General features: G+C 43.8%; 11 protein-coding genes and 1 long non-coding RNA gene across 19 annotated transcripts in view; 2 read left to right on the top strand and 10 right to left on the bottom strand.

Annotated features, from left to right (window-relative positions):
* Window positions 1-13,289: 13,289 nt before the first annotated feature.
* On the bottom strand, window positions 13,290-20,076 carry LOC113148675. The gene is made up of 2 exons (XM_026340457.1): window positions 13,556-20,076; window positions 13,290-13,339 (listed from the first exon to the last, which is right to left on the bottom strand). The coding sequence occupies exon 1, from the start codon at window positions 20,059-20,061 to the stop codon at window positions 18,283-18,285; it is 1,779 nt and encodes a 592-aa protein (XP_026196242.1). The 5' UTR covers window positions 20,062-20,076; the 3' UTR covers window positions 13,290-13,339; window positions 13,556-18,282.
* Window positions 20,077-20,611: 535 nt separating this feature from the next.
* LOC113148681 lies at window positions 20,612-20,954 on the bottom strand. The gene is made up of 2 exons (XR_003297453.1): window positions 20,878-20,954; window positions 20,612-20,661 (listed from the first exon to the last, which is right to left on the bottom strand). It is a non-coding gene; the product is annotated as an uncharacterized LOC113148681 (long non-coding RNA).
* A 367-nt stretch (window positions 20,955-21,321) lies between these two features.
* On the top strand, window positions 21,322-25,778 carry LOC113148670 (mitogen-activated protein kinase-binding protein 1-like). Its single transcript, XM_026340445.2, has 10 exons — window positions 21,322-21,556; window positions 21,630-21,764; window positions 21,974-22,098; window positions 22,190-22,311; window positions 22,470-22,646; window positions 22,777-22,858; window positions 22,960-23,354; window positions 23,462-24,175; window positions 24,509-24,594; window positions 24,950-25,778. Exons 1-10 carry the CDS (start codon window positions 21,467-21,469, stop codon window positions 25,190-25,192), a joined length of 2,169 nt encoding a protein of 722 aa, XP_026196230.1. The 5' UTR covers window positions 21,322-21,466; the 3' UTR covers window positions 25,193-25,778.
* On the bottom strand, window positions 25,615-37,623 carry LOC113148674 (golgin subfamily A member 3-like). 4 transcript variants are annotated; one of them, XM_026340454.1, is made up of 21 exons: window positions 37,038-37,623; window positions 36,717-36,791; window positions 36,521-36,604; window positions 36,333-36,395; window positions 35,879-35,941; window positions 35,592-35,657; window positions 34,771-34,851; window positions 34,610-34,693; window positions 34,450-34,524; window positions 33,946-34,008; window positions 33,011-33,097; window positions 32,739-32,792; window positions 32,600-32,665; window positions 32,247-32,309; window positions 32,116-32,178; window positions 28,160-28,222; window positions 28,020-28,082; window positions 27,884-27,946; window positions 27,259-27,300; window positions 27,030-27,158; window positions 25,615-26,725 (listed from the first exon to the last, which is right to left on the bottom strand). In XM_026340454.1, exons 1-21 carry the CDS (start codon window positions 37,441-37,443, stop codon window positions 26,445-26,447), a joined length of 2,034 nt encoding a protein of 677 aa, XP_026196239.1. In that variant the 5' UTR covers window positions 37,444-37,623; the 3' UTR covers window positions 25,615-26,444. The 4 variants fall into 4 exon arrangements, with proteins under 4 accessions (XP_026196239.1, XP_026196238.1, XP_026196237.1 ...); XM_026340453.1 differs by having other exon boundaries at window positions 32,600-32,662; window positions 35,879-35,944; XM_026340452.1 differs by having other exon boundaries at window positions 35,879-35,944.
* A 900-nt stretch (window positions 37,624-38,523) lies between these two features.
* LOC113148677 (beclin 1-associated autophagy-related key regulator-like) lies at window positions 38,524-45,074 on the bottom strand. Its single transcript, XM_026340459.1, has 11 exons — window positions 44,800-45,074; window positions 44,067-44,129; window positions 43,717-43,759; window positions 43,059-43,140; window positions 42,621-42,858; window positions 42,242-42,471; window positions 41,480-41,597; window positions 41,295-41,385; window positions 40,841-40,926; window positions 40,501-40,675; window positions 38,524-39,917 (listed from the first exon to the last, which is right to left on the bottom strand). The coding sequence occupies exons 1-11, from the start codon at window positions 45,072-45,074 to the stop codon at window positions 39,795-39,797; spliced, it is 1,524 nt and encodes a 507-aa protein (XP_026196244.1). The 3' UTR covers window positions 38,524-39,794.
* Window positions 45,075-45,587: 513 nt separating this feature from the next.
* On the bottom strand, window positions 45,588-50,564 carry tbpl2 (TATA box binding protein like 2). Its single transcript, XM_026340462.1, has 8 exons — window positions 50,477-50,564; window positions 49,821-49,983; window positions 47,557-47,770; window positions 47,176-47,263; window positions 46,995-47,086; window positions 46,710-46,877; window positions 46,185-46,279; window positions 45,588-45,697 (listed from the first exon to the last, which is right to left on the bottom strand). Exons 1-8 carry the CDS (start codon window positions 50,522-50,524, stop codon window positions 45,621-45,623), a joined length of 945 nt encoding a protein of 314 aa, XP_026196247.1. The 5' UTR covers window positions 50,525-50,564; the 3' UTR covers window positions 45,588-45,620.
* An 899-nt stretch (window positions 50,565-51,463) lies between these two features.
* On the top strand, window positions 51,464-68,851 carry jmjd7 (jumonji domain containing 7). 2 transcript variants are annotated; one of them, XM_026340460.1, is made up of 9 exons: window positions 51,464-51,552; window positions 52,043-52,196; window positions 52,274-52,412; window positions 52,509-52,647; window positions 67,079-67,135; window positions 67,235-67,330; window positions 67,675-67,751; window positions 67,829-67,988; window positions 68,654-68,851. In XM_026340460.1, exons 1-9 carry the CDS (start codon window positions 51,504-51,506, stop codon window positions 68,740-68,742), a joined length of 960 nt encoding a protein of 319 aa, XP_026196245.1. In that variant the 5' UTR covers window positions 51,464-51,503; the 3' UTR covers window positions 68,743-68,851. The 2 variants fall into 2 exon arrangements, with proteins under 2 accessions (XP_026196245.1, XP_026196246.1); XM_026340461.1 differs by having other exon boundaries at window positions 52,533-52,647.
* LOC113148669 lies at window positions 52,712-63,517 on the bottom strand. 3 transcript variants are annotated; one of them, XM_026340444.1, is made up of 14 exons: window positions 63,309-63,517; window positions 61,898-62,411; window positions 59,349-59,551; window positions 58,124-58,391; window positions 57,394-57,471; window positions 57,155-57,307; window positions 56,860-57,006; window positions 56,252-56,503; window positions 55,669-55,806; window positions 55,113-55,365; window positions 54,723-54,998; window positions 54,206-54,433; window positions 53,989-54,120; window positions 52,712-53,787 (listed from the first exon to the last, which is right to left on the bottom strand). In XM_026340444.1, the coding sequence occupies exons 1-14, from the start codon at window positions 63,311-63,313 to the stop codon at window positions 53,432-53,434; spliced, it is 3,003 nt and encodes a 1,000-aa protein (XP_026196229.1). In that variant the 5' UTR covers window positions 63,314-63,517; the 3' UTR covers window positions 52,712-53,431. The 3 variants fall into 3 exon arrangements, with proteins under 3 accessions (XP_026196229.1, XP_026196228.1, XP_026196227.1); XM_026340443.1 differs by lacking the exons at window positions 61,898-62,411; window positions 63,309-63,517 and adding an exon at window positions 59,936-61,737 and having other exon boundaries at window positions 52,712-52,849; window positions 53,423-53,787; XM_026340442.1 differs by lacking the exons at window positions 61,898-62,411; window positions 63,309-63,517 and adding an exon at window positions 59,936-61,737.
* Window positions 68,852-74,517: 5,666 nt separating the features above from the next.
* Window positions 74,518-89,535, bottom strand: fbxo34 (F-box protein 34). Its single transcript, XM_026339515.1, has 3 exons — window positions 89,298-89,535; window positions 82,273-82,440; window positions 74,518-78,160 (listed from the first exon to the last, which is right to left on the bottom strand). Coding segments are annotated over exons 2-3 (2,043 nt in total). The 5' UTR covers window positions 82,275-82,440; window positions 89,298-89,535; the 3' UTR covers window positions 74,518-76,119.
* A 950-nt stretch (window positions 89,536-90,485) lies between these two features.
* Window positions 90,486-96,532, bottom strand: lgals3b (lectin, galactoside binding soluble 3b). The gene is made up of 7 exons (XM_026339517.1): window positions 96,427-96,532; window positions 95,553-95,574; window positions 93,622-93,724; window positions 92,754-92,926; window positions 92,573-92,661; window positions 92,180-92,348; window positions 90,486-91,249 (listed from the first exon to the last, which is right to left on the bottom strand). The coding sequence occupies exons 2-7, from the start codon at window positions 95,556-95,558 to the stop codon at window positions 91,091-91,093; spliced, it is 699 nt and encodes a 232-aa protein (XP_026195302.1). The 5' UTR covers window positions 95,559-95,574; window positions 96,427-96,532; the 3' UTR covers window positions 90,486-91,090.
* Window positions 96,533-111,813: 15,281 nt separating this feature from the next.
* dact1 (dishevelled-binding antagonist of beta-catenin 1) lies at window positions 111,814-123,013 on the bottom strand. Of its 2 annotated transcripts, none has more exons than XM_026339603.1 (4): window positions 122,514-123,013; window positions 120,060-120,174; window positions 119,852-119,977; window positions 111,814-118,044 (listed from the first exon to the last, which is right to left on the bottom strand). In XM_026339603.1, the coding sequence occupies exons 1-4, from the start codon at window positions 122,748-122,750 to the stop codon at window positions 116,039-116,041; spliced, it is 2,484 nt and encodes an 827-aa protein (XP_026195388.1). In that variant the 5' UTR covers window positions 122,751-123,013; the 3' UTR covers window positions 111,814-116,038. The 2 variants fall into 2 exon arrangements, with proteins under 2 accessions (XP_026195388.1, XP_026195389.1); XM_026339604.1 differs by having other exon boundaries at window positions 119,858-119,977; window positions 122,514-123,011.
* Window positions 123,014-124,057: 1,044 nt separating this feature from the next.
* Window positions 124,058-139,603, bottom strand: part of kiaa0586 (KIAA0586 ortholog) — a 34,184-nt gene continuing 18,638 nt past the window's right edge. Inside the window, exons 10-29 of the mRNA XM_026339321.1 lie at window positions 138,500-138,638; window positions 137,915-138,375; window positions 137,219-137,291; window positions 136,865-137,029; window positions 136,576-136,783; window positions 136,120-136,272; window positions 135,699-135,829; window positions 135,335-135,475; window positions 134,615-134,799; window positions 134,419-134,543; window positions 132,925-133,097; window positions 132,702-132,846; window positions 132,466-132,625; window positions 132,077-132,339; window positions 130,924-130,976; window positions 130,705-130,815; window positions 130,477-130,597; window positions 129,460-129,596; window positions 129,325-129,364; window positions 124,058-125,291 (exon numbers count right to left, since the gene is read on the bottom strand). Of these exons, the coding sequence (XP_026195106.1) occupies window positions 125,161-125,291; window positions 129,325-129,364; window positions 129,460-129,596; window positions 130,477-130,597; window positions 130,705-130,815; window positions 130,924-130,976; window positions 132,077-132,339; window positions 132,466-132,625; window positions 132,702-132,846; window positions 132,925-133,097; window positions 134,419-134,543; window positions 134,615-134,799; window positions 135,335-135,475; window positions 135,699-135,829; window positions 136,120-136,272; window positions 136,576-136,783; window positions 136,865-137,029; window positions 137,219-137,291; window positions 137,915-138,375; window positions 138,500-138,638 (3,115 nt within the window). The 3' untranslated portion in view covers window positions 124,058-125,160. The remainder of the gene's footprint in view (window positions 125,292-129,324; window positions 129,365-129,459; window positions 129,597-130,476; window positions 130,598-130,704; window positions 130,816-130,923; window positions 130,977-132,076; window positions 132,340-132,465; window positions 132,626-132,701; window positions 132,847-132,924; window positions 133,098-134,418; window positions 134,544-134,614; window positions 134,800-135,334; window positions 135,476-135,698; window positions 135,830-136,119; window positions 136,273-136,575; window positions 136,784-136,864; window positions 137,030-137,218; window positions 137,292-137,914; window positions 138,376-138,499; window positions 138,639-139,603) is intronic.

Genomic DNA, 139,603 nt, shown 5'->3' on the forward strand with positions numbered 1-139,603 from the left:
AGTCATGAAAGACACTGCTGTGAAGCCTGGTAGAAATGTTTTCTACAGTAGTGGTTCTCAATTCTGGTCCTTGGAAGCCATGGCCCTCCTGACTTTAATTCAAACCATCTAACAGGGACTATTTTATACCTGGGATGCCAGGTGAACGCTATTAACTTCCCAGGAGCAAGAAAACCTGCAGAGCTGTAATACTCGAGGCGTGGGACCCGCTCTGTGAAACTCGGTTCAAATGGTCTGATGTACCGTATATCCTTCATGGTATAGTTAAGCACATGTCAAAACATAGCCAACACCAAATATCATACACGTGTAAATAACGTGTAGCTTTATCGTTACAACACGTGACAGTTGCCTCAAATCAATTAGAATCTGTAATGAAACACAATTATTTGATGTTAAACACATTAGACCATTGAGTCTAACAGGACAGATGATACATGTAAAGCCATAAAACAAAGAGATCCAGCTAATGGACAGTGGCCTCAGAGGGCTTGTGACAGAGGATTAGATTTAGGCTGTTGCTCAACAACAATTGAACAGCAGAATTTAATGTGGAGCCTGAACACAAACCCTCTTGTTAGAGGTTCCCCCCCTATGTCATCAGAGACGTATGCACCATGTCTCCATATTGGTTACAGGCATGTTCTTCGTTTATCTCCAACATATCAGAAAGAACTTTGTAAATCACTGGCTCTTATCAGATATCAGGCGTTTGTGGTTGGAAACCTCATCTGTCTTCCTGTAAAGTATGATTCAGAAAGAAAAATGGCAGCTCTGGTCAGGTGCTGGGATCAAAGGCATATTTGGGTGAATAATTAAAAAGATTGCAGCGTGCTGGAATACAACACATCGGCCTTCGGAGTATTGCACTCTTTAAGAACAAATGTTGGCCTCCTCCACTGCACGAAGACAACGTGAAGAAGTGCGGTGAAAAAGCAGGGTGAATAAAAGACTGTAGTTTGAGATGATGTCAGCTCAAATCTCCGGATTCGAAGCTGCTTTGTGTCGCTGTCCGTGGTGCTGAATCAACGTTGTCATTCAGAGACCGTGAAATAGATTGTTGGAGCTACAATTTTAACAGTACATGTTTGCACTACAGATTCTCCACGCCCTCTATCTCCAAAGCGGTCTGTCCTTTTCCTTCACACGGGAAACGTTGCATTCAATGCCACTCTCTACCGAATAATGTTGTTATTTATGCAAGTGAGCATGTGCGCTGCAAGTGTTCGCATGGTTTGTTCTGTACACAGTCTAATTAGTGCACGTGGGAATATAATATCAATACATGGGCAGTCCGGCTCTTACTTATCTGAATAATTATGCTCGATATGACGACATTTATGGGAATCATATCATGTATCAATAATCAGTTCCACAGTGTATGGTAAGTTTATTAAGAAGTGCATGTTACCATATTGAATAATACGATCTGCACTGTGCAAAAAATCCCCGAGCAAGACAGAGACTCTCTGACACCTCCAGAGGTGTTGTTCTGCTGCTGAGTCTGACCTTTAATCCCTTTGTGGAACCGAGCAAATGGAGAGAAAGTGTGTCTTCTGAAATCAACACATGATGCCAAAAAAGCACTGCACTGCACGTCTGTTATGGAAAATGCAATAACTAGACATGTTGAATCTCTGTTGGGTCAGAAATAATTGGCGAGTATGTCAATGTAATTAAATAGCTGTGATTATTTTGTTCGGTTTCCTTGTGCTAATTAGTAAAATAAGGCTGCCTCTGAGCATTTTCAGTATCTATCTATCTATCTATCTATCTATCTATCTATCTGTCTATCTATCTTTGTATCTATCTATATTTGTCATGAAAAAGTTAAGAAAAACACCGTCTCCCATGAGTCAATAATTGAATTGAATTCTTTTCCCTCTGCTAGCAATGCAAATTTGACATTTCAAGGGCTTTTCAGTGAGTTACTTAGTGATTATGTTATCAGAGGTGCATCCTTATCTATCATAAATAGACAACAGGTGGTCACCTTTTTTATAAGAATCTCTAACAGCGTGATAAGCACATACATTTGTAGGTGGTCACCCAAGTGGGAAGTGTCACGATGTACCCAACCAACCTTTTGGTCACTAGGTAGTAGAGAAGTCAGCTTTGATGGATTATGTGCTGTGTGCTTTGCAGCCTGTGTGTGTGTGTTTTTTTTTTTTTACCCCGATGTCTGTCAGCGCGAACAGTCTTTGGGGACAGTGGTGAGAGCAACTAACAGTAACATCTGGCACTGCACTGGCTTTGTTATGAATATTATTTATTTTCCATTTAATCATGTCTTTGTAGACAATCGAGGAAAAGAAATCCTTCTCTGAATGGGGATCAAAAACACAACGGGTCTCCCTTGTTAATACTATCAGGGCCATTCTTTTCCACAAAGACATAGCTAATTTAGCTTCATTCCTGCTTATTGGCTTTGTGATTTTTGTTTCCTTGTTTTTGTCATCTCTCTGCGGGATAGTTTGCCTGCACAGCTGTGAAGACTTGCAAACTGCCTGGCAGGAGGAAATGCAGGTACTGCATGATCTCTTCAATTATGCCCGTGTGTAAGCATCCTCTTTGTTTGAGCACAGGCAAGCGTATCAGAAAGGTTGACAGGGTTTTCTTCTTGTCTGTGCCAAGCTCAGCACCTGGATGGTTGCACAGTGCCCCTCTGCCGATTGCTCTCCTCTCAGACAAAAGAGCAGTCAGAATAGTTCCAGCTGTGTTAGTGAAGTGGGTATAAACTGAGCAAGAACCATGCAGAAGAATAGAAGTCCCTCAAGCATCTTGCACACCTAAGGACATGTTTTGCTCAAATTATATTCTTATTATTTTTGGACAGGAAGTGTTTTTGCCCATCAGCAATGAATGCGAATGTTCCCCTTGCTGAGCTAACTATACTTGGAATCAGGATGTAGTAAATGCATCAGCAAATTCATTTCCAGAAAAATTAAAATATTTCAACATTTCTAAACATTTCCCACAGTAGAGTTGCTATGTACAATTGCTATTTTCCAGCCATGAGAGAGTGTCATTTCTGCTTTTACTACCAAAATTATTCACACTGGTGTCAAGGTGACTTGTTGGAATGTCACAGACACACCACTTGAAACAGCCACCAAAAATATAGTCACTTGAAGGAGCTAAGTCAACGGCATAAGTCATGCATTGTGCATAACAGCTTGGTGTCATGCACAATTCCTTTATACTGTGTGTTCATTATCCCATTAAACTGGATATATGGAGTGGCCCAGGTGGAACATAGTCATGCATGAACATTTTTCACTGTCTGTTTTGTAGAGTGAGTCCAAAAGGGGAGCAACCATTGATATTCATGGCACAGTCAGTTTGAGGTGTGACAGTATTTTTTGTGACTCTATGAGTGTATATGGTAATACCAGAGCAGCCTCAAACCTCAACTGCAGTTTTTTGCCTGAGGGAGGGCTGCACTGCCCCCTCCACCCCCCCCCCCCTACCACACACACACACACACACACAAACACACACATACAGGCGCTACAAGATAAAGAACCGCTCGCTCAGAAGCCATAATTTTCTCTTAAAACACAATTTCTTGCCGGTTCATTTGCTTTTTGTGCTGTAGGGAAAATGCAGGAGTGATTGTTGGTCTAGCCAGAACAATGTTTTTGACAAATTAAGTTTGCTCATTTTTACTGTGAAAAGTTGGATTACATCTCTATTCCTCTGTTTTGTTCCTTTATGGGAGATGCTTGGTCTGTGCTGCTGTTGATGTATTGTTGAATGATAAACAGGCATCTTTCTGCATGTTTAAATTCACCAGTGACGCAAGGTAGGGGAATAAATGAGAGAAAAACAAATAAGAGGTCATGGAGACCACAGTGAGTCATCTGCTTTCTGGCAGCTAATGAATCCCAGAATACTCTCTCCGTAAGCCTCCCCTCGATATAGTCACACAGTTAAATACGCATTTTGCTTTTTTTGTTAGGTATTAACTGTGAATCAGTATTTCAAGTATCTTATGTGTGGACAGTGGGTTTCACTCAGCATCTACTGACAAAAGACGTTTGGTCAGGAGGTCATTTTATTAAATCTTCTAATTATAATGTAAAAAGAAAAGTACGTTTTGTAAGTTCTAAATTTCTAAATATGTGTTGCTCAAAGAAAGATTGCAAGTTGTTACTAAGACTACAAGTGTTGCTGATGTACCCAGTGAAATTGCAGCAGATTCTGCAATACCACTGAGTGGTTCATTGGTGTGAATAGCCAGCATTGCGTTTCTGTCAACCTACGTAGACTCCTCTTATATGGATACAATAATGTGTGTGGCTGTTTTAGTGCATTGTCTGTTACTGTGACACACACAACTTTTTAAAAACTTTTAAAATCACTGTACACATAACGTTGCTGTGTTGTAAAATGGCATTTGAACAAAAGCTTTTTATTTCATTTATCTCAAATAGAGATTCAGTCATTTGTAACTTCAGAAGAAGTCGCAATAATGCATCAGGGGTTTATTATTTCATTGTAGTGTAGTGTCCTTTTGATGTAAAATGTATCAAAGCTGTTTTCAAAGCCACTCAGAACTAGTACTGTTCCATGGCCTTACTTTGATAAATTGACCTAGTTATTTTATCTTGCTAATGTTTTAAAAAGTTTAACACAATACACTAATATGCGCACACACACACACACTGCACACAAAAAAAAGTGCTTGCGTGCACAGAAAGTTGAAACACGCTTTGGTACTAGAGAGACAGTTGAGAGACAATTACATTGCAGTTAACTAACAAAGACCATGCCTCAGCAGAAAGCAGTGCAAAGCTTTATTGCGATATGAATGGTGAGAGAAGCTGACTGGAGGTGATGAGGTCGGGGATGATGGAGTCTGTGGGGAGGGTGAGACTCAGGGTGCGGGCAACATCTCAGTTTGGAGGTTCCTCAGGAGAGATAGTTTGGAGAGAGTAAATTAACGGGAAATGGGAGGAGGAGATTTGTAAGAACTTGAAGAATTAAGAGTCAGTCTATGTTCTTTAACTTAAAAAAGTTAAATAAACGCCAGTGGAGCAAGCCGGTTTGGTCAGGAAGCAATCTGTGCCAAAGAAATGTGCGGACCGTGATCTGCTGTGGCGAGCCGCCTGGGTATAGTAAAAAGACATTAGAATTTATATACAGTATTACAAATGCCAGGGTCAAGAATAAAATCATTTCTCCACTGTGTTGCCAATTATTATGAAAAAGTCAGCACATAATACTTTTACAGATGTCACTGAATGTCAGTGATTTGAAAGACCTGATAATCCCTCTTACATAATAAATGCATCACTGTGGATCAGTCATGGATCACTGTGGATTATTGTTGGAGGTTTCTGAAAACTAAAGATATGTTTTCAACAAATTGGGGCACAGAATAAGCTCCAATCCTTCAGAAAGGTTTCGGCATGTGCTGATTAGGGAAATGTACAAGAGGTGCTGATGCTTGTGCAGATGTGAATCAACGAACAAAAATAATACAATAAAAGAAAGTAAAAAAGACTCCACATACAGTATGTATGTAGTTTACAGCATATATTATACAACACAGGACTGCTACTACAAATGTACCTGCTATAAATGACCTTTATTTGACTAAATGGAAATTAAAAAATGTCTTTTTATTATAGACCAGGCTAAGATGACATGACTACAGATTAAAAAAGTTATTGGTTTTTCAACAGCTGTAGTCATAAGTGCATTTCAAATGAACACCCTCTGAGCTTGTCATTACCAACAATAACATCAGTGCAATGTCATCAGTGTCTGAAAACATCAGAGTGAAATTGCTGTTTCAATTTGCAGTAGCATGGTTAGACAGACGTTTTTGTTTTTGTTTTTGTTGTTGTTGTTTTTGTATATATAAAATTAGAGCCAACTGAAATGTAGATGCGCCACAGTGTCCTTGGATTTCAGATCAACATACTTGTTTTTTTAATATTTAGCTAGGAAGGCCCCTGAAAGCATGGAAACCATTTACTTTATGGAAATTGGTATCAGTTAACTGTTCATAATCATCACGACATAACATATCCAATTGTGGGGGAGCGTGATTGAAAGATTAGCTTAGTTAAATGCTGTTAAAGAGTCTGCCCTTGTGATTTAAAAAAAATAAAAAAAGAGTAATGTCCTCACTAGCAGTAATACTTTTTATACTGAGTGAGACATAGACTGCAAATAAATACACAGGGATTTGTCTTAGTGACAGTGGTGTGCAGACATTGACAAAATATTACAAAAATTCACAGTGCATACCGAGACAACAACAGCACAAGGACAACTGGACTTTACACCCAGTGAAATTTAAAAGTGAAACTAAACAAAATAAAAAAACTATGAAATATATACAACAAGTGTTGGATACAAATTTCAGGACATAGGGTCATGGTAAAGTAAAGCCATTTGAAAAGGAATCAAACTAAAATGACAGTATTGCAATTCCCTGAGTGTGAGTTGGTCAAAAAAAACTGCATTGGTGAAATACTGCCTACTCTGAAGCTGCCACATCTGTTAGGTAGCTTAAATACAGAAGCAGTGATGATGACAAACATGGGCAGTTGATAAGTTAGACCATCATGCGTAGTCAGTGATTGTGCAAAGTCAACGCAAAGTCAACACCCAGACACAACAGCACACACAGAGAGCTGCATGTATTAAAGTAGAAGAAAGAAAAGAAAATCTGTAGAGCTCCGTCTGGGTCATTTATGAAACTTCTCTTGACTCAGCAAATATGAAAATGCTAATTTAGAAACTTGTGAATTGATGTGATCAGGATGGGGAACACACTCCCTGCTTCTTGCCAGTAACAAACACACCACAAAGCTCACACAGCTCTATTGTGTCTGTTGTCGGGATTGGTGCCATGCCTTGCACCAACAACTTGCACTCTGTTTCCATCAGATGTGACACACCGTCTGGCACCGGAGCCAGTCAAACCTTGTTAGTTGTTTAGCCTCTGTTCACAAAGCCTGGGTATTTTGTCATGCTGGATTGTGTTTATCTCAAATGCAGTGGGGACTGTTTGGTCTAGGACTGTAGTTTTTTGTCTGTAGGCTACTTTGAGAATCCAAGGTGAGCTGATCAGGAGTTCCTTTCAGCAGCACCAGAAACACACATTGGTAATGGGCAATCTTTGTGGCACCACAGAATAGTCATTATAGTCTATTTTTACTTTGTCAAAAGCCCGGCAGGATCAGCGATGTGGCATTTGAAGCTCACGCCATTGACTCACAAACAGCGCTGCTTCACAGAGCCTACGCAACTAGCTCACAAGCTGTTCTGTCACACATGTTGCCTTCCATCACGCCACTTTGGAGGGACTGGAATAAAGTAACGTGTTCCCTGCTAAATCTATTTTTCATTAGCTTTTAGCACCGCATCGTGCGAGCTGTTTGATTTCAGCAATGCTGCCGTTGGAGCTGTGACTTTACACATCAAACCCCTTACATCTCCTCTCAATTCCTAAAACCTTTGGAGCTTCCCTTTTTGTATCTGAGTCCACGAATAGGAAACACGGAGTAGACACATGCAAACATGTAGTCCAAAGAGGTACTTTTCTAAAATATGTGCACTTTGTTTTCTCAGCTTCAATATAAATCTGTTGGTGGAACATAAGCACGGATGCAATTTTAAGAATAATAGGAAGTATTGGGGTAAAGAATGGTGACAACACAAAGTCACATGTTATTTTCACCTTTTCTGCACCTTTAACTGTCTTTGCTGCTTTGCTAGTGCTGAATCCTTTTCAATTTTCCCACTGGGGTACAAATGTTGAAGGTACACATGAGTGGCTGTATTAGTGTGTGTGTGTGTGTGTGTGTGTGTTTGTGTACACACCAGCTTGAGTACTGTATGTGGCAGACTCAAAGCCCCACCTCTCTTAAGATGTCTGAGGACCTCAGGGGCTCAATATAATATTGTTTTTTTTTTTTCTACTTATTTTCTAAGAATGTTCCATTCCCAGTAGTGTGCTTGTATCCAATATAATGCTGTTTATTGAGCTGGAAGGACAGAATATGTTTGTTTTGCAGTCTAAAGCATGTATTTTGTGTCTCCAAGCACTCAAGGTTGTACAGTGAATACCGTATAACGGCACTGACACCGAGTACAAATAAAGATGCAACTGCTCGATGTTTCAGTCCATAAACTTTTTATATTTTACTCTTTATGAAACATTTTCATTTTCATGCTGTAACCATGATGATGACTAAAAGAGCAAAAACACGTTCCGTATTATTTAACTTTCAGTGTGTCACGAGTGCATGTATTGCTTATTATTATTATTACGGCCCTCCTATTCAGGCACCTTGCTAGAACAGCAAATTAGACAAATTGTTCTACTGAGTGTTTGATAAAATGATCAGCTAATATTGACTTTAGGCTAAAACCATATTAGAAATAGCAATTAGTTAGAGTTACAGTATGTTTCCCTTGAGTGGGAGCCCTTCACATTGTTATTTTGAGGAGCAAGCTACCTGTAAACTGCAATGTGCTTCATATTCATTCACAGACACTGTGGCCTCCTTGAACTTTTGCAATTCACATGAATTACCTGTTTGTCCACTCAAAGAGGTGAGAAACAAGTAAGATTGACCCCAAGAGGTGTTTTCGTATTTTATTTACCCATGGTAGTTTACAGTATTTACTACAGAATGTCGGTTGTTAATAGGTGAAAGAGTAAAGTGGACATATGCTCCAAAAAGAAAAAATATGTGAAGTCGTAGTTTTTGGATAAATTACCTTTTTCACAGGATGTTCTAAAAGTTTTAAATCTCAAAATGGGAATTATAATAATTGGCTGCTTCAACACCACGATTAATGTCCACTGACGTGATGTAATATTTCACATAAAATTCATGTAACTTCTTTTGCTATCTAGTTGTGTACTTGCAGACTTACTTCAAAGACATTAGGTAAAACCGTCAACCAGTAAGCCAGATTGCATCCATTGTTCGCCTCTGATGGATCATTTGCAACAATCCAGAGATAAATCTGCTTTCTATTTTTGGGCTCTGACAACCTCTACCTGTATCCCGCCGCCTGCTAGCCCCCACCCAGACAGTGACTGGCCTAATGTCTGGTCGCAGTGGCTTCCTTGAAGCACTCCTGCAAGTTAATAAATTCTGGGCCATCTGTTTCCATACAACCCCTTTCCATTACCAGGTGCCCCCCCCTCCCTGGACCTCTATCTAATTAACTTTCCTCTCTCTGCCTCTCTTTGTGCCCACATTTAAACTGGGAAAAGAGAGGTAGCAAGAGAGAGAGAGAGACAGAGAAAGTGAAAGAGGGGAAAGGTAAATTTGTTTAACCTGATGTTTTGAGGCAAAGTAAACAGTGCTGTAACCTAGTTAGCCGCAATGCTTTTTTATGCGATTTAGCAAAGGTTTTATTAATAACCATGTGAGTTTGAAGGGTACTTAACCATGCAATAAAGAGATGGGGCATTGAGTGCCACTGTTCTGCCTTCTCTATGGAGAGGAACACTAATTGCTAGTCGGGAATCTAATGAAAACCCTCCAAACAAATAACAAAGCAGACAGTGAAGAGTGTATGAAGGAGAACAAAGGGAGGAGAGCAATGCAAGGGAGAGAATGTATGAAATAATTATAATAATAAACACTGCTGGTATAGCTGTTAAAGGCAGTTAATGCTTCACAGACAGTGAGGCAACAGTAATTCAAATTCACAAGGAGAAACAATAAAAACGCCAGCCATGAACTGAAAAAGGTATTAGAGATCAATAAAAAAAAGTATTTATTGTACGAATAAGGTCGGTAAAGACAAATAATAGAAAAAGCCTTTCTGTGAAACATGTTTTAAGAAGAGCTTCAAAAGCTGATCCGAAAGGACACGAAATGGTCTCATTTCATCACTGGATGGCTTTTTATCAAATAAACATGAGCAATATGTTGTGCTCTCACAGAATTTGCGTCTTTTCTTTGGATGAATGCTGTTGTTTAGAACAGATATAGCTGCGGGAAGAAAAACAGCTCTCTGTTGCTGAAAAGACCAGCGATGCCCACAGCATACAATGCTTTTAACTACTTTTTGCTCTCACAATCTAACTGAAAGCATCAACCATCAAGGCTATTAGGGTGCCAGAGTGCCCCTGTGGTTTTGCCATTAGCCTGTAATATATTGGCGACAACATGCCACAACGGCGCTACAGTATCAACATACATGCACGGAGGAAAAATGTGGCACATAAGTAGCAGAGCCAAAAGAGCACAATACTCCGCACAAGGTTAGGATTCCCCATCGTGGAGGAAGTTATGTGTCTACATTAAGCTGTAATGTTCTTGGAGAAGATGATGCCACTTTTTACGGCAAGGCTGTTGACTATTCATGAAAATCATGAAGGTGGCTGTAGAAGATTAGATTCCTGCTGTTGCAGAAAACCCTCGTAAGTCCAACTAGTAATTTTCATGTTTCAACCTGAGCTGGAGGATTATGAGGTTCTTTATAGGTTGCGCCAGCTGTGTGACCCCCAAGGACCACAAAATCTATTCATAAACTACAATAAGAATGCATGGTTGTCATTATGAAAATAAGGCAGCTTTTCAAAGATACAAGGTTTCTACCCAGTGGCAGCGATATATTTCTGACACATGTTTGAGGCATTTCCATTTGCATGAATCCTATGCATATTACATTGCTCCGACCTGTTGGCTACCATGGGAACTGTCATCATCGGTTGCAGGCAATAAGAGTAAGTTACTGCTGCTTGTCATATGCCATCCTGCTTCTACCATAGTTTATGTGCATAGGACCATTGTCTTCTGGCCCAGGGGGCATTTTGTGTGTCTTAGATTTCAGCTTTATGACACCAGGAGCAGAGAATCTCCACCAATGCCAAGTGAACCAAAGTCTGGCACATGCAGGGATTCAGATTTCCAAATGGGTGTTTCACTCCTCTCCCCATCTGTGAGATGCAGAGTGAAATGCATGGCCTTCGTGTTGACAGAGTCAAAGAGGACTACACACAAACAAAAAGAAAGGCGAGTGACTGGGATGGTTTACAGCTCTGAGGAGCTCATCCGGAAGGGCATGTCCCTCATTACAGCTATTTGGAGAGAGGTCTCGTTATGCAGCACGCTCTCCTGTGCGTTCTCCACCTGCAGCAGGTCAGGGAGGGAGGGAGAAGTCTCTGACATGACCTCCAGTGAAGTGAGCATGTCGGGAACCGCTGGAGACTGGGGGCGGAACCAGTAGAGATAGGGAGAAACACATGCCTCGCAATCAGCCATGAAATGCAACCTGGCACCAATTGGACTGGGCCTGCAGGGAGTCTCAATAGACCCAAGTCTGCATAACAACAGGGAGGGAGGCACGGGTAGAGGGTGAGGTATGCAGGGGGTGTTGAGAGGGTTGTGGGTACGAGGTCATTCTACCTCACAGGGTGTTTTATTAATGTAATTAAACACGGGCGAGCTCCCTGGCTCTGCATCATAGCTGACCTCCACAGCAGAGGGAGGGAGGAAAAAGAGGAAGAGACAGACAGTGCATGAGAGGAAGGGGAGGAGAGGGAGGGAGCGTGCAGGAGAAAGAGGTGGGGATAACAAGGACATGAGATTGGCAGGATAAGGCAAGATGAAACAAGAGAGGACAGAGCTAAGCAAGAAGGATAAAAAGAGATAGATGCAGCAGGATGCTTGAGTTGGAGGGGAAGATGTGAATTTAGTCAGGGAATTAGTGGATGGGAAAGGGGGTCACACCAGGGCAAACAAAGGCCCCTGGGCCTGGTGCGAAATGTGAAGAATGTCATGTAATCATATTAGACACAGTTCACTGCTCTGTCTAAACACAGGCCTGCGCTCTCTCTCTCAGCATAATGATAATGTACAGTAGCTTTTCTCCCTGAATTTGAGCATAGCTTTTCATTTTTATTAAAGTGGTGTGCTTTATTCAGATTAGTTATCTTTTGTTTGTTTCTTATTAAATATACTCTAAAGGTTTGGACAGAAATATCAAATCCATGTAAATGACCCTTGAAAAGTTGACTTTGTATCTTAAGCATCTTAACAACTAGCTGATTGCAAAGTCACAAACCTGCTCTAGAGTCTTGTTATCAGTGAATAGAAAGTTCAAATATTGAAATTTGAGAAAAGAGTTGGCTTAGAATGTTTTTTGGGTTTGAAACGTGGGTTTTTTAGTCTGTTTCTTGATTCTGCATTTCTACATGTTCACTCTGTGATAACCATGAAGCTTTAACAATAACTTTTTATAATTTTATAGATAGATAGATTTAGAAATTCAACAGTCCCGACAATCTAGTTTGACACTCCACAGCAGTATTGGCAAAATGTTTAGTGGGCTGATTAACTAACTATATTGAACTATTTGAAAAACACAGCACTTCATTTGACATAAAAAGGGCACTGCATGTCATCGTAAAAACATCATTCCAACTGTATTGTACTGTAATGTATGATGGAGGAAACATCATGATTTGGGCCTGCTTTGCTCCATCAGCTTGCAGTGATTGAGGGCAAATGAATTCCCAAGTTATCAAAAGTTATGAATGAAGAAATAAAAGATTATATTTTTTTGTGTTATTATTTTAGGCACATTATATTTGTTAATATAATAATAATAATCTTGACTTAGATAAAGATCAGATCACATTTTATGAAAAATGAATGCAGAAAACCATGAAATTCTATTCACATACTTTTCTTGCCACCTTTATATATATATATGTGTGTGTGTATGTATTTATTTATTTATATATAAACTGTTACATATGCGAGTCAAATATAAGCCTTGTTCATCTTCATTCATGTCTCCATCTCTTCTGTGACTCTACTGCAAATGAACTCACAGTCCTGGTCTACAGTATACAGGTCAATAGAGAGACATATGCTACAGAATACAGACTAGGAGTCTCAAAGTCTGTGGGGCTGTATGGAAGGGTCGGAGAGAATTCACCACCATACATGTGACAGCTTGAAGTACACCCCATCACAATCCATTTCTCATCTCCATGGCCGGCATTAGACACCTTGTCACAATAATTACATTTCTCTGTATTAATTGATGACTTATAATGGAAATAAGAGCTGTCAGGGAATGTATCAAACTACAGCAACAATAATAGCGAAGGCAATAACCAAACAAATATCAAATGGACAAATGAGGGAGAGTATTAGACATGATTGATGAGGGGAGTAGACACAACCACACACACACACACACACACACAGTGTGCATGTGCTCTGGGACTTATGCTGCTGCGTATCTGACAGGCTTTGTCGCTCCCCATTAGGTCTCACGGACACAAGGTGTTCTTTACACACAGGCATTTATTAGACGCACTTTCAGCATGCCGTGAGAACTAAATAAAAGACACATACATACAAAAGACACTTCTTAAGGGATATAAAACACAAATAAATAGCACAATAAAATATAAAAAACACAAATTGCACTTAAACAATTACTTAAGATATGAAATGACATATTCAGTATTACAAACTTTAACCGAAACATTTGGCGTCATGTTAACATTTAGCAGCTTCAAATATAATATAAAACACAAAACAAAACGTACCTCATTGGCCGCATTATCTCACAGGGAGGAAAATAAACTTGGAACCGAACTTTTCAACATCAAAATCTTCACAAAAAAGTTGCGCAGTGCAGCGTGGCTCAGTACCCCATCTTCTAATTAAGAAGTTAATCCACGTGCAGTAGACGGTGCACCACAACAATTAACCTGAAGTTACCTTAACTATCGAACATTGGTTCCGCCTCGGCAAACTGCTATACACGTGTTATAAAAACTTGATATTAATAATATATGACTTTAAATTTCCTTCTTATATTCATACATTATATAAACATTCAACAAAACAATCACAGATACTTGAACAGGATAACTGATACTTGACAGCAGTTACACTCCCACCAAATCACTAGTGAAAATAAAAAATACAATATACAAATTATCTTAACTTGACTAAAGAACACTTAAACACGAAAACTATATTACTCAGCTTCCAGTAAGGTTACAGTCTTATGAATAGGCCTTTCCAAGTAAACAGGTTTAGTAACACGCTTCCCTTGCTCATCCAGTGCTCTGTCACTAATCAACAACTGAAGCTTTCTCACACATCCATCTTTACCAGGATATACTTCAGTGACCTTAGCCAACTTCCATTCATTTCGAGGTGCATTGACATCTTGCACAAGCACTATGTCATTGATCTTTGCATTTCTATGGCTTTTGTGCCATTTTTGTCTGTGTTGCTGGTTCAAGAGATATTCTTTCTTCCATCTAGACCAAAATTCATTGGCCAAGTATTGCACTTTCCTCCATCTTTTGCGAAGATAAAGGTCTTCCCTTACAAATTCTCCAGGTGGTGGCAAGACAATAGAAGATTTCATGGTCAGAAGGTGGTTAGGTGTAAGAGGTTGTGGTCCTGCTGGATCATTGAGCAGGTGTGCCGTTAAAGGTCTGCTGTTTATGATTGCCATAACCTCATAAAGGTAAGTTCGCAATGACGAACTATCAAGTTTGCGAGATGACTGATCCAGAATGGACATCAACACATTTCTTACTGTCCTGATTTGTCTTTCCCAAGCTCCACCCATGTGGCTTGCAGACGGAGTGTTCATGACGTCTTGCACCAACAAAGTTAGTACCCTGATCAGATCGAAGTTGTCGGACATTTCCTCTTAGAGCAATGAAAGCACGCAGAGCATTGATAAAAGCATCAGCTGTCATATCATCAAGCAACTCTATGTGCACTGCACTAGAACACAAGCAAGTGAATAACAGACCATATCGCTTCAACTCCTTTCTTCCCTCCTTGACGTAGAATGGGCCGAAACAGTCCATACCACAATAAGTAAAAGGAGGAGTTGTCTCCATGCGTTCCAATGGTAAGTCTGCCATTTTTTGTGTTTCTGTAGGTCTTCTGAACTTCCTACACTTAACACACTCATGAATGCAGGATGATACCGCATGACTGCCACCAAGTATCCAAATACCATTGGATCGTAGTTCGTTAAGAGTTATGCCACGACCTTGGTGCTGAACTCGTTGATGATAATGTTCAATCAGCAATCTTGATATGTGACTGGTCTTTGGCAAAATCACCGGATGTTTGATGTGTGGGTGCAAAGCAGCATGCTCCAGACGACCCCCCACTCTGAGGATGTCTTTCTCATCCAAAAAGGGATTCAGTCTGTAAAGTTTACTACTTTTGTCACTACACTTCATCTCACCCTTACATTTCAAACTCCTGATTTCCTCAGAGAAGAATGCACTTTGTACAATGCCTATGATTGTAAGTTCTGCATCTTTCCTCTCTTCAAGACTTGTGGCTTCATTGGTTTTTGAAGTCAAGCCCTTAAGCTGTTTGACACGTCGTACGAGTCTGGCAATGGCTTTGACTAATCTTGTCCAGTTGGAAAACTTTAGAAAGTGATTATTCAATGAATCTTCACTTGTCAAGGTCTTGTGTACACACGTCTTGCGAACTTCTGGGTCTTCAACAAAAATATCTCCCACCTTAATATCTCTGCTGGGAAGATCATCAAGCCAAAGAAAGGCTGGACCAGTAAACCAGTTGCATTTAGTAAGTTCTTTTGCTGTAAGACCTCCTGATGCGTGATCTGCAGAATTTTCTTCAGAGGTTACATATCTCCATTGACTTGGATTTGTGCTCTCTTTAATGCGCTGAACGCGGTTTGCCACCAACACATGGAATCTTTTCGCATCATTGTTGACATATCCTAGGACAACTTTAGAGTCTGTCCAAAAGAACTCTTGAGCCTCTATTTCTAGCTCCTTTCTGAGCAGATCACTTGTGCGAACAGCAACATCCGCTGCTGACAGCTCGAGTCTGGGTACTGTGGTAATCTTCAGGGGTTAAACCCTGGCCTTGCCCATGACTAAAGAACAGTGGATTTCTCCTGATGTACTAACTGCTCTCAGGTAAGTGCATTCACCATACCCTGCACTACTTGCGTCAGAAAAATGATGCAACTCATACCTCTGGACTTCCTTCCAACTTTCTGGAATGTAACATCGCTGAATCTTGACATCAGCTAGGTTATGCAGATCCAAGAGCCAGGCTTCCCATTTTGGCCGAAGATCCTCAGAGAGTGGTTCATCCCATCCGATCTTGTCTTGACACATCTGTTGAAGTATCTTCTTCCCGATCAGAATGAAAGGTGCTACAAAGCCAAGTGGGTCATAAATGGAGGCAACGGTAGATAAAACTCCCCTCCTTGTTAGTGGGTGTTCATTCACAATCACTCTGAACTGAAACTGATCTGCAACAACACACCAGCTGACCCCTAGAGCTCTTTCAATCTGTGTCTCACCTAAGGTCAAATCTTGGTTGCGTACCGTTTCTGCACAATCCTCCTTGGGAATTGACGCAAGCACTTTGTGGTGGTTGGAAATGAACTTGTGGATTCTCAGCTTTCCAGTGCTACAGAGCTCTCTTGCTTCGCTCACTAACTGAATCGCTTCTTCATCTGTTGAGACACTTATCAGACCATCGTCCACGTAAAAGTTCCTCTCAATCAGGCGGATGGATGCTTCGCTAAATCTACCCTGTCCTTGAGCAGCAATGAACCTCAACCCATAATTTGCACACCCCGGTGAAGAGGCTGCGCCAAACAGGTGAACTCTCATACGGTAGACTGATGGAGAAGATTGGAAGTCTCCATTATCGCACCAAAGAAACCTCAAATAATCTTGATCATCTGGGTTTACATGAAACTGGTGGAACATGCATTTAATATCACACATTATTGCTACTGGCCCCTTGCGGAACCGACAGAGCACACCTACCAAAGTACTTGTCAGCTCTGGCCCTGTAAGCAAATGATCATTCAATGACACTCCTTCAAACTTCGCTGAGCAATCAAACACAACCCGTATCTTCCCAGGTTTCTGTGGATGATATACCCCGTGGTGAGGAATGTACCAAGCAGGAGTCTTCCTGATCTCCTCTTCTGGAACTTTCTCTGCTTCTCTGCGAGTTATTATTCCATTCATGAAGGTTACATAGTCATTGTGATATTGTTTGTCTTTCTCAAATCTTTTTCTCAAACACATGAGACGGTGATGAGCACACTTCAGATTATCTGGAAGGCATGGTTTATTTCCTTTAAATGGCAATGGCATCTCACAGTGGTTATCTGCATTGATTCTCGTCCCTTTCTCCATTATCGATAGGAAACGTAGATCTTCTTGTGAAAGGTGAGCATCCTCTACATTCCTTTCAATGAAGTCGGACTCAAGTGCTCTTATCACTTGTGGTGGTGTGACCACTTCTCTGACTTGTGTGCGGCACATATATCGCACTTCATTTGTGATGACAACCACTGAGGTGTCACCTGCTTCACAACAATCCTGTGGCTGCCTCCAATTGCATCACCATAATCAATACAAGGATTGACATGACCGATTATGCTCCAGCCAAGGTCTGTTCTTTGAGCAAATGGTTCGTTGTCCTTACCTGCAACAACTTCTCTGGGTAGCAGGGCTTGTGAACAGTCATATCCTATAAGCAGGCCAACATCACAGTCTATTAACGGAGCCATCTCTTCAGCAAGGTGCTCCAAGTGAGGCCATGCTCTCGCTGTCTTTTGCGTAGGAATGTGACTTAGATTGACTGGAATAAACTCTCTGGAATAAGTTGTTGGAAGAGGAATTTTCTTTGAGGAGTAGAACCCTCTCACTTGTAGTCCCTTTAACCTTTGACTTGGAATGACTGTACTTTTGGATGATAATGTGGAGATTTTCAACTGCACAGGCTCTTTTGGTGCATTGAGCGTTTCTGCCTTTTCTTGTAATATGAACGTTGTGTGACTTTGATTATCCAACAGAGCATATACAAGGAGTTCATTCTCTGGGTTACTTGTGGTGGAAAGCCACACTGGGACAACTGTGGATGTGTATGTACCATTCAAATCTTGGACCACTCTATTAGATGTTACTTCATTTGATGCTTCGTTGCTTTGTTGAGACTGCTTGTTCCCACTGACCTTTCCTTTTCCTTCACATGATTCCTGCTGTCTGTTCGTTTCACCATCTGCTGTTCCTTCCTGACATCCCTTGTGGTTCTGTCTTCATGTAAGTATGTTGGATGCTTCCCCTTACATGTGTCGCAGATGCTCCTCTTCTCACAGCTCTTCGAATGATGTCCTGGTTTCAAGCATCCAAAACACAATTTGTTCTTCTGTGCAAACTTGATTCGTTCTGTGATCGACTTGTCCATGAACTTCCAACATGTGTGAATGCTATGTGATGGCTTCTCACAAAAAATACACCTTTTCTACTGAGCTGTTTACCAATACATGTGCACCAACACTTCGAGGTTTTGCTATCTTTGGTCTTTCCCCATCACTAGACTTAAGTACATGAAGTGAGGTTACTGGGTTACATGCTATCTTAGCTTCAAATGTAAGAAAGTCAACAAACTGCACAAAACTTGGAAACATGTGACTTGCTTCTTCAATCTCAACAGCCTTCCTATTCCATCTGGCTACCAACCAATCAGGAAGCTTTGCAAGGATTCTTTGGTTTTCACCACAGTCGTTCAAGATTTCAAGACCTTTGATCTGTGTCATTGCTGTGCAACAGCCACGAAGAAAGTCAACAAACTCTCTAAGTTCAAAACAATCTTTAGGTCCAATTTTTGGCCATGAAGATAGCATATCCCTAAAGGCCTTTGCAATCACGAAGGAGCTTCCATACCGTTCTTCCAGAATATTCCACGCAGCATGGTAGGCTGTGTCGGTACCTAACAGAAAATAACTCTCAATAGCTTTCTTTGCAGGACCCCCTACATACTTGCGAAGGTAGTAGACTTTCTCACTCGCTGGAATGTTCTTCTTGTCTATCAACATCTGAAAAGACATTTTCCAGTCTGTGTATCTTAGTGGATCTCCACTGAAAACAGCTGGTTCTGGTACTGGGAGACGACTTACATTGATAGACTCTGCTATGGCTTCAGCAAGTGCTGTAGTGTTATCTTCCTTATGAACATTGGTAGAAGACTCTTTCTTTATGGCAGGTTGAGGAATTATAGCAGGTTGAGCATGTGATATATGCTTTGGCTTATGTGCTGGAAGTCTACTTGGGATAGGAGCAGGTTTGACCTCTGCAAAGTGAGAGTCATGAAGTAACTCTGCTATCTCTTCATCTGAGCTCACTCCTGTCTCATAAACTTGCAAACGTGCCCTAGCTGCATTCATTCTTTTGACGGTCTCTAAGCGCTCTATCTGCCTGCGCTTCTCTTCTAGTGTCTTTTTTCTTGCAGCATTTTCTGATTCTTGCACTGCAATCCTCTGCCTGTCTTCCTCTTCAAGAATGTCAAGGCTTTGTTTCTCACATTCTATTTCTTGTAGGACCTTTAGAGCCTCTTGGGTGGCAGCTAACTCTGCTACTGCCTCTTGTTTAACTGCAGAAGACAAGTTAGAGTGTGTGGATCTTATACTACCATATCTTATGGACCTTGAATCTTTAGAGCTTGACCTGGACCTATGGGAAACTGCAGATGAAAACACTGAGCCAGTGTCTGCCCAGTGAACTTGTTCCTGAGAACCTTCCTTTCCTTCAAGACAGTTCCATGCATAGTCCAACAGTCGCCTTGAGACAGCATCACAGGTGTCTACTCTACGTCGTGTCTCCCCATCAGGGACACTTAGATGTCGTAGGTCGTCATAAGCATGTTTCACATCAGTTGAAGCACACTGAATCTTAGTTCTGAGGTTAAGTATAACATCAACAGAAGAAGAACTATCAAGCTCTTTCTTAGCCTGCTTGGCAAGAGCTTTCCATCTGTCATATGCAATGACAAAGCGATGCTTAAGTCCTTTGATTTTGCTATCATGCAGTTCTTGACCCTTTTCAGTAAGAGTTCTGGTTCTCTGACTTCTTCTTAATTCCTGCATAGCAACAGCTGTAGTTTCTATTTCTACATCAATCTTCTCTGATGGATGAACAGCATCTTCAATCTGATGCTGTGTCCCTTCAGCACAACTGTCTCTGTCTGAGTCTGCTTTCTTAGCTACACGCTCATGCTCAGCCATTCTAGTGTTGTTTGTATACACCTCTCTTGAGTTAATTACTTAACTTACCATTACAAGGGTAACTGAATAAACTACATTATGCTGCATCAAAACCTTAAGATAATCTAAGCAGTAACAACACTGTAATAATATAAATGAACTTGTTTCAACTGGAAATGGATGAACAGACACACAACTTAACACTTAACTAAATGAACAATCTCTATGTGTATACTGTTCTTAACTCTTAACACGTTGCAGATTTCTTCTTACTTGGGACTTATGTAAACTTAAACATGCACATAACACTAGACCTCTTATAGGAAGTAGAGTCCTTTAACCACTTGTAAACATTTAACTTGTTTTAAATGTTTCTTCTTATTGGCTTGACTCTCTTTCTCCCACTTGTTCAGGTAATCAGTGCTTGTACAGTCTTAACTGCTCGATGCTAGCATGCGTCGTATCTTGCTTGCAGCTTCATCTGCAGCCGGCGTTTATCGTCTGCATCCCTCGTGTCGAGCAGTCTGAGTTCTCACTGTCGCTCCCCATAAGGTCTCACGGACACAAGGTGTTCTTTACACACAGGCATTTATTAGACGCACTTTCAGCATGCCGTGAGAACTGAATAAAAGACACATACATACAAAAGACATTTCCTAAGGGATATAAAACACAAATAAATAGCACAATAAAATATAAAAAACACAAATTGCACTTAAACAATTACTTAAGATATGAAATGACATATTCAGTATTACAAACTTTAACCGAAACATTTGGCGTCATGTTAACATTTAGCAGCTTCAAATATAATATAAAACACAAAACAAAACGTACCTCATTGGCCGCATTATCTCACAGGGAGGAAAATAAACTTGGAACCGAACTTTTCAACATCAAAATCTTCACAAAAAAGTTGCGCAGTGCAGCGTGGCTCAGTACCCCATCTTCTAATTAAGAAGTTAATCCACGTGCAGTAGACGGTGCACCACAACAATTAACCTGAAGTTACCTTAACTATCGAACATTGGTTCCGCCTCGGCAAACTGCTATACACGTGTTATAAAAACTTGATATTAATAATATATGACTTTAAATTTCCTTCTTATATTCATACATTATATAAACATTCAACAAAACAATCACAGATACTTGAACAGGATAACTGATACTTGACAGCAGTTACATTTTCTTTAGGCTACATGAATAAGAATATTCATGTAGCCTAAAGGTCAACACGGATTATTTTACTGCAGCTGTTTGTAATAATAATGAATACTTTATTGATCCCCTTGGGGAAATTGATTTAATTCAGTTTCCCCAAGGGGAAATCAGTCTTGGTCCTGAGTGCAGACAGTTTCGGATCTTTTTGACTCCTCAGGAAGTGTTGGGGGTTCGGCTACCCCGTCGTCGCTGGTCCAGGAGAATGGGCAGCGCTGATGGAGTCCTGATGGTGAAGTCCATGTTGGATCTGAGGCTGCTGGACTCGTACTGCCCTGACAGACCGCAGCAGGAGGTCAAGACTCTTGAGAAAAACACATTTTTCCTACGTGATGTTAACAAAACTTTAATTTAACATTTGTCTACAGGTGAAGACCCACCCTATATATGTTAGCCCCTCCCACCACAGTAAAAGGAGGAGGGGCCCATGTGTGGAGGCGGGGTTTCACAGGACCAGTGATGAGTTAGGGAGCACCATCAGTCTGCAGGTCACCGCTGCGTGGGTGAGAACAGAAACACTAGCATGCTGTTTTTCTGAATCTTCTTCCGTGAGCGCTGAAGACGACTCAGGTGTCATCACATGAAAACAGGTGGTGGTTTTAGAGAGAGACCGTAGCACCTGTGTCTGTGTCAGTGTAGTAAAGACGACCAGCTAGCTAGTAACTTCACATTAGAATATGGTTCCACATTAAATGTTATTCTGTCTGTCCAGGTGGATGACGAGGCAGGGACCAATCAGAGGCCAGACTTCATCCCACTGTCCAATCAGAGCCCAGACAGGGAGGATCCAGTTCTGTATCCTAACCAATGGGACGACAGAGTGAGCCTGGCAGACAGGTAGGACGGTTTCTGTGCTGTTGCCAGGATTTGTCAAAGCTATGTGCGATGTTTGTTCACCTGTCCTGTCCTCTGTAAATCCTACCGTCAGTGAGTTCCAGGTGAAGGAGGCGTGTCCTACTGCTGCAGGTGGACGTCAGGACAAACCCAGTCCAGATAGTGGCTGCTCACTGGGATTCAGTTCCAGACTGTCTAGTCCAGACAGACCTGCAGGTAAGAGAGATTGAGAGGGGAGACAGCCGCTCTCACAGAGAACGTAGAGCAGGTACTCACTGAGCCCCACGTTCCACAGTGGACAGAGAAAAACCTTCCACTGAAATCGCAGATTAGACCTGAGACTTGACCTGTCTCACGTATGTGTCGTCTCTCAGACTCTGAGCCCACAGAACCTCTCAGTGCGGACGGAAACTCCTCTGAGCTGGAGGACGAGAATGAAGAGGAGGGAGGAAGAGGAGGCAGGGACATGTCTCACCTGGTTCCTCAGACTCCAGACCAGGAGGCTTTCCTGAAGGAGCACTTTGTCACACTGGCCGACCTCTCAGCCTCAGGTACAGATCAATCAGTAGAGCTGCTGAAAACCAGAGAGACCCAGAACCAGCACAGCAGAACCACAAACAGACCACATAGTCTGTTCTGTGTCCTGTGTCTCAGTAAGTGATGTGAAGTGTGTGTTGACAGGGAGTCCGAGCAGAGCGTCTCACAGCTCCAGTGAGAGTCTCAGCATCTCGTCCCGCTTCCTGTCCCAAAACTCTGCTGGAAGGTAAAACATCAAATCACTGCTTCAAATTATTCAGCACCCCAACAAGTCCAGAATCCAGATCAGAACCTGTGATCTTCTGTCATTCTCTGTTTTTCACCCAGTCGAGCTGTGGTTCCTCTTCCATCCTGGACCAGTGGGGGAGGAGGAGTGGAGGCGAAGGCCCGTCCTCTGGTCTCTGAAGTCCGACCTCTGATGATGCAGAACCAAAGCCAGGACAGGAGGGTATCGTGGAACCAGGATCATATCCATACCCAGAACAGCACTAACCAGGAGCAAACAAAGTCTCCTCAGGTTGGGAAGCACATCCAGAGCCAGGTGGATGGAGAGCTGACCTTGACCCAGCAGATGTACAGACCTTCCCCACTGAAGAAGAAGGTCCAATCAACAGTAGAGTCCAAGAGGAATGTGGGTCCCACAGCCCGTGCTGCTGCCTCCCACCTGAACTCCTCTGGACTCCGGAAAGCCCAGTCTGTCCATAGCCTGATGACGGACACAGGTAACACCTAGGCCCGGCGGGACTGGACTCTGGACTTGTCCTGGTCTTGTCTTGAAGCACCTGGGACTCTGGACACTAATAAATTTCTCTGTCTTTGTCCTCTACAGGTGACCTGTCCGTCTCCCAGTCGACCGCTCGTCCATCCAGAGAGGTCCCTCCTCAGCGTCCCACCACCCTCCCCTCCTCCCCCAGATGTCCTCCCTCGTCCACAGCCCTACCCGTTCAGAGACCCAACCCTGTCTCCCCCAGGTCCCCCCAGCAGGAAACAGCAGCCGCCCCGCAGAGGAAGTCTTCATCCTCCTCCTCGACTCCTGTGGTGCCGCGCTCCTACATGAGTCCCACCGCCAGCTCCATGGCCAAGATGTCCCGCTCCGTCTCCATGGGCAACGGCCTTAATGTCCCTGAACCTGCTGAGGATCCCACAGTGACACCATCACCATCGTCGTCATCGTCGGTAACCACCACTCAGGTCGAAAACACTTCACCTCCTCTTGTTGCCGTGGTGCCCTCCAACGCAGCTCTAGCTGCGCCTCCTCACGCTGCGGTCGTCTCCGTCGTTGCCTCCTCGTCTTTGAGTAACCATGGCAACCAGATGGCCCCAGCCCCCCGTGGTCTCCAAGCTCGGGTCCCTGGGAGCAGCAGACCCCTCCCTGACAAGCCCTCTCTTACCTCCTTCTCACCTTCCAACAAGGTCAACGCTGCCACCGCCTTTTCATCCTCCTCGTCCCTTCCGGTCTCTGGCTCCCCCCTGACCCCACCACAACAGGAGGAGGAGCCTCGGAGTCCTGCAGGCAGCAGTGCAGAGCACAGCAATGATGCAGGTTTGGACCCTCATCATCCTCCTCCCTTCCTCCTCTCATCTCTTCATCTGTGCTCAGGGTTCAGGCTCTGTCCCTCGTCCTCCTCCGTCTCCCCCGTTGAGTCCTAATGGGTGAGATGTTTCATGCCCCTTCTTCTTCCATGTCCTTCTTCTTCTTCTTAACATTTCACTCTGGACTTGTTTCAATGAATCTGATCAGATGTTTAGAACCAAGCATCAGGAACCAGAACTGGTCTGTTTAGAACAGGTAAAACATCCTGATCATGTTAAACTGGTGTGCCCCGTGTGGTAGAGTGACCTTACCTCCTGCCTCTCTCTCTCCTCGCATCTGCAGACCAGCCAATCAGTGTGGAGACCTGCAGAGCTCTGACCAATGAGCTGCAGAGCTGCTTTAGGAGAGCAACACACCTGTACAGGAAGGTGAGGATCAGGTCACTTGTAGCAGTTAGTGTCACATGATCCATGCACTCACCTGGATCAGGCGGCAGCAGATTCATGAGTCTGAAGGTTCTTCTCTAAGTCCATCCAGAGAGTATAGTAGAGTTATTACTGGAGTACAGTTCACAGTACTGCGGTACAGTTATTAGTACTGCAGTAGAGTTAATAGAACTGTGGTACAATTTATAGTACTGCAGTATAGTTAGTATTGCAGTACAGGTAATGGTACTGCAGTATAGTTTATAGTACTGCAGTACAGACTTGACCTTCCGACCTGATCCTGAACCTGGATCAGACTGTGGGCGGGGACTCACCTGTGTTTCTGCTCCTCCTCCAGGTCAGCGGCTCCTCTCCCGATGACCCCGCCCCCGACCAGCGGCAGGTCGCCATCGTCCTATCAGAGGCCTTCCGGTCCATGAGGGCGGAGCTCGACTCTCTGCCGCTCAGCGCGCCGAGCATGCTGGGAGTGCAGGGGGGGTTGGGAGGAGTGGGGGAGGTGAAGACGGCGGCTCTCCTGGAGGAGTACTCTCTGCTGCTGCTGCAGGCCGTGAACAGGAGGGCCAACACCTCCCCCCACTGAAGCTCCTCCTACTTTGACTTCTTGTCATCGTTCTTCCTCCAAACCCTCTTCTCTTCTCGCTTCTGTTTTTCCTCCTCGTCTCCTCAGATGAAGGATTCGAAGCCATTCTGCTTTTTATTCCTGTTTCTCCTGTTATGCAACTAAAATGTTTTAAACGTCTTAAATCACGTGACTGTTGGAGGATCAAGGATTTTTTAAAGACATTTCTCCGACTGAATCTCGGATCTTGAATTTTCTCTTCCTCTTTTCATTCCCTGTCAATCTGAAGGAATGTTTGGTTTATTGATCAGTGATTATTGGTGCAGACTTAAAACAGCAATAAGACACTTTAGAACAGAAGAAAGTGAAACATTTCCTGTGAGATGAACAGGAAGTTTGTGCTTTTATTTTGTGACCTGACTCTGTTTGTATTTAACATGTTTAAACAACATGTATTTAACACTACTGACTGACTCTGACCAAGTTTTTCTAAAGTTCTGAAATGTTAATGAGGTTGTACATTTTTATAATTGTTGTTAGAGAAACACTCAAAGTTCCGTTTTTGTCAAAGTTCAATAAAAATTTGAGACTTTGTTTCTCAGACTGATTTTTCTTTTTCTGCTCTGGTTAATTAGGTCTGATCCTGAAATATTGTACATTTTCCTGCTCTGTGCTGATCTGACAGCTGCAGTTGCTCATTATTCTTTTACATTAAAACAACACTTGCTAATAAAAAAAACATTGTTAAAGAGCTGCAAGTTTCAGCAGCAAGATGCTGCAGAATTTTATTAAATTAATTAAACAATTTTAAAGGACTGAGTTTTTATGCTTTTACGCTTTTTATGCTACCACATAAAAAGCGTTGTGTCACCATAGGGTTGTTACAGGTTAAGAAAACTATCTGAATATTAATAGTAATAAGACTGAAAGACAAAAATTAAAAGACAAAATCACTGGAACTTGAAAGAAATTGCAGAAAGAAAAAGCATGAAATGCCAAAAACACAATATGACTAAAACACAAAAATGCAGAAAAAAGATAAACAAAAGAACAGAGAAATTCACAATGACCAATAAAAACAGGCGCTAAGAAACTACAAAGAGATGAGAAATCTGTGCTCAGACTAGAACAGGAGGTTTGTTCCTGTGTCCTGTGCAAATCACTGACCCTACCAAAATAAAAGTCCAGTCTCAAAGTTCCTGACTAATAACTGAAAGGATAGTTTGTTGTTTAGAGGACTCCTCACTCGTACCGTGATCCAGGGACTCTCCCATCAGAGCGCAAAGAGCAGGAATCCAGAGAAGACGCTGAAGTTCCGGGAATCGTCGTAGAGCCGGTAGCTGGCCGGCAGACTGAGGCGGACTCGGTCGCCCTCCTCCAGCTTCAGAGCCACGCCGTTAGACATGGAGGCGTAGCCGCCGTGGTCGTTCAGGTCCAGGTTGAATATGATTGGCTGGTTGTTCCTGTACAGGTACAGACCCATGTAACCTTTCAGGTAATCTGCAGCTGTGAAGCTGAAGAAGTAGACTCCTCTGACAGGAGCCGTGAACACACCTGAAGGACAAACACAGGTGAATCATTACAACTTTATTTTCATCGTCAAAGTGAACAAACAGCCAACACAGACATCAGAAACTATAGTTGATCATCTCAGTTACCTGGAGACTTTACTGAGCAGGTAAAACTGAGAATTAAAAATACAAAGAGCAGCGTCCAAAGAATAAATTCACAGAGGAGAGGAGTTTTTGAATGTAAACTGACATACTGCACTGTGCAGTATGTGTACTGTATGTATACTGTGTATACACACAGTACACATTAATGTGTATACACAGTACACATGAATACACAAACGTACCTGCAGCCCTGTCGTAGGCGTGGCCGACGTCGGTCAAGGTTTTAGAGAAGATCAGAGTTCTTTCCTCATCAAACGGACCCACTGGTCCTGAATCAGTCAGACCGACTGAAAACGCCACCTTCAGCTCATCTGAGGGAAACAGGTTTCACATCAATGCCCCTTTTTGAAAGCTGACATGCTGAGTGAAGTATTCCAGTATGAGTCTTTAAAGATAAGTCTCCAGTCCTACCAGTGTTTCCTTTCTTCAGATGTTCCAGCTGTTTCTCCAACTCTGCAGAGAAAACGAGTTCACTGAGCAGCAGCTGATGCCGGAACAGCAAACGGCACGTTGACATCATGCTAGGGAACATACAGGATCTGATCCTACACTAAAGTCCTTCCTTTCAAGTTTCCATCAGCGTTCAGGAAACATTGAACTTAGGTTCCTCATCCTGGTGATTTTTATTGTAATGTTTAATACATGTTTGATTACTTTGTTATCACAAACCGTGACTCTCTTGGTCACACTGGAAGATAAAAACGTAAGAAAAGATAAAAACATGCTTTACTTTATTCTAGCTGAGTAAAGGATGTTTAAAGTCTTTAATTAGACAAAACACAGACTAGTTCCAACCAACAAAGAAACAGAAACTCAAAAGCAATCAGTGAAAAAACAGCTGGATTTTGAAAGTGCTGCTGCAACAGAAAATGTACATCTCGACTCCACCAGGGGAATCTGATCAGACTGAACTGGAAACACATCAGGTTCCTACATCAACCAACAGAGAACCTGGATGTTCCACAGTTAACAGCTGTTCACTTTTTCCATTAGATAAAAACTAACAAAAAAAAAAAAAAGTGGCTCAGACACCAACCTGCGATTTCTGCCCTCAGACCTTCCAGATGTTTCTCAGTGACATCAAGTCGGAGCTGCAATGCTGAACCAACGATAAAAAAAAAAGACTATAAATGATTTAATTAATACAATTAACACTGGAGAGTCGATGTTACCTGCAGAGTGAGTCTCCAGCTGTTCCAGCTGTGTCTCTGTGGATCCCAGTCGCAGCTCCAGAGCTGCTGAATATGAACACATTCACTGGGACCAGTTTAAACAGATCAATAATTCAACAACAAAGTAAAAATAACCCAACCTGTGGTGTTGTTGTGTTGCTCTGTCAGTCTTGACTCCATCAGGGAAATCTGATCAGACTGAACTGGAAATACAAGATTAGTAAACATCATAAATATGCTGCAATAAAGTGATGATGTAAGATCAGCTGGTTCTCTGAAATCCTCTCAGATATAAAGGAGTTCCTCAGGGAAGCTTACCGGATCCTCCACGGTTTTCGTCTGAAAGAACCTCTACATATTAACTGTACAAACATGTTTCTCCTTGAAGTTGGATTTTGTCTGACTTTGCACAAATATTAGTTTAATTTCAATAAATAAAACGTTCTTGATTAATGAAAACATTCTTGGCAAATGCTTTCGCTTTCGTCCGTCTTGCGCCGGTCCAAGAATTTCACCTCTAGCGGCACAATACGAATGCCCCCGGCCGTCCCTCTTAATCATGGCCCCAGTTCAGAGAGAAAACCCACAAAATAGAACCGGAGTCCTATTCCATTATTCCTAGCTGCGGTATTCAGGCGACCGGGCCTGCTTTGAACACTCTAATTTTTTCAAAGTAAACGCTTCGGACCCCGCGGGACACTCAGCTAAGAGCATCGAGGGGGCGCCGAGAGGCAGGGGCTGGGACAGACGGTAGCTCGCCTCGCGGCGGACCGTCAGCTCGATCCCGAGATCCAACTACGAGCTTTTTAACTGCAGCAACTTTAAGATACGCTATTGGAGCTGGAATTACCGCGGCTGCTGGCACCAGACTTGCCCTCCAATTGATCCTCGTTAAAGGATTTAAAGTGTACTCATTCCAATTACAGGGCCTCGAAAGAGTCCTGTATTGTTATTTTTCGTCACTACCTCCCCGAGTCGGGAGTGGGTAATTTGCGCGCCTGCTGCCTTCCTTGGATGTGGTAGCCGTTTCTCAGGCTCCCTCTCCGGAATCGAAAAAAAAAAAAGTACTTCCTGTAGGCCCACCACCCGCAGGAAGGAGCATAGGGGGTCGGTGCAGTGTGGATTGGGTGGCAGCCGTGGGGAGGTGCCTCAACGCCTCAATCCCTGGACAAGGAATCTGGCATTTGGGACATGGAATGTCACATCACTGGGTGGAAAGGAGCCTGAACTTGTGTTGGAGGTCCGGCGGTACCGACTAGAGATAGTTGGGCTCACTTCCGCACACAGTCTGGGCTCTGAAACACAACTCCTTGAGAGAGGTTGGACTCTCTTCTACTCTGGAGTTGCCCATGGTGAGAGGTGGTGGGCAGAGGTGGGCTTGCTTATAGCCCCCCAGCTCAGCTGCCATGTATTGGAGTTCTCCCCGGTGGACGAGAGAGTTGCTTCCCTGCGCCTTCGGGTAGGGGATAGGTCTCTCACCGTTGTTTGTGCCTACGGGCCAAATAGCAGTGTAGAGTACCCGGCTTTCTTAGCCACAGCTGTGAAGCTGAAGACCTTAGCTGGTCGAAGTCACTGAGGGGTACTGGAAGGTGCTCCGACTGGGGACTCTGTCGTCCTACTGGGGGATTTCAATGCCCACGTGGGCAATGACAGTGATACCTGGAGGGGCGTGATTGGGAGGAACGGCCTTCCTGATCTGAACCCGAGTGGTGTTTTGTTATTGGACTTCTGTGCTAGTCACAGTTTGTCCATAACGAACACCATGTTCAAGCATAAGGGTGTCCATCAGTGCACGCGGCACCAGGACACCCCAGGTAGGAGGTCTATGATTGACTTTGTGGTTGTGTCATCTGATCTCCGACCATATGTCTTGGACACTCGGGTGAAGAGAGGGGCCGAGCTGTCAACTGATTACCACCTGGTGGTGAGTTGGATCCGGTGGTGAAGGAGGAAGCTGGATAGACCAGCCAGACTCCCACCTCTGGGAGAGCTACAACCAGGTCCCGAGGGAGTCTGGAGACATTGAGTCCGAGTGGACCACCTCCACCTCCATTGTCAATGCGGCTGTTCGGAGCTGTGGCCGTAGGGTCTCTGATGCCTGTCCCGGCGGCAACCCCAAACTCGGTGGTGGAAAACGGAAGTAAGGGAAGCCGTCAAGCTGAAGAAGGAGTCTTATCAGGCCTGGTTGGCCTGTGGGACTCCTGATGCAGCTGATGGGTATCGGCAGGCCAAACGCGCCACAGTCGCAGAGGCAAAAACTCGGGCCTGGGAGAAGTTCGGTGAGGCCATGGAGGAGGACTATCGGTCTGCCTCAAGGAAATTCTGGCAAACCGACCGGCGCCTCAGAAGGGGAAAGCAGTTTCCTGCCAACCCTGTTTACAGTGGAGGTGAGGAGCTGTGGACTTCGACTGAGGGACATTGTAGGACGGTGGAAGGAATACTTTGAGGATCTCCTCAACCCCGTCTACACGCCTTCTGTTGAGGAAGCAGAGGCTGGGGACTTAGAGGTTGACTCGTCCATTTCCCTGGTCGAAGTCACTGAGGTAGTCAGTAAGCTCCTCAATGGCAAGGCACCAGGGGTGGATGAAATTCGCCCTGAGTACCTTAAGTCTCTGGATGTTGTGGGGCTGTCTTGGTTTATACGCCGTTGCAGCATCGCATGGAGATCAGGGACAGTACCTCTGGACTGGCATACCGGGGTGGTGGTTCCTCTTTTCAAAAAGGGGGGCCGGAGGGTGTGTTCCAACTATAGGGGGATCACACTCCTTAGCCTCCCTGGGAAAGTCTATGCCAGAGTGCTGGAGAGGAGAATTAGGCCGCTAGTTGAACCTCGGATCCAGGAGGAACAATGCGGTTTTCGTCCTGGCCGTGGAACACTGGACCAGCTCCATACTCTTGCTAGGGTGCTCAAGGGTTCATGGGAGTTCGCCCATCCAGTCTACATGTGTTTTGTGGACTTGGAGAAGGCGTTGGGCCGTGTCCCTCGTGGCATCCTGTGGGAGGTACTTCGGGAATACAGGATTCGGGACCCCTTGTTAAGGGCCGTTCGGTCCTTGTATGACCGGAGTAGGAGCTTGGTTCGCATTGCCGGTAGTAAGTCAGACTTGTTCCCGGTGCATGTTAGACTCCGACAGGGCTGCCCTTTGTCACCTATCCTGTTCATTACTTTTATGGACAGGATTTCTAGGCGCAGCCAGGGGTCTGAGGGAATCCAGTTTGGGGACCACAGGATCTCATCTCTGCTTTTTGCAGATGATGTTGTCCGGTTGGCCTCATCAGATCGGGACCTCCAGCAGGCACTGGGGCAGTTTGCAGCCGAGTGTGAAGGGGCTGGGATGAGAATCAGCACCTCCAAGTCCGAGGCCATGGTTCTTATCCGGAAAAAGGTAGCCTGTACCCTCCAGGTTGGGGGGGAGATCCTCCCTCAAGTGGAGGAGTTTAAGTATCTTGGGGTCTTGTTCACGAGTGAGGGAAAAAGGGAGCGACAGACGGATTGGTGCATCGGCAGCAGTAATGCGGTTGGTGTACCGGTCCGTCGTGGTGAAAAAGGAGCTGAGCCTAAAGGCAAAGCTCATGATTTACCGGTCAGTCTACGTTCCTACCCTCAACTATGGCCATGAGCTTTGGGTCATGACCGAAAGGACAAGGCCGCGGATACAAGCGGCCGAAATGAGTTTCCTCCGCAGAGTGGCTGGGCGCACCCTTAGCGATAAGGTGAGGAGCTCAGTCACCTGGGAGGAGCTCGGAGTAGAGCCGCTGCTCCTCTGCATCGAGAGGGGCCAGTTGAGGTGGCTTGGGCATCTGTTTCGAATGCCTCCGGGACACCTTGCAGGGGAGGTTTTCCGAACATGTCCCACTGGGTGGAGGCCCCGGGGAATACCCAGGACACGTTGCAGGGACTATGTCTCTCGGCTGGCCTTGGAACGCCTCGGTGTTCCACCGGAAGAGCTGGAAGAGGTGTCTGGGGAGTGGGAAGTCTGGGCATCTCTGCTTAAGCTGCTCCCCCCACGACCCGGCCCCGGATAAGAGAAAATGAATGAAAAAAATAAAAAATAAAAAATAAAATAAAAAGTTTGTTTTGAACTTTCAGTCTCACCTGTGTTTTCTGTCATCAGACCTTCCAGGTGTTTCTCACTGACACTCAGTCTGTTTAGCAGCTCTGAACAGAAAACAAATAGTTATCACGTGTCAGTAAAAGTGTTAATAACAGTGTAAAAATAACCCAACCTGTGGTGTTGTTGTGTTGCTCTGCCAGTCTTGACTCAATCAGGGAAATCTGGTCAGACTGAACTGAAACAATAGAGACATCACTAATGAATGTCTACTTCAATATAAAAACACAGTACAGTGATAAAGTGCACTGTAATTAGCTTAAGAAGATAATTACTCAGGTTCTGTGAAGAACCATCAGATTTATTCATATTTATAAAAGTGTCCCTCAAAGAATCACATTAAACTAGAAGTTCGGAAACCTTCAGTCTTAGCTGCATTTTGGTCCAGAGCTGCACAGGAAATCAGTTCCTGGTCAATTCTATGGTTTCATTCATTCATTAAAACTAAAACTGGAGGGTTGGTGTCACCTGCAGTGTGAGTCTCCAGCTGTTCCAGGTGTGTCTCAGTTGATCCCAGTCGCAGCTCCAGAGCTGCTGAAGAAACCAGTTTATTTATTTTGACATTTACATGTTGAGTGAAGATGGAAATAATAAGTAAAGGTTCCACCTGTGGTGTTGTCCAAGAGCCTGGACTCCATCAGGGAAAACTGATCAGACTGAACTGAAACAACAAAATCATCAGCCAGAGTCATTTTAGTTAGAATCTACAGAGGTTGATGATATTTTTTTTTATTCTATTTTGGGCTAAAACACATTAACATCAAGTTTTTTATGTCTTCAGAGCTTCCAGATGTTGATCAGCTCTGAACAAACACAGTCACAGTTCAGTCTGTTATTTTAACAACCACAGGTCACTGATGAGTGGACAGACAGACGTACCTGTGCCAATTTTGTCCATCAGACGTTCAGTTGTGTTCAGTTTCCTCTGCAGGTCCATCAGTGTGGAGGTCTGATCTGAAAACAGAACTGGTGACAGAACATGATCGTCAGTGTCCGACTCACTTCAAATTAAAACTAACTGAAACTGAAACAATCGAGGTTTGTGTTTGTTATCCTGTGGTTTTGTTTCTGCTGTTTATAAAATTTGGAAGTTGAGTCCTGGTAACTGGAATTCCTTCTTGTTAGGTTGAAACGTTTCACTACTCCTCAAGTCGCTTCTTCAGTCTGAGGACAGTTGTGTTTGGAGACACTAATTTATCGTCCAGGTTGGTTTCACTCCCCCCTGAACTGAATAGACTCGTCAGGTGAAACAAAGGATGTGAACAGTAATCACTCCTTTATTTCATGTCTCAAATAAAGGCACATAAAGCCTTAATAACACCCTCCAGTGTACATGTTGGGAACTACAGTCCAGCAGAAGGTGTTTCTGTCCTTTGTCCTTAAGATGAAGGTCCACAGCTGATCCAGGTCCTGAGGTGGTACTGTTTGGTTTCTCCAGTCTACAGCTCAGACCGTCTTCACTGGACCACAGACACTATATTGCTCATCTGGTGTTTTGGAGTCTGGTCTTTGGGGTGGACGACATATGGGTCCACATATTGGACAGAGAAGACAAGTGGTTTGGGGGGGGGGGGGGGGATCCTGGCATGTGCAAATCAACACTGAAACGTTTCAATCTAACAAAGCCCAGTTGCCACGACTCAACTTCCAGATGACTTCACCCGGACGACCAAGGATCTTCACCCACTGCTGTTTATGTTTTATGATGTTAAATCGTTTCAGTGGATCAGTTGTTTCTCATTACTGAAAATATCCAGTCAGAGTTTATTTATGCTCGCAGAGTTCTTCAGGGAAGTTGAACCCTGCAGTCTTACCTGTGTTTTCTCTCCTCAGACCTTCCAGATGTTTCTCACTGACTCTCAGTCTGCTCAGCAGCTCTAAACAAAGATTTTAGTGAGAGTTCAAGCTGTGTTAATACATGTAGTGTTGGATGTCTGGACTCCAGAACTAAAAACACAAAATCATTTAGAAACTAACTTTTAAATAATATAATGTTTGTTAAAGTGTTTAATTTTAGCTTTGACATCACTACTAACATTAATGAAGAACGTTTAGATGTGACTTCATCATTTTGTTGTTTTTATATAACATCATCGTTAGAGAGCACCAGCAGCTCCTGGGGAACCTTCAGATGTTAGATTCCTAGAATAACGTTTTTCATAGATGCACTGTAAATGGGTTTTCTTTCTGCACATTTTCCAGATGTTGCTCATTGACATTCAGTCTGCTTAGCAGCTCTAAACAGGATCCAGAAATAATGAGTTTTACAGAAGACTGCAGTCCCACTCATCACTCCTGCACTGAGTGACTGGACTCACCTGTGTTCAGGTTGTTCTGCAGACTCTGTGTCGAGTTCAGTTTCATCTGCAGGTTCAACAGTTCTGAGATTTGATCTGAGAACAGAACAGGGACAGTAGTTCTAGTGTTTCTCTTTGTACTCCGTATATGTGTGATTGTTTCTCAAACACAGTCAGTTACCTGTCCTATCAGACTGCAGCTGATGTATTCGACTCTCAGCCGAGTTCAGTCTGACCTGAAGCTGCTTCACTATATCAGTCTGAACTGAAAACAGGAAGAACTCATCTCGCATGTGTCATGTAGGTCCACGTGTATCGCAGCTGTCTTAGTGTATGTCGTACCTGACGTGTTTGACTCCAGCTGCAGCAGTCGGCTCTTCGTGTCTGACAGATCTTTTTGCAGAGACGATGAGTTACTGGCAGCTGAGAGAGGAAACAGGTGTTAGTACCATCCCCAGTGTGTCCTTGAGCAAGACACTGGATCCAAGTTTCTACTGGTGGATAAGGCTCCGTCTTCATCCGGGTTTGAGTGTGTGTGAAAACTGTGAAGCACTTGGGGTACCAATGACGAGTGCACATCGGCCACAGCAGTTGCCGAAACCGAGGCACGACAACAGCCGTTAATGGTTTGAAATTAAAGAACTAACAGTGTTTCAGGTAAAGGCCAGTTTCACACAAACATTAGGTAGAATACAGGTAAATTATTTATTATGACGAGCGTTTTGTAAAACTCCATCAGCTGTGACATCACCCCCTTTAATAATGAACATCAGGCAGTTGTCACGTTGATGTCACTGTAAAAACTGATGGACTGACTGAGTCGGATCCAACTCTCCAGTATCAACTTCATCATCTGTCCACAAATCATCAGTAAACTTCTGCTGCTGACGTCAGTCTTTACTAAACTGCTCACCTGCTCTAAACCACCACAACAGGTTGAACTTGAGCACTTCTCTCACAGACCCTCCACAACCAGCCTCCGTCCTGCCTCACCCACCTTTGTCCCCACCTGTCAGGGATGAACGCCACAAACATCCTATATGATATTAACCTGGAGCAGCTGCAGCGTCTCACCTGTGCTCTGTGTCTGCAGCTCGTCCAGGTGTTTGTGTGCATCCTTCAGTCGACCTGAAAATATTAAACTCACGTTTAAACTTACTTACTCAGATCCACACCGAGCAGCTGTCTCTCAGCAGACATGTTCCGTTTTTCCTCCACGGACTTCAGAACTGGAACGACACAAATTCACCTTCTCACCAACCTGCACTAAACCACACACCTCATCTTTGATCGAGTGAAACACTGGATCCTTTGTCTGTCCTCCGATTGTTACTTCAATGAAAACAGACTTTTAAAAACCTTATCAGAATTTTTATTGGACTTTAAACTGTAGCTACTCGTTACTTTTCAGAGTGACTGATGAGAACGAGCTGATCCCGACACTGCTCACCTTCAGAGTTTGTCTCCAGCTCCGACTCCTCAGACTGAGACGAGCTGTTGGAAACGGTCAACGCTGCTGCAAAGAAAAGAATTTCAGTCACATTGGTCATTCAAAACGATTTTATCTCGTGGTTATGTTCTAAATCTAAATCTTTTGGTCTTTTCAAGTTTTCAGTGATGAGTCTGAAGTCGAGACGACTAGTCCCAAGTCAAGGTGGCACCTCCCTAGCTGAGGCCATTTCCAGGTGCTAAATCTAGAAAACAAACCAGGTTCCAAGTCAACAACACGTCTCAAGTCAGCGGAGTAGAGTTCCACATTAGGGTAAAGACCTCGGACTGTTTTCACAGGGTTCTGTTTTAGATTCAGTCTAAAGTCATCAGTCTCTGGGGTCTGGATCTGGATTTGAAGCGTGCACGTGAAGCTGATGAGTAAAAGGAAAAGGAAAAGGAAAAGTGAATCTGACCTGAGATCTGCATCCTGAGCTCCTCCATCAGACTCTCAGTGTTACACAGTCTGGCTGCCAACACTGAAAATACACACACACAAAGATCTGGATTCCTACGTGTTGGTACATGAAAACATTTCAACCTCCAAACATCATAGACCAGGAGGAGACATCTTAGTGTCCACGTCAAACCTGATGAGGATCACCTGCGTTCCTCCTCCTCAGCTGCTCCACTGTGCTCTCACTCGCCCTCAGTCTTGTCTGCAGGAACGGCAGCTCGGCCGCCAGAGCTGTAAAGGGATTAATTAACTGTGAGCTACTGAGAGAAGGTGGAGAAGCGAAGGCTCTGACTAATTCCTGAAGCGTCTCTGGTAACCCCCAGACCCGAGTGAACAAACCCACCTGTGCTCTTCTTCTTCAGCTCCTCTACTGAGCTCTCACTGACATTCAGTCTCCAGTGAAGCCACGACACTCGAGCTGGAACAGAACACAACAAACTGTGAGTCCAGACCGGATCCAAGACCAGACAGCGAAGCAGCTTGCTTTTGCTTCTGTATTGAGAGAAACGGTGAAAGTGGTTTTGATTCCAGCTTCAGGTCTCAGCTGGACCTCAAAGGTGCAGAGGAGGGAAAGGAAAACTTATGCAGAACGTGGACTCCACCCGTCTCTCGTGTGGACTTAGTTTTGTGTTTAAAGCTTCTTTTAATAATTTGAGCCCCCCACCTTCGCTTTGCTCCTCCAGCTGCTCCACCTTCCTCCTCAGGTCTGAGTTCAGCTCCGTCAGCAGCTTCCTGTCCACCTCCATGCTCCTCAGCCCCTCCCTCTGTTGGATCACCGTCTCTTCCAGTCCGTCCAGACTTCGTCCCTGCTGCTCAGCCTCCACCTCCCTGTCCCTCAGACGGCTCTCCATCCTCCGCAGGGCCTGACGCCGGTCCACCTCCTCCGCCTTCAGGCTCAGGACCAGCTCGTTCAACCCCCGCAGCTCGTCCCAGAGAACAGGGAGCTCCGGAGGGACACCCAGCCCCACCCTGCTGCCACCCACATGAGGGACAGAAGCATCCAACTGTCCCTGAGTGAAGTCCTGAGACAACGATAAGAAGAGAAGCAGAAACCGAGCAGCAAACATCATCCTGAAATCAGAACCGACCGGTGAGCCAGAGTCCAAGAGCTAATCCACCAAACCTAATCTGAGAGGAAGGAGCAGGACCAGCCCCCCATCACAAATCCACAAATCCCCACACTGAGAAACACGCAGGCACGTACGCACGCACGCACAAAGAAACACACTGAAAAACACACACACACACACACACACACATAAAATAACACACACACACACGAAGAAAGAAACACACACACACACACACAAAGAAAGAAACACACACACACACAAAGAAAGAAACACACACAAAGAAAGAAACACACACACACACACAAAGAAACACACACACACAAAGAAACACACACACACAAAGAAACACACACACACAAAGAAAGAAACACACTGAAACACACACACACACACACACAAAGAAACACACACACACACACAAAGAAACACACACACACACACAGAAACACACACACACACACAAAGAAAGAAACACACACACAAAGAAAGAAACACACACACAAAGAAAGAAACACACACACACACACAAAGAAACACACTGAAACACACACACAAAGAAACACACTGAAACACACACACAAAGAAACACACTGAAACACACACACACACACACACACAAAGAAACACACTGAAAAACACACACACACTTAACTCAAATTTAATTTTCACCTGAACACGAACGTTTGTTCCCAAACTGGGAACAGTGGGACGTCCACGTACCGACTGGTTTCAGTCCAGTTTAAACATTTGAATTCCAGCTGTGGACGAAGAAACTTCACTTAAAGAATCATTTGTTCTACAGAATCTCAGATTTTTGTCGTGTTCCGTTTCCAGACACATCAAACTGAAAAACCCGGTTCGATCCATTTCTCAACATCTGATCAACAATTGATTTATTTGAGTTTTACACCAAGACCACAGATCCAGGATCTGACACCGTTGAACAGCAGCATTCCAAACATAACACACTAATCTGCAGCTCACAGAACAATGCGCTCAGCTCCGAGGATCCATAGGAGGAACGGGCCTGTGGCCGTTTCACACTGGTTTCAAATGACTGAGACGTGTTGACGACACTTTGAGTTCAGAAGCTTCAGATTTTTATTGAAAACAGAGAAAATGAACAGGACCTTCAAAACAGCTTCTCTTCCTTAATCTGAGTCTCTGTGTGACCGTCAGCAGAGCTTCAGAACTGTGAAACCACATATTCAGCATTTTCTCTTTGCCAGCTTCAGTTTTCATCCTGACCAATAAATTCGGAGGTGGTCCAGCTGCGCTGGATCCTTCACCACGGCCAGGTCAGCAAACAGGTCGGTTATCATCAGGTAGCTGATGTTCAGAAGTCAGTTTGTTTCTCATCATCATCCTCATCCTCATCATCATCATCATCATCATCATCATCATCATCACACAGAAAAATAAAACCTAAGAATGAAAAATAAAACCACAAACTTTCCCTTTAAGGAGAGTCAAAGGCAGGTCGGCAGGTCTCAGAGGGAAACGCTCAGTGAACACGGGAGGACCACGTCTCCGACAGGTGACACACATTCTGACCTGAAACTTCCACAACATTTCAATCCTCATCAATATCCTGACACCGCCTGTGCTGAGCTACGACAGGTCCAAACACCTTCTCATGGAAACGGGCTCAGAGCTGACGTTTAGTTTGAGGCTTCAGTGAATCTGAATTTAATCATTTAACGGGTTTATTCTCGTTTTTTCCACCGAACACTGAAACCTTCACGTTTCTTCAGCTCTGGCGTCATTTTCACCAGCTGAAGGATGAAGGTTCGTGTTTTTCTGCCCAACAGCAGTGAACCGGCAATCCAGAACCTGGTTTTACTTCAAGTAGTAGTAGTAGTAGTAGTAGTAGTAGTAGTAGTAGTAGTAGTAGTAGTAGTAGTAGTATTTACACTACTGGAACTGATGTAATGGGAACTACAGTCGTGTTTTCATGAGGAAACCTGTGATCACATGCAGAAGATAAACCTGGTTTCACATGCAGCAGCAGAGGAATCGGACATTTCTCCTGGACCTCCAACACCCGACCCTGCTTCCTGATCTGATCTCTTTAGACCTCTTCATTTAAACTTTTCCCTCCTCAGACGAGGAGCAGAGGAATCTTACGTGGACGGCTTCTTACTGAAAACTTGTGTATGACAACTTCATCGTGTTGGCTGTTTGGACCTGGTGTCACGTGTCAGGTTTTAGCGTGGCGTCCTTCACATGTATGAGCTCTGACACGTTCTCATTGATCAGCTGACCTCTGACCCCAAGACTACTCTGCTCCACAACAACCCAAAAGTCTGAGACACCCAGACTGGATGATCCGGTTTGATCCCCTTGGATCAGCGCTGGCCAGTGTAGGCCCTGAACCAGGAGGTGACGGAGGCAGCAGCAGAGGAGATCATCCCCCCAGTGTTAGCAGAGGGCTGGGAAACCTGCAGCGCACTCTGGGAGAGCTCCATGGACTGTGAGGAGACAAGAAGAGAACGACAAGTGATGAGGTATCACGTGGTCCAACACGCTAAACTGGACTTTGATTCATCTGGTTTCTGCTGCTCTTTAGTTCCCTCACTAGCTTCTTTTTTCTACTCACTTACTGTTGACCGTTGAGGACAAAGACCAAGTTCACCTCAAACCCGTTCTGTCAGAATTTATTTTTATTTCTGTTCTAGTTGTATAAAAAGCATCACTGCTCCTCTTCACAGAGAAGTTCTGTGAAGAGCTTTTACATAATCTGATTCTGGGTGAACATGAAGACACCTGAGACCAGCAGCTCCTCAGACCCACAAAAGGTCTTAACTTTACAAAGACAACTGCATCAGGTTACTCAATGTGATTTAGTTCTTTAGAAATAAACTGAATTCAACTGGATCAGTGTTTAAAGTTCTTGTTGTGAGGTCATAAAGAATCACATTCAACGTAGTTACAGTCTGCTGGTTTCTGCTATCTGACATTTAGGAATTTCTACATTAAACGAGAGGTTTATTAGGAGTCAGTAGGTTGGTGTCAGTGTAACAGGTGTTTCTGATGTGATCCAGGTGTTTCTACCTGTGACGGGATGTCACAGAAACGTGGACTGGGCACCGTCTCCCAGTCCATCCCCAGGTCCGTCTCCTCGTCAGTCACCACCTCGTCTCCGCTCTCCTCTGCCGGCCCCGAGGCCTCCGGCTCCACAAACTCCATCGACTCCTCCAGGTCAGCGCTCACCTCGAACGGACCCGTCCTGAACCCAACAGATAGAACATCATTTATTTTCTACAAATTTTCCCTCAGCGTTGTTTATCAGGTTCTGTTAGCAACTTTCTCTACATGTGATCAACCACATGGTTGGAACGAAAGAGACCGGCAGCTGAGTCAGCCTGGTTCAGATGTCACAGGTGTATCTCACCTGCCCAGGTTGTCGTTGTCAGAGGAAACCAGAAACATGATGTTCCTCAGAGTGTGATGAGGATGAAGCCTCTCGCTGTCAACGTGCTAAACACACACAGGAGAATCAGTTCAAACTGGTTTCAATCACTTAACTTTGTTCGTGTTGGAGGAAAATGGATTTTACTGACAGGATTCAAGAGGAACCGGACGTCAGAACCTACACTTACTAAACCTAAAAGAGAACCAGACTGTGAGGAGTTGGTTTTTAGTTAATCTACATTCAATGCAACCTGTCAGGAACATCTGCAGGGAATTTCATAACATCTGGACTTATGTTATTTATCTTTTGTTAACCCGTCTGTCACATACATGAAGGAAAATAACCTTGATTCTTCGATCAGGTTCAGATTGAAAAAGTCCAGCTGCTAAAACACGGACAGGTGGCTGGTAGTGAATTGTTCAGTGTGTCTCACCTGTGAAAAGCAGAGATGGAGAATGTTGGTGTTGAGTTTGTTCAGAGCTCTGGTGAAACGGTATCGGCTCAGATTCTCTCCACAGAACTCACTGAGGAACAGAAACATTCATCAGACACAGCGTGACACTCTGTTTTCCCTCAGTGTGCTGTGCAGTGAAGGCAGCAGCCGCAGGTGTGTCCTACCTGTTGCAGAGCTTCTTGGGCAGGTTGACGTCCAGGATGTGAGAGAGGATAGTGACGAGCTGAGTGGCGTAGCAGAGAGCAGCGCTGATGGTGTGAGCCGGGTTAATGTGATCCATCTCTGCAGCACACAGGGGTCAAAGGTCAGAGCAGGGACAGACAGTGGACATTCCTGAGTACAGTTCAGGTACAGGTCTTGAATCAATTCCATTTTATTTTAACAGCGCCAAATCACAGCAGAAGTCATGTCAAGACTCTTTACACTGTTTAAGGTTTAAGACATTACAAATATAACTGTATACAGAATTATATAGAACCAACAACCCCACTGAGCAGCACCAGGAAACAGTGGAGAGGAAAAACTCCCTTTAGAGGAAGAAACCTCCAGCAGAACCAGGCTCATAGTGGGCGGCCATCTGCCTCGACCGGTTGGGGTGAGTGGGGAAAAACAATACCTACTCTGACCCTAAAACCAATGCTAAAATTCCTAAGTGTTCACGAACTGCTGAGACTCACTTAATTTTAATAACATTACGACTTTAACTCCACATTTTCTTTTTAAAATTGGTACAAAACATTTTTTGACTTTTCAAAGATAAAAGTCAAATTTGACTCCAACAGAAGTGAATAAAATCAAAGTGAAGACAGTTTAAATAACTATTTGTGAATGTGTTACAATAACTGTAAAGGCTGTAAAACCACACTGGTCTGACCTCTGACCTGCTGTCACCCGTTTACCTGAACACTGCCCTGTCCCCTCCTCACCTGGGCCCTGGTTGGAGCTCTTCTCCTCCACCCAGGTGTAATAGGCGGAGCAGTCTCCATTGCTGGGCAGGTTGACAGGAGGCCCTGTGATGCTGATGCTGGTCTCTCCATTCTGGTCGTCCCAGATCCAGCGTCCGGACAGGTAAGTTGTCCTCCGGGCCTCGGCCAGCTCGCTCACCGTGCTGGAGGTCAACGCTGGGTCGCACTCCGCCACCACGTCTGCAGGGTCTCTGAGCGACAGACACAGGGGCAGAGGACGTGTTAATGCATCTTGTTGCCAACACACCAGCAAGTTAGAGTCTAATTGCAGCTTCCTATCGACGGTAACACTGTCACACTTTCCCTGTGATGCAGCTCAGCCAGGTGGGTCAACTCTCACCTGCTGCCTTGCTTCTCCTCCTGTGTGGGGAAGATGTGTGTGGTGAGCTCCAGGATGTGTTCTCGCCTCAGAGTCGCCAGCTGGCTCAGTCTGCTCTGCAGGTCTCTGCTACGTTTCTCCAGGAGCTCCCCCAGACGACAATTGTGACGCTCGATTTTATCCCGCTTCTCTTGGTGACGTCCGGCCCGGCGCTGCAGCCGCTGGCTCTCCTCCTGAGAGCGCAGGAGCAGCCCCTTATCTGCAGGAGGAGAGGAGAAGAGGAAGTATGGGAAGAGGAGGAGGAACATAAGGTATGATCAGATCATCTTCAAACTGAAAATAGTGATCTGACAACTGAAAGCAGCTGGAGGAAAAAAAGTGCTTTAAAGTGAAATTTCAGACTCATTAAATTCAAATAGATGTTAAAAACAAGGACGTGATAAATCGGAGACGACTCACCGGTCTTTACCTCCTCGTTGCCCCAGACGACCGCCTCCTTAAGCTGCTCAATCTTCATCTTACATGACATGATTTTCCATTTCTGAGAGGAAACAGCAGTTCGTTAGTTTATCGCCTCGTGTTCAGTCCAGAATCAACATGAAGGAAGATGTTCTTCAGACAGATTTACATTAGATTAAACTGCTGCTGAGGCTGCAACCACCGATACTGTGCCTGGTTTTATTTTATTTCACCACTCTGAACTGTGCCTAACCAAGTTACAATCACCAACATCGAGGAAGAGGTGAGGGCAGGGCCTCACAGGATCTGGACAGGGCTCTGTGCTGTAACAAAATATATACAGACTATAAAGTGAGTTGACCGGTGTTTCAACATCTTTTATTGTGTAACAAACCAGCAGCTCTTCTTCAATTTGGACTTTTCCTGTTCTACTGCTAAGTGAGTTAATTTTGCTTTGCACACAGAGGAAGAATCAGCCGTTAATGAATTAATCTCAACCATTAAGTTAAACGCATCAGTCCAGTCAGTGGAGTTTAACTTCGATCGTTTAAAGGCTTTTTGTACAACATATTTATTACCGACTACTACTGGACGGAGCTGAATGTGCTCCGTCAGTCGGTAGATAAAGTCCATTTGATGACTGTGGTGCTGAACTCACCATCTCGTCAGCCAGCAGCTTCTTGTTCATGTCCTGGACGACCCTGTGAGGAGAGTTCACACCTTCAGTTAACTCCAATTAGAGCTCTACAGAGAGTGCACATATTATCCAGAGAGCTGCTTCCAGGGCTGTAACAAGGGCCAAGTACTGAAAATGCAACTCCTACATCGGACCTCTTAGGAAGACTCGGTCTCAGTTCTTTTTCTTTCTGAAAAGCTTCTGTTTAATTCTTTGTCTGGACATCTGAAGCACTTTGTGTAGCTGTAACACCACAACATGTTGACTGATATTAAAACCAGATTACAGTGCTAGTTGTACTAGTACTAGTTGTACTATTTTGTATTACTTACCTGTGCTGCAGCTGCTCCTTTTCCTCCTTTAGCTTCTTCAGTCGCTCTAACTTTTCTGTGTATCTGTGTGAAGAAGACAAAACTGTCACATTACAATTTTACTTCTATCCTGTTCTCACGTTGTTTTGGTTCCTGGATTCGTCCCAAAGCCCCCTGTGACCTGTGACCTGTGACTCTGCCCCCTCACAACCACCGAGACGCACAAGCTATTTTGGGTTTTTCCATGTTGTGTAACTTCAGTCGTGTTAGCCAACTCTGCTAAACAACAACAGAGTCCGACATAAACCTGCAGCACGAACACAAAACCCCCAGAGCCAAGCTGACCAGTGTTAATGCTAATGCTAACAAAATGTTCTTTATCCAGTGTGTTGTTCAGTTTAACTTCATAAAAAGGAGTGAAAATCTTAACTTATCTGAATCTGACGTTAGCAAGAGAAACGTGTCGGTATAAAAAGGAGAAACTGACCTAATAACAGATTCTAAGAGGATTTGTCATCTTTAAACTCGACCTGCATGTTAACACGCGTCTCAGCAGTGGTTCGTTGACCTTTAACTCACCTGTCGGTGTCTGGAAACACCTGAGAATCAGACGTTGACCATCAGTTGAGATTCGTGTTATTTAAGGGACTGAATTCGGTTCATGTTTCATAAAACCGACGATTAAAGAGAGTGTGAACTTAACATGTTCTTATCTCTCAGCTCGGAACCGGCAGTGAAAAGCACAGAACCTCACCTCTCCGTGTTCCTCCCGTCGAAGTGGACAAAGTCTCCGGCCTGGACACACCGGGCACAGGTGAGCCTGCGGCGGGAGGTACTGCACAGGGGACACCGCTCCACCGCCACGTACAGTCCCTCCGCGTCGTCCACCGACTCCACCATCGCACAGCCCGGGGTGGAGTGAGCCGGGTGGTGATGGGGCCGGAGAGACGGCCTGCCCCCGGCGTGAATGCCGGAGGATGAAGAGGCTCGGTCGGGGCCGAGCGACGGGAGTCCCGCTGAGGACGCCATAGAACGAGAGAGCTAAGAGCTAAGCTAAGCAGCTAACGTTAAGCTAATGTTAAATTTTCACTTCTTAAAGCCAAAACAAACCAGCTGCTTGACTCTGTGCTCTCTGCGGCTCCGTGCCAACAGTGTGACCGTTATTCGTGCGGTGATGTCTCCGTCATAGTTTAAAACAGGCCGACACAGAAAAAGGTTTTGTTTTGGTGACCAGAAGACGAATCGGCCACTTCCGTGTTTATGTAATGACGTAACCGGGGGTGGAGTCAAAGAAACCAAATTCAAGTTTTCAGCTGATCAGCTGTTTGTCTGTGGAGATGATCAAATGAATGGTGAAACAGAGGATCACTGTATAAAATGGAACAGAACCTTTCTGTGCAGTAAGTAGGAAAACTGACATTTATTCAGTCATTTCATTTCAGGATGGAGACCATAAACACAGACTAAAACAAACAGCTGACTCGTTTACCATCCAAAACTCTGCTGTGCAACAGAAAATAATATACACACATCCTCATTATATTCATTGTTTTTACAAATGACCAGGAGGCTCTGTCACTGTTTCTTGAAGCCTCTTAGGATCGGGTAAATGTTCTCAAACGCTTCGTAGATCTCAGCTCGTTCTTTAGCTCCTGGAATTTAACACAGAACTAAATAACTTTATTTATAAAAGATGTAGAAATAGATTGTAAAGAAAAAAAAAATCTGAAAAGAATGAAATTAGAAATCTGTCATCTTACAATAAAAAATAAAAAAAAAAGTTTTCTTTTATACTTTGAGCTGAAGTTCTTTGATAACAAGAGCGGTAATTGTTTATGACACATATTTCCTAATTATGGGATCTGTATTTGATGATTATGAATTACAAGACATGTATTTCACAAGTATGAGGATTGTAAATAAAAACAAAAAAATCTCAGAGTGACGAGAAAACTGAATTGAAAACATCTTTGAGTGATTCAAAACCCGTTTACTGTAAATTAATTACCATCTAAAGTCATCTTATTAAATATTTATTGTTTCCTGACGAATTTTGAGAGGCTTTTGTCAAAAAACTAGAGTTAGGGTTAGGGAATGATTCAATTCGTCTCTGCCGTTACTATGTTTGAGTTTCTTTACCAGTCAGAACCACTTTCCCAGACACGAAGATGAGCAGGACGATCCGAGGTTTCACCATGCGGTAGATGAGGCCTGGAAACAGCTCAGGTTCATAACTGGAGAAAAAAAAAATGCACAAAGTGAGATTCAACAGCTGAATTATCTAAAAATCAATAATCCAAATCAGAAAAAAGAGCATCAAAACTGACGTCACACATAACATGTCTGAAAATTAAATTAGTTCACAGAATAAGATTACACTCTATCCACCTGGAGCTCAGTGGAACTCGGAGCTAAGGGGAACTGGAAGCTGACTAGTTTAACAGAGTGTAATATTAAGCTAACTAGTTTAACACACATCGACAGGATAAGACGTCTTAGACGAGTTTCACTTTATTTGTTAAGAAGATTCCAACTGGAATCACAGCTGATGTGCTTTGTTTTCATCCAGCCTCTGCTGGTTAGTAACTTTTCATGTCATGTAATTTACTCCCACAAAGTAACTACAGCTGTTAGATGCATGTAGGGATCAGTCCAGGTTTGTACCTGCTGAACTGCTGGTGGGTCAGAACCAGTCCTTCTAGTCTGATGGGGAAACACACATCACAGCTGGCAACCATGTTCTGGATCTTAAAGTCCAGGAAGCGAGCGGGGAAGCCGAGTTTCTGCACCACCCGGGCGTATTTCCTGGCTGCCAAACGTGACTGTTCCTCACTCAAACACAGTCAGAGTTGAGAACAGCGTTACTAACCTGTTGTAATCAGCGTAGGACCTTAACCTGACCAGGGTCAGAGCAACTAAAAGGGGCAGTAGTAAAAGTGTCAGACTGACCTCTTGGCTCCTGTACAAACCATCTTCCCAGAGCTGAAGATCAGCGCTGTGGTTCGAGGCTCTCGGATCCTCATGATAACTGCTGCAAAACGCTGAAACACAACATGAGGATGAGGAGGAGGAACGATGACACTGACCAAGCAGACTGACAGGGTGAAGGTGCATCACCACGTTTCAGCACCTTTGGGTTGTATTCAGCGTTTCTGGCTTGAAGGGCGATGAACTTCAGGTCCAGAGGACAGCCCAGGTTCACTGTGGAGACGATGTTCCTACGAACAAAGAACACTTTAGAGTTCTGCTGCAGTTTCATGTGAACACGCTGAACATCTTCATCTGGACATGTTCGGTTCTTCACTGACATTTAAACGTGTGTTCAGCTCGTGTCTTCTCGTTCATCTCTGGACATTTAATGTTCTACAGCAACGTTAATGTGATCTTTCAAATCCTCTTTAAAAGTCTGACAAGCAGCAAACGCACACCAAGTAAATAAATAAAACGACGCAGTTAAACCTGAACCTGACGTTTTTGTTCTGCTGTACGAAGTAAAAGTATCAGTACTTACTGTAACTGCGGTACAATTCCCGACCTCTCGGTCATAGGAGTCATGGGAGTCATGGGGGTCATGGGGGTCATGGGACAAAATGGGGAGGCACTGGTCCCTAGTCTGGGCATAGATGTCCCCTCCTGGGGGTCATCTGCTGCTGCTGCGGAATCTTGGGAGTTGTAGTCCAGACCAATGCCGCTGTCCTGAGACACGTTGAGAGTTGCAGCATCAGCTGGAATGAAACCAGACGATCACAGCAGCCAAACACGTATGTTGAACATCAGTACACGTCAACATGTCCTTGTGTACCTGCAGTGCACATGGCCTCATGTCGTGTTAGATTCATCATGTTACAAAAGCCAAATGAACCAAACATATATGACACATGTAAACTGTCTCCACCACTGTGACCCAGGTCATGTGGTTCTGTCTGGTTCAATCTCACAGCTGAGGTGGAACCAAAACCGGTTCCTGTTACCCGTTCATCCTCCATCTTTAAAAACCAAAACCAGCTGCTTAAGGTCAAATTAGTTCAACAGTAAAAACAGATCACAAGAGCACATCAAGAGATTAACGAGAATTCAACAAAAGAAAGAAGACGTTGGAATGTATTAAAGACAAGCTGTAAAGTAACTGAGTACATTTACTGAAGTACTGTTTTTAGAACTGTCTGAGGTACATGTACAGTGACGAGAAAAAGTATGGGAACCTTTGGATTTAATAACTGGTTGACCCTTCTTTGGCAACAATAACCTCAACCAAACGTTTCCTGTAGTTACAGAACAGACCAGCACAACGATCTGGAGTAATTTTGGACCACTCCTCTTCACAAAACTGTTTCAGTGCAGCAATATTCTTGGATGTCTGGTGTGAATGGCTCTCTTGAGGTCATGCCGCAGCATTTCAATCGGGTTGAGGTCAGGACTCTGACTGGGCCACTCCAGAAGGTGTATTTTGTTCTGTTGAAGTCATTCTTTTGTAGAATTACTTGTATGCTTTGGATCATTGTCCTGTTGCATCACCCATCCTCTTTGGAGCTTCAGTTGTCGGACAGATGGTCTTACGTTTTCCTGCAAAATGTCTTGATAAAGTCTGGAATTCATTTTTCCATCAATGACAACAATCCGTCCAGGCCCTGAGGCAGCAAAGCAGCCCCAAACCATGATGCTCCCTCCTCCATGTTTTACAGTGGTGATGAGGTTTGCTCAATGTTTTGGTTCATTGTCTTGCTGGAAATCAAATCTTCTCTCAAGGCGTAGTTGTCTTGCCGACTGAACAGCATTGTCCTCCAGGATTGTCCTATATTTTGCTGCATTCATCTTAACCTCTACCTTAACAAGCCTTCCAGGGCCGGCTGCCAAGAAGCATCCCCACAGCATGATGCTGCCACCACCGTGTTTCACTGTGGGGATGGTGTGTTTGTGGTGATGTGTAGTGTTTGGTGTGCTCCCAACATAGCATCTTGTCTGATGGACAAAAAGCACCAATTTGGTCTCAGCAGACCAAAGAACCCTCTTCCACTGGACCATGGAGTCTTTTTCATGTCTATAACTCAATTCATGATTTAACAGGAGTTTTCTTCAACAGTGACTTTCTCCTTGCAACAGCTGTTGTATGTACAGTCTCTCCTATCTCTGTTGCTGAAGCTTGTAACTCCCTCAGAGTAGTCATCAGTGTGTTAGTGGCCTCTCTCACCAGTCTCCTTCTTACACTCAGTTTGTGTGGACGGTCTGTTCTAGGCAGATTTAGATGTGCCATATTCCTATCATTTCTTGATGATGGATTTCACTGAACTCTGGGGGATGTTCAGTGCCTTGAAGATTTTTTTGTATCCATGCCCTGACTTATGCTTTTCAATGACCTGTTCTCTGAGTTGCTGGGAGCGTTCTTTTGTCTTCATGGTGTAATGGTAGCCAGGAATACTGAAGAACCAGTGACTGTGCTGACAGTACCATCTGGAAGGTATTGCAATCACTTGAGACACATTCACCGCACTCAGGTAATCCTCATTTCACAAACTGTGGGAATACTAGCTCCAAACATCTGGACCTGTGTTGGATGAGGTCAGTCATTTTAAAGCGGGCTAATATTAATGCAGACACTGATTTCACCTTATACATTTTTATTTGACATGACTTTGTAGAAACCCGTTTTCACTTTGACATTAATTTTCAGAATTGTTTTTGTCGAAGTCGTCAACTTTTATTGACCATGACCGATTTATAATGTCAATAAAAGGATGAAACATCCAAAGGGGTGAAAACTTTTTAGGGGCACTGTACCTGTGTTGTCCTGTGTGTTGAGTTCATCAGGTAGAAAACTGAGGTCCAGCTCCTCCCCCAGCTCCCTGCTCGGCACCACCTTCTCAGACAGGTAAGGGGGGTCCTGCAGAGGGGGGGCGGGGTTCTGGAGACCCAGCTCCTCCCCCAACATGAAGCTGGAGTCCTACAGGAAATAAGAATTAAAAATAATATTTTTTTTATTTTTACCTTCCTTATTTGGATGTTTGTAGTGTGTTTTGATTGACAGTTGAGAAAACGGGTTCTAAACAAAATGTATCTACAAATTAAACAGTTAAATAATTAAGATTGATGTCATTAATTAAATATCATTGCTAAACAGCAGAAAGAATACAAACAGACAGTTTTATTACACGGTGTCCTACATTAGCAGCACAGCAGCTGAACAATGACCCGACTGTAGTTTTAAACTGGACTTAAACACATCAGCAGCTCAGCACCTTTCAGGATCCTGGACTTGGACCAGGATGACATACTAACTCATCATCTGGTTTGTTTAATATTTAAAAAACTACTTGACTTCATAAATTAACTTAGATTTTAATTAATGTCTCGTGAAATCAGGTAAAAACTGACTTCTAGATCTTTTTATTCCCACAAACAATAAACTTAGTTTCTCTCGAATCAGCTCAACTCACGTTTGCAATGGAGTCATCGAAGTAACGCTCCAACGCCGACTCGTCCATGAGTGAAAAACCATCTGACCTGGTCCAAGATCATCCAGGATCCGGTTCCAGGCTGAGAGCCGCAGACCTGCACAGCTGCATCCAATCCACACTGAGGATCCTGAACTCATCACACACAGGTGTCACAAGTCCACATCAGCGAGAGTGAGGCCTCAGGTACAACAAGTACAACTCCAGGTACTAAAACCCGCGGACAGTAGCAGTACTGCACTAACGCAGTAATCTCTCCGAATTACTGACCAAACTAAGTATTTTAAACTCTAGTGAAGTTGATCATCTGTTGGCCCAGATTTGATCCACGTGGTTCCGGTGTCGTGCCATAAGTGACTGATCACAGCCCGTTACAGACGGTTCTCCCGGTTTTTCTCCGACTCCAGCTCATTATATCGGTATTAGACTTAAATACTGAGGTGATCTGAACAGAACCACCACAGTGACAATCAGAGGAACCCGGTGTCCTGTAAAGTTCTTTAAATCAGTCCTCGGTCCAAACTGTGATATCCATAGTTTTGTCATTTGTTCCATTTACATTTAGTTTTTATTATTATTATTATTATTATCAGAAGTGAGGTACGACGCAAATATCTAAGCAAGAAGAACTTCAGTAAAATGCACTTTTACGGGGAATACTGGACTTTTATTGGTCTTTTGAAAGGTATGTGGGAATTTTATAGTTCTTGAAGTATACACAACAAGAATACAACTTTAAACCCCTGTCAGTAAAATGGGCTGTATTCACTTTGTCAATGGGAATTTTTTTATTTTACTGGTTAAACTGGTCCCACAGTGGAACAGGAAATGGTTTCATGACACCTGACCCAGTTCATCCTCCGACCTGCAGGTGGACTCACCTGCTCCCCGCAAGCAGTAACGCAGCAGAGCTACGCGCATGCGCGCCGGATATAAACATAGCAGCGTGGAAGCGTGAGGTTCGGACCGAACGGAAGTTAAAATAATCCGATTTTAGAATCAGAACAAGATGGAGTATGTGAAGGAACGACTGACGGAGTTTTCACTGGAGGCTCACGGTCAGAGGAGTACTACTAGTACTGCAAATATTACTGAAAGGACTGTAGTAGCTGGGCATACTAGTACTGCTGTCAGTTCTGCTAATACCTAGTACTGTGTAATATAGTACTAGTACTGATCATACTGCTGCTGGTTGGAGTACCTCTGTTACTACTAAAACAAGTACTACTCATGGTATTGCTACTGATGAACAGTTGTCAGTAGTACTACTAAATACTGAGGGTACTAATGTTTCTACTACACTCATCACTGTAGTATTACCATCTTCAGTACTACTACGACTGTTCACAGTTTAACCAGATTAAACTTTGATCTTTCTGCTTCTGATGTCATTACAAGCTGTTGAATGAAACGTCAGGTGTTGTTACCTGTGTACAACAGGTAACAACACCTGACGTTTAGTCATTTGTCTTTTATCCAAAGCGACTTCCAAAAAAATTGAATCTTCCTCTGAACTAACCGTTCTATAACTTATTGATTACCTTTCAGATCTGTATCTGAACCAATCAGTGCCTTACCTGGAGGAACCACCTGACCCGCTGCAGTTCTACCGTGACTGGATTGGTCCAAACAAGCCCTGTGTTATTCGCAACGCCTTTAGCCATTGGCCGGCTCTATCCAGGTGGACGCCAGAGTACCTGAGGTGAGGAAACCCCGGCAATAACAACTAACGTGTTTTTCTGTGGTGAGACGGTTTCATCATTTGCTTCTTGTCTGCAGGGAGAAGGTAGGGTCAAAGGTCATCAGTGTGGCCGTGACTCCTAATGGCTACGCCGACGCCATCAGTGGTGATCGGTTCGTGATGCCTGAGGAGAGACGGATGAGTTTTTCTTCTGTTCTCGACATCATTGAGGGGAAGGTGGGTCCACTTCAGAACTGAACCGTGTCCAGTTAAACTGTGGACTCTGGCTTCAAAGGTGTTTTTACAAATCACAGAAACCAACTGAATTCACAGAGGACAACAACGCTGGTGTTTCAGGTGGACAAGAGCGGCGTATTTTATGTTCAGAAGCAGTGCTCCAACCTGCTGGAGGAGCTGCCCGAGCTGGCCGACGACGTGGAGCCTCACGTTCCCTGGATGAGCTCAGCACTTGGTGAGTTCAGGACAGTTTCTGTTTCCTCCTCACGAAAATATTAGAAAGAAACTTTGTGACATCCTGACAAACAAAACTTTGAGCTTTTTATTCGTTCTGCATCAAAATATCACAGAAAATAACTTTAATATTCACAGAGATAAAATAAATAGTCAACAAGTCTCTTTGAACAGTCAGTGATGTCACAGCCTCTCTTCAGCTTCTGCAGGTCAAAAACACAAACATGATTCGGCAGAGAAGAAATTCAACTCTAATAAAAATTCCAAAAAGAAAAACACTCGACTTTATTCTGGTTCATTTCTAAATTAAATTAAACTGTAGCTTTAAATGAACCCACTCTGCTCCATCCTCGCTCCGCCTGCTCTGCTTCGCTGCACGGTGCTCGGCCCAGAACATAGTCAGTGTGAAACAACAGAAAATCACTCAAAAAGCCAAAAACCTGCAGAAGTTAATATCTGCTGAACCCTACTGAAGTCCGAACTGTTCTGTTTGGTTCGGTTCTGACTTCAGAACTCGTCTCCACATTTAAGAGTCCGATCCTATTCTACTAAAAGTACTGTAGTGTGCATGACTGAGCGTCCAGATCTGACCTAATCTGTGTGTAAAGCAGCTTTCCCACGGGCAGCGTCCAGAACCTGCTGCTGACTGAGCTGCCGCTCCATGTTGCAGAACAGGATCTTCTTCCCGAGTCACAGACTCAGAAGGTTTGGACCCACTGCAGGTCTGAAAACACCGCTCAACACTGATGGTGCTGATTTCATGTGTTTGTACTCACCTGTCGGTCTCAGAGGATCATGTCTCTCTGTCGGTCCAGCTCCTCAGCCAGACTCCTCATGGTCCTCCCCATCCTCTTTGGTTTCTTGATTCTCTGCTGGTAGGTGAACTTGTTGAAGCCCTCGTGTTTCCGTCCTGGTTTGAAGCGGAACAGTTCGTCTTTCTTAAACTCCTCCACGAACCTGGACACGTCCTCCTTCCTCTTGCAGGACAAGGATGTCAGGCGGGACAGGTACCAGGACAGGTTCACGGGGTTTCCTCCTATGAAGAAAAGTCTGTCCAGGTCTTTGGCCTGAGGTCCGGCCAGCTGAGCGCTGTGCTCCACCTGCTGCCTCGTGAAGCTGCCTTTACCGAACTGTATCACACCTGGAGAGAGAATACGTTACTACGTTAGCGGCCAGCAGTAACTGAGCATATTTACTCAGGTACTTCAGTATTTCTAGTCTCTACTACTTCATATACTAGTACCTTCCGGCTCCCTCCACACGTGGTCTAAATGTTTTTACTACCTGATGGTTTCGTGATTTAAACCTGTGATTTAGCTGATGAAACGATCACTGATTTGACCTTTGAACTCGTTGATCATGAGTTCTGTAAGGAGGTCCAGGCTGATGTTCCCTCCAGCTTTTCCCTGCAGGTTCAACACTCGGTTCCACTTCATGTCCTGTCGGACTCGCTGTGGGTAGAACCCCTCGATCCCTGTTCACACACAGAACCGTAACAACAATCGTCAAAGATCCAAAAAAACATCTGCAGCCACATCTGCCTGTTCTCTAACTGGTACCAGTGAGTAGCTGGTGGCCGCTGTTGAAGAGCTGCAGGTGTTCTCTGGTCCACAGCAGAACCAGGTCCATCCTCCAGAAGTCCGTGATGGCCTCTCCGTCCCCTTCCTGGATGGCGTCCCGTCTGGCCATGTGGTACAGCCCCTCCCATACCACCGCCCTGGTGTAGTTAAGAAGGTAGTCCTCTCCATCGGCAGCCAACAAGCAGGACTCGGAGCAGAACCATGGAGCTGGATCAGAACAAAAACACACATGTGATGAAGAAACTTCCAACACGTGAAATCGGTCTTCAGAAATTAATAACGTCATCACCACTCGACCCGCTGGGCTCTTTTTTAAAGCTCCGCTCTGATAAACCACAGAACCCGGGTCAACAACAAATCCCCAAAATGTTTTCAAAACCACAAACAAAAAAGTCTGTGGCTCCCAAAGTTTCACCGCCTGCTCAGGCTGATAACAGTAACAGGTCTGGACCTCCACACAGACCCTCCGTTGATCGAATGTAAGTTAAAGTCTCACTCTGTTCTCCTCGGTTCTGCTCGGCCGCTGTCAGACAGTCTCTGTGGTACCACTCGTGTCTCCGGCACTTGTCCGTCAGTCCACATTGAATCATCTCTCCTCCTTTCTGCTCCTTACAGTGACAGTAGATGTAGGTCCCATCTGAACTGCACTCTGGACTACAAAACCAGTCCTCATGTGGGTCTGAGAGGGTCTGAGCCCGAGCACAGCTCTCGTGGAACCAGATAGCGGGACACAGGTTACTGCAGCACCGCACCAGCTTCTCACCTGGTTTCTCTGCAGGAGAACACAAAGAGTAAAGAAAACTTTTTATGTTTCAGACCAACATGCCGCTGGTTCTGATGACTGAACCAACAAAATGAAACTGTTTGGACCCATTTGTGTTCCTACCTTCTCTGCAGTAGCAGAATGGGAAAGTTTTCTTCTTCTCTCTGTCACTTTGACCTGCAGCTTCAGCAGCTACAGCGTTGATGTCCTCCTGAGGTGGAGGCATCCACACCAGATCCACCAGTCTGTGAGCCAGGTTGCTGAGCCAGTCCAGCTGTTCCGAGCTCTGAGAGGGGTAGTCTGTGGGTTTCTGGGTCACAGAGTCCAGACTGCACTCGGTGACAGCAAACAGAGTCACGTACGCTGTGGTCACAAACTACATGAAGATGAAAACAGTTTTTCGGATAAATAATCTCCATCACGGCTACAGAACAAAGCTGAAGGTGCTGCGCTGGTCTTGGTCTTAAAAAGAAAGTTTTCTTTAAACACAACATTTTTCATTGAGTTAATTTAGATTTTCTAACTTCTCACCAAGATTAAACCCTCATAAATCCTTTCATAACAAAACCAAGACTTCAGCTAAGACATGAATGTCCACAGATTGGTTGATGTAAAGATCTCCCCTCAGCGTCTTTATGCCTTTAAACTATGTGACTGTCGTTTGTATTTGGAGTCTCACCGTGATAAAGTCCCACATGTTGAGGAAGTAATCTTTGGCTGTGTTGTTAAACGTCTTGAAGTCAAACAGTGAGACGATGTGATGAAGAGAACCTCGACACTTCTCACTCTTCTCACTCAGAAGCATCTTTATCATTTCCTGCCAAAGGTTCCACATCATGGTAAAATGGTAAATGGTCCGCACTTATATAGCGCTTTTCTACCTAGCAGGCACTCAAAGCGCTTTACACTGCTTCTCATTCACCCATTCACACGCACAAGCACACACACATTCACACACCGATGGCAGAGCTGCTATGCAGCTGACCTGACTCACCGGGGGCAACTAGGGGTTCAGTATCTTGCCCAAGGACACTTTGGCATGTGACGTGGCAGCCGGGAATCGAACCACCAATCCTATGATTGGCAGTCAACTGCTCTACCTATTGAGCCACAGCCACCCCATAAGCCACAGCCACCCCATAAGCCACAGCCACCCCATAAACAACACATTTATGACATTTTAATTTGCTGTATTACATATTATTAAATCACTACATAACTAATACATTAATAATATTGCTCTCTGTTTAATTTGTTCCTACCTCATGAAACAGGTGTTCCTTCTGAAACTCTTGCGGTGCTTCCACGAGTCCGTCAAACTTCAGGTTGGGGCTCCTCTCTGGAGTTTCCCTGTTCTGAGTTTTGCTCTGTTCTGTCTTGTCAGTGTTCGTGATGTCCCCACAGCACAGGATGTGGTACGGTTTCCCATAATGCACAGGGATGTAGTTTTTAAGGCTGTATGCTATGCTAACAGAGTCCTCTGTGATGTTTGGGATCACTGCACCCAAACTCACCTGCCGGGAAAAAACGAGGCGTCAAGAGAACCTTTCAATTGAATTCAATTTTATTTGTATAGCGCCAAATCACAACAGAAGTCATCTCAAGGCACTTTACAGTGTTTAAGGTTTAAGATCTTACAGAATATAACTGTATACAGAATTATATAGAAAACCCAACAACCCCACTGAGCAGCACCAGAAGACAGTGGAGAGGAAAAACTCCCTTTAGAGGAAGAAACCTCCAGCAGAACCAGGCTCAGGGTGGGCGGCCATCTGCCTCGACCGGTTGGAGTGAGTGGAAAGAGGAGAGAGAAAAGAACAGCAGGCAACAAAAAACAATTTGTTTGGTTAAGTTGGATTAGGTGACTTACACTGGTGCTCTGCTCCTTCATCAGGTGGGAAAAGGTATGAGGAATGTGTTTCACCACTCGTGGTTTCACTCCTCTGAGCGCCTTCAGGTTGTCAGCGATGATTCTCATCACAATGGTTTTCATTCGCAGTCGCAGCAACTCGTACGTCTGAGTGGGTGGAGTTGTGTTTGTCAGTATCAGAATAAAAAACCAGGACTTTACAAAACTCCAAACTCCACAGGACGTTTTAATACGTTAAAAACTAGATGAAGTAAACCAGCGGTCGTCCAATAAAACCTGTTCCTGCATGTTTTACCTGTTTTGATGGGAGGATGCTGTGTGGGGACACTTCCACTGCTTTTATCGCAGGTCCCTGCAGGTAACGAAAGTTAACACGGACCTGATGAGCAAAGCGAAACGCCCACGTCGTAAATGTATTTCCTCGATCTGCAGAGGACACAGACGGTACCTGCAGCGGACAGGTGTGCAGTTTTACTATTTCTTCATTTATCAACGAGCTGACACGTGTGGTCAAAGTGTTATGTGACAAGTTACCCGAACTTTCCCCCAGGAGAAGGTATAAGCTGCTGCCTTTTTGGACTCGTCACAGCAGAACTGCGTCCTTTTCGTTGTCTAAATACAAAGAAGATCATATTTAGTTCACTGCTTTGAAGGAGTGAATATTGGAATTAGCTTCAACTGGAAATGAATACTGATCGGTGTAACTGGTTTACTTGGTCGACTTTGTATTGAATGCAAAACAACATGCGTGCACAATATCAAGACTGCTTCACACAGATGAAATTATTTTATTTTGATGGTTATTTGTCACCTTTGAATTCAAATTTAACTTTTACATAAGCTGAATCCTGTTTTTCTGCAGCACAGGTTTGTTCCATAACCTAATGTTGAGTCTAAGTATTATATACAGATAGATAGATAGGTGTGGAAGGTGAAGGCACAAGTGGTACCCGTAGTGATAGGAACACTGGGGGCTGTAACTCCCAAACTGGGAGAGTGGCTCCAGCAGATCCCAGGAACAACATCTGAGATCTCTGTCCAGAAGAGTGCAGTCCTAGGAACAGCTAAGATACTGCGCAGGACCCTCAAGCTCCCAGGCCTCTGGTAGAGGACCCGAGCTTGTAGGAATAAAACCGCTCCAAGGAAGGAGTGAGTGGGGAAGTGTTTCTTTGGGGGGGATTTCTGGGAGTCTGGGAACGGCTTACATCAAGAGCTGTAAAAACCTGTTCACCAGTGATTAAAAAAGAAGAAATGTCTTTCTCACCTGGATTTCATCTCTCCATTGCTTCACCTGTTTGTCGTGCTCCGCAGCGAGCCTCTTGCTGTGGAACCTGGTGGCGGTTTTACACTGCGAGATACCGAGGCTGTTGGTGATGCTGAAGAGTCTGATAGGACAGCGGTGCCTCAACATCTCCACGCTGAACGCTGTCTGCAGGAAACCACATCTGTTGGTACTGGTGTACAGAGGCACAGACAGGAGGAGGGTGACTCTCCGGTCCAGCATCTGCTTCACCTCCTCCTCAGTAAGCTGCCTGAAACAGGACAAACCCAAAGTGTATTCATCATCATTCTGTTTAAATTCTTTTAAAGAGCAGAACCAGACCCAGCCCTGCATCCAATAAAACTATGAGGACGTGCAGCTTTATTTATACTTGAACTGTGGAGGAATTACAGCTCTTTTTTCATACATCCCCAGTTACATGGGCTCAGGCTGCTCAAGCTGTTTGACGGGAACAAACCACGATGAGGCTGAAAAGCCAAAACTAATCCGTCAGAGAGCAGAAACATGAGGCTGGTCAAATCAACTCTTTGGCTCGTTGTTAAAAAGACGGAAGAGCACGAAAATCAACTGATTGAGTTTAACACAAAATAGAAACTTAGTAAAACACACGTATGACATCCGCAAAAATCTGGATCAACATCCTGAGATTAGACCAAGATCAACTAACAGTAGAGAAATGTGGAAAAGACCTGAAGCTACCAGCTGGTCTGTGGTGCTGACATGTACAGCTGATAAAGAAAATGGTTCTGTTTTATTTAGCAATGATGGATGAATCCATCTGTATGGATGTTTAGAAATAAATTATCTGCTCATATTCAGACGAACGCTTCAAAACTGGCTGGATGCTGCGTCACGGTGCAGATAGACTGAAGCAGAAATAATCGAATAATAATAATCGAAAAAGACTTCAAAGTCAGAACAGTTTGATGTTTAGCTGCATTTCTGCTGAAGATGAGACACCTCCAACACCAGCAGGAAGTGATGAAGAAGATTACAGTTTGTAAAACTGAAGGATGTTGCTTCCTATAAAATAAGTAAAAAACCTTTAGCAGAGAAATAACTTTACACATTTCTAAATACGATCACAACCACTGTGGTGTGTTCAGAACCACTGGGGTGTGTGTTCAGAACCACTGGGGTGTGTGTTCAGAGCCACTGTCCAAACAGACCCGACTTTAAATCTGCGTATCTGATAGTGACGACCCACCGTTGGTTATTCCCTCGGACGTAGCTTAGCTTCTGTTTCTGGATCTTTTTGGTGGGGGGGAACATGGCTCTGAGACAGGCCACAGTCAGAGGAGCCTTCTCCTCAGCCCAGGAAGTAGTCTTATCCCAGCTGAAGGACGACAGGTTCTCAGGGGTGAAGGTTTTCCTGAGCGGTCCGTCCAGGTCGTTCACCATCGCCTTCCTCTGCCAAAACAAAAAAGGACATTTTTGTACAGGAGCAGAATTCACAGTAACACCAACACCGACACCCCCACCTGTAACAGTCACTTGGAAAAACAACAAATCAAAGATCTAGACACGAACCACTGTCTACGTCATTACTGATCAATCAGCCTTAACTTTCTGTTTAATCTAAAAAACAAGTACAGGTTCCGACCTCTGAATGACCCACATTTAGAACCTGTGCTGTACTGGTCCAGTTGCACGTCTCACACTGTGATGAGACCGTTTCATCTTAGTTTCAGATTTCTATGTTGAGAGTTTCCTCACTAAAAGTATTCTGAGTTGTTCTGGACGTGCTTCGGTCGGTGTGACCCAGCTGGTTTACAGTGATCCACCCGGTCTCACCTCGCTGGAGATCAGTTTGGCGCAGATCTTCATCAGGGCCTCCTTGAACCCGGACACCTGCTGCAGCCTCCGCAGGTTGGAGGCCAGGTTCTTCTTCTGCAGGAGGTCGCAGACTCGGGGGCGGCCGCCGTGTCTGAACCGAACCGGACGGGGTGCAGGTGGCGGCTCCTGGGAGGCGTAATCGTGTTCGTTTAGACCCGGTCTCTTCTTCAGCTGTTTGGGGGGCGGTGGTTCTCCCGGGGAGGAGACCGGCTCCACATAAACCCGCCGTTTCCCGCATCTCTTGGTTTTCCGGGTGACCACACTCACGCAGTCGTAACATAAAAACGCGTCTTTGGGGTTGAGGTGCGGGAACAGGATCCTGGCGCTCCTCAGGTCCAGCACCGTCAACAGAGACCGTCTTTTATACCCTTTAGGCGTGTTTGCCAGCCGGGCGGCACAGTGGCTGCAGCGGTGCTCCTTGGTTCCGTTTAGACCCACTCGGACTCCGGCTTCGTTTAGTGGAGTTCCGGGTGTCTCCGTGGGCTGTGACGGAGCAGGTGGTTCTCCCGGGGCACAGGCAGCAGGAGGGTCAGCGGGAGCCGGGGAGGAATCCGGATCAGGCTCCACATAAACCCGCCGTTTCCCGCATCTCTTGGTTTTCCGAGTGACTGCACTCACGCAGTCGTAACATAAAAACGCGCCTTTGGGGTTGAGGTGCGGGAACAGGACCTGAGCGCTCCGCAGGTTGAGAACCGTCAGCAGAGACTTCCGCTTGTAGCCTTTGGGGCCGTTTTCCAAACGGGCGGCACAGTGGCTGCAGCGCGGCTCCATGTTTCCCCTTCACCCGAGCGGGGCGGCGGAGAGCTGGTTGACGGAGCGCGGACTTAGCACGTTTCACCTCCACAAGCTTCCTCTCCGAGCGAACTGACATAAAACAGCGTTACCGGATTGAAGCTGAACTTCCCAGTCACCGTTCAGGTGGATTCAGGTGGAGGTGAAGTTGTTGTATAGTGAATAAAGTTGATTTACTCAGGTGAAGTGCGGCTCAAGTCCATTTTCCTGAAGTGCGCTGGGTAAAATCCAAGATGGCGCCTGTCGCTGCTCTCAGAGCTCAGTGCTGCCGTCGGCGGCGGGGAGGAGAACTCCAACAACATCAGCCTGTGGTATATATACTGCAGTAGTATTTACAGAAACACGCTACTTTATTTTCTACTCCATTTAGCTGTGAGAATCCTTTTAATATCTTGATACATCTGAGGTTTGGAATAAACGAACCACTGTGGACAAACTTACCCTTCAAATAAGAACTAATCCTTAACAAAGACTTATCTATTGCTCACAGTTTTGTACAAAACAGTTACAATAAGTCACTAAACTACAACAGCCAAACTGTTTTCAGTATTTCAGTGAAAAATCTCAACCTGCAGTTTTTATATGCCGATTATTTAAAACATACCATACATTAATCGTATGTTAATTTAATTGCATTTTAAAATTGGTAAAGAAACTGTAGAACATTAAGTGACTATGGAGAAACGTAGAAGGACATAAAAGACATCAAGTCTGCATAGATACACTAAAATAGAAATATGTAGTTACTGTCTCCCAGCAGCTCTGTTATAAAGGAAAATCTAATATCTACCTGCTTATACTGTGTGTAACAGCACAATGACAGTAGGAACCACAAAGCTGAGGAGACTCACTTTGACTCCATCTCTGAACTTTATATATTCTGCAGATATAGGACACTATCCTCATGCAGACTGGCATAACTGGCTAACCCTAACCCTCTCAAAACATGAGAAGAGTGAAGGTGGGGATTTGTAAGGATGAGCATATAGTGTGTGATTATAACTTGGACCGAGGAGGAACTGTAGAAGAAATGTCCAGAACGGGACACTTTGTAGGAGTTCTGCTCTGTATCTCTGAGGAGCAGTAAAGTAAGTATCGAACCGTCCTCAATGATAAAGAAAAACTCACCTCACTGGAAATGATTTTTATGCAGGTTTTCATCAGAGCCTCCTTGAAGCCGTTAATCTCCAGCAGCCGGTTCAGTGCACTGGTTAAGTTCTTCTTCTGCAGGGAGGAGCAGATTCTGGGGATCGGTCCACGGCGGATGTGCCGGGCCAGCTGAGGGGAAGGTGCAGGGTCCTGAGAGGCATAGTCATGTTCTTCTAGGCTTGCTTTCAGAGTCTGGGCTTCTCTGAAGACAGAGACTGTAAGGGAGGAAAGGGGTCGACGGACCACACAAACCCGCCTGTTCCCTCTTTTCTCCGTCCACTGAAAAACCAGACGCACACAGGCAAAACACAGAAAGACCTCTTTGGGGTTCCGATCCGGAAAAAGTGTCTGAGCACTTTTCAGGTCTGTTATTGATAACAAAGACTTTCTTTTATAGCCTTTATTGCGTCTCTCTGTTAGAGCATTGCAGTGGCTGCAGCGAGGCTTCGTACTTAGGGAGGACGGCACTGAAGCTCTGACACAGAGTTCACTCCTGTAAAGTAAGAACAAACTGATTCAGCAACGTTTGTTGATCCATCAGGATAAAACTGCACAAATTGCTGGGAGGTCTATGTGTGTCTGCCCTAACGAGGAACGAGGAGCCTGAATCTGTGGGTTATCAGAAAACTTAACTTCCTCACTTTTAACCAGGATAGATCTCCATAGTGACAGATGCTGCACATCTCACCAGCTGGACCAGGAACTGAGATCAGCTCAGCCCGGCTGTCTTTGGGGAAAAGGCTGCAGCATGAAGCTGGTTATCAGCTGGTTCTGTGAACTCTCTGAATGTGATCAGGTTGTTAATTATCAACATTATCTATAGAACTTCTCAGAATTTGGTTAAAGATGAATTTATCCTGTCTGAGCCGAACCGTCACTGTACAATTTTGACAAATTACACATAAAGCAGCACCTGAACCCAAAATAATAAATACTGGATTTTACCAGTAAGCTCAGTTCCTCTGCATGTTTATGACGATATGTAGAAACACTTTGTAGAAATCAACCAGTGTAAAGCAAAAGGTGATGTGTGTGAAGATGAACTAACACCTAAACAGCCACAGACTGTTTGTATTTCTCAGGATTATTCAGTCACTTTCTGTGCAGCTTGTTTATTATCAGCATCTCTTATATCTTATAATTATTGACTTCTTTTATGTCTCTGTCCAATTAACAGTGATGAAAAGTAAGTGTAAAGTAACTAAGTTATTTATGTAGGTGCAGTTTTGAGGTATTATACTTCTATTTAATATTTTACTGCATTATATTTATGTGATTTCATTAACTTCACTGTTTATTTGAACGCAGTGCTTGTTAATCATTACAAATTATTACTATTAAATAGAATAAACAGAACCAGCTTTAATGTGCCGGTTCTGATCCAGAACACCTCATATTCGGTTCCGTGGGACCCCGAGAGACCTGGACCAGGTCTATGTCGCTCCGTGGTCCAGGTCTCAGTCTGTGCTGGTTCCGTCTGAAGCCTCCATCACTAGTTTAAACCGCGGATGTGGATTTGACCCGAACGGTGCCGCAGCTCTCTGCTTCGCGGAGCGCGGGTTTACCGCGTTTAACGTCCACAACCTTCTCACCGCTCAGTGCTGCCGCCGGCGACGGGAATGAGAATTACAACAACAACAACAGGTCTGATAGCAGGAGCTGAAATACAAAAAACATTAATTAATTAAAATGAAAAATACAGTACAAACAAATTAATTAAAATGAAAAATACAGTACAAACTAATTAATTAAAATGAAAAATACAGTACAAACTAATTAAAATGAAAAATACAGTACAAACAAATTAAAATGAAAAATACAGTACAAACTAATTAATTAAAATGAAAAATACAGTACAAACTAATTAATTAACATGAAAAATACAGTACAAACTAATTAATTAAAATGAAAAATACAGTACAAACTAATTAATTAACATGAAAAATACAGTACAAACTAATTAATTAAAATGAAAAATACAGTACAAACTAATTAAAATGAAAAATACAGTACAAACAAATTAATTAACATGAAAAATACAGTACAAACAAATTAATTAACATGAAAAATACAGTACAAACTAATTAATTAAAATGAAAAATACAGTACAAACTAATTAATTAAAATGAAAAATACAGTACAAACTAATTAATTAAAATGAAAAATACAGTACAAACTAATTAATTAACATGAAAAATACAGTACAAACTAATTAATTAAAATGAAAAATACAGTACAAACTAATTAAAATGAAAAATACAGTACAAACAAATTAATTAACATGAAAAATACAGTACAAACTAATTAATTAAAATGAAAAATACAGTACAAACTAATTAAAATGAAAAATACAGTACAAACAAATTAATTAAAATGAAAAATACAGTACAAACAAATTAATTAAAATGAAAAATACAGTACAAACAAATTAAAATGAAAAATACAGTACAAATTAAAATGAAAAATACAGTACAAACAAATTAAAATGAAAAATACAGTACAAACTAATTAAAATGAAAAATACAGTACAAACTAATTAAAATGAAAAATACAGTACAAACAAATTAATTAAAATGAAAAATACAGTACAAACAAATTAAAATGAAAAATACAGTACAAACAAATTAAAATGAAAAATACAGTACAAACTAATTAAAATGAAAAATACAGTACAAACAAATTAATTAAAATGAAAAATACAGTACAAACAAATTAATTAACATGAAAAATACAGTACAAACTAATTAATTAACATGAAAAATACAGTACAAACTAATTAATTAAAATGAAAAATACAGTACAAACTAATTAAAATGAAAAATACAGTACAAACAAATTAATTAAAATGAAAAATACAGTACAAACAAATTAATTAAAATGAAAAATACAGTATAAACAAATTAAAATGAAAAATACAGTACAAACAAATTAAAATGAAAAATACAGTACAAACTAATTAAAATGAAAAATACAGTACAAACTAATTAATTAAAATGAAAAATACAGTACAAACAAATTAATTAACATGAAAAATACAGTACAAACTAATTAATTAAAATGAAAAATACAGTACAAACTAATTAATTAAAATGAAAAATACAGTATAAACAAATTAATTAACATGAAAAATACAGTACAAACTAATTAATTAAAATGAAAAATACAGTACAAACAAATTAATTAAAATGAAAAATACAGTACAAACTTATTAAAATGAAAAATACAGTACAAACAAATTAATTAAAATGAAAAATACAGTACAAACTTATTAAAATGAAAAATACAGTACAAACAAATTAATTAAAATGAAAAATACAGTACAAACAAATTAAAATGAAAAATACAGTACAAACAAATTAATTAAAATGAAAAATACAGTACAAACAAATTAATTAACATGAAAAATACAGTACAAACTAATTAAAATGAAAAATACAGTACAAACTAATTAAAATGAAAAATACAGTACAAACAAATAAATTAAAATGAAAAATACAGTACAAACTAATTAATTAAAATGAAAAATACAGTACAAACAAATTAAAATGAAAAATACAGTACAAACAAATTAATTAAAATGAAAAATACAGTACAAACTAATTAATTAAAATGAAAAATACAGTACAAACTAATTAAAATGAAAAATACAGTACAAACAAATTAATTAAAATGAAAAATACAGTACAAACTAATTAATTAAAATGAAAAATACAGTACAAACTAATTAAAATGAAAAATACAGTACAAACTAATTAAAATGAAAAATACAGTACAAACAAATTAATTAAAATGAAAAATACAGTACAAACTAATTAATTAAAATGAAAAATACAGTACAAACTAATTAATTAAAATGAAAAATACAGTACAAACTAATTAATTAAAATGAAAAATACAGTACAAACTAATTAATTAAAATGAAAAATACAGTACAAACAAATTAATTAAAATGAAAAATACAGTACAAACTAATTAATTAAAATGAAAAATACAGTACAAACAAATTAATTAAAATGAAAAATACAGTACAAACAAATTAATTAAAATGAAAAATACAGTACAAACAAATTAATTAAAATGAAAAATACAGTACAAACAAATTAATTAAAATGAAAAATACAGTACAAACTAATTAATTAAAATGAAAAATACAGTACAAACAAATTAAAATGAAAAATACAGTACAAACTAATTAAAATGAAAAATACAGTACAAACAAATTAATTAAAATGAAAAATACAGTACAAACTAATTAATTAAAATGAAAAATACAGTACAAACTAATTAAAATGAAAAATACAGTACAAACAAATTAAAATGAAAAATACAGTACAAACAAATTAAAATGAAAAATACAGTACAAACTAATTAATTAAAATGAAAAATACAGTACAAACTAATTAATTAAAATGAAAAATACAGTACAAACTAATTAAAATGAAAAATACAGTACAAACTAATTAATTAAAATGAAAAATACAGTACAAACTAATTAATTAAAATCAAAAATACAGTACAAACTAATTAATTAACATGAAAAATACAGTACAAACAAATTAATTAAAATAAAAAATACAGTACATACAAATTAATTAAAATCAAAAATACAGTACAAACTAATTAATTAAAATCAAAAATACAGTACAAACTAATTAATTAAAATCAAAAATACAGTACAAACTAATTAATTAAAATGAAAAATACAGTACAAACTAATTAAAATGAAAAATACAGTACAAACAAATTAATTAAAATGAAAAATATAGTACATACAAATTAAAAGAATAAATAAATCAAAAATACAGTACAAACTAATGAAAAGAATGAATGAACAAATCAAATCATTTAATTTTGTTAGGCAGAGGAAAATGTGTTCATTTATTAGAATTTGTTTCTGTTATTTTTTTAATAGAGAATTTTAAATGAAGTTGTCTTTTCTTCTAAATCTGTATATTTTGGTTAATTCTTTTTTCACAGCAGTTACCTTAAACAAGCTGTTACCGTGAAACAAGCTGTTACTGTAAGGTTTACAGTAACAGCTTGGTGAGGCAAAGTTGTATTTTTACCAGCTGATGTTTCTAACTAATAAATTCCATCATTATGTCTTTATTGACATATAATAATCTAAAATCAAGTCACCTTTTTTTTATCTGCTTTTAGGAAAGTTTCCTGATGCTGTGAATTTCTGGCTCGGGGAGGCAAACGCCATCACCTCCAGTGAGATCTGACCCATCACATACTGTGATATATGTGAGATATGTGTTCATGTGTTTATCAGCCCGTGTTAGTAACATGTTTGTCGTGTTTTTGTCCCAGTGCACAAAGATCACTACGAGAATCTTTACTGTGTTGTTTCTGGAGAAAAGAATTTCATCCTGCTGCCGCCCACAGACCGACCCTTCATACCCTACGGTAACCATGACGAGTGCCATTACCATAGTAACACCCCTCCACCCACAATAACATACCTGAAAGTCGACACTTTTCACCACCTGCAGTTGCATCACTCTTCATTCCCTACAGTAACTATAGCAACCAGCCTGCATCTATTAGAGTAACCACAGTAACCATAGTAACTGTCCTTAGCAACCTTAGCAATCTGCCTGTATCTGACGTAGTAACCATAAAATCACTTGGAGTGACCATTGGCAACCCCATATATTGCACAAGAACCATCCAGCTTACCGCATACAGTTACCATAGTAACCACCCTGAATCCTTCAGCAGTAACCATGGTAACCATCTGTGTGTGTCAGGTGTGTATCAGCCGGCTGTTTACTGTCAGAAGGACGACGGTGAGTTTGAGGTCATCGACCAGAGCGACTCGGAGAAGGTGCGTTCAGGTATCTGTTCATCTCAGTGCTCTCACAACACAAGTGCAGCTCACCCCCTCCCTTCTTCCCCCTTCAGGTCCCGTGGATCCCCGTGGACCCACTGGACCCTGACCTGGAGCGGTATCCACAGTACCAGTGTGCTCGGCCGGTCCACTGTAGAGTGAAGGCCGGAGAGATGCTGTATCTGCCATCTCTGTGGTTCCACCACGTCCAGCAGTCACACGGCTGCATCGCAGGTAAAACAATGAATGTACCTGGTGACAGATTACAGTGACTTCTGATGATTGTAACTCTAAATCCAAAGCCGAGTCTGGTACGATCTTGTATTGTTGTACTTCATCTTCATTGAAGGTTTGAATATAGGACATTCACTTCTAACAGAGTATTACTACACTGTTGTAATAGTAGTATACTATGGCAGTGGCACCTAAAGTACTTGAAAATGTTTCACCTCAGTCTACCTGCAGAACATACCAGAGCTGGTTAAAGGCGAAAAGTCTTCCTGGACCATGACTTGAAGAGTCTTTGTATTCTTATGATACTTTTACTTTAGTAGAAGAAGTGTGGTTTGAATTTCCTGAAACTCTTAGTTTAGTAAATTCGGGCAGTTCTGACTCAAAAATAAAAAAAAAAAGTATATGACAGAATTATTTCTATGAATACTCTGTTATGTATTAGTCTGTTATTAATACTATTACACCCTGAATATATACAGAACCACATACCTCAGTCCTTATAAGTTATTATACTATTATTTTTACTTTTACTTACTTACTTTCTCTACATGTTCTCAGCACGTTTAACATATAACTTGGTTCAATCTGCTCAAATTTAGATTTAACCTGTAAAAAGTAAAATTCACCCATGTTTGAATTAATAATACATCAGTCCTCTGCTGCAGTGAACTTCTGGTACGACATGGAGTATGACATCAAGTACAACTACTTCCAGCTGCTGGAGACGCTGAGTGAGGTCACAGGGTCCACATGACATCAGAGCTTGTGACATCACAGCGGCTGTATGATATCAGTGTTTATCGTGTTAAAAGTGAAACAGTGAAATAAACTTTAAAATAAAGTTTAATAATCTGCAGACAGAAGTCTGTTTCAAGTGTCTGGATGATTTCATTAATGAGCGAAAGAACCTAATGCTACACCTGAACAGGTGTGTGAAGAAAGTGTTACATCATTAGGTTCTGCAGCCTTTAACGCTGTAAACCATCTGGCTTCTCCTGTCTGCAGATTCCAAACTGGGCATGTCTGGTAAAGCTAGAAGGTATCTTGTATCATTATCTCTCAGATGTGCCACAGGGGTCTGTTCTCAGCACTCATCTCCATCGATACCACCTGTGTTATATCATCCACTCATACAGGTCTTCCTGTCGTCTCCACCAGATGACTCCACCGTCTCTCTGATTTTTCTACTTCTCTGAAGCAGGTTACCTGTATCAGGTGTGTTCAAAATAACCTGTAGGTTTTTTTTTTTTTTTTGGTCCTAAAAATCTCAGAGACACTGTCTAATCACATTCTCACCCTTGAGGACTTAGTTCTGGCCTCAAGTGACACTGTAAGAAATCTCGGAGTTATCTTTGATCAGGATATCTCCTTCACTTCATACATCAAAGAAATCTCTAGAACAGCTTTTTCCACCTGAGAAACATTAAAGTTAAAATTAGGAGCATCCTGTCCCAAAGTGATGCTGAAAAACTAGTCCATGCATTTGTCACTTCCAGACTGGACTATTGTAATTCATTATTAATAGTTTGTCCCAATAACTCATTAAAGAGCCTCCAGTTAATCCAAAATGCTGCAGCCAGAGTTCTGACTGGAATTAGTAAGAGAGATCATATTTCTCCTACGTTAGCTTCTCTCCATTGGCTCACTGTAAAATCCAGAATTGAATTTAAAATTCTTCTCCTCACTTATAAATCACTTAACAATCAGGCTCCATCTTATCTTAAAGACCTCATAGCTCCATATTTTCCAAGCAGAACTCTACGTTCTCAGGCTGCAGGTTTACTTGTGGTTCCTAGAGTTTCCAAATGTAGAATGGGAGGCAGAGCCTTTAGCTACCAAGCTCCTCTCCTGTGGAACCAGTTCAGGTTTCTTTCATTAAAGAGAGTTTTTCCTCTCCACTGTCTCCTGCTATAGAAATAAACTGAATTAAATTTAATGTAAATGTGTTTCTTGCTCATCAACTCAGACAGTTCTCTTCTTTCTTTTGTCCATATTCAATGTGGCTACATAAAGTTGTAGATTTTAAATAAAAAGGCAAATACAACAATTTTGTGGAGAACTTGTCAGACCGAAAAACTTAGCTTTAGATTTAGCACCGTGACTTGAAATTATGTGATACATAAGGCTCAATGTCTGGCTACACTTATACACCCATAAGATGTGTATTAGTTATACACTGTCCGTCCAAAAAAAGTCACCACCTGGATTTAACTAAGCAAATAGGTAAGAACCTCCCAGCGGATAATTACTGCATGGATGATTAGTTGTTGGACTCTAACTGATGCAGTGAGCAGCTCCTCATTTCTAAAGACACATCCTGTGGTTGTGGAAAAGATGTTAATCTGTTGCAGAAGAGTTAAATTATTGACATGAATCAAAGAAAACGTGAGGAGATGGATGAAACCAAAACTGGGTTATGAACTGTCCAATAGAAGAAGGTCATGTGGTCTGATGAGTCCAGATTTACCCTGTTCCACAGTGATGGAGCATCAGGGTAAGAAGAGAGGAGGGTGACGTGATGCTCCCATCATGTCTAATGTCTATTGTACAAGCCTGTGGGGGCAGTGCTATGATCTGGGGTTGCTGCAGTTGGTCAGGTCCAGGTTCAGCAACGTTATGAGTCCAAAGAATTACATCAATGGAGTTTTTCTTCCCTGATGTCACGGGCATATTCCAAGACGACGATGTCAGGATTCACCAGGCTCAGATTATATAAGAGTGGTTCAGGGACCATGACTCATCATTTTGACACATGGATTGTCCACCACAGAGTCCAGACCTTAACCCCACTCAGAATCTTTGGGATGTACTGGAGAAGACTTTGTGCAGCGTCGGACTCTCCATCATCAAAACAAGATCTTAGAGAAAAATTAATGCAACTCTGGACAGGAATAAATGTTGAGACTCTGCAGATTCTGTTGTGATTTGGCTCTATACAAATAAATGAAGGTGAGGTGTAATAGTCTCAGACTGGTCCATTCAAAGTTCGCTCTCAAAATGACATATTGTGATTGTGAGTCTCAGGACCCAATGCCTGCTCAGGCTCTGTCCAAACATTGCCCATGATGACCTCGGCCAAAAACTTGCAGTGTGGCTTTGGTTTACCCTCGCTTACAGCAGATTCACTCTGAAAGCAGGAGCAGAAGAGCACAAAGCACAGACAGTGCTCACTTGTTGGATGTACAGCTGCACAGTAATAGTAAACAGCTAACGTTAGCTTCTCTCACACAGAGGATGTAAGCTGTTCGTCCTACATCACGTTTTTCCACTTTAAATCCTCTGATTCAACCAGCGACGAGGATTCAGATCAAAATGTAAATCTTCTTATTCTTCACTTCCGTTTACGCTTCTTGGAGGACCCACGCGTTTTTTCGTCTGAGAACAACTGCAGAATTCTAAACTCAACACAACATTCTCTAACTCAGGTACGTTAAGATGACTAATATTCAGCTTGTTCAGTGTGTGGAGAGCAGGATTTTTAGAGAGTCTTCCTCTGGTCATTAGTGATAATTTTATCTTTGACAGGTGTGTGTTAGTTAGCACTCTGACGGAGAAGATAACAGCGTTAGAGGAGCGCATCCAGACTTTAGAGAGGGTTAGAGAGAGCGAGAGTATGGATGAGAGTATTTCAGATAGCATGGAAGGAGAGCACCCTGAACTATAAAAAAGCTCTTAGTGCAGCTAGATCAACGTATCTCTCCACTCTTATAGAAAATAACAAAAATAACCCTAGATTTTTATTTAATACAGTAGTTAAATTAACTAGAAAGAAGACCACTGCAGATATCTCCACAACAACGTTGTGCAGTAGTGAGGACTTCATGAACTTTTTCAATAACAAAATTGTAAATATAAGGCATAAAATTCAAGCTTTAAAACCAGACAATTTAGTTGTCTGGTGACGAGCTAACCTCAGCAGATCAGTACCTAGATTACTTTACTCCTCTTGAAGAGAATGAACTAATTTCACTCATCTCTTCTGCAAAATCTTCAACCTGTACATTAGACCCTATACCGACACACTTTCTAAAACAGATGTGCCAGAAATAATAGAACCCCTGCTGACAATCATAAATTCCTCACTCAGCTGTGGGTATGTCCAAAAGTGTTTTAACTTATTAAACCGCTAATCAAGAAACCTGAGCCGTCCAATTACAGGCCGATATCAAACGTCCCCTTTATCTCAAAGATTCTGGAAAAGATAGTAGCGAGGCATCTTCGTATCTTCATAGAAATAACATACACAAACTCCATCAGTCAGGATTTAGGCCTCATCACAGCACAGAGACGGCCCTTGTTAAAGTAGTAAATGACCTCCTATTGGCCTCTGATCAGGGTAGTGTCTCTATGCTTGTGCTACTCGACCTCAGTGCAGCTTTTGACACCATTGACCATAGTATTCTCCTTCACAGACTAGAAAATCTTGTTGGAATTAGCGGAACGGCCCTCTCCTGGCTTAGGTCCTATTTGACTGATCGTTATCAGTATGTAGATCTAAATGGCGATTACTCCACATGCTCTCCAGTGGAGTTTGGTGTTCCACAGGGTTCAGTTTTAGGCCCCCTGCTTTTTTCCCTCTACATGCTTCCTCTGGGCAACATTATCCGTGAACATGGTATTAACTTTCATTGTTATGCTGACGACACACAGTTATATGTTTCATCAAAACCAGATGAGATCAAACAGCTTAATAAAGTTGAGCAATGTGTAAAGGATATACGAGACTGGATGCTAATTAACTTCCTTCTGCTAAATCCTGACAAGTACTAGTTATAGGATCATCTGCAGCTAGAAGCAAGATTTTAGATAAAGCCGTAACTCTAGATGGCCTTTCTCTTAAATCTAGTGCAACAGTAAAAGACCTTGGTGTGATTCTAGATTCCAGTCTTTCATTTGAAGCTCATGTAGATAATATCACCAGGACAGCTTTCTTTCACCTCAGAAATATTGCCAAGATAAGGAATATTTTGTCACTAAATGATCCAGAAAAATTAGTCCATGCTTTCATCACCTCTAGGTTGGACTACTGTAATGCCTTACTGTCTGGCTGTTCAACCAGGCGCATAAACAAGCTTCAGTTAGTTCAGAATGCAGCAGCGAGAGTCCTCACTCGAACCAGAAGATATGAGCACATCACGCCTATCTTATCTACACTTCATTGCCTCCCTGTGAAATTTCGCATTGATTTCAAAATACTACTTCTGACATTTAAAGCATTAAATGGTCTCGCGCCGCATTATCTAAGTGAACTGCTAGTGTCTTATGATCCACCACGCCTACTTCGATCACAGGATGCTGGCTGCCTGTCAGTACCTCGTATCACAAAAACTACAGCTGGGGGCAAAGCCTTTTCTAACAAAGCCCCAAAGTTATGGAATAGCCTTCCAAATAGCGTTCGGGACTCAGACACAGTCTCAGTATTTAAGTCTAGGCTGAAAACCTATTTATTTAGTCAAGCATTTTGTAAATAGATTTGTGAAGGACTCATGGACGTAGAGCATTATGGAGAACTGGTATGTTTAGATGCTGTCTTCCCAACTCTCACTGATCACTCAGGTTTGTTGATGGTGAAGTGATTGGTTGCTCTACAACCCAGGGAGTCCTCATGTCCGTGTTTCCTTCTGGCTCTCCCTTTTAGTTATGCTGTCATAGTTAGTCCTGCCGGAGTCCCTGCTGCACTCTACACTAAATATACATTCACCTCTTACGTTATCTGACTGTGATCATACTATATCTGTTATCTCTCCTCTTCTCTCTCTTTCACTACCTCTCCATTTCCCTCTTCCTGTCTCTCTGTCAAGCTACACGTCGTTCAACCCTTTGCCCTCTGGACCTGTCTGACTCGTCCTGGTACTCAACTTCTGGTCAGAGATCTGGTCGCTTGGATCCCCCGTATGGTCCCTTTGGAATGCGTTTGGAAACTGGAGTTGGTCACATGCTAGCATGAAGACGGTCCTGGCCTCGACGGACATCCGAAGCCGTTTCTCGGAGGTCTCAACTCAACGCTCGATAGTCCAGCACTGGAACAAGTCTACCAGAGCCTGCAATAACTAACTGGACTCCACATTAACTTAAAGACATTAACTGTTTTACTGGACTGTCTGCTGGCTTACACATAGCATGTAATCACCCATATGAGGATGGGTTCCTGTTGAGTCTGGTTCCTTCCGCTGCTTTGTGACAATGTCAACTGTAAAAAGCGCTCTACAAATAAAATGGAATTGAATTGAATTCAGCCCCAACTTCCTGCTGCATGAAAATGTTAGCATCAGAGTGTGACAGTTTAACCTGCACTGGACTGAAACACAGGAGGCGTCTTTAACATTAACGAGTTACATCGTTAAGTAACGCTCTTTTTAAAATGACTTTGGAGACTGTCGTGTGGAGTTGAACATCATCCTGAGCAAAATACATGTAATGACACAGAAAGAGAAAAATGGACTTTAAACTAGTTTTTTTTTTTCTTTTTTTTTCCCTCAATGAGTGAAAAGACAAAAAACAGACAAGCGTTTTTTAAATCCCAAACAAGAACCATTAAGAAAGCACTTTATTAACATAAACCAGCCAGCAGAAACTAAAAGCCTTAAAAAAAAAAGAAAAAGAAAAAAGAAAAAGCACAAATCTCTGGTCGTCAAAGGCTGTTCAACTTCTCTCCCCGATACTCTTTTTTTATAGTCTCTACAGTTTCATATTGCATCGTTTCAAACACTCAAGGCCACGTTTGCTCTTTTCCCTTCAGGAAAATCGGAATGATTACAATCTATTAAAGATGATTATCACTCAGCTCTCAACACCAAGATAAAAGCAGAAAGAATCCCTTGATCCAACAGAAGCTGCTCATAAACTCTGATTTATATACAAATGTAAACCCAAACAAGGTGCAGATAAAGTTTGACCACTCCACTGTTCTCTGCCCCAAAGATGGTGCCCTCTGAAGCCCCACCCCCTCACTCACATGACCCTGATCTGAGGGTTCCTGTCAGCGTCCATCAATTCATGAACTGTACTTCTCTCTACTCCACATACTGGCCTGTTCTGGAGCTTTCAACCATTTCCCACAGTCCTCATCAGCAGGTTGGCCACTAAAATAAAAGTAAAGTGTGAATAAAATGTGCTCAGAATAAAGAGGAAACTTTGACTATGTTTAAATGACAACTTACCTACTGCTGATGAAGACCATGTGAAATGGTTGAAAGTAGACGGAGCAGGCAGCTGATTAACAGGAAATTGATTAGAAACTATTTGATCATCAATCATAAAAACAAAGATCGATTTTCTCTTCACAATAAAATGCATGAAGATCAAAGGACTGAACGAGTAACAGTTTAAGTAAGTGGACGTTGACGGTCACAAATTGGACTAATGTGGTCGGTCGGCTCGTCAGAAACCAATTTCAGCAGTTGCAGATCTTTAGTTTCACAAATCACCTGTTTTATCTCCGACTCAGTCAGAAAAGAAGAGTCCTGGCTGGGACCCCCCGCCCCCCCCCCATCACTAACGAGCTGCTGATCTGTTAACGAGCAGACAGGAAGCTTTGAGCAGCAGGGGGCACCACACTCTGGTCCTGAGGCTGCATCAAGAAACTTTATCAAGGTTTTCCTTAAAACAAGCTGAGCTGCTCGATAAGCTCATGTTTAAAAATCCTCACAGGTAAACTCACCTTTAACCGAATGTTTTTACTGCATGTTTGTTGTTGGCTGCAACAACTTAGGTGTCTTGATAATTAATCAGTTAATAATGAACTGTTCTGACAGTTAATTAGTTAAATGAAGACACTGGATTTCACCTTTACATGGAAATTCCAAACAGAGCTTTTTGCCTATGTTCTGACATTTTGTATAATTGACAGATGAATTGAAAAATGCTGCCATCTGATCCGTTTGTGCAGTTTAAAAAAAAAAAAAAAAAAAAAAAGACACTAACAGTGTTTCAGCTATTTAATAATTCACTCATTTGACATTTTCAAGTTTCCCCTCTGTGAGAACATATAGCTCAACATTAAATAAACCCTTTTCACTATTTTCTGACATTTTAAAGAGATCAATTAACTGATCAGTAAAATACGATCAATCGATCGACTGATGGTAAAACTGCTGCAGCTCTGACGTGTTTTAAGAAAAATCCTGCTTCGTCACTCCCAGTCGTTTTTGTTGTTATGGTTCCTCCGGTAAATCGGCACATTAATGCTGTGGAATGGCGGCACCCAACGGTTGTCATGGAGACCCACATTGCAGCCAGGCGTGTCCCTGTGGGCGCCATGGCAACACATCCAGTACCCGGGCCCATAGGGCAGCGCCTGGCAGTATGGCTTGTGGTGCCAGCGGCACAGTGACACGTCGCCGCGGTCATACCGCTTCTTGCACTGCTTGCAGGGGTCGTCACGGTAACGGGGGTCAGACACCCAGAGTGAGTCGGCGGGCCGCACGCCATAGTTCTCGATGACAAACTTAAAGTAGTGGCATGTGCACTTGAGCGCAGCGAGACTCTGCGTGGGCAGCAGCAGGAAGATCTTTACCAGCAGGTGGTGCGGGAGCACGGCCAGGTACGGCTGCGGCGCCAACAGCTGCTGCACCCGCTGACGCATCTCCAGGAAGTCCTGTGACGCCGACGCACGCCGGCTCAGAGGACTCGAACCTACAACCTGCCCCCCAGGACCAGATCGTCTCCTTCTCTTCTCTGAATGGCTGCCAATGTCAGGGCAGGCGCCAACATTGAGGGGGACTGGCTGAGAGGAGGTGGGCTGCAGGTCACAGGCTGTTCTGTGGCGAGGGGGGTGGTGCTCCGAATCTGGTGGGGGAGGACAGGAGTCTGTGTGGGGGAAGGGTTCAGCAAGGGGACACAAAAACAGCAAGCCAGGCAGAGGCTCCGCCCCCTGAGGTGGAGGAGGTGGGGCGGCAGTCTGTGACACTGTGCTCTTTGTCAGACCTTCACCCCCTCTGGCCTCCTCAGACTCACCCACTAACTCACCTGGGTGGAGAGGGGAGGGCGTGGCCAGAGCTGAAGCAGGTGTGTCTGTGGTTGTTTCTAAGCAGCTGATTGGCTCCCTGCTCGCACTCTGAGCTCCCGGCAGTGTTGATGATGAAAGTGATGATGTCACTGATGATGCAAGCTGCGAGGGAGCAGAGCTCTGGTCCCCAGCGAGCAGGACTCGTCCCACTGACCTCCTCAGGCTGTTGCTCCTCGACAGATCTCCCTCTGCCCTCCTCCTCAGACACTCCGATTCCAGCTTGGCCACGATCTCTGACACCCTGATGTTCTCTGGCTCCTCCCCCCTGACCTCGAACCCCTCCCTCCTGACATCAAGGAGCGGGGCTCTGGACAGTGTGATTGTGGTGGAGCTCCTCTGGAGAGCAAGCAGAGGTTTACAGTCTGGCCGCCGCTCGCTTACCCTCTGCTCCAGGAACGCCACCATCTCCACCACCGACACCTTGTGCTCCTCCTCTTCTGTCACCACGTCGCCACCACACTGATCGACGTCCGACTGCCGAGTCAAGGTTGGGCAGCATGGAGACGACTGGAGGGAATAAGTTCTCAGGTCCCGCTGGAGGTTTTGTTTCTGGTTGTTTCCAGACCTGCGGCGGCGTTTGGCGCTGCAGTTTTCCTCCCAGCTTCCTTTTGCCTTCGTGGCCCGTGCCGGACATGACACGGCGACATGATTCATGCAAATTGCCGGCGTTCTATCCTGGCTGTTGGAGGTGCTGGTTGAGATGCGTTCCCCGCCTCCGGCACCGTCTGTCCATCCTGCCTCTGAGGCAAAGATGGCGATCTTCTCGCGGACGTGTCCAGGCTTAATAACAGCCCAGATGTCCAGGGGACTTTCTGCATCCTCTGTGGCGGTCTGGTGGAGTGTGGGAGTGTCATTCTCGCAGCCCGGCGCTGGGTGGGCGAGCTGCAGGGAGGGGCTGGACAAAGCCTTCGTCTGCAGTGATGCCACGCTGCTGCTGAAGATGCCGTTTGTTGTGCTGGTGCGGTGCAGCATGTTGGTGGAGATGATGCTGAACGGGAGGCGGGTGCTGTTGAAGATGCCATGGTTGCTGCTGCAGGTCCTCGGCAACGCCCCCTGTTGGCCCACAAACAGACTGCTTCGCTGGGACGACGTCTGAACACCAGCTGCATCCAAACACAACTCTGTGCGCATGAGCTTCGGACACGTCTTCAGATGCATGATGGTCCTGGGGGGGGGACAACACATATACAAACATTAAAAATGTATTGAAATTATCACTATGCAGCAAATTGTGCCAAAAGATGGCCTTTCCCCCAGCTATTTATCCCAGCTTTTAAAGCTTTATGAGCCTGCACGTAGCCTGAGATCCTCTGGTAGAAATCTTCTGTATGTCCCTGATGTCAGAATGACTACTAGAGGTGACAGAGCCTTTTCAGTTAGAGCCCCTAAACTCTGGAACAGCTTACCCGAGGATATAAGATCAGCTGACTCAGTACCATCTTTTAAAACTCTCCTTAAAACATACCTCTACCGACGAGCCTTTTGCGATCTTCTGTAAGCTAAAACAAATCTGTATTTGGGAGGACTCTCCATTAGATTACAATGTCTTTACGTTGGAACTGGTCTCCCCAAGGACCGATGTGGTAGTCGTTTGTATTATTGTTTTGTTTGTATAGCTGTTTCCTGCTCCCCAACCGGTCGAGGCAGATGGCCGTTTAACTTGAGCCTGGTTCTGCTGGAGGTTTCTTCCCCTAGGTGGAGTTTTTCCTCTCCACTGTTTGCCTAGTGCTTGCTCAAGTTGATCTTGTTGGGCTACATGTGTTTCTTGTCTGTCTTGTGAAGCACTTTGTAACATATGTTTAGAAAAGTGCTCTATAAATAAATGTATAGAGCATTTATTATTATATTCCTACAGGACCCAGTCTTCATGGTAAATGTTTTCACCATCGTTACCCGACACCAAAATTCCCTTTAACGTGACCCAACGTTAACGTGAACTTCACCCCAACAAACGCTAAATGTGTGTAAAACATCTGGGTTAGGGTTTCAGAAAGACTCTCAGACCTTCGTCCTACTTTGTAAAACAAGGACTGGTCTAAGACTCCGGACCAGGCTGAAGTATCCTTATGATGTTCCAGGGAAACAAACGCAACTCATTTCACTGAACAACCTCAGAGACAGAAGGACTCCCATCAAATAAATCTACAGACCTACTAAAACCAATGCACAAATGTGATGATGTTAAAATGTTCTTCTGACAAACAGACGTCAGCAGAAACAGAATAAACAATTAAAACCGGTTCAGAGTCTTCTGACTGAAAACACACCTCGGGCCAGTGCCTGTTTATCACGTGACAAATGATCACACACACACACTCCTTTATTTTTGGCGCTGTGGATGAAGAATGCCTTATAAGCACCGGCTTGTCTCAGAGTTTTACTGGAACACACACTTAGAGTTCTCCTTTAAAATTCAGACAGTGGACATGGACCAATCATCTTTAGCTACATTCAAATCCTGATGTCTTTCTGTTAACGAACATGTAAGCAACATACTGAAAAGTCTCAGCAGAACCTGCTGTTCTGATATTTTCCTTCTAGTTTGTCTCAGACAGACGTTTCTGGTCTCTCCGTCTCTGTTGTTCTGCTGCAGCATCCCAGTGTGTAAACTTGTCTTTACACCATGGACCAAAACAAACAGGACTTAAAGGTCTGACTTCTTCCTGTCGACCACAAGCAAAAACACAGCTCTACATGTTAGCGGATGGTAACCAGGCTGGATCGAGACTAGCTCTTCACTTTCTTCACTCTGATGTAACAAACAATAACATTCTAAATTAAAATTACTGATCATACACTGGATTTAATTTTCATTCAGATAAAATAATTACTGTTAAACTGGACTGTGAGCTCACGCTCCTGTTTAACTGTGTAACACTGTGTAACGCTCTATTTGTGCCGTTCACCTCGACATCATCACGACCAAACGTGAAACAGCTGCCATCGTGAAAACACTCCAGTTATTCAGTGTTACAAACCACGAGCTATGGTGTAAACACGAATCTGTTCCTCTAGCTGGACTTCATCTATCACTGGTTAAAAAAAAAACATCTCCCACCCCCCTAAAACTTGGTGCTGTTATAAAAGCCTCAAGTCTGAAACCTCATGTAGTTCCTCTTGGTTTTCCTTCGACCACATGTGCAGACATGTGCAGGAACACAGCTGAACATTTTAACTACAGCATTACGTCATGATAAGCAGCAGTGTGAGCTCATTCTGCTGCTCTGCTGCCCATAAACACACCTAGGACCAACAAAACGGCCTTACACTGTTCAGCTAAGAAAGAAAAAAAAAGATCTTCACGTTTCACACAACTGCTTTAACATTTTTGTTTCTTTGTAGTGACTAAATACAGAGGATGCTAAAAGTCAGAGCAGAGAAAATCTGAGCTATGAACCCGGAAACAACCTGTAAAAAGGTTTTAGAAACAGGAAGTCTCAGAGGTGGAGGAGGAGTCTCCAGAAGAACACCTCGAGACCTTGACCGTGTTCCACTTTCTGCGTGTTTAAGGGACAGAAACAGTTCAGTGTGTTCAAAAAAGCACAGATTTTTATGAGGTCTCTGAACTCTGGACCCGGAGCAGACATGAGAAAGAGGGCAGGAGTCCGACCACCTGAGATGCTGCTATAACACCTTCACATCATTTCAGACTAGACGAGTCAACTCATCTGACTATTGCTTGATGTCTAGGGTTCAGACTGAGGGGTTCACATGCAGGTTAACACCCCCCTGATCTCCTGGATCATGGACTCCCTCACTAACCCACAGTACGTCCGCCTGCAGAACTGTATGTCTGACACTGGTCTGTAGCACACGTGCTCCACAGGGGACAGTTCTGTCTCCATTCCTCTTCACCCTGTACACCTCAGACTTTAGGTACAACTCAGAGTCCTGTCATCTTCAGAAGTTCTCTGATGACTCTGCAGTTGAAGGATGTATTAAGGGTGGAGATGTCACAGAGTACCGTGGAGTGGTGGACAGTTTTGTTGGCTGGTGTGGACTCAACCATCTTCAACTGAACATCAATAAAACAAAGGAGCAGGTGATGGACTTCAGGAAATCTGGGAGTCCTGTCATCCCTCTCTCTATACAGGGGGAGGAGGTGGAGGTCGGGTGTCCGAGTACAAATACCTGGGAGTGGACAACAAACTGGACTGGACCAAAAACTCATCAGCACTGTACAGAAAGGCTCAGAGCCGGATGTACTTTCTGAGGAGACTCAGGTCCTTCAACGTCTGCAGCACCGTGCTGATGATGTTTTATGAGTCTGTGGTTCCAGTGTCATCTTCTATGCTGTGGTCTGCTGGGGCAGCAACATGAAGGTGTCAGACACTAACAGACTAAACAAACTGATTAGGAGGGCTGGCTCTGTTCTGGGGGTGGAGCTGGACCCTCTACATGTTGTGGCTGAAAGGAGGATGCTGTCCAAACTCCTCTCAATCCTGGACAATCCCTCCCACCCACTGCACAGTGTGTTGGCTGGACAGAGGATTACGTTCAGCCAAAGACTTGCCAAATGCTCCAAGGATCTCCACAGGAGATCCTTTCTACCTGTGGCCATCAATCTGTACAATTCCTCCCCCCTCTGTAAGGGGTGGGGGAAGTGATAGTTGTGTCTTATACTTGCTGTCAATCCACAATAAGCTATAAATATTGATCCATTTTCAATAATCTATTTTACATATTCTGTATATATACTGAGTTCCCTCTATTGATCTTATTGTGTATTTATGTTCATGTGGATCTTTCCTGGTTGTGGTTCCTTTTCTTTCCGTCTGTGTTGAGAATAACTGTAATGAGGCAAAACAATTTCCCTCTGGGATTAATAAAGTTTTTTGAATCTTGAAACAAGTAATTAGTACATGTTGGAAAACAACTTATTTCTAAATGTCACATTTTAACTAATGCCCAAAGAGCTTCTGTTTAGTTTTCATTTTTACAAAAATCATCATCCAGCAGAATGAGAGAAAATGTTTCCTAGAGTTTTGGTTCCAGCACTTTCAGACTTTCAAAGAGTTCACACAGGAATCAGGAAAGTAGGGAAGTCATAGAGATCAGGGACAGGTTCAGACTCTGGATCATCTGCACCTGTTTTGTTAAATAATCCGTTGTCATTTTTTAAGCTCCACTACTTTGTGACTGATTTCACACGTTACATGGACCAAAAACTGTAATTTATGAATACTAACTATAAACCAATAACTACTACAGCTACTATAGCCTTGGATCCAAACTGGCCTGTGATTGGCTGCTGTGGGCAAAAGAGATGGGACTTACATCAGGCTGTGAGCTCATTGGTTGGTGATGGTGACAGGAGGCGTTGTCCTGGATTGAGTGACAGCTCCTCTGATCGTTAAGCCTCACATGACTAATGTTCACGACGAGTCCTCCCAGACAGAAACAAACGTCCCTCCTCCGAATCCTCAGAATTCTCCTGAGACCGACCTGCAGGAGAACACACGTTACCGATAAATACACACAGAACCTACAGGAGAACACACACGTTACCGATAAATACACACAGAACCTACAGGAGAACACACACGTTACCGATAAATACACACAGAACCTACAGGAGAACACACACGTTAGCGATAAATTGAAGACCTCCTGATCTCAGTGTCACTTAAATGCTGTGTGTCGAACTCCAAACAGCCTGTGGTTTATGTAAACACTCAACCGTGAAGACCTGTTAGTCAGAGGATCTTCTGCCAGGTTCTCCCATATTCAAGTTGGGTTCCTGGACTCTAAAGTTGGGTATCGTTTGAATTAGATTGATTCCAATTCTTGCTTATTGATTCAGGTTCTTCTCGAATCCGTGTTTCAATTCCGAAATGGTTAAAAACTATTATTGATAATATTAAGAATTATTGTTTGAATTGAACTGAACGTTGGCTGCACAGAGAAAGAGCTAAAGCAGCTGGTCAAACATTACAAAATTAAATCTTTCTATCATTTTATAGAGTGAAAAAGTTTATTCCTCTCACATAGTCATGCAGTTTCCTCGAATCTAAACAAATAAAAGCCCTGCGATTAGGATTTTTGCTACGAGTACAATGCACTTTCCAGTTCGAAGTTGGTTCTAATTTGGAACGTAACAGAAGAACAATTCAAAAAAGTTACACTGATTTCCTTTCTATCCATCATTACTAAAAGCAGTACAGAGGATTTATGATGATGCTGCTCACATCTCTAACAATATGAACTACAATATCTTCTGTAAACAGACATCTGCTTCGACTCTGTGTTTATAGCTGTGACTGGTCGGAGGGAAACCACACAACAGCCTCAGTTCCTATGTTTTAGTCAAATAAAAACTGTCTGAAGCTTGTTCCAGCCTGTTCAGCCAGACAACCACACCCACAACTCAAACACAAGGCATGCTGGGAAAACAACAAGCTACCAAGCAGTGTGTGTGTGTGTGTGTGTGTGTGTGTGTGTGTGTGTGTGTGTGTGTGTGTGTGTGTGTGTGTGTGTGTGTGTGTTCAAACATCATGCAGAGCAGAAGATCACACACAAACACAAAGGTATTCTTCTCTGGAGGTACACGTAAAGCTTTATGGTGATGTGCAGAAAAGGGGCTTATGGGTAATGGTCGGTGACGGTCACAGAGCAGCCAACACCTCAAATCTCTACAAGGTGTAGTGTAGAGCTGTGCACAGACCAAGCTGATTGGTTGGCATCATAAAGTCAGGATGTACTAGAGAAGGTAGCTCTGATAACTTCTGTTGTAAACTGGCACTATACAAATAAAATTGAATTGAATTGAATTGAATTAAGCTGCTGACAGTAAACACACTCTGCAGCTCCGATCACTTTCCAACAGGTTTCCAAACAGAAATGTTCCAAACTAGACCCTCAGACAAGTGTGAAGCGAGTTCCACAGGTTCTTTCACTGAAATCTAAAAATACAGCAGAAGAAAATGTGAATGAATGCTTAATGTTTGATGTCTGATGGAGGTAAACAAACTGAGCGGATCCAGTTACTGCAAGAGACAAAGAATAAAACCACATGGAAACGTGTTGGCTAAAGTGAGGAAGGCCTCAGAGGTTCAGCTGATGGGATGAAAACATGATTAATCACCGACAGATTTAGATCCTGATGTCATTACCGTGCCCAGAAACCACCTTTGAACACTGGTTTGTTCCTGATGATCTAAAACTGAGCTGAGGCGACTTTCAAAACTAAAGCAGTAAATGAGTCTTGAAAGTACAGAAGTGAAAGAAGGTTGAGCAGCAGTTTGGAGACAAACACTGATAAAAAATGATTAGTGAGCAGCTGATAAAACCTCAGTCATCAGACCAACAGACTGATTAAAATACAAACCACTTGATCCTACAGCTCTGTGCTCTAGGCCTCTGTTAGTCTGGATTTTCCTCTGCAGCTGAGGACACTAATGTCGCCTGCTCTGATCAGTGCAGACTGGATATCACCACTGACTGATCACATTCAACTCTTTGTCAGCAGGTCCGCTGTTCATATGAACACAGTAAACGGCGCCAAACAGGCAGCTAAGTAATCATAGGACAAAAGTGTGAAGGGCAGGAGAAGCTGCCAATCACCTGAGATCCACGATAGAAACACGTCTGATCAGCAAGAAGTGGTGTCAGCTGACTACTTCATCTCCACAACAGGAAGTGATCGGACGAGAAAACCATAAGATGATAGAATAACTTTTTCTTTAAGAAAAAAAAAGGGGGGTGGGAGGGGGCGACCAACATGAGGAATTTGTTACCTAGTGATTTACTGGATTCATTCATCAGTGGTTCAGGGTAGACGATGTCAGAAAAGAAGAAAAAATTATTCAGTTTGAAACAGAAAGAACATTTCTAAACTGGAAGAGAAACAAGTTTTTCCATTTTCATCAGTCCATCCAACAAATACCTGATTAATGAACCGTTTCAGCTCTTTTCACACCGTGTCACATTCAACATCCTTATCCACTGTTGCTGAGCTCAGCGAAAGAACAAAGTGACTTTTTGTAAATCCTGATTCAGTCACTGACTTGTTGTCCATTAACTCAAAGGCTCCAGTTAATGTTCACACATTAACATGGAGGATTATAATTAGGACGTCCTGTTGTCCTGGGACATTAAAATAGCATCAGGGACAATACAACTGTCATGATAAATGTTGTTGTTCTAATTAATTCAATTAAAACAAACCTGTCGGACATTCAGAGTCAAATTCCAACATGAGACTGAACAAACAGCTAGAACCACTAAAAGAGGTGAAGATGGACCAGTCCATGTTTATCTGGTGCTGAAGTAGGACTCAGACAGCTGTGAGACACACAGGAGGAGTTATTTTTAACTCTGATTAACACCCTGGGACAATTTGATCCAATTCTCTGACCCAGATTTGTGTCTGTTTTCACCCAGTATCTGCTGATACTGGAACAGTTCGTTAGTTTGTCTGCACTGCACTTGACCATACAGGCAAACACTGCTACATGCAGGTAAATCAGTCCAACAGGTGTGATGTCTAAAAGAAGACCAAAGCTGCACCATTAAGGGTTTTAAATAACTGATGCTGTGTACAACCTCATTTCTATGTGATGATTATTCTGTAGGGAGGTTTCCTGCAACAACAAATGACAGGACTCTGTTACACCATGTGACAAAATACTAAATTATATTTTTAAACATGGAGACAAAACAAAATGTTTAAAGATATTTAAGATATTTTATCCAGAATCATGCAGCAGCAACAATGTTTAGCTGAAGCTGAAACATCCGATAAATAAGTTCAATGAACAGAATCAGAACACAGATTTGTATCCTGAGGAAAAAGCCTGAACCATGAACTTAATGAAAGGTTCACATACTTTTTCTTGCCTCTGTAATAATAATAGTTTGTAGACATGTTTCACAGTGAATGTTCAGCTCAGCTGCCGTGTTCTGAATTAAATCCTCCAGGTTTATCACACGTGATCATCAAACACTTGGCCTGACCAACTGATCAACACTGATCATGATTTCTTTGATCTTCCCAGGAAAGGACATAAACTTGATATACGAATCTGTGTTAATAAACTGTTTCCTACGCATATTATTATTAAAACCGGCCCATAAAAAGTGACTTTAACTGTCAGAGTACTCACAGCGGAGTGAGAAGTAACTGTAACTGTCAGAGTACTCACAGCGGAGTGAGAAGTAACTGTAACTGTCAGAGTACTCACAGTGTACTCACAGTGTACTCACAGTGAAGTGAGAAGTGACTAACTGTCAGAGTACTCACAGCGGAGTGAGAAGTAACTGTAACTGTCAGAGTACTCACAGTGTACTCACAGTGAAGTGATAAGTGACTGTAACTGTCAGAGTACTCACAGTGTACTCACAGTGGAGTGACAAGTAACTGTAACTGTCAGAGTACTCACAGTGTACTCACAGTGGAGTGAGAAGTGACTGTAACTGTCAGTGTACTCACAGTGTACTCACAGTGAAGTGATAAGTAACTGTAACTGTCAGAGTACTCACAGTGTACTCACAGTGGAGTGAGAAGTGACTGTAACTGTCAGAGTACTCACAGTGTACTCACAGTGGAGTGACAAGTAACTGTAACTGTCAGAGTACTCACAGTGTACTCACCGTGGAGTGATAAGTAACTGTAACTGTCAGAGTACTCACAGTGTACTCACAGTGGAGTGACAAGTGACTGTAACTGTCAGAGTACTCACAGTGGAGTGACAAGTAACTGTAACTGTCAGAGTACTCACAGTGTACTCACAGTGGAGTGAGAAGTGACTGTAACTGTCAGAGTACTCACAGTGTACTCACAGTGGAGTGAGAAGTGACTGTAACTGTCAGAGTACTCACAGTGTACTCACAGTGGAGTGAGAAGTGACTGTAACTGTCAGAGTACTCACAGTGTACTCACAGTGGAGTGAGAAGTGACTGTAACTGTCAGTGTACTCACAGTGTACTCACAGTGGAGTGACAAGTAACTGTAACTGTCAGTGTACTCACAGTGGAGTGACAAGTAACTGTAACTGTCAGTGTACTCACAGTGGAGTGACAAGTAACTGTAACTGTCAGTGTACTCACAGTGGAGTGACAAGTAACTGTAACTGTCAGTGTACTCACAGTGTACTCACAGTGGAGTGAGAAGTGACTAACTGTCAGAGTACTCACAGTGTACTCACAGTGGAGTGAGAAGTGACTGTAACTGTCAGAGTACTCACAGTGTACTCACAGTGGAGTGAGAAGTGACTGTAACTGTCAGAGTACTCACAGTGTACTCACAGTGGAGTGAGAAGTGACTGTAACTGTCAGTGTACTCACAGTGTACTCACAGTGGAGTGACAAGTAACTGTAACTGTCAGTGTACTCACAGTGGAGTGACAAGTAACTGTAACTGTCAGTGTACTCACAGTGGAGTGACAAGTAACTGTAACTGTCAGTGTACTCACAGTGGAGTGACAAGTAACTGTAACTGTCAGTGTACTCACAGTGTACTCACAGTGGAGTGAGAAGTGACTAACTGTCAGAGTACTCACAGTGTACTCACAGTGGAGTGAGAAGTGACTGTAACTGTCAGAGTACTCACAGTGTACTCACAGTGGAGTGACAAGTAACTGTAACTGTCAGAGTACTCACAGTGTACTCACAGTGGAGTGAGAAGTGACTGTAACTGTCAGAGTACTCACAGTGTACTCACAGTGGAGTGAGAAGTGACTGTAACTGTCAGAGTACTCACAGTGTACTCACAGTGGAGTGACAAGTAACTGTAACTGTCAGTGTACTCACAGTGGAGTGACAAGTGACTGTAACTGTCAGAGTACTCACAGTGTACTCACAGTGGAGTGACACGTAACTGTAACTGTCAGTGTACTCACAGTGGAGTGATAAGTAACTGTAACTGTCAGAGTACTCACAGTGTACTCACAGTGAAGTGATAAGTAACTGTAACTGTCAGAGTACTCACAGTGTACTCACAGTGAAGTGAGAAGTGACTGTAACTGTCAGAGTACTCACAGTGTACTCACAGTGGAGTGAGAAGTGACTGTAACTGTCAGAGTACTCACAGTGTACTCACAGTGAAGTGAGAAGTGACTGTAACTGTCAGAGTACTCACAGTGAAGTGATAAGTAACTGTAACTGTCAGAGTACTCACAGTGTACTCACAGTGAAGTGAGAAGTGACTGTAACTGTCAGAGTACTCACAGTGTACTCACAGTGGAGTGAGAAGTGACTGTAACTGTCAGAGTACTCACAGTGTACTCACAGTGGAGTGAGAAGTGACTGTAACTGTCAGAGTACTCACAGTGTACTCACAGTGAAGTGATAAGTGACTGTAACTGTCAGAGTACTCACAGTGTACTCACAGTGGAGTGATAAGTAACTGTAACTGTCAGAGTACTCACAGTGTACTCACAGTGGAGTGAGAAGTGACTGTAACTGTCAGTGTACTCACAGTGTACTCACAGTGGAGTGATAAGTGACTGTAACTGTCAGAGTACTCACAGTGTACTCACAGTGGAGTGATAAGTGACTGTAACTGTCAGAGTACTCACAGTGTACTCACAGTGGAGTGAGAAGTGACTGTAACTGTCAGAGTACTCACAGTGTACTCACAGTGGAGTGATAAGTAACTGTAACTGTCAGAGTACTCACAGTGTACTCACAGTGGAGTGAGAAGTGACTGTAACTGTCAGTGTACTCACAGTGTACTCACAGTGGAGTGAGAAGTGACTAACTGTCAGAGTACTCACAGTGTACTCACAGTGTACTCACAGTGTACTCACAGTGGAGTGAGAAGTGACTGTAACTGTCAGAGTACTTTTTTTCCAGCACAGCGGGCCAGAGCAGGAAAACCAGCCGCAGACAGACGCACACAGTCCGGGCAGCTGCTGTGAACTTCAGGCCTCTGCACCAGCTCCACCGTCTGACAGCTAACGCCAGTTAGCATTTAGCACCAAACACACTCAGAGCGACTCACACCATCGCTGGAGTCGGTTTAATCCGCACGGACCCGCTGCTCAGACACAGTTTAAAGTCTCGATCACAGGAAAACGCAACGGTCTGCAGCGGAGCTCACTCCCGACACAACTCGATAAAGTTTGCTAGCCGCTGAGCTAACTAGCACGCTACTCGCTGCGGCCGTTAGAAATCATAATACACCTGGCTAACTAACTAGCCTCAGCAGCTAACGATCGCAGAACCGAGGGGGCGTCGACATTTCAACAAACCAAAAGTAAAATTTAAAAAGACCCATTTCTCTCGGTGTGTTCACACACAGACGAACCGAGCTAGCACCAGACGCTAACAGGAGTCAGCCAGAGGCCGAGGGTCAGACTAACCTGGAGGAGGAACTCTCCGTCTCTTCCCCGCTGCTGAGGACGGAAAAGCTGCTGGCAGCGACCAAAACCGTTCAAACCCTCCGGTCCCGGTTCGTGCTATAAGCACGAAGCACCCTCTCTGTCGGTTTCCTCAGTTTCCCTCTGATACAACGGAGTTTTAACGAATTAATTCGCCGTTGAAACGGAACTCCGCCGTTAACGAACCTGTCCGTTCCTCTATCACCTAACTACTGACCGAGCACTGACGCACAGCTGGGACGGCTGCGTCATGACGTAGCCAGGTCTGCCAAAGATCGTCTATAGGTTATTTATGCCTCATTTTCTTGTTCTATTTTGATTATTTCTTTAACTTTATGCTGTGAGACTGATGGATTAGTTAGATTATTAATAGTTATTTTCATTCCAAATTAATATGTTGATATTTTCTCTACTATTGATTAGCTTATTATCTAAAATATGTATTACAATGGCCCAACATATTCACATGCTGCTCCTGATGGTTTAGGCCTACATATTTAAAACCCCAAATATTCAATTACATTTTTTTCTCCTGTGTTGTTTTCTGTGTTGAGTCTTTGCTCATTTTTACCAGTATTTTTAATTTTTCAGCATTAGCTGACTTCATATAAACCTGACTGACATGAGCAGCAGAGTGGGACCTCCTCTTTTTCACCATTTTCAGCTCAACCACAAAAACCTGCAGCCGGTCCAGGTGGATCAGGTGGACCAGGTGGTCCAGGTGGTCCAGGTGGTCCAGGTGGACCAGGTGGTCCAGGTGGTCCAGGTGGACCGGGGCAACTGGCAAAACTGGGAGAACCAGCGGAACCAGGAGGATCACTAGAACCAACAGAACCCCGAGGCTTCATACGATTAGGGGTCGAAGGTCAGTTAGGAGGGACCCTTCCTTCCTCCCCTGCCCCAAAAACAAAACCTACCAGTTCAGGTGCGTCAGTGTCGCCCTCTGGAGGTTGTGAAGTGAAACTCTTCACATCAAAATGACTTTTCCATTCTATTAACAATAATAATAATTACAAAGTTGGCTTTTCACCAAATTGTAACACTGATTTGAACACCGAGTTTCTTTATTTTTATATGAATGAAAATGATTAAAAGTTTTTTTTTCATTTTTGAGTGAAAATAAATCGCGTTAACTGAGCACGAAAAAACACAGTCAACAAACTGTGTGTGTGAAGTTGAATCGACCGTTTATTAACAGACATTGCTGACAAAACCTCTCAGGTAATCAAAGAGCACTATATGAATGAAAAAAGATCCATAATAGAAGTGAACAGCAGAAGGTTCTAAGGTTTTCTAAGAACGGTTCTGTTGGTTCCTGTAGGTGTGTGAAGAGTTCTGACTGTGAAAACTGATGATTATAGAGAAAAAACAGTCCAGAGATAAACAGACACAAACTGCAGCAAACCCAACATTCAACTTTTATTTCTATGAGCGTAGAAGAAATTGAGAGGATTTACTGTTGATTAATTAACCTCACTAAGAATCATCCACATATATGTTCAAGATTTATTTGGATCTGCTGAGGATCTATGGACAGTTTAGAAATGATCTTCTCATTTACATTGAATTTAAAATGTTGGAAAATTGATAGATACTGGAAAATCTAATATGGATCCACAAACTATGTTCTATCGATTGATCTCCTGTGGATCTCCAGTACATCTCTGTATGATCCCCAGTCTTACTGTGATATATTTCTAACTAATGATCTATTACAGATAAACCCTCTCCCTTTAAAGATCTCTAGTTGATCCCTAGTAGATCTGTGCCCTGTATCAGGGCAGAGTCTCCATCTGGACCTTGGACAGGGTGAGGTCGTAGTAGATGTTGAGTGTGTTGATGGATCTCAAGTCTTGGAACCGGTGCTTGAACTCCAGCAGATGAACGTTGTTGACGGCTACTTTGAACTCTGTGTTGGTGCAGAGAATCTTCATCTGCAGTGGTAGAAACACAGAGTCAGACAGCCGGTCAGGGACTGAGGGGTTTGCTAAGAACCTACACGATGATGATAAACGCTTCAGCTGCACTGACACCTGACAACGACCCAGTGATTTTTATTAAATACACTAAATAGTTGAATTCATTTTATTAGAAAAGCAAGATAAAACACTGTTGGATTCTTCCTGTAACTTCTACAACGGTACCGTTGAGCCCATCTTGAGCGGCTGCATCCCTGTGTGGTGCGGCTGTACTACTGTGATGGACTGCAAGGTCTGCAGAGAGGGGTGAAGACTGCTGAGAAGATCACCAGGACCTCACTGTCCTCTCTGCAGACTGGAGAGCTGTCTCCATCTTCAAGCTGTGGACCCCACCCACCCCCAACACAGACTGTTCACACTTCTACCCTCCGGTCAAAGGTTCAGGAGTGTGAAATGCGGGACATCCGGACTGATCCGGAACTCCTTTTTCCCCTCAGCCATCAGACTTTTAAACAAGTTTTTAAACTGTTTGTGACCTAAACCTGGGCCTCATTCAAGTTTCAAGCTGTGCCAGCACCAGGTGTTTTGTTTGTTTACCAGGTTAGCTTGTTGAATGCCACATTAGCTGCACAGCTAACCGGCCACTTTGCAGAGGGTCTGTTCTCCACATTTTCGGACTGGCTGCTCACTATAATCTACACGACTTCTCAGCATCACAGCATACAGGCACATTTTAGGACCTGTTCAAGGACACGTTTTTTATTAATATGGGCACTTTAAATAGTCGTCGCAGGAGGAAAACTCAGATTCACAGAACCAGTTGATACCTAGCTGGTATCATGGTACCAAATGCTACACTTAGATAAACCCAAGTTGACCAGACTAAGTTGAACTTGCTCTGGAGTCCAGGACAGCTTTTCTACTGATGTAAAATAAAGATCTGACCTCAAACGGTTGTCCCGGGACAAAGGGGAAGTTCTGCAGCTCTCTCTCCTCTCTCCCCCATTTAGTGCCAATGCAGCTGTTCCTGACAATCACCCTCCGGCCGCCCTCGTTGAAGCGAGGGTTAAAGTGAAAGGCCAGATCGTTTGCCGTTTTCAGATCCACGGTGATCCTGAAAAACAGTAAAGACCAACACAGTCCTGAAACCAACAGAGTCTGATTAACTTTAATTTGATTGACATCAGACAAAGACAAACCTTCCAAATTAATTAACATCGACCAAATGTTCCTGTGGTTCTGTTCTGTACCATATCAAGTCTTATTGGGGAGCAGTAAAACACGTCCTTCTCCTCAGGGATGAATAAAAGATTTGATTTTATTAAGGCTGAAACTGACTTGTCAGCGTTGGGTTTGATGGTTCCAGCAATGCTGATCAGCAGCTTGTTGAAAACTCCACTGGGCAGTTTCTGTGTGTATGGCACCGTCTGTCAACAACAAGGCAGCTGGTTACTACACCCATCTGATTACACATCCATCTATCCATCCATCCATCCATCCATCCATCCACCCATCTTACCAGAATCTGTTGTTGGGCAGCAGGGATGCCTGGTCCAGGTCCAGGTGAAGGACTGGGCCATCCTCCAGGTGCACTTGGTTGGGAAGGCCAGGTGGGCTGGCTGGGGTTTCCTCCGGGCCAGGTGGGGTTTGGGCCAGGTTGACCTCCAGGCCAAGTGGGGTTAGAAGGTTGACCTGAGAATGGAGTTTCCTATTTTAAACCAGGGGTAGCAAGCTGTGGTCCTCGAGGGCCACTGTCCTGTTTGTTTTCCAACCATCCCTGCACAACTTCTGATTTACTGGACATACCTGGTCCAGGTAGTCAGCAGTGGCTAGGGGATGGGAAACAAGCAGGACCAAAGTTGGCCACCCCAGTTCAGACACATACTCACCTGCTCTCATTGACTTAAACCTCTCGTGTAGGATTTAAACTTGCTCCTGCTGTTTGAAACAACAGCTGTAACTGACTGAGACCAACCAAGAAGATGTTTGTGTACGTTTGTGATTCCACCTTTTACCAGCAGCAGATCAGACGTTCCCGGCTCAGAAAAGCAAGTCAGGACGTTTGCTGTTTGGATTCTGAAATCAACAATGTTCCAATGTTCCCCTGGAAATGAGGAGCATCAAGTCCTGAAGTTTAATTTAGGGATCGTCCAGGTTGAACGATGCAGCCAGTCAGTCGCCATGGTAACAACATTTCTAGTTAACCGTGGTGATTCGGGGGAAGATTAAAAGATTCAGTAACACACACGAGGCCCCTGATTTGAGTTCAGAATCCTCAAACTTCAGGATCAGAGGAATCATTTGTACGATGCTGTCATCACATTAAACGTCTGTTCGAAGGAAACCTCATTTAATAATGAAGAAGACAAGAGTGTTGGTGGGTGTACCTGGCCAGGTGGGGTTACTGGTCTGTCCAGGCCAAGACGGGTTCTGCTCCTGTGATCCTGATTGGCTGTAACCAGGGGGCCAGTCGCTAATAGCGTCTGAGAGCTGCAGACACAGAAACGTGAGTTCACCAGAGGGAAAAGAAATGTTGACGTGAGCAGATACAGCAGCTGAGGATCAAGGGTAATGTAGTATTTAGAGACGATTAGAACCAAACAGGTGGTCGGAATCGGCGTAGGGAGAGTTTCTGTCCTCACTGATATTCAGGACTTGTTTACAAGTTGCAGCCAATCGCAGCTGTTAAGTTTAACTTCTCAGGCTCTGAGCAGCCGGTTCTGTGTTGGTCTGTGCAGTAACTGGTCGTTCTCTAGAGTTAAAGGTTAAAAAGCTGAACTAACTTAGTTTTAATCCTCTGTGGAAAAGACTCAGTGCCGTAACCCTGCTGATACCGAGACCTCAGTCCCTGTAACTTTTTCTCGGATTTATTTATTTATTTATTTATTTATTCTGTTTTTCATAGCTGAAGAATTCTCCAGCAAACCTTCCTGCTGTTCGTCGTGATTAACATGTCTGTTAACATGTCTGTTAACATGTCTGTTAACATGGTTCCACCTGCCGTCAAACACTAAGTAGCCTCAGGTTTAAACTCGGTTTCAGGTTGAAAGTTAAAGTCTAAGTTAAAGTAAAGTGAAAATGTTCGGCTGATATGCAGCTGAACTAATGTCCAGTTTTCATCCCAACATGTGTTTGAAGATGTTTTAAAAAATAAAACTTGGATTCAAGTATTCATCACCTGACTTCAACTGCTTCATTGCAGTATTTTTTTTGAATATAGACTAAATTCATTAAGGTTTGTTTTGCTTGTCACAAGCAGCAGCAGCTGCTTAAATCAACCTGCTGTCTTTACAAACTGTGGTGTGTGTGAGCCGGTGAAGCCTTTTCCCTCTTTCTCTGTAGGAATACTGGACACTTTGCAGTTGTGATGGTAAAAACCATTGATCGCTGCAGTTAATACGGTCTGTTCATTTCAGTGGTCTGACTCTTTGCACAACTACTACCAAACCTGAAATTAGATTATTTATTATTATTGTAGATGTCCCACATGAGTCTAAACTATGGCTGAAAAACTAACTTCAGTAAATCTGTCGCTGACTGTTCAAAGTGTCCCTGAACGCAGCACAGCACACAGTGTGTCTGTCAGTGTCTGTCTGTGGTTTATGAGGTTCAGGGTGTGTGTGTGTGTGTACTCTGAGGGGGCACTCTGATGACAGACTCTTCAGGAATGTTCAGTATGAAGGTGTTGGTTTGTTGGTTTAACATGAATGCGGCCCATTAATAACCCCTCCACACACACACACACACACACACACACACACACACACACAGTCATTCAGTAAGTGACTAGTGATATTTTTTCCAAAACGAGAAAAGTTCCAACAAAGACACTGCAGAACTGAACTGAATTTGATCCGTCACACGTCTTCACGTTCCTGTACGTGGTCCCTGATGAACCAAGGCAATAACAATGATAATGATAATAAACCTTGATAAAACTCATCAACAGCAGCAGGAGCTGAGAGTCCATAAGAAAATTAAGTAATTCAAAGACAAAAAACATCTGAACATGAAGTTCACCTGGATGAGAACGACAGGTGACTGCAGGTTTCTATCATGTGATTTGACATTTGTTTACGATTTGCATCACTGTCGGGAATCTCTCTTTCATCCTAATAATTAACATGGTCCACTGTGTCAGATTGAGCAGGACGACTGGTCTCCACACAAACCCGCCCTTTGTTTTTCATATTTGTCATATCTCTGAGAAAAAGCTTCAATTGTCCAACCTTGTTGTTGTAAGATGAGTTTGTTGTTTATTGTTAAATTGGAAAAAACACATCAAACGAATCAACTGAAAAATAAAACTCAGACTTACGTCCATCCTGACTGTCGCTGATCTGAAACAGAGAGAAAAGGATTAAACTGCAGCAGCAGCAGCAAAAAGCAACGTTTGAGGGCGTGCCGGACGAGTCCTGACAAGAACACAAAAACCTGAACCTGATGAAGAAACTAGACTCAGTTTGGAAGCCTGAGGTCTCTGTCACTCACCGCAGTTACCATGGAAACACTTCATTAGAAACTGGTCTGACCCACCTTCCCTAAACACAAACACACACACACACACACACACACACACACACACACACACACAAACACACAGACACACACACAAACACACAGACACACACACAAAAACACACACAGACACAGACACAAACACACAAACACACACACAAACACACAAACACACAGACACACACACAAACACACAGACACACACACAAACACACACACAAACACACACACACACACACACACACAACACACACACACACACACACACACACACACACACACACACACACACACACACACACACACACAAACACACACACACACACACAAACACACACACACACACACGCGCGCGCGCTCCCTGGTCGGTGTGTCTACGTCTGTAGTCGGAGTTTAAACGTTAAAAAAAGCTGAACCACCACCAACAAACTGACTCAGCTGATCTTTCGGTCACAGAATGATCCACGTTTGCAGCCACGGAACTAAAACTGAGTCAGAACAGAAAACTAGACCAAGAAAACTGGTCCCGTTCCCCAGGAGCTGAAGCTGCTGAGTTTCAGATGAACTTCCTGTTTGTTTCCTGCTTCTGACTCGAGCAAAAACTGAAACTTCTGAGAAACTAAACTAAACTAAGCTAAGCTAAAGGAAACAAGAGAAAAGAATTGACGACGTACCTGAGTCCACCTGAGACCTGCACACACCGACTGACTGAGTGAAAGTCCTGAATCCACAGACCACACCCACCCGGTGTGTCAGTGTGTGTGTACAGGGTGTGTCTGTGTGTGTGTGTACTGGGTGTGTCAGTGTGTGTGTGTCTGTGTGTATGTCTGTGTGTGTCTGTCTGTCTGTGAGTGTGTGTGTGTATGTCTGTGTGTGTGTGTCAGTGTGTGTGTGTCAGTGTGTGTATGTCTGTCTGTCAGTGTGTGTGTGTGTGTGTCTGTGTGTGTGTGTCAGTGTGTGTGTGTCAGTGTGTGTGTGTATGTCTGTCTGTCAGTGTGTGTGTGTATGTCTGTGTGTGTGTGTGCACTGGGTGTGTCAGTGTCTGTCTGTCAGTGTGTGTGTGTGTGTCAGTGTGTGTGTGTGTGTGTCTGTGTGTGTGTGTCTCTGTGTGTGTGTGTGTGCACTGGGTGTGTCAGTGTCTGTCTGTCAGTGTGTGTGTGTGTGTCAGTGTGTGTGTGTGTGTTTTCTGTGTTGCCATGTAAACTTTTCTTTGATCTGCTTTTGTTTCTCTCGTGACATCAGGGATCAAACTGGATCACTGATGGATTGTTGATCGGTTTGTTCTTATGTGTTTCCGTGGAAACTAAAGAGAGACACCTTTCCCAGAAAACAGATTTAACAAACTCGGTTGAATCCTGACGTTTCAGGATCAGTTCATCATCTCGGAGTAAAAAGCCTCAGCTACTGGTGGACCAGTATTCTGGGTAAAATCTTGAAAACATAAAGACAGCAGTGGTGTGTGCGTTTATATTAACACGGACTGGTGCAAGGACTGTTCACCACTTGTGGAGTTTGTGACTGTTCGGTGCAGACCTTTTTATCTACCGTGGGAATTCACTACTGTTTTCATCGTTTGAGTCTACATCCCTCCTAGCGCTAATGCCACAGAGGCGTTAGGTGACCTATAAGGCGCTATCAGCGACCTGCAGAACGCCCACCCTGACGGACTGGTCGTCATTGACGGAGATTTCAACCATGCAAATCTCAAGTTAGTGCTCCCTATTCTCCATCAGCATGTGGACTTTGCGACGAGGGGGGAGAACGCGTTGGATTGTGTTTACAGCAACATCCCCGGCGCGTACCAAGTGGAGCCCCGCCCCCACCTCGGATACTCAGACCACATCTCTGTTATGCTAATTCCAGCATACAGACCACTTGTTCGACGCTCCCAACCGGTTCTGAAGCAGGTAAAGACCTGGCCAGCAGGAGCCATCTCTGCTCTTCAGGACTGCTTTGAGTGCACCAACTGGGACATGTTCAGGGAGGCTGCAACCACCGGTGATTACGTCAACTTGGAGGAGTACACATCATCAGTGACCAGCTACATCAGCAAGTGCGTCAATGATGTGACCATCTCCAAGACCATCACTACACGCTCCAACCAGAAACCATGGATGACTGCTAGGGTGCGCGCGCTGCTAAAGTCGAGGGACTCCGCCTTCAGAGCAGGAGACATGACGGCCTTAAGACCAGCAAGGGCTGAACTGTCCACGGCCACTTTGAGGACAGCGGAGACAGCCGGCGCATGTGGCAGGGCATCCAGGCGATCACTAACTACAAGACAACTCCACCTGTCTGTGACAGCGACGCCTCCCTCCCAGATGTGCTGAATGACTTCTACGCCCTATTCGAGGGACAGAATAACGTGGTAGCTAAGAAATCCACTCCTCCTTCAAATGAGAGACGTCATCTGTCACTCCACAGATGACGTGAGGAAGACTCTACGCAGAATCAACCCACGGAAGGCTGCTGGTCCAGACAACGTTCCTGGTAGTTGCTCAGGGAATGTACGGAACAGCTCGTGGATGTCTTCACCGAGTAAAAAGCATCAGATGCTCAACAGCAACAACGACAAGTCAGCCTACAGAAAGGAAGTACACCAACTCTCAGCCTGGTGCAAGGCCAACAACCTGTCTCTGAACGTTGGGAAAACTAAAGAGATGGTTGTTGACTTTAGAAGAGCACAGAGTGGCCACTCTCCTCTGACCATCGATGCAGCGTCAGTGGAGATCGTCAAGAGCACCAAATTTCTTGGTGTTCATCTGGAGGAGAACCTCACCTGGTCACTCAACACCCGCTCCATCAGCAAAAAGGCCCAGCAGCGTCTCTACTTCCTGAGGAAGCTGAGGAAAGACCATCTGCCGCCCCCCCATCCTGACTACGTTCTGCAGAGGGACCATTGAGAGCGTCCTGAGTGGCTGCATCACTGCCTGGTTTGGGAACTGCACTGTTTCGGATCACAGGGCCCTACAGCGGATAGTGAGGACAGCTGAGAAGATCATTGGAGTCTCTCTCCCCTCCATCACGGACATTTTTTACATTTACATTTAGTCATTTATCAGACGCTTTTATCCAAAGCGACTTACAAGTGAGGAACAAGACCAGCAAACAAAATCTAAGTCAAGGAGAAACAACATCAAAGCAAAGTGCTGTTAAAAAAGTGTTTTTGTTTCAACAGATGTGAGAACAAGAGAGTAGAGAAGTTTTTTGTTTTTTTTTAAGTCCAACGGAAGATGAACATTTACACCACACGCTGCATCTGCAAAGCTACCTGCATTGTGGACGACCCCACCCACCGCTCACACCCGATCTTCACACTTCTGCCATCAGGGAAGAAGTTCTGGAGCATTCGGGCCTCACAACCAGACTGTTGAACAGTTTCTTCCCTCAAACCATCAGGCTCCTTCCAAATAAAGACATGTAAACATTATAACAGTTTGTTGTGTGTTTGTTGACACAACAAACTGGTATAATGTTTACATGTCTTTATTTGTCACAAATCATTTCAACTTGCTGTTCTGTTTTTACAGTACATCACATGTACATTGTACATTTCAGCTACTGGGAGCTGCTGTTTTGTGTCTGTGTTCTGTTTTCTGTCTTCAGACGTCTGTCTGCACTTTCTCTTTTGTTCTTCCACTGTTTGCACTTTATGTGCCTAGGACAACTTAGCAGTGCTCAGCTCCATGTTCTGTCTTGTCTTGTGTCTTGTGTGTCTGTTGTGTATCTGTTGTGTTTCACTGTGTGTCTGTTGTGTATCAGTGTGTGTGTGTTGTGTATCATTGTGTGTCTGTTGTGTGTCTGTGTGTATTAATTAACAAATGTTAATTACTGATCAGCGCCAACTTAGCAGCAGGTGGCGCTGTGGAGCTGCACACAAACACAGTGTTCCCGTGACGTCACACTTCCTGTTCTGCTTTTCACAATAAAACTCGGACCATATTCTTTGCGTGTGTTCTGAACACTCCACATGTGAATTTGCTTTAATCCGAGCCGGTGGTACCGAACAAGAACTGACCTAGATCTGATGGAACACTACTGAGATAAAAAAAAAAAACACCAGAGACCTGTTGGGGTCAGGGTTCAGCTTAGGACCAGGTTTAGGTCATGGTCGGAGGCATTAACTCAATGATTGTCCTCGCAGCTATAGAAAGATGTGTGTATGTGTGTGTGTGTGTGTGTGTGTGTGTGTGTGTGTGTTCAGTATAAACAGTGCAGACTGGGATAATCCCAGTTCAGCTGCTGACCTCGACACAAAACCAGTTCAACAGAGACCAGGGGCCTGTTTTTAGTTTCTGACAAACCAAATAAAAATAATCAGAACCAGGATCAGGTGACTCTGCTCCCTCTCCCTGCTTTCACACTGCTCTGCTCCGCTCTGCACCACTGCAGGTTTCAGAGAGTCAGAGACTCCTCCTGACCCGTGTCAGCAGGACAGATCCACACTGTGAGACGGTCGAGAGACAAGCGGTGACCTCACCGAGACACCTGGGACAGAACGTCTCGGACTACAGTGAGCTGTTCAGACACGTCAGCTCGGCCAAGCAGAACGCTGCAGACGAACGCTGTCATCGCGCTGACAGAGGAAAGGGAAGGTGGAGGGTCTGCTGAGGGTGGAGGTGGAGAAATACCACAGAACAATGAGCTGAACGGATCTTATCCAGTGATCACATCTGAAACCTGCAGCCACCTCCTCACTCTGAAGACTCTGTGGAATGCTCCGATTCAGAAGAGACGCGACAGACAGAACCAGGAGAGGAACGGAGACAGGAACCTGGACAGAGTGACATGATTTACTGAAAGTGGTCCGACCTCCTGTCTGGATCTAACTGAATAAAAACTGAATCCTAATCCAGATTCCAGATTCTCAAAACTGCTTTAATTAAATGGTTTGTGGTCAGAGTCTGTTATTATACACACACACACACACACACACACAGCTCAGAGGTGGAGGAAGTCAATCAGCTGATTGGGGGCGAGGCACTGAGGTTAATGACCAGTTTCCATTATTACAGATGAAACAGTTTTTATGTTCTGGTCTTAAAATCTTGGACCGGTTCACATTAAGGTAGCTGCTGCAGGGTTCGGGTCGGACAGAACCTGACGATTTGAGTCAGCTGGAAAACGTCTGGTTTATTAAATCTCTGTTTCACAAATCTGCCATAAGATTTTTGTGGATATGAGATCAGGCCTGGAGAATCCTCCTTGATCAGGAACTGCACATAAACACAGAGCCCGTTTCAGAAAACCAGGTCGATCTATTTTGGAAGGAGGGCGGCAGGGAGCAGTTTAAGGGGGACAGGAGACACAGGAAAAATCCACCTTAAGGATTTTATTTTCTGCAATAAAAACCTGCAGCTGCAGCAGGAGATCATAGATCACCTGATGACCTCTTATCTGTGACCTTTTACCTCTGGAAACAGTCTCAAAGGAAGCACTGTACAAACCTAATGACCCAGACTGAGTTAAACCAGAGAGCTGACTAAATCCAGATCAGCTGATCGTTGGACAGTTTCCAACGTGTCCAACATCTGAACAGGAAGTACGAGATCCATCACACTCACCTTTGTTTTGTTATCAGAGGGACAGATCGGAGCAGGACGGCAAAAACTGGAGCCATTCAGCGTGAACCGAACCGAGCAGCAGAACGTGGCCTCAGAACTTCACTGAACCTCGATCTCAGGACATCAGAACATCAGTGTTTAGGAATGAAGTACTGGTGGAACAACGGTAGAGAAACAAGAAACTTCAACCCAGTCTCTGCCTCCTTTTAAAACGCACCAATAACCAGTGACTAACATACTGCTAAAGTAAATATATATAGAGTACATACTGTGGCAAGAATTTCATGGTTTCTGCATCAATTTGTCATAAGTCAAGAGTATTAACAAATATAATGTGTCTAATGTAATAGCACAAAATAAATCATGTCTTTATTGAGAACAACCATAAAAACCATAAAACCCCCACAGTGTGAGTGGAAAAAGTATGTGAACCCTTTGAATAATGAACTCAAAAAAGCCTAAGTTCATAAAATTTGTTTGGAGGTGCGGACTAGAGCTACGACTGACTCTAACATTGCTGCAGCCTGAAGTTTGTCAAAGAGCACATTGACACTCAGTATTGACAAAATGTTTAGTGGACAGATGAAACACAGATTGAACTATTTGGAAAGAACACACATCTGGTGTAAAAAGGTCACAGCACATCATCATGAAGACATCATCTCAACTGTAAAGTATGGTGGAGGAAACATCATGATTTGGGCCTGGTTTGCTACAGCAGGGCAGATGACGTGTTAAAAAAACCTCTTCAGGATAATGTGAGAGTGTCTGTACGTCAGCTGAGAGTCTGTAGAAGTTACAGGACGATGACCCAAAACACACAACAGAATGTCTTCAGAAAAACTAAATCCACCTTCTGGAGTCAGAGTTCAGACCTCAACCTAACAGAGATGTTATAGAACGACTTGAAGAGAGCCACACATGAGACATTCAAAGAAAATGACAGAGCTGAAGCAGTTCTGCAGGAAAAATGGACTAACATTCCTCCTGAACGACGAGCAGGTCTGATCCACAGCTACAGGAAGAACCTGGTTGAGGTTAGAGCTGCCAAGGGGGGGGGGGGTCAAGGTTCACATACTTTTTCTTGCCACAGTATGTATGTAAATAAATATCAAAGTGGGAGGGGGAGAGGAAGGCTTGTTAACTGGGCGGACTGGGAAAAGTCGACCGTTTCCTCGTGTCCCCCGTTCAACCTCTGTCTGACCCAGTTAACCCTCAGTGGTTCAGTAGCATGTTACAATGTGTTCATTAACTGAGGTCGTTACAGAGTCGGGGGCACGTCAGCACACCTCACCCCCCAACCTGAACCATCATAACTAAATGTTTAAAACCAACCAAGTCCAACCCTGACTTAAACCTGGTTCTAACCGGATCCCCAAAGCCAGGTCCGAGCCCTCAACCTGACATTTTTAAGGTGAAGAAGAAGAGGACGAACTACAGTGTCCTCATGGGCGGTAGAGCAGTCGCCTACAAACCCCAGGGTAAGTGGTTTGATTCCCGGTTCCTCCTGGCTACTTGCTGAGGTGTCCTTGGACAAGACACTGAAACCCCGTAGTGTAGCGCTGACATACCGTCTAGCAGCTGTCCAACCACAATTTCCCCAAGGGGGTCGATAAAGTACTCATTATTATTATTATCACTGCTACGAGGGTTAAAATTCAGTAACCTGTGTCCCAGGTGAGACTGAAATGCAAATGTCTTCAGGTCAGAGGTCAGAGGTCAGTCAGAGGGTCAGACCCCGACATGTTTCAAGATTCAAGATTCAAAAAACTTTATTAATCCCAGAGGGAAATTGTTTTGGCTCATTACAGTTGTTCTCAACACAGACGGAAAGAAAAGGAACCAGAACCAGGAAAGATCCAGAACCAGGCAAGATCCATACGAACATAAATACACAATAACATCATTAGAGAAACTCAGTATATGTACAGAATATGTAAAATATGTAAAATAGATGAATGAAAATGGGTCAATATCAATGGTCCAATGAATGAATGACAGCAGAGCTGTTTAAAGGGTTCATCTCTAATTAAACCGCTAGATGGTGGGAGAATCTGTGGTCTCCGTTTAGTGAGCTTCACAAACATCAGCTGGTTTATTGGCCCAGTTTAACCAGTTTAACCAGTTCAGCTGTGGATGGCGCCCAGTAAATATTGACTGTAAATTCTGCTGCACGGTTCTCACACAAACAAAGGTAGATTTAAAACGAGGAAAAAACATTTTGGTTTTCACACACGCAGAGCTGAAGCACACCTGCCGACACAGGTGTGATGAACACACACACACACACACACTCACACACACCATCTCGGTCCCTGGTGACTCTTTAGTCTCAGTTTACACAATGAACAGAACATGACAAAGTGTGTGTGTGTGTGTGAGACACCATCATCTGTTTAATGGTTCTATTCATTTATTCTCACACACACACACACACACACACACACACACACACACACACACACACACACAGTCGCTGCTGTTAAATGAGGACAGCTTCATGAATATTAATGGGCTGCAGGTTTAGTGGGTGGATCTGGTCTCAGGAGGTTTCTGTTCAGATGTGGATCCTCTGAAGTCTGTGTTTTAGAAATTCAGCCTTCAGACCAGGTGGAGACAGTCTGACCTTGATTCTGATGTGGTTCGTGTGAGGACCAGTTTTCAGTTTTTCTCCTTGTGTGTAGTGTAACTGGACTTTTAGGATCGGTGGGTTTTGAACCTGAAAACAAAACCACTGACTCTTCAGAAACATGGAACCTGTGATTAAACTGAGAACGTTCTTCACATTGGGCTTGTTTGTCTCCAGGTGTTTTCAGTGTGAGCAGCTGAACAGACGACAGCGTCGGGTCTTCTTCGGGTCTTCTTCATGTCCCGATGTCATTTTCCATTTGAGACCCGGTCCAGGTTTGACTGGCAGCACAGACCTTTTTGTTTCTGTGTGCTTGTGTTGGTTTTTTAAAACACTCACAACCTGTTTGTCTGTTTCACTCTCGGTTCTTTCACTGCGTCGACCCAAACAGAAAATTTCACAGGTACTGACGCTCTAAAGTGCGTTTGGATCTCTCTCTCTCTCCCATTCACAGTCAGAGTCTCTCAAACCTTCAGCTTCGGTATAATTCACTGCTTCTCTCTGCAGAGATTTATGTTCTCAGGAAGCGGAACGCTTTGAGAGAACAAATCCTGTTTCTAATGATTCCAAGAATCAAGAACAAGCACTAGAACCTTCTTCAGCCTGAATGTCTGAAAAGAACCCTAACCCTTCCCGACTGGTTAATCTGCCCACTGACCACTAGAACTTACTTCTTAACAATCAGCAGAGTAATATTAATGACCCGAGAACATTTATTATTCTCTTCAAGAACCTACAAAATTGGTTCCTAGAATATTCATAATAACCATTAGAACATCCTTAACGGCTCACAGAGTCATTTCACCATGAACACCTGCAAGAACCTTCTCATTGATCGCTGGAACCTCAGAACCTCAGTATTAACCTTTTTAATCATCCCTAGAACTTTCTTAATGATCCACTGAACTTGGTGACTCTGTGAATGATGCTGCTCCTTAATGTTCTTCATGATTGTTGGACCCTTATCAATGACAACAAGAACATTCACAATTACTCTCCGAACCAGAACCATCTTCAGAACACCTTCATTACATCCATGACCTCTAAACCCTCCGTCCTTTGCTCCCTTAGCTTGACGCCGTCTCTGGCTCCGGTGTCACGGACACGAGCTTGAGGAACTGACTGGTAGAACCTTCTTCATGGGTCTTACTAGAACCTTTTCAGAGACCTCTTAATGAGCACTGTGACCTTATCGAACCATGTGGACGAGCACACAGTAAACTGTTTGTGTGAAAACAACAAAGATGGAATAAACAGTAAAATAAAACCAGAACTGCAGAACCTGAGTCCGTGTCCTGGGAACACCATGAGCAGAAACGTGTAAAGTTTGTGTTCGAAGAGAAAGTTTTAACAACATGAACAATGAATTCAGTAATAAATGAAACCTGCAGCACATTATTAGGAATAAACTACATTTATCTTATAGTAAAGATTCAAACCTCTCTCATCCTCAGTGACCTTTGACCCTTTAGGCCACAGAGGGAAGCAGCTGAAGCTTGACCCCGATTGATTATTGATCGATTCTTTATTATGTTTGAGCGGCTGCAGAACGAGGCTCATGATGACTCAGCAGTTTGGACCCGCTTCCTGTGATGTCAGCTAATATCAGAGCGTTTACTCCACTACTGCATTTCTGTTGTACTTGTACTTTAGTTACTTCACAAACCTGTACAAATCTACACAGATGTTTACTGAGGAGAATCGTCAGAACTCAGAGCTCAGTAAAGACCGGACCACATGTTCTTCATTAGCTCCTGATGACGTCATGTGATGGACTGCTGAGAGCGAGGAGGCTCTCAGGGACTGTTTCGACACCACTGTGTGGATGGAGCTTTGTGACCCACATGGGGAGGACATCAGTGGCCTCACAGACTGCATAACTGACTACATAAACTTTTGCTTTGAAAACACTGTCCCCTCCAAGGTGGTACGGTGTTTTGCAAACAACAAGCCGTGGATTACCCTGGATATCAAAGCTCTCCTAAAGGAGAAGAAGAGAGCTTTCAGATCTGGGGACAAGGAGGAGCTAAAGAGGGTGCAGAAGGAGCTCAGGAGGAAGATCTGGGAGGGGAAGACCAACTACAGGAGGAAGATGGAGGAGCAGCTGTAGCAGCAGAACATAAGTGTGGTGTGGAGAAGCCTGAAAACCATCTCCGGCTACAAATCACCCCACTCACAGCCTGAGGGGGACCTGAGGTGGGTCAACGATCTGAACCTGCATTTCAATAGGTTTGATCAAGCACCCACTACGACCCCCACACAGCCTCATTCAAACTCCTCAACACCGGGACTACCCCCCACAGCAATAGGCCTTCACACCTCTGGCCCATCTCAACAAACCACTTCACATCTCACTGAATCCAGCCACCCCTGCAGTACAGAGCCCCCCTGCTCACCCCGTCCTTTTCAGCTGCCCAGGTGAGAAAAGAGCTGAGGAAGATTAAGGCAAAGAAAGCAGCCGGACCAGATGGCATCAGCTCCAGACTCCTTAAGTCCTGCGCCAGTGAACTGTGTGGTGTTCTGGAGCATGTCTTTAACCTGAGCCTAAAGCTGAGGGTGGTACCAGACCTTTGGAAGACCTCCTGTGTGGTACCTGTGCCTAAGACACCACATGCCAGAGATCCCAGCAGCTTCAGACCAGTGGCCCTTAATTCACACCTGATGAAGACACTGGAGAGACTGGTCCTGGCCCACCTCCGCTCCACAGTGGGCCCTTCCCTAGACCCACTGCAATTTGCCTACCGACCTGGCATCGGAGTAGCGGACGCTGTTATCTTCCTTCTACACTGGGCTCTTACTCACCTGGAGAAGCCTGGCAGCACTGTAAGGATCAGGTTTTTTGATTTCTCGAGTGCTTTCAACACCATCCGGCCGGTGCTTTTGAAAGACAAACTGGAGAGGGCTGGCGTGGACCTTGATCTTACAGAGTGGATCCTGGACAGTCCCGGGTTCTCACAAACTGTGGCCTATTTGTGAGAACCCGGGACTGTACGTCTGACCGGGTGACCTGCAGTGTGGGAGCCCCCCAGGGGACTGTTCTGGCCCCCTTCCTCTTCACCCTCTACACTGCAGACTTCAGGCACAACACGGACAGCTGTTTTCTGCAGAAGTTCTCTGATGATTCTGTGATTGTCGGCCTGATCACTGACGATGAACACACGGAGTACAGAGGATTCACGCAGAACTTTGTGGCCTGGTGTCGGCAAAACCACCTTCTGATCAATGCGAAGAAAACCAAAGAGATGGTGGTGGATTTTCGCCGACGGCAGCCTGTCCCCTCACTGGTGAACATACGGGGAACAGATATTGAGAGAGTGGACTCTTATAAGTATCTGGGTGTTCACCTAAACAATAAACTAGACTGGACTCATAACACGGATGCACTGTTCAGGAAGGGTCAGAGCAGGTTGTACCTCCTGAGGAGACTGAGGTCTTTTGGAGTGAAGGGAGCACTCCTGAAGACCTTCTATGACTCTGTAGTGGCATCAGCCATCCTGTACGGTGTGGCCTGCTGGAGCAGCAGCATCACAGAGAGGGAGAGGAAGAAGCTGGACAAAGTAATCAAGAAGTCCAGCTCTGTCCTGGGCTGTCCCTTGGACTCAGTGCGAGAGGTGGGTGAGAGAGAAGGGTCCTGGCAAAACTGACATCCATGCTGGACCACGAGTCTCACCCACTGCAGGACGCCCTGTCTGCTCTGGGGAGCAGCTTCAGTGACAGACTGATCCACCCTCGCTGTGTGAAGGAGAGATTACGCAGATCTTTTCTCCCTGCTGCAGTGATACTCATTTTACACCTGTGCAATAATCACAAACCAACTTTACAATGTACATTTTCAATACTGCCATCCAGTAATATCCATATACTGTACATACTTACACCGCTACATATACTGTACTTACATGTATATATTTTATTTATTACTGTACTGTTTGTACTATCAGGTTTCATAGCCTATTTATCTCGGACTGTGCCAGTTTAGTCTTTCGTCTCCTTTGGTCAGACTGTCTTTCTGACACTCTACTGTTTAAGCTGTTGTAAAAATGCAATTTCCCCACTGTGGGACTAATAAAGGTTTTCTTATCTTACCTTAAAAACACTCAACAACAAAGCCTGAAGAGGTCAGAGGTCACAGAGGGTGGAGGTGTACAGGGGGGGTCGTTGGGGTCAAGAACCTGGATTCATCTCTATGGAACTTAGTGGCAGGTCTGAATAAACACTAATAATTTATTAGATATTAACAAGTTAATAATCCCACAAACTGAGGTCACTAAACCCTGAGGTTGAACTTTGACTGTTCAATTCAATTCAATTCAATTTAATTTGTATAGCGCCAATTTACAACAGAAGTTATCTCAAGGCACTTTACAGTGTAAGGTTTAAGACCTTACAGAAAATATTTATACAAAAAAATTATAGAGAAAACCCAACAATCCCATTTGAGCAAGCTTTAGGCAACAGTGGAGAGGAAAAACTCCCTTTAGAGGAAGAAACCTCCAGTAGAACCAGGCTCATAGTGGGCGGCCATCTACCTCGACCGGTTGGGGTGAGTGGAAAGAGAAGAGAGAAAAGAACAGCAGGCAATAAAGACAACAACAAGCATCAAGAAACATTGGGCAGATGAACTGGATTCTGGAGATGTACAGCTCCAGGCCGAGGATACCTGCAGAAAAGTACAGAGAGGAGGAAACACAACTAAAATTGAAGACATTACTGCGAATGTTACTGCATTTAAAGAAATTACTGCCAATGTTACTGCATTTAAAGACATTACTGCGAATATTACTGCATTTAAAGAAATTACTGTCAATGTTACTGCATTTAAAGACATTACTGCCAATGTTACTGCATTTATGAAGCACAACTAAAAGCTCTGCGCAGTAACCGACGTCACACGGTCATAACTCGTGCACGTGGTGGTTTCAAAGGTTCATTAGCCTCGTTACCCGTCACGTGATCCCCCAGAAAACAGTCCGATTTGGGTTTTTGCTGAAAATAGAAACGTGGACTCATCCTGACGTTTTTAGGTTGACCAGTCAAAGTTTCTGCTGCAGTGTGTAACTCAGGTCAGATCCTGCTGCGGCTGTGAGGACAGACAGTCTGTGTCGGACTGAGACAGACCTGTAACGGGGTGATGTGGACGCCAGCAACTGGAGACCAGACGTCATGACAGCGCTGCCACTTTCACCACCACAACAACAACAAACAGTCCCAGAGCTGCAGGCCCCTGTGGACCCTCAGAGAGCGGGGTCACCGGAGACCAGCTCCAGCAGGTCATTTATCTCCATCAGGACACTCACTGCAGGGAAACGCTGGGGGTCGGGGCCCCATGGCTGAAAGAAACAACACGGATGTACATTTCAAGCTGCGTCGTGGATCTGATTTTCATGAGTTCACAGATGAAAACGATGGAGCAGAAATATTCACAGTGACATTCAGTTATCACCTGATCCACATGATGTAAACCAGGTTCTGATTGGTCCAACGAGTCTGATTAGTATCAATAATAATAACATGATTACAGCCATGTAAAAAGCCTCAATAGCCCCCTAACAAAGGGAGACGTGGTGATGGAGATGTCGTCATCATGGAAACACTGGACAAACAGACTGGATTAGGACTTTTAGCCCTTTTCCACCAAACCAGTTCCAGGGCTGGTTTGGAACCAGTGTTTTGTGTTTCCTCAGCCAAACCACCGGCTCTTGGCCTGGAAACTGGTCCAGACTGGAACCAACTCTTTCCTGGTCCAGACCTAAGAACCGATCGCATCAGGAGCTGAGGCGAACATCAAGTTCTGATGTTGTAGTTTTAACGACGATCAGAACATATTGAACGGAATCACATCATTACCATGACGAGCAGCGTCTGTGTGTTGGACCAGTCGTGTTGTTTGGGGGGGGGGCTGGGGATTGCAATATGTTAATGAGTGTCCTTACAAAGATAAAAGACCCGTGTGTGTGTGTGAGATGGAGAGGAGGAGGTTCGAAGCAGCAGCCTGCAGCTGGGTGGAGGTGTGATTCATACAAACTCTCCTGGTGTTCGTTCAATTCAGAGTAAAAATAACTGAAGAGCTCTGACTGAAATGGAAGCAAACAGGAAGCAGCAGCCTCGGGGTTTGTTTGGACTCCGATTCAGCCATGAGATGTGTCCAGGAGCTCTGCAGCGTCTGAGCATCGTGTGGGCGGCAGCGTGGGCGAGTTTGTGCTCTTTAGCCTGAAGTGTGTGTGAGACACAAATGGTTTTGTCTCTTGTCGGGTTCGTGTTATTGATTTCACACAAAGATTCTGGTTCATAGAACAGTGACAAATGAAACCAGAGGTTCAGTTCTACTTCATGGTATCAGCAGTTTCCCTCCTCGGCATTTGTCTGAGACATTTACCAGACAGACGGAAACGTCCCAGTTTCCAAAGAAGCTCTTAGTCTTTTTAAGAATGTTTAACACGGAAACCGCCCCCTGTCCTAACGGAGACCGTGGACCACTTAGCATCAGTTCAAAACCAGCAGGTGTGATGGTGTCTGATCCACCTGTAACGGTCTCTTGCCGTCAGGGGCCTGGAAAGTTTTACCTTTCAAAATAAAACTAATGAGATAATATGTATGAGTTTCAGTGTGTGTGTGTGTGCGGCTGGTTAGTGTAGTGGTACGATCACCACTTTCCATGTGGGAAACTGAGGTTCGAGTCCCAGCTGTGGCCTACCTCCACTAGGGGTCCTTAGACAAGTCCTCCTTATGCTTACCCTTGTAAGTCGCTTTGTTTAGTCATTTTAAATGATTAAATGTTAATGTGTGTTTGTGAAAAAGGAAAAACGTAATTTCAGAGCAGAGCTGATGTGTTCAGGCTCCTCAGGAAAACAAAGCGTTCCCACTCAGAATAAAGAAGTGTCAGGAGCTTTACTCACGTCCATAAATCAGTGGGATTTCTTTAAAGGTTCCCACCAAAACACTTGTCTGTGCATCAATATGTACAACTGCTGTCTTACTGACCGTGTTACCTGCTGCACCATCAAACCTCCAGAGGATCCAAAATGCAGCAGCACGTCTCACTGTTGATCAGTAAAAAGGATACGTTACACCACTGTTCAGATCTCTGCACCGGCTTCATGGAGCTGCTGCAGCAGCGTTAAACCTTCAAACCTACACTACACAAACAGCTCTTTACTTTAAAGTTCGTTGCTTTGTTCCTCACTTGTCTGCTCTCTTCCATTAACGCACAGCAAAGATCTCTGTGCTTCAGTAAAACCTGAGTCAGCAGGGAAACGAGTGTTGACAGCATGGAAAGAATCCCTGTGGAGAACAGAGAACAGCTCGTGGTCAGGTCGCCCACTTCATCTTCATTATGGAAACAGAGTCTGAACCTCTGCTGTCGGTGTAACATCGCTCTCTGGACACAGGTGAACTCTGAGACTGAGACCATAGCGTACGAGGAGGCTCCAGCCAGACTGACCAGACTGACTAACCCTAATTCTAACCTTGAACTAAGCAGCTTTTTGAAGAGGGGAGAACGTGACGACCGTCCTCACTTCACTTATTACGCTGTAAAATTGTCCCGTGTGTCTGTGGAATTCCTCAGTCATCAGTTTCCAGGATGTTACTGTTTTATTGTCTGCTGTGTTCTGTAGAATATACGTGAATATATGTAATACCTTCGATTTTCTTACTTATTACTTCGTGATCATTTTTCCCATGTTACTATTATATTTAAAATCAACTTCCATAAAAAAAGAGAAACAAACCAGGATTACATCTAGAAACTAAATAAAACATGAACCAGAAACAGTCTTACTGTACCTATATCTCCACATTGAAGTACTGAGATGGACACATGTACATGTTATATACTGCATATACACATTCACACTGTAATACACTTGTTAATTATCAATTCAATTCTATTTTATTTGTAGTCATCTGAAGGCACTTTACAGTGTTAAACATTTAAGACCTTATAAGAGATGATCCAATAGTAGAATAGCTGAACTTATACTGTTCTTTTAATATTGATAGATTATAATATTATGATCATTGTATTCAGCTCTGAAAAAGGATCAGACCGCCTCATTCGTTCCCGTCCTGCAGCAGTGTTTTACAGTTTAACTGGGGGGTGGGGGGGTGGGGGTCCGTCAAATACTGATTTAGCGGAAACATTATCAGCACTTTGTGATTTCTTTTCATTTCTTAGTACAGAGTTCTCTTTGAATTATTCAAGCTGTTCATGTCACAGCCTTATTATTCTTTTATTATTTCTTTATGTTTGTGAATTTCCTAATTTTCTTATTTAAACTCAAACATGCCGACACAGCATGTAGCTTTCTGGACGAATAGTTAATCTTAATATTATCTACAACTACAGTTAATAACTCTACTCACAAGAAATACCTGTATATTCCCACATGATACTGCTATACTACTACTGTAGATCCACAAAACACTACAATACCTGCATGTACTCATAAGTACCCCAAACACATGACCTTGCTAAACCTTCATATAATGCTGTAAACCACATAAACCCACACTGTCTTCCCGGATCATTGTCTTCTGTTGTTCTCTTTCCTTAATCGCTTCTTCACATAAAACTAAATCTAAATGAAATCTAAGGAGCCAGGACTGGCAGCACAGACTGGGGGATGGAACGCAGAGGTTTGTCTGAGCGATGAAGCCTGAGGCCAGACGAAATCAGACGATTCAGATCCGAGCAACAGATTAAATTCTTCCACTGAGAACGAGCTGCGGACGAAGCAGCTGAACTGTGTCTGAACTGTCTCTGCATCAACACGATGATTTGTGGTCACGTTAATTAGAGACGACAGCGGTTTCTCTGAGACAGAGTCGACGTGTTGATGTTCAATACGAGCTGCGACGAGGGACATAGACACAACAAACTGCAACGTGAGACACAGATCATGAGAGGCAACGATACAAAATAGGATACGAGACACGAGACAAAACCAAATGCAAAGAGACAAGTTCACAACAAGAAGACACAACTGAACGCAGCAACATGCACTGAGACATAATTAGACGAAGAAACAAAGCTTCAATGAGACAAGATGCAACAAGACAGGAGACACAAAGTGAAATAAAACCTGAGCTGCAAAGACGACAACCAGAACAAAATGAGTTCAAACTGTCTCCAGCAAGACAACCGAAGAAAACCAAGACGAGACCTCACAGGTCACAGTGAGATGCAACAAGATGAAATGACACAAACCAAGATACAATAAGATCCGAGCAGAGAAACTGGGACGTAACAACATGATGAAGATAAACAGGGAAATAATGGAACAATATTAAAAGATGTCGCCCTGAATAGTAGTGAACGTAACGAGTAGAAATGAGAAGGAAGACGTAACACGTTAGTTCAATGTGTTACACGAATCAGCTGCATCATGCTCATCAACACAGTGTGAAGAGTCTTTTCTCCTTTTTTAAACACAGAACTGCAGTAACGATGCCTTAGATCCTGAGTGTACCTGAACGCCTCACTCATGCAGACAAACACGGAGCTGCAGCAACAAACCTACCGATATAAGAATGGAGCGAAGTGTTGGACGTTCTTTGAACTCGTTCCAACTGCACTTCTGGTCCAACAGACAGATTTAGACATTTGTTCCCTGAGCTGCTGGTGGGAGAAAAACGCACATAAGAAGGTTTATGAGTGTGTGAAGCAGCTTAACACTGGGACACGAGCGCTCCAGGCTGCGAGGAGCAAACAGAACAAGGAAACTGTGATGGTACAGTCCAGGTTTAATGAAGCGTACAAAGGTGAAGCACCAGTACTGGATACACAGACGTTACACACACAGCATCAGTTGAATATGTGGTTATTTACAAGTTGACCGTGAATCAGCTTGTTAATCACAAAAAGCCTTCAACCGTCTTCAGAAACTCAAAATAGGTCTCAACAGAGAGACGGCATGTGACAGCTGAAAATGGGCTTCGTGTGGCTTCGTAGGAGCTAATTATATCTGCAACGTGTAAACTCGGGACCAGAACAGAGCTGCCAGCAGACTCGGTTTAAGGCTCTGTATTCAACAGTGTTGTGGTCAGAGGCTGATGTTCTGAGCAAAAACTTCAGTTTCCATGCAAAGTAAAGCTGAGACATTCAGTGTCTCTCTCTCTGCAGAGATACTGTACGTTCAGGACGTGTTTATCCTAGCTTAGCACAAAGACAGCAAGCTAACTGTTAGCATGGCTACATTACAGGTGAGAAAACACTGGAAAAGTGCTGCTAATTGACTAATTAGGTGACAACAAATACCGGTGGACCCACTGATGATTAGTTTCCAAAGTCCCCTTTACACAGACTTCAGACTAACATGCAAACCAATGCAGAGAGCTAACATTTAGCAGCAGCGTGAATCATCATCAACGAGTTTTAGAAACACTACAGTTTTACTGATCATGTTACAAGTGATCTAATTTAATCTAATCTAATCTACTTCAGCCTAAAAATGTCCTGGACATGTCCCACAGTCTTTACTGGACATACGAGATGAGTTTTATCGAGAGCACAGAGAATAAGAGGATTTTGTTGCTTTAACTGTGAACAAAAAGTCATTTACTGAATGTATTTGGTTTAAATTTCACAAAGATTTCAACAGTGTTTCCGTAACTTTATTTATTTATTTCATGTTGTAGCTGGTTTGACAAAGGACAAGCAACATGCTGTGATACTAATGCAACAAAAGTAAAAAACACAGTTAAATCCTCATGTTTCATCCGCGTGTCTGATCCAAACAGTCCCACAGAGAAACAGTCGTTCTGCTGATATGAAAGAACTGAAGAAGATGAGCTTCGTCCACTTTTAGTCCAAGTTTCACCTCTAGATGCTGCGTAAAGAGGTGGTTGTGGTGGAAGTATTAAAAAGGAGACATCAGACTATAGATGAACCATCTGTCAGTCCGTTCGTACCATACAGCATGTGATATCCAATATGTACCAAGCAAATATATTAGGCTTAAATAGCTTTCTTCAAAAAACAACAACAACTTAAATCGGGATAGTCTAATAAAACTGAGGCTTGGCGCTGCAGCGAAACGTTAACGTGAAAATAAATACAAGACAAGGCAACAGCCTCAAAGTGCAGGAAATAAAAAGATTACTGCAGCACGGCCCCACCTGAACCATCAACATCTGAAGAACTTTCTAGACAACCTTCTGAAGAACCATCTGGAAACATTAAGAAATGTTTGAGGAACCATCTGAAGAACTTTCCAAACAACTCTCCACAGAACAAATGAAACCTCACTTCTACCAGAGACCAGCAGCAGAAACACCAACGGCCTCAGGTAGCTTCATGGTTCATGTTAGATCATCTGACAATCGGATAATCCCACCAAGTGCTGAATGTAAGGTGATGTCATATGGTTTTTGGATTTGAGGCGCCTGCAGTAAGTCCTCGATCCAGGTTTCTAAATACTCTTTGTTGGTACAGATTCTCAGACACCTGCAGACAGTTGCAAACAGGAGTACGAACACCCAGCTAACGCAAATATAAATATTGAATGCAGAATACGACCAAAACCAATATGCATGTTAGCAAACTCAAAGGAGTAACATACTCACATGGCCTTAAGTTTTAAAACATCCTGAAAGACAGGCACCAAAGACTGAACATTTTAGATTTCTAAATGTATTTGCAATGAATCAAAAAAACACTAAGTGGAGGCTCTGAAAGACGACAGAAGGCTTCCTGACTGTAGACAGCGCATTAGTTTAAATCATACTGAGGACTCGATTCCCCTCTCAGGTCTCACTAGTACCCAGGTTTACACCAGCCGAGGTACTTGATTTGCTACATCCAAACTCCAAACCAACTCTTTACAAACAGAAGTTGCCCACAAAGCCTACACAGAAATCCTACAAGACAGATTTCAAAGTACAGTATGTGATTTAGAAAAGTGTATTTAAATGTGTTAGGAGTACGAGTCGTTATGAACTTTTATGAGTACATGTTTAGGAGCGTTACCTGGTGTTAACTGCTGCTTCTGTAGTTTACACTAAAGAGGCTTGGAGCTCATTGAAATGTAGCTCTAAGTTAGACTGGAAGTGCATCGGTAAGGCACCAGCTGGTCCGGTTGGCCTCTGGCTGACTCATACAGTGGTCATGAGTTTGAGCGAACCAGATCTGAACCTTAGGATTTTCTTCTTCAGGTTGTGAGAGGCCTTAATCTTGACAAAGGCCTTTGCCTGAGATGGAGTTATTTTCTGCCCCACTGCCCTGGCCCCAGGTGTCCCTAGCTGGCTCCATCCCCTGCTTATCCCATGTGTCCCACCTCCCCCACTCTCCTCAGTGTCACTGGCGCTCTCCTCCATGTACTCCTCATTGCTGGACTCACTGTCTCCAAAGCAGTTGGTCGTGTAGTTGGATCTCTCATCCTCACTGGTGTCCACAATGGTGGAGTGAAAGAGCGAAGCACACTCGGCTGAATACTCAGAGTCACTTCCTCCAGTGTAGGAGTACGGGCTGGTCATCTGCCCACCTGAGGGATGGCACACCTTGGCTGCAGAATGGCTCAGCTGCTCCTTTCTCTGACACCGATGAGCGCGCCCGAATGCCTCATCGTATGAGACCTCCATGATGGCCCGTAAGCACCGGTAATCGTTTCGTTTGTGCTTCGGTTTGGCAACAACCACGACCTGGTCACGCCCACGGTGATGATGATGGTGGTGGTTTCCATGGTGATGCCTGGATGCAGCTGATCTCACACTGCTCAGTGTTGATGTGTTCTGTTTGTCCAGAACTCGGCCTTCTGGGATAGATGCAGGGAGGCGTTTGATTCTGGAGGAGCCTACTCCAGTTGCACCACCGGCCAGTCTCCTTGAGACTTTAATGTGGGTGGAGCCTTCATCTTCCAGGAGCCGTGTCTTTCTAGTACCCGACCTGTGGTGGGATTTATCCCGTCTTCTTTCAGACACAGGCTCACTGAATTCAGAGGCCTGACTCGTTTTCAACTTGACAGTCTTGCTGCCACTCTTACGATGTTTGATGTTCTGTTGCTGGCTGCTACGCCCTCCTCCTCCTCCTCCTTCTTCCTGACTTTGGGAAGAAGAACCTAGACTGGCAAGTTCAGGCGCTGACCTCTCACCTTTCCCTGTGTGGCTGGTTTGGAGAGGCTTGGGGCTGTTCTTGAGAGTGCTTAATTGTGTTTTGACAGTTGGAGGTGATTTGATGAGCACTTCCTGATCAGGGGGGTAACACGGCTGCTTGGTGTCTTTGGGGGTGGAGTTAACTTTTGGACTCCCCAGCTCCCTGAAGTCTTTAGGAGGAGTCGCTGTGGGCACTGCTGAGAGAGGAAGCTGCCCTTTGTTTTTATTTTTCAGCAGACTGTTAGTGCTAGTTTGGATGCCAGTGTTGTTCAACTTCCCGGTTTGCATGTCAACACTGCCACTAGAAAAGACATTTTGGGTCTCCTGCTCCTCACATTTACTTTCCACAGACCACTGCCTCTGCAGAGATGAGGTGGCAGGATCCTCTGCTAATGCTCCTCCAGTCATCCGAGACGATTTTAGTTCAGATCCTCTCATAGCCCCTAACCCAGATCCAGAAGCCTGCCTCACACAAAGACTGGCCTGCCTAAGGATGCTCTTTGACGGCTCAGTGCTAATGCTGGTTCTAGGTTTGTTGGTCCTGACGGGCAGGGCTCTCCGCTGCAGCAGACTGTAGATGTAACCGTCTAGTTGCTTGTGGGATGGAATCAGAGAAGAGGAAGATGAAGGCGCCGGCCAAGACGAGCTTTGTGGTACAAGAGGCCCTAACAGACAAGCAGAAATAGAGGAGGTTTCTGCTTCAACACCAGCCTCAGTGCTTTTCAGAAATCTTTCATCACCACTGTGACCTCCGTGACCCAACATCTGCAGAAGGACGGGGCTCTGGACAGCCACAGCGTGAAGTGGGCTTGGATACCGATACACGTCACTGCCATTTCTGGCCACCAGGTCGCAGTGGTACTTCAGCTGATCACAGGCCACCGAGGAAACAGGGTCCAGGGTGGAAGGGTGAGGAGCTGATAAAGAGCGACGAACTGTACCAGAGAAAGACGAGTCATCACAAAGTCCTCCAACCAGACCGTCACACTCCAAACAGCTGGCCAGCTCATCTGAAAAGACAAAGAGAAAGAATTTTAGCAGCAGAGTCAGACACAGCTGCAGATATTTGAAGGCTCTGGATGATTTATGCACGAGAGAAAAACTGTGCAGGTCTGCTGTAAACCAGTCTCCTAAACATTTCACAGTTTCAGACATAAACAGTCTAAACAGATCTAAGTTTATTTCAGTGTTGCATTGTTTCCTAGTGTCAACAGCTGACAGGAAGTTGATTTGGGCAGAGCTGTTTCCAAGCAGTGCAGTTCTGTTGAATGTGGTAATGACCCTGTTGGCTGTGGATGGAGAGCACAGCATTAGTAAGTGGAAAATTCTTCTCTGTGGAGACAGTGTGCTGTGAAATGTTAACCCTCAGTGTTCACCACTGTTCCTGGACATGAAATAAAACTGATCCGTATGACAGAACCTATAACGGAGTAGACGTTCAAAGACACAGGAGGTTTGTGGGGGGACGTTTTACACTGTGGGGGCTGCTCAGCATTAGAAACACAACTCAAGACTAAAGACTAAAGGCAACTGTATTGTATATTTCATTAAGGATGTTATTTTCTTTGCTTGGGTCCATATAAGCAGTTGAAGGTGTCAGTACAGGAGCGTAATACATTCATTCATCCTGGGCTCACTCAGGACTTGGTAAGTAAACAGCTAACATCAGTGTATCAGGGCTACCAACGAACCTCGATAAGTTACTGCTGATCTAACATCAGTGTTTATTCTCTAGTTAAAACCAGTTGTACAGCAGCTACGGAATCTCAGCAGTCATTAACCTTTCTGTTACAGAGTCAAAGTGAACCTCTGGGTAAAACGCCTAGAATCTAAAAACTAGCTGCATGCTAACACCAGCACTTGTGATTGGTCAGTGGACGGGTCTCGAAATCTGAAGCTCTGCGATTTGGACATCCAGTGGCTCCACGTGGCTCCTCATGACGGCTCACTGGTTTCTCAATGAGTTCCTACTAAACATCACTTCACTCTGCACATAAGATGCTCTCAGGTTGGTCCTGTGTGTTTGGGAGTGTTCACACTTCTTATCATTATCAATACAAAGTACGAACAGAGTTTCAGCCAGAAACCCTGCAGCAGTTTGTGGTTTCTGTGGTTTCTTTAGTTTTTCAGTGAACCAATCAGGCTGCAGGGAGCTGTGGTTCGTTGACATCATGTGACCGACTGTTCATCCAGACATCAGCTCACGGCCAGTTGATTCAACACTCAGTAATCAGATTACTTCTCTACTTATTTTAGAAGTAGGACTCATATGCTTCCAAAAATTAGAGGAGATTCTTTTCAGACGGTTCTCGGACCAGAACCGACCAGAGGAGAGTTTGTTCACCGCTCGCTGTGAAACACAGAGCTGCAGCGACTGAAGATCAGGTTTTAGATTAGATTAACACGCATTTACTGATTTAACCAGATTCATGTGGAACATACAAAATACTGGTAGAAGTAGATGTAAATAAGATAGGAGGAAGAGGAGGAGGAGGAAGAGGAAGAGGAGGAGGAGGAAGAGGAGGAAGAAGAGGAGGAGGAGGAAGAGGAGGAGGAGGAAGAGGAGGAAGAAGAGGAGGAGGAGGAGGAGGAGGAGGAAGAGGAAGAGGAGAGAAGAGGAGGAGGAGGTGCAAGAGAAGAGGAAGAGGAGGAGGAAGAGGAGGAGGAAGAGGAAGAAGAAGAGGAGGAGGAGGAGGAGGAGGAGGAGGAGGAGAAGAAGAAGAGGAGGAAGAGGAGGAGGAAGAAGAGGAGGAGGAGGAGGAAGAGGAAGAGGAAGAGGAGGAGGAAGAAGAGGAGGAAGAGGTCCTTGTTGATCACCTGTACCTGTAGACAGCAGACGTCCGTCAGCGTCCGGCGCCGAACAGAAACATTCACTGAAGACTGAGTTTGACGAGTTCGAGAGAGAAACGGAGAAAGACGGGTCGTCACTGAGCTCGTAGAACCCTGAGGGCAGAGGTCAACACAGGGTTAATCTGTCTCTTTGTCTCTCTCTCTCTGTCTGTCTCTCTCTCTCTGTCTGTCTCACCTGAGCTCGGTCGACTGTCGATCTCCGTCTCCGGGTCCAGTCTCAGGTCACAGATCTGCCGGTCCAGCTCCTGTAACTGACCGATGAGACCAGCGTCTCTCCTCCTCAGACAGTTCTGAGAAACACACAGAGTTCTGGATTAATGATCCACATCTGATTGGTTCTTTGTGAGGGAACCTGTGCTAAACAAAGCAGAGAACAGGAACCAGAACAAACACTTCAACACTGAATCCAAATGGACCGACGGCACTAGATGAACGGCTGAAAGCTGCCGGACTCAGATCTGCTTTGGACCGGGTTGCTGCAGTACCAAACGTGACACAACCCGTTTTTATTTACTCTGAACCAAACCAAGCAGCACAACATCTGGATCCCAGTGAGACCTTCACCAGACGTTTAACGTCCGACACCGAACAGCTGAAACCTCACGGCTGCAGGTTTTAGTCTGAATTCCCAGAAACAACTGGACCAGAACAACAGAGCTCCTGATTCTATGTTAGGTTCTGGATTGTCACCTGTCTCCCTCTTTAACTGGATCAGGAACTTATGACTCATCATCATTGCCACAGTTTACTGCTCTCCTGACTATGAAGTTGCTGTGGATCTTTCTCTGGTTCTGGTCCTTTTGGACTGTGAGCAGCTGTAACGAGGCAAATCCTGGTCCCTCTGGGTTTAATAAAGAATCGGACAGCCCCTTTGCGGTTCTGACCCAGAACAAATCTCTGTGTGAAGACAGCCGAACAGGGTGGAGCCGTGCTCTGAGTCCTGGTCTTTGGTTCTGCAGCTGAGTCCTGTTTGTGTCGGACCTCGTGAGGACACGTCAGTGTTTCTGTTCTCAGCTCAGTCTCAGGAATGCAGCACATGACCTGTGAGCAGCTGCATGTTTCCCGTCCCAGGAGGGTGGTGTTGTTGGGGCGGGGGCTCCGCTCAGCGTGTGTTCACGTCTTTCTGCGGTTCGATTCCCTCATTGAGGGGGGGGGCATTCCTCCACAGGGATCAGACCTGGTTTAGGGTCAGATTAGAATCAGGTTTACTGTAGGTCCGGGGTGGGGGTGGGGAGTGTCCCCACAGCTATAGACAGACAGAGTGTGTTAGCAGCAGCTGTTCAAACACACGACGCTCGTCCAGCTGTTTGTCCTGTCAATCAACCAGCTGACAGCCTCAGGCCCTGCCCCTCGCAGCAGGAAGTGATGTCACAGACGCGCACTAAACTCAGGACCTCAGTTAATTCATGCAGGTCTGTCTGTGGACTGGACCGGTCTGAGCCAGATTTTAACCATAAACCACTGTGATATGAGGACGAGACGTGTCCAGAGTCCATGTTTCCACAAAGTCCTGCTGCTGGTCCTGCGCCTCCTGAAACCAGAATCAGCTCAGCAGCCTCAGCCCCGGCCTTCAAAAACCGTCACTGCACTCGTTTCGTGCACTCGAAACGTTCAGGATCCAGGATCCACGTCCACAGTTGAACCTGGATCTCCGTTTACTTCTGAAGTCCAGCACAGACCGGGACCTGGATCAGACCCAGTCTCCTGTGTTTCCTGTACAGACAGTTTGGTCTGAAAGTGGATCTGCAGAGTTTCCAGTGGCTCGTAGGAATCTCCATTTGTTTCTGGTTAGAGGGGGGAGGGGGGCGCTAATGTGATCCAGATTCAGGTTTAGAGCTGCAGCTGCAGGATGGACACAACAGAGAGGAGGACTAAAACAGTCCTGATGGGGGACCAGGTCTCAGTCTGTAAAGACAAGACTTGAATCCTCCAAAACACAAAACAGCTGCAGTATCTGCTCGAGGGGTCTCAGCTTCTCCAGCAGGACACAAAGACGCGTCCCAGAACTGATCTGACGTCTAGAACCAGCAGCTGCGGCCGGAGGACGATGTCCACAAACACAAAAACCACATCCACAAAGTCTGGATGAATCCAGTTTTACACCGTCTCCTTTAATCATAAGTGGACTAGTGAGACCTGAACAAAAGGAGGAACTGTTTTAGTTCAGATGTGAGTCTGGATTTATTAACCACAGAGACGCGGTTCAAACCCTCTCCTCAGGACTCTGCTGATCCACATTCAGTTCTGAAAGCAACACAGACACGTGTGTGTAGTAATTATACTTAAATGAAGTATAATTACTACACACACTGAAATATTCCTATGTGATTATTGTAACTAAGTACATTTACTCTACACTACTGTACAGTACTGAAGTACACTTGTTACTTTAACTGCAGTAGTACATGATGGAGTATCCACGTTTCTGTATAAACAGTAGTTTTACTTGTGGTACTTCAAATATTTCTTTTACTATGTATTTGTACACTGTGGTACATGTACCTTTACTTCTTATGTTTTTTATTTCACCAGTTGAAAACTGACCCTGACTTCACCCCTGACCTTTGACCTCTCAGCACACAGAGTCCCTCGGTCCAGACTGGGCTCTGGGGGGTCAGGTCGGACCTACCAGCTGTTTCCTGAGCAGCAGGATGTTCTCCTCCAGCAGCTTCTCCTCGGAGCTCAGCTCCACCTCCTCCCGGAGCTCCAGCGCCGCCCGAACCAGAACCTCCTGCCGCTGCCGCAGGAACTCCAGCTCCCCGAGTCCGGACACGGTGGCCTCCAGCCGCTCCCGGACCGAGCGCAGCCGCTCCGCAGCGTCCGGGTCCGCGGCTCTGTCCCGCCTGGAGGCGGCCGTCGGCAGCATGTCCCCGGTCAGACCGACCTCAAGCTCTCTGCAGGGTCAGGGTCCGGAGGGTCTGCGGGACCGTAACGGCATGGTGCAGAGCGGAGCGCGGCGGGTCGCTGTGCCGCAGAGGAGGCAACAGACACCGGATCAGTAAATCCGAAAAACCGGTCCCGGGTCCACGGAGGCAGACGTCCAGGTAAATTCCAGCAGGAGACTCGGGACGAGCTCCGTCCTGCTGCCGCTGCTCCCGAAGACCGGAACAGACGGAGGCACGGCGGCGGTCCGGTAAACCCCGCCCCCTGCACGGACCGACTGTGACGTCACTCACATACCCTACCTGTTTGGACCTTCACAATAAAGCGTCTTCTCCTGACCGTGGAAACGACAACACGAGGAAACTGCAGTGTTGTTAAAGTTTCAGACAGAAAGAAAGAGAAGAACGTTTTATCACAACAAATACGAGGCCGCTGATAGAAAAGCTACTTTTTTATCTAGATTTTTGAAAATCCAGTTACTTGAGTTCTGTTGGCCCTTTATTTTGAAGTGTCGTACAGATGACTTCCTGTCTGATTGTGTTTACTTGTGGGAACTTGATGTTTCAGGTCCAAACAGCTGATGTTTAACTTTAACTGTTTAACACAAACTAAATAAAAAACCTTATTTTTAAAATACTGACTGACAGACAGATATTAACTTTTAGAAAGTGAAAAGTAAAGTTAAGAACCAACAGTGGAGTGAGGACAGGACGAAGGTGTAATAATAGAAATGAAGGAGCAGGTGAACACAGGGCAGAGTCCTCCAGCGGAGGGTTAAAGGTCAGCTACAAGACTAGGGGCAAGGTTCAGTCCTGTCTAAGGAGACTAAAGCAGAGCTGATCAAGACTCAGCTTTCCCAGTGAGGGAAAGATTCTTTGTTCCTCCACCAGATATTTGTTCCCCTGAGGCGAAGGATGACAAATGTTTGCTTGAAAAGAAATTTAGCCAGAGTGTAAATGAAGATCCGGAAGGAGCCGACGTTCAGGAAGGTTCAATTCTAAAGTCAGAAACTTGTTGTTGGTGCTTAAATTATTACAGGTTTTAAACTGAAAACACAAATAAAGGTTCAGTTCACCAGTGAACGTCCCAGTTCATCGGTCCTCTGACATGCAGAGGATGTTTGTATGTGATGATTCTGTTTTTAGAGAAACTGATCAAATGAAAAACGTTTGCACACAGAAATAAAAATCACATGTTCAGATAAATCTACACATGAATCACGGACAAATGAAATCATTCGTTAGTTTTTATGACTTTTTTATTTCACAAACAACTGATTTTAATCAGAATAAATAATCTGTAGGGTTTACACGTTTGTTATTTTATATATATTTTGTATATTATATATGATATTTTGACAAATAATAATAATAATCTAATAATAATGTTATAATAATATAATAAGAATGTAATAATCTGTGAGTGAACCGATTAATTTATGAATCAATGCGTCTTTGTTGGGTTTTTGGGTCACTTCAGTTTTTAACTGTGTTAATTAATTAATGAGCTCCAGTAACGTCAATTATTTTAATGTGAAAGTATGGGTCTGGGACTTCCTGTCTGTCTGTATTAATGTGGTTTATCTTAAACCTGAGTTTAACCAAAACCAGGTCTGAAGAACTGAGTACCAGATAAAATGTCCTGACAGAGATATAAAGCTAGAATGAGAGCACATATACACTCCCCAGCTCAGGACAGAACCCAGAACCCAAACTAAACCCAGTCACAGACCAGTCGTCCACAGACTGAATTCACCGTTTACAGGACAAAAACGAGCCCGGGTCGGGAGCTGGGGGGAAGGGTGTTGCCGTGACAACGGAGCTTATTGTTTGTGGTACCTGGTGATGGAGAGGTGTGGAGGAGGACAAATCCCAGCAGGTCAGAACACGGATGGATTAAGACACAGCAGGGCCCCGGGCACAGAACTGTAAACCACCCCCACGGGATCAACCCCACCCCCCCCAAAAAAAAAAAAAAAAAAAATTAAAAAATTCAGTCAGGCGACTGAAGAACGAACAGGTAGATGAAGAGAAGCCGTGTGATCAGCGTGTTCGATGTGTTTGTGTCCTGAGGCTGAGATGAGCTGATCGTCTGAGAATATTGATCATCACAGAATCCACAGGTCCACAGAGAACTGTCTCTGTTTTTTACCTGTGAGCACATTTTATCCTCTCACCTTCAAACGGTTTCTGCGTTCAGGTTAGAATCAGGTTTTGGTTTCAGTCCTGAATCCACAGAAGCCCAAAAACACCGCAAGGACGTGGACAGAACCACAAACCAGCTCCAGCTTCCTCAAAGTGTCACGTGACAGACACGGTTTCTGAAAAGCTTTTATTGATTTTAAAGTCAACATGTTGATCAGCCTCAGGCTGAATTCACAAATGATCTCCTTTCTAGAAAAGGTCGCTGGTGGAGGAGTCTGTATCTGCTGCACTGAGCGGCTGCTCCATCACCTCCTCCTCTGGTGTGATGGAGGGCAGGTGAACATCCATCCTCCTGGTTCCCCCCCGCTGCTCCCATCCTGCTGCAGAGACAAACAACAGATCACTGGAAGGCTCCAGATCTTCTTCTGGGACCGAAACAGCAGAAACGACCCAGAGACTCTGAAATCATCAGACGGACGTCGTCACAAACTAAAAATGTTCTCACTTTGTTAAATGTTCTCACTTTGTAAAATGTTCTCACTTTGTAAAATGTTCTCACTTTGTAAAAATGTTCAAACTTTGTAAAAATGTTCAAACTTTGTAAAATGTTCAAACTGTAAAATGTTCTCACTTTGTAAAAATGTTCTCACTTTGTAAAAATGTTCTCACTTTGTAAAAATGTTCAAACTTTGTAAAAATGTTCAAACTTTGTAAAAATGTTCTCACTTTGTAAAGATGTTCAAACTTTGTTAAATGTTCTCACTTTGTAAAATGTTCTCACTTTGTTAAATGTTCTCACTTTGTAAAATGTTCTCACTTTGTAAAGATGTTCAAACTTTGTTAAATGTTCTCACTTTGTAAAATGTTCTCACTTTGTAAAAATGTTCAAACTTTGTAAAAATGTTCAAACTTTGTAAAATGTTCTCACTTTGTAAAATGTTCTCACTTTGTTAAATGTTCTCACTTTGTAAAATGTTCTCACTTTGTAAAATGTTCTCACTTTGTAAAAATTTTCTCACTTTGTAAAATTTTCTCACTTTGTAAAATGTTCAAACTTTGTTAAATGTTCTCACTTTGTAAAATGTTCTCACTTTGTAAAATGTTCTCACTTTGTTAAATGTTCTCACTTTGTAAAATGTTCTCACTTTGTAAAATGTTCTCACTTTGTAAAAATTTTCTCACTTTGTAAAATTTTCTCACTTTGTAAAATGTTCAAACTTTGTAAAATGTTCAAACTTTGTAAAAATGTTCAAACTTTGTAAAATGTTCAAACTTTGTAAAAATGTTCAAACTTTGTAAAATGTTCTCACTTCTCACTCTTTCTAAGAGTCTCAGGGCAAATCTGTACATTTCTATATGGTCAAGACTAATTCCTCGTATGTGGCAACAGATTTTGAATTCTCTTGTCTTCTCTTTATTTATCTCTTTAAACCGAAACTTTACCTCTCACCTAAAGGGAACACGATTCGATGTCGTCATTCGTACAAAACGCAGTTTAAATATTGATGTAACTGAAATTAGATGAAAAGTCTCGTCTCCGATTCTACAGAATCAGTGAGGAAGAAGAGAAACCAACGTGAACAAACTCAGCGAGTCGTTGAAGCAGAATAAACGCTCCAACATGTGCCGTGTGTGCACCGTGTTACAGTCAGGTCTTGTGTTGATCCTCAGCTTTTTGGTTGCAGGTTTGAGAAGCGCTGATGTTACTGATCGCAGCCTGAACATGTGACACGTCTCTGAGTGAAGCTGCTGGTGTGTGAGAAACACATTGAGGGTCAGTTCATGTGAGAACAGAGTCTGTGTGCTCAGAGCTAAAGTCAACACTGAAACACGTCACTGACACAGCCCCCCCCCCCTCCCCCCTCCCTGTTGGTTTAGTAAAGGATCTGTGTTTACGCACTCTCACACCGCCACTTCCTGTTTACATTATAACTACACTTCAGCAGGAGTTAAAACTCCTCATGGAGGAAACAGAACGATTCAACTGTTTAAAGTCACAGTGAGCTCGAACACGTTAAAAACACGCCTAGCTTGAACATTTGAACTATGTTGGTAAAAAACTGATGAAAAAAAATGACTGAAAGTAAAAAAGGTTTTTACATTTTCCAAGACGTGAGGTAACGAACTCAGAACTCAGACTTGCGCAGCAGCTGTGGAATCAACTGCAGCTGCTGAACCCAGAATCTCTGCTTTAAAAACAAGAAGCTTCTTAAACCCGGTGACCTTCTGTCGCCTGACGTCAGCGACTCAACAACGTTTCTGTAAATGCTATGAATATGATTCAGGACGAACAGATCTGAGCTCGGTGGTTTGTAACAGTCACAGACTGGATTGTTCAACTCTGGAAAGTTTTCACAACAGCAGCTGTTTGACGTTGTAGGAGGAAACTGAAATACAGTGGTCATCTTAGTGACTCAGCAGGAACGCGATTCATCAACGAGTTATGTTGCAGAAGACTTGTTCTCCACATAAGACTGCAGCGGTTTGAAAGGTGAACTGAAAACCAAAGGGAACGAGACGAGCCGAGTTCTGAACGCTGGCCAATCAAACACAAGGTCTGAGAGTCTGAGGACCCGGACTGTGACAGGAAACAGGAGAACAAACTAGTCCACATCATCTACCAGATAAAATGAGCACATTTCAAAAACCTCGAACAGTCTTCATCATCTGCTGATGTTTTACAGACACATGAGTTAATAAGGAGAATAATCCTGTTACTGCTGAGAGTAGTGTAAGCGAGTCTGGAACGTCAGCATGTTCTCACTCACACACACACACACACACACACACACACACACACACACACACAGCAAAGCAGGGCAGTGTAAACATTACCATGTATGGAGAGCAGCTCCACACACAGAACCCTGTTTCTACTGTGTGTTAAATACAGTTGTCTCATTATGTCTTATTTATACAGCTCAATATCACAAGATGTCCTCAGTGGGTTTTACAGTGTGAACCACACACACCGCTGCTCTGTCATTAGACCAGTGAATCAAATCAGCAAATAAATACATAATAAACACTAATTTTCTATTGACATGGCACAACTTTCCGTCTCGTGCCTGAGGATTAGTAAAGTTCTCTACACCTCTAACTCATGTTCTCGAGGTTTTTATGAGTGAATAACAAACAGCATGGAGGAAATTTTACTGCAGAACGTTGTGTTCCTAATAAACTGACCATTTAGTATTTTAGTATTTGTATTAAAAATTATTGTTACTGTACTGATTGCTTGTTCGTGTGGTTTTCTGTCTGCAGTATCTTCAGTAAAGTCTATCAGAACTGCAGTAGAAGCAGGTAACGACAGTAGAACCACAGGGAGACGTTGCTCTCTGGTGGTCGGAGGATGATCTGCAGCTCAGTTTGTATCGAAGGACGAAATGCCTTCATTTGAAATTGAAATAAAAATGGTAAATGTTCTGCACTTATATAGCACTTTTCTACCTAGCTGGTACTCAAAGCGCTTTACACTGCGTCTCATTTACCCATTCACACACACACATTCACACACATTCACACACCGATGGCAGAGCTGCTGCAGCTGACCTGACTCACCGGGGCAACTAGGGGTTCAGTTCAGTTCAGTTCACTTGCCCAAAGACACTCTGGCATGTGACATGGCATCGAACCACCAATCCTGTGATTGGCAGTCAACTGCTCTACCTATTGAGCCACAGCCACCCCTTGATTTGGGGTAAATGACTAGTTACACTTGAAAAGAACTGAATAATACTACTAGTAGGCAGCAGTACTGACAAGCTGATATGAAGTAAATAAAAACACCTGCTGTACCGGTGAGGTTGGCGGGGTCTAAGGACCTCTACCTGAGATATACCGCAGCTGGGATTTGAGCCCCAGTCTCCAGCACAGAGGACAGCGTTCTTACCACTACACTATCCAGCCGCCCCAGTTTTAAATGAGACATTTCTATCAACATATTACGTGAGCTAAATTTAGATTCATACAATCTGTCTCTGCACAACAGCTGAACATCAACCATTCTCCGGATTTCAGTACCAATATTGGTTCATAAACCACAGAGCAAAGACGTTTCTGTTGCTCTGAGAAACACAGATTCACCATAATCACAGAACACCTGACCCGAGGTCCACTTGTTCACTTTGTACTGTTACAAACACAAATGTCCGTAAAACACTTGTTTTACAGCACAGTGACTGTCCACGTTACGTTTTAATTTTTTTAATTTAATTTAATTTAATTTAATTTAACCTACCTATACAAACCTGCCATCCAGGTAGATTTATTAAATACATTTTAAAATTCTAATTTAAGACGCTTTAAGGATCCGCAGAAACTCTGAATATGATTATAGGAGATTAAGACTTTAAAGTCTTAGTGTTTCTTAGTGACGACACTGAGCATGTGCAGAACTCTTTGGTTTCCTACCTGTTTGTCTGTTGTTCTTTTTGACCAGGAAGGGAACGACCTGAACACACACACACACACAGATTTTAACCTGGTTACTGTAAATTGATGTCAGGACACAGCAGAACAACCTTAAAATGTGTGGGTGAATCTCACCTGTGCTGCAGTGTGTGTGTTCTCCAGGTGAGCAGGAAGCAGAGACAGTGACAGGTCAGTCTGGAGGTCAGAGGTCAGTGTACCAAGGGGACCCATCAGGTCCTGATTGGTTGACTCAAAACCGACTTCTGACACGTCTAAAAAACAAAACAAAACATGGTCAAATCATTTAAAATCAAATCCATCAGCATCAATTACTTCTTTAAAGTTTTTTTTTAAATCTTGTAGCACGGTGGTTTTATTAGTTTATGGTTTTATCTTTTTTATTTTTATTTTTTAATCCTGCTTTAACAAAAAGTCTGTAAGCAGGAACATAAGAAGATCAAACAAACTGCTTTTCAATCAACGCATGCAGAAAAACTTGTCTGTGCTTTTATTATGAGCAGAGTTGAAAGTTGTGAAGCTCTTTTAACGTTTTCTCTTCAGCTAAATGAACACTGAACAGTTTTTCCAGGATGCTGCTGTTACCACAACCAGAGTAAAGAGATTATATCAGCCTTTCACACTGAGTTTAAGATACTTTTATTGGTGCATTAAGGTCTTTGTGGCTTCATTGGAAAATCCTACATCCTCACACAGCGGCTCTCTCCACAACCCACTGTGTCGTGAGGGAGATTTTTCAGCAGCATCATTTTATTATCAAACAGCGTCTCAGAGAAGAAACTTCAACATATTTTTAAAAGCTCATTTTCTGAAGTGATATTAACACATTTAATGTTTCCCACTTCCTCTGACTGCAACCAGCAGCTGCAATAACGAGGTCAAAGCTTTGGGTTTTCGTCTCATTCATAGATGCTTCAATTTTAATTTGTTTAGGTTCGATAAGACATTAGTTCAGTGGCATGTGAAAAAAAAATCAGGTGTTCTGTTAGATGAAAAACAGTTCCGTTCATTTCTATCTTGTCCTCTTGTTAAAGTGTTTTTTACGTTACTCAGCTCGAGGGTTGTGTAAAAAATCAAAAGCTTCATATTAAAGAAAGATTAGCAGACACGAGCTGTGTCTGCAGGCAGACGTACCTGCCACCTGTCCAGGTGAGAAGGTCTGATCCTGCCGAGCTGACATACCCTTGATCATCTCATAAGGTTCTGTAGTTCTCACCTCCCCAACACTCACCTCCTCCTCCCTCCCACAGGAGCTCTGAGGACACAGCAGGTCAGAGATCATTCTGTGTGTGTGTGTGTGTGTGTGTGTGTGTGTGTGTGTGTGTGTGTGTGTGTGTGTGTGTGTGTGTGTGTGGTGTGTACCTCCGGCTGTGGTCTCTCTCCTTGGTGGGAGGCTCCCTGCTCCATCTTGGTCAGGAGGTTCAGTAGGAGATCATGATCTCTGACCTGTCCTTCACTGGGGGAGTCAAAGTCCTGGAGGAGGGACAGACAGGAGAGCACTGTGTTAGTGCAGCAGGACCTTCAGTGTGTAAGCAGAGTGGGGGTTGAACCCCTGACCGTGCCTTGCACAGAGGTCCTCACCATGTCCTGCAGCTCCCGTAGAGAACTGGAGAAACTGCACGCGGCCTCCTCCTCTGACGGAGAGAGAACAACAAGAGTTCAAAGTTTACATGAGAACAACATGTAGAGTTCACTGTGGTGTCAGTCAGCAGAGCGCGCTCTGACCCAGAGCAGCACCGAGACCCACGTCACCCGCTTCACAGTTGGTAAGTTTACATGTACGAGAAGAGGCTACACGTCTGGTGAACATACAACACGTCTGGTGAACATACAACACGTCTGGTGAACATACAACGTGATGATTCGGACGTGTTGTTACAGTGATTATGAGTAATAATCAGCGACTGGCGTTAAATATCTGGGAGTCGAGATGCGGTAACTTTACTTCCTTCTTCTCTAACCAACTATCTTCAGACTGAAGCTACTTGACGAGTAGTGAAACGTTTGGACCTGATGAGGAGGAGGTAAATTTACCACAACTTCACCTGGACGGCTGAGAACCTTCCCCTCCTCTGTGTCGGCTCAGTTCTGTTTCTCTAAAGAGTTTTCTACATACAGTATTGATTAAATGTTATTTGTCACATCAACATAAAATGTTTCAGAATCAGAAACTGAACCAATGCTGAATGCTGCAGTAATTCTCTGTGTCTGATGTTTAACAGTGAAGCCATTTTAAAATCACTAATGGGTCCTGATGAACAGGTCCATTTTGGATCCAGTTCAGGAGTCATTCGGTTCTGATTACACATCTCATGTTAAAGTCTGAATATTTTATTTTTATTTTTCTGACCATCATTAAATCCTATGGAGCTAAAACTAGAACACTTTCCTCACTTCCGCCAGGTTCTCTTTAAGAACCCGGCATCACGTCCATCTGTTGCAGCGTTTCCTTCTTTTACCAGAAGAAGAAACAAAACCTTTCTGAATTAAAGACGTTTGCTGCTGTTGCTGCTCTAACATCCACCACGTCCTCACAGCTTCTGTCTTTCTTCCTATTCTGTGTTCGAGGTGCTGAAACAAACCATTTCCACCGTTTCAGGATCATAAACTGTGGCAGTGGATTATGAACTCGACATGAGAGTAAAACCTCAGAATCACAGTTCATTTCTGATTGATATGTTTTTTTGTTGTTTTTGATGCTGAGGACCGAGATGAAGTCAGGTGAGGTGAGCACCTGTCAGAGCAGCCTGCTGCTTCACGCTGACGAGCAGTTCTCCCTCTGAGATGTGTTTCAGCGCCGCTTCCGTTTCCCCGGTCACTGCACTGCTGCTACTGGAACTACTGGAGCTGGAGTCGTCTGAGGAGATGGAGGGGGACACTGGTCTGGGGTCAGGAGCAGGGGGAGGAGGAGATGGCGAGGGAGCAGGAGGGAGAAACGAGGTAGGAGGAGGATGAGGGGAGGAGAGGGGAGGCTCCTCTTCTGCGACTGACATCAGCCTGAAGGAGGAGAGAGAGTCAGGATCCAATAAAACACTAGAACCGACCGAGAGACCCGGACCAGAACTGGATCAGAACAGACCTGGTCCAGTGGTCTGATGAGTCATTGGATGTTAGCGTACGTACAGTGGTGGACTGTGTGTCTCCAGGTGTTCCTCTGGCCGCTCCTCGTCCAATGGCAGCTCAGCGTCTCCCCAGGTGAAAGTTGGCGGGGCAGGATTAAGGTCAGGTGGACTACCAGCAGAGGGGGCGGGCTCTGGGCTGGAGGTGGGTGTGGCTACATGCTCTGAGGTCACAGACAGAAAAACTTGTTAGACTCCACCTGCAACAACTTATTTGCTCCTGTTGCTGCTGCATCTCACCTGTGATTGGCTGAGGGTCCTCATTCAGCTGGCTGATTGGTTCAGAGAGAGGGGGTGTGGCCAGAGGCGTAACTTCTCTGCCAGATGGAATTGGACTGGATGAAGGAGTTGGTACTGGTGTGGGAACCAGCAGAATCAGGGTCTCCTGAAACAGAGCAGGATCCAGTTTGAGATCAGGACAAAGACACAGACTGAGGTTTTTCTGACCCCTGAGTTTTTCTACCTCCTGAGCTGCTGGTCCTGGTTCTGGTCCTGTATTCAGTGCGTCCTTCTGCCCGAGCATCACAGTGACAGTCTCTGTCAGAACCTCGTTGACAAGCTGCCTGATCAGAGCTGAGTCCACCTCCATGTTGGAGTCTACGAAGAGCTGCAGACCTGCACCTCCCACTGCCTCCACTACACAGAGAGCAGAGACACCGCTCACTTCAGTCACACCTGGTCTAAGATCGCTGTTCCTTGACACATACACCCCCGGTTTGGTACTGGTCTATTCAATTAAATTAAATTCAATTCAGTTTTATTTGTATAGCGCCAATATACAACAGAAGTTATCTCGAGGCACTTTAAAGTGTTTAAGGTTTAAGACCTTACAGAAAATATTTATACAAAAAATTATAGAGAAAACCCAACAATCCCATTTGAGCAAGCTTTAGGCAACAGTGGAGAGGAAAAACTCCCTTTAGAGGAAGAAACCTCCAGCAGAACCAGGCTCATAGTGGGCGGCCATCTGCCTCGACCGGTTGGGGTGAGTGGAAAGAGAAGAGAGAAAAGAACAGCAGGCAATTAAGACAACAACAAGCAGCAAGAACATTGGGCAGGTCAACTGGATTCTGGAGATGTACAGCTCCAGGCCGAGGATACCTGCAGGAAAGTACAGAGAGAGGGAGACAGAGAGGAGGAAACACAACTACAGGAGAGAGAAGACAAAGTTAATGACATGCAATGGTAGCATTTGAATGGATAGAGGAGAGGAGCTCAGTCTATCAGTAGAGTTCCCCCAGCAGACTAACCTATAGCAGCACAACTAAGAGATGGTTCAGAGTCACCTGATCCATCTCTAACTATAAGATTTATAAAAAAGGAAAGTTTTAGGTCTAGTCTTAAATGTGGAGAGGGTGTCTGCCTTCAGAACCTGAACTGGGAGCTGGTTCCACAGGAGAGGGGTTTGGTAGCTAAAGGCTCTGCCTCCCATTCTACATTTGGAAACTCTAGGAACCACAAGTAAACCTGCAGTCTGAGAACGGAGAGTTCTGCTTGGAAGATATGGAACTATGAGGTCTTTAAGATAAGATGGAGCCTGATTATTAAGGGATTTATAAGTGAGGAGAAGAATTTTAAATTCAATTCTGGATTTTACAGGGAGCCAATGGAGAGAAGCTAACGTAGGAGAAATATGATCTCTCTTACTAATTCCAGTCAGAACTCTGGCTGCAGCATTTTGGATTAACTGGAGGCTTTTTAATGAGTTATTGGGACAAACTATTAATAATGAATTACAATAGTCCAGTCTGGAAGTAACAAATGCATGGACTAGTTTTTCAGCATCACTTTGGGACAGGATGCTCCTAATTTTAGCAATGTTTCTAGTCTGTACTAGTCTGTACTGGACTCAATCTTCCATTCTCTCCTACAAACCTTTAACAGAATATGACCAATTCACCAATTTCACCAATATTAAGAGCTCTGTTCTGATTGGTTCGTCAGTCAGTTCACTCACCAATGTCTGAGGTGAAGCTCCGCTCCTCAGCCTCTGATTGGTCTGTGGAAATGTTCTGGGCGGGGTCAGAGCAAGGGGGGTGGTACATCTCTGAGATCATCCTGGACATCAGCTGTTGCTCCACCCTGAACACAAGACAGTGGCACAGTAGAAACAAGTAAAAGCCATAACATGACCGTTCAGACTGGTTTCTCACCATTCCACCAGCCGGTCCTCCAGGGCATCTCTGTGCTGGCCAAAGACCAGGATGGGGCCCTGATCCTGGGCAGGGGGGACACAAGGAGCCTGAGGAGGGAAGTGTGGACCCTGGTACAGGACTGGAGGAGGAGACGGACCCCCATCCAACTCTACAGCCTCCTCACCCACCACACTCACCTCCTCCTAAGGGTAGAAACAAAGAGTAGTGGTGTTTTTTCTTCTGCTGTAGACTGAAATAAAACTGAGTTCTCCACCAGCTCTAGAACACGTGACTCAAAAATACACAGCAGATACATACAGATAAACCCAGGTCGGTGCTCCAGTTTTTGGAATTTAAAATACTGATTGACTGAGTGAAAAACTGAGTCCTTATAGAAACTGTCCCGTCATGAAAACACAAACTCTACTTCATGTAAAGACTTTTAGATCTGCAAATCCTGCAGAACCACCTGACAAAGAACTTCAGACGTGTCCAAAATCCATGTGGGACCAACATCTCCTCTCAGAGCTGATATGAGACAGAAAACGTCTCAGTGGTCTGACGTGTCTGGGTTTAGAATCGATCCATGTTCGGGTCTCGTCTCCTCAGGATGACGGAGGTCAGTGTGGTTTTCTGTTTGTCCAGCAGGTGGAGCTGTGGGACTGCAGCTGACTCACATTGGAACCAGTTAGTTTTCACGTGCACGGTGAAGAGGAAGAGAGGAAGGTGAAGGTTTACCTGAACGACATCAGCCACAGACTCGAAGTCAGTACCGGGGAAGATCAGCTCTTCATCCTCCTCTTCCTCACTCTTCCTCTCAATGTCAACAGTGCGTGATGGAGGACGTGGAGCTTCACCTGCATCCAGCTGCTCCACCCTCTGTCAACACAACAACACCTGTCGACTTAATTGTTGTTAAAAAAAAAAAAGTGAATAAACAATTTATCTAAAAAGGTAAAACTTCAGTTGGGGGCCAAACATAGTTTTGAAGGGCCAGAGGTTTTCCCGAGGCCACAACATTAAAACAGATTCTGTAGAAGGTGAAGCAGACGTGTTCTAACTATCACCACGAGTTTCTGTGTGTGATCGAACAACAGCTCACATGTGACTGTTGCTCAGGTGCTCCATTGTCCATGGCAACTACGCTGGCTGCAAGAGGAGCTCTAGGTGGTGATGTCACTTCCTGTTGATGCTCATTAAGACGCCTGGAGGACGACTTCACCCTGGGATGACCTGTGGACATAGGGTTAGATTTAATTTTTTTCTATTTTCCATGTTAATTTTTCTTTTTCTTTTACTGGTACTATTTAATAGTACTAGTACTTTTTTTATAGTTTCTTTTCTTTTTATGTTTTGTTGATTTGAGATTTGACTGTTAACGTTTATAAATAAAGGTCTTGTACTTGTAAAGGTCAGGAACTACACTGGAATTTCTAGGTAATGGGGTCCTTACAGACAGTCTTATTTACACCCAAACAAACAGTAATAATCTGTAGATGTTAATTGGTAATTAGTTAACTTGCCCAGAGGGATCGCCATGGGAACAGATTGAATGTCAATACGGTCAGTAGAGGTCATGTGGGTGGCGCTGAATGTGGGGCGATGATGCCGTACAGGTGACAGACTGAAGGGTGGAGCCAAACATGTCTGAGTCTTACAAGACTTCACCTTCACACCTGATAGAAAAGAGAAAGAGCAGAAATTCAAGAAACTAATGTTTGATCAAAGTTTGTTAAAGTTACAGGTCAGAGTGACATTAACAATATTTACACATATAAAATTTAAATTATAAGAAAATGTTCAACTTGGATTGTTCTTCTGCAGTGACTGTCGATCTCCATCAGTCAGATTCACACGTAATTATCTTATGCTGATTCATTTTTCAGAATCTTTATTCATTTGGATGGAAACAGACTCACAGACGCTCAAAGGTTTGCTCAAAATCCTTTTTCTACAAATAAGGTCATGTTTTTCTTTACCTCTCACACTTTCCACTAGGCGGGGGCGGGGCTTTCTGCCGAGCGCTGAGGCAGGTGAGCTGAAGCGAAGGTATGGACTCTTCTTCAAAGTTCGTCTCAGACCTTCATACGGAGCTCTGCCGTATAGACGTGTCAGGTATGATTCTCCCTCCACCTGTTCGCTGTCTGTCACCACGCCTTTCATCTTGTCAGGCTCCGCCCTCTGCACCTGCTAATAAACATCATCAGTGACACACTGATCACCTGTGTGTCACTGATGATGTGAATCAAATCAAGAGTTCAGCCTTACCACTCTGCGTACAGCTGTCTGCAGTCTGCTTCCTTTTCCACTGGCTGTCTTACTTCCTGTTCTTCTGAGCGTGCTCATTGGCCTCCCCTTCACCGAGTGGGGGGAGCACTCAGCAGCACCCTGCTGTGATGTCACCGCAATGACGGCGTCCTCTGATATCTCAGCCTGAGGAAAACCAATATCTGTCTGAGTTACGAGCTAAGACCTAGCTGCTCCCCATAACACCCTAACCCTAACCCCAACCAAACATTAAACACTGAGGGTTAAGTTCCATTTCTGATACTTCCCAGTAGAATGTGACAACCCTTCAAGACCAGAACCAGATATCGGAACCGAACCCTGCTGTGCTGTCACCTGGATGTCTTTGGTTAAGGTGTTGATCCAGGCATCCACGGTCTTCTTGATCCGAACCTCCTCAGTCCAGTCTCTGCAGAGGACACAGGACACGAAAACAGGTATAATGTTCAGTAAGAAACATCTTTAATTATTAAGTAAAGGGAATAGAAAGTGACAGCTGTCAATCAAAGTGATGTCAACGCAGGCTGCAGGCCGTCTGTCAATCATCATAATAAACGCACACATACGGTACACACACACTGGTCTTTGTGTAGCTGTGAGGACGCTCATGTAAAACAATCCCCTTATCCCAACTCTAATCTAAACCTGATTCTAAACGGTCCTTTGGAGGGGTAAGAACCAGAACAGTGACAATTAGAAAAGTAAAAATATTTTCGTCTCTTTTGTTTAACGCTCTCTTGTATTCACCATGGGTATGAGAGAAACTGCAGTTTTAATTCTCTGCATGTACTCTACATGTGGTAGAATGGACAACAAAGTAGACTTTGACTTAACTTTCAGTACACACATGGCTAGCTTTAGCCTGGACAATGGTTAGTCACCTGTTAGCAAACATTAACACCAGCTAATTACCAGCAGTTACCTGGTAACAGCCTGTAAATTAGTAGTAGCTACTTGTTAGCACCAACTACCTGTTAGTAGACGACCGGTTGGAGGTAGTTACTTGTTAGCAGACTCGTTCACATTAGCTACCTGTTAGCAGCCAGCGCTTCCAGTTGGCAGTGAAGGACCTCTCCGGTCTTGACTCTCAGCAGAGCCTCTAGGTTTTCTTCCAGATGTTTCTTCTGTCGCTGAACCCGACGGAGCACCTGACCCGCCTCCTCCAACAGGGATGGAACCACAGGACTCCTCTGAACTGGCATCGACTGGGACTGCTGGTTATAACTGTGTTTGGACTGGATTTCTTGGAATAGGCTTTGATGGGACTGGAATTTTAGGGATTGGGTCTGGTTTGGTTGGGACTGGAAGTGTTTTGGATGGGACTGATTTTCATGGGACTGGGATTTCTTGGACGAACTGTGATTGGATTGTTTTTTTTCAGACCCTGAGTGGTTTTGATATAAGTTGGAGTAGTTTTGTTGGGACTGAGTCTGGTTTTGCTGGGATTGAAGGTGGTCTGGTAGAGGACTGGTGGTTCTCAGAGAGTTTTCTGGCTGTGGGGCAACAGACTTCAGATCACAAAACCTCTCTGCACAGACATTAGGACTCTGTTGTATTAATGTCCCAAGTTGAGCTTTCTCTCAGACTCCAGAACAAACCCAGAATCTGTCTACTCACCGTCAGCAAGATCTTCATCTCACTCTTCAGACGTCCCATCTCCCTGAGCACCTCATTGGCTCTCTTTGCTGCCTCTTGACTGTAATTGGCTGAAGACTGCAGGTGAGTTCCTTCAGGTGGATGTGTTGCCATGGAAACACTGGGAAGACAGACAGAGAACAGCAGAGTTAAGGGGAGATGTAAATAAGTGCAACACAAAGTTTGATTTTCTCCTCTAAAGTAATTTCCCCTCAAACACGCAGCGTCTTATTTTGAAAGGAGCAGAATAAAAGGAAACGGTACAAAAATGCATGAAGCTAACAGAGATAGCTAAAACTGAACAAGGAGAGTAATAACAATAATAATAATAATCACATACTTTATTGATCCCTTTGGGGAAATTTTGGTTGGGCATCTGCCAGAAAGTACAAATCAGAGCTACTATGGGGTTTCTGTGTCTTGTCCAAGACACACTGACAGGTAGTCAGGAAGAACCAGGAATCGAACCATTGACCTGGGGTTCGTAGATGACTACGATGCCAACTGAGTTACTGCTTGAGTCTCCTGCCTCCAGAGTCCACAAGAGGAGGTGTGGAGGTTTCGGGCGGGGATAAAATGGCCGCCACTGTGACCTCCTGCTCTGTCATTTACCAGCTGAGTAAAACTCACACAGCTGCTGCAGGCGGTCTGCTGCTGCTGTTGCTAGGCAACACCTCAGTGGTTTCTCATGGCGACAGGGAGCAGAGATGCTGAGATGCTTTCATTCATGGAGAGGAGAGAGGGAGGACCTCTCCTCTCTGCTTCCCTCCCCCTCTCTTCCTTTCTCGTTGGCTTCTTTCCTCTTTCAGTTCCTAATCTCCTCTTTTGTTTTCTTCACTCTACAGAACTTTACGTGCCACCAATAATTCATGAGCTTTGTAGTAATTCGTAGAGATGAATAATGATTAACCTTTTGTTTCATTTTGTCCTTGTGGTTCCTCTCCCTCACTCCCTCGGGTAAAATGGAGGATTTATGACCAAATCGAAGTACTTTCAGTCACGTGTGGTTGGACAATTAATCTATTAGTTGATCAACATAAAACTGTTGGTCAAACCAAAGACATTTGAAGGCGTCAACCTGGATTT

This window comes from Anabas testudineus, chromosome 22, assembly GCF_900324465.2.
Source record: "Anabas testudineus chromosome 22, fAnaTes1.2, whole genome shotgun sequence".
Classification (NCBI taxonomy): Eukaryota; Metazoa; Chordata; class Actinopteri; order Anabantiformes; family Anabantidae; genus Anabas; species Anabas testudineus.

Coding starts and splice junctions, on each gene's coding strand:
- LOC113148675 (XM_026340457.1), bottom strand. CDS start 20,061: ATGGCTGAGCATGAGCGTGTAGCTAAGAAAGCAGACTCAGACAGAGAC.
- LOC113148670 (XM_026340445.2), top strand. CDS start 21,467: ATGGGCAGCGCTGATGGAGTCCTGATGGTGAAGTCCATGTTGGATCTG. Junction 22,859..22,959: donor TCCCAAAACTCTGCTGGAAG/GTAAAACATCAA, acceptor TTTTTCACCCAG/TCGAGCTGTGGTTCCTCTTC. Junction 24,595..24,949: donor CAACACACCTGTACAGGAAG/GTGAGGATCAGG, acceptor CTCCTCCTCCAG/GTCAGCGGCTCCTCTCCCGA.
- LOC113148674 (XM_026340452.1), bottom strand. CDS start 37,443: ATGATGTTTGCTGCTCGGTTTCTGCTTCTCTTCTTATCGTTGTCTCAG. Junction 34,525..34,609: donor GCTGCAGTCTGATAGGACAG/GTAACTGACTGT, acceptor TTCTGTTCTCAG/ATCAAATCTCAGAACTGTTG. Junction 26,726..27,029: donor CGCCTACGACAGGGCTGCAG/GTACGTTTGTGT, acceptor TTTGTCCTTCAG/GTGTGTTCACGGCTCCTGTC.
- LOC113148677 (XM_026340459.1), bottom strand. CDS start 45,074: ATGGCGTCCTCAGCGGGACTCCCGTCGCTCGGCCCCGACCGAGCCTCT. Junction 44,130..44,799: donor GACGGGAGGAACACGGAGAG/GTGAGGTTCTGT, acceptor TTCTTCACACAG/ATACACAGAAAAGTTAGAGC. Junction 40,676..40,840: donor GACAACGACAACCTGGGCAG/GTGAGATACACC, acceptor TGTTGGGTTCAG/GACGGGTCCGTTCGAGGTGA.
- tbpl2 (XM_026340462.1), bottom strand. CDS start 50,524: ATGGACGAGTCGGCGTTGGAGCGTTACTTCGATGACTCCATTGCAAAC. Junction 46,878..46,994: donor GTTTGTACAGGAGCCAAGAG/GTCAGTCTGACA, acceptor ACTGTGTTTGAG/TGAGGAACAGTCACGTTTGG. Junction 45,698..46,184: donor TGGGAAAGTGGTTCTGACTG/GTAAAGAAACTC, acceptor GTTAAATTCCAG/GAGCTAAAGAACGAGCTGAG.
- jmjd7 (XM_026340460.1), top strand. CDS start 51,504: ATGGAGTATGTGAAGGAACGACTGACGGAGTTTTCACTGGAGGCTCAC. Junction 52,648..67,078: donor CTGGATGAGCTCAGCACTTG/GTGAGTTCAGGA, acceptor ATCTGCTTTTAG/GAAAGTTTCCTGATGCTGTG. Junction 67,752..67,828: donor ACCAGAGCGACTCGGAGAAG/GTGCGTTCAGGT, acceptor TTCCCCCTTCAG/GTCCCGTGGATCCCCGTGGA.
- LOC113148669 (XM_026340443.1), bottom strand. CDS start 60,748: ATGGAGCCGCGCTGCAGCCACTGTGCCGCCCGTTTGGAAAACGGCCCC. Junction 57,007..57,154: donor GCATCCTCCCATCAAAACAG/GTAAAACATGCA, acceptor CCACCCACTCAG/ACGTACGAGTTGCTGCGACT. Junction 55,807..56,251: donor AGGAACACCTGTTTCATGAG/GTAGGAACAAAT, acceptor AACCTTTGGCAG/GAAATGATAAAGATGCTTCT.
- lgals3b (XM_026339517.1), bottom strand. Junction 92,662..92,753: donor CTGCCCAACAACAGATTCTG/GTAAGATGGGTG, acceptor TGTTGTTGACAG/ACGGTGCCATACACACAGAA. Junction 92,349..92,572: donor ATCAAACCCAACGCTGACAA/GTCAGTTTCAGC, acceptor ACTGTTTTTCAG/GATCACCGTGGATCTGAAAA.
- dact1 (XM_026339603.1), bottom strand. CDS start 122,750: ATGCTGCCGACGGCCGCCTCCAGGCGGGACAGAGCCGCGGACCCGGAC. Junction 120,175..122,513: donor TGCTGCTCAGGAAACAGCTG/GTAGGTCCGACC, acceptor TGTGTTTCTCAG/AACTGTCTGAGGAGGAGAGA. Junction 118,045..119,851: donor TCTGCTGTCTACAGGTACAG/GTGATCAACAAG, acceptor TTGTCTTTTCAG/ATGAGCTGGCCAGCTGTTTG.